The sequence below is a fragment of the Schistocerca cancellata genome, chromosome 1 (assembly GCF_023864275.1).
Source record: "Schistocerca cancellata isolate TAMUIC-IGC-003103 chromosome 1, iqSchCanc2.1, whole genome shotgun sequence".
Lineage (NCBI taxonomy): Eukaryota > Metazoa > Arthropoda > Insecta > Orthoptera > Acrididae > Schistocerca > Schistocerca cancellata.
This window is the reverse complement of record NC_064626.1, coordinates 1,197,492,870-1,197,637,048: the sequence shown is the minus strand read 5'-3', so window position 1 is coordinate 1,197,637,048 and position 144,179 is coordinate 1,197,492,870. Positions and strand designations below refer to the sequence as shown.

General features: G+C 43.5%; 1 protein-coding gene and 1 non-coding gene across 2 annotated transcripts; one reads left to right on the top strand and one right to left on the bottom strand.

The window, feature by feature from the left end:
- Positions 1-2,294: 2,294 nt before the first annotated feature.
- Trnas-gga (transfer RNA serine (anticodon GGA)) lies at positions 2,295-2,378 on the bottom strand. The gene is given in 2 exon segments: positions 2,295-2,329; positions 2,339-2,378. It is a non-coding gene; the product is annotated as a tRNA-Ser (tRNA).
- A 48,422-nt stretch (positions 2,379-50,800) lies between these two features.
- Positions 50,801-133,680, top strand: LOC126141875 (uncharacterized). Its single transcript, XM_049915283.1, has 5 exons — positions 50,801-50,854; positions 52,135-52,206; positions 56,079-58,943; positions 59,294-59,388; positions 133,452-133,680. Exons 1-5 carry the CDS (start codon positions 50,801-50,803, stop codon positions 133,678-133,680), a joined length of 3,315 nt encoding a protein of 1,104 aa, XP_049771240.1.
- The last annotated feature ends 10,499 nt before the right edge of the window (positions 133,681-144,179 follow it).

The window sequence follows — 144,179 nt, the reverse complement described above, 5'->3', positions numbered from 1 at the left end:
TGGTGATGCCAGCCAAGTCAGTAGGTTGCACTGTCTTATTCGACCAGGAGCGGCATCTGTGCAATGTCGTCTGTATGTTGCAAGTGTCAGTCGCGAGCAAAACAATGTTCTCTGCAGTTGAGCGCGCATTGTATCGAAGTTAAGTGAACTGGAGCGTGGGAAGGTTTTCAAATTTTTAGTGCACGTACGGTGGGTGCTTCCGTAACCAGCGTAGGTGAAATGATTGATGTCTCAAAAGGCACCGTATAGAAGATTAGACTTATTCCGCATACAGGGAACGAAAGTTTGAGTTGATTGTTTGTGACAGACGGTCACTGAAGAGGATCGTGACGGAAAGTAAGAGGACGACAGCTACAAAAGTCACTGTAGAACAGAATTTCTTAGTCAGGACCGCCCTCAACAACACGAAGTGGAATCCATAACCAGACTCATATAGGGCGAACTAGAATTCCAAAACAATTTATCAGCGAAGCAAATGGCCACAAAATGACGATGTGGGAGAAATTCGTTTGGTCCTACGAATCAGGTTTCACACTATTCCCAACTTGTGGCCGAGTTTAAGTCAGAAGAGGGAAACACAGCGGAGGTTCGGTGATCAAAATGGTTCAAATGGCACTGAGCATATGGGACTTAACATCGGAGGTAATCAGTCACCTAGAACTTAGAGCTACTTAAATCTACCAAACTTAAGGACATTACACTCATCCACGCCAGAGGCAGGATTCCAACCTGCGACCGTACCAGTCGACTGAAGCGCCTAGAACAACTCGGCCAACGCGGCAGGCGTTCGGTGATCATTCAATCAGCCATTTCTTGGCATTCCAAGTGTCCCATGGTTCCTGTGGAGAGGAACTATTTTGGCTGTTCAGATTCATCCAACGGTACACGTTTGCCCCCCCCCCCCCCAATGATATTGCTGTGTTCCTAGATGGCAGGATCCCTCTTCACAAAGATCGCATCGTTTTCTGAACACCAGTGTGAACTGACGCATCTCCCCTGCCCACCATGGAAGACTGGTATAAGAATCCCTAGAAAGCCGTATAGAAACTCTATGTGTCGATATGTTTTATTAATATTGTGTTCTTATTATTGTTATTTTAGACTTGAGAAATCCGCCATTTCTTGGAGTTGTTTCCCAAGCTGTCAATATTTACTATTAAACGCTGGTACAATTCTGTGTTTGATGTTTATATCTTCGAGTCAGGGCAACGTGTAACGTTGAGCTAAGTAAGTCAAGTAATGTTTTATATATTAAGGCATAGCTGATTTGTGCTAATTTTAGTTTTTTTTTTGATTTTTAATACTAATTTCATATAGTCATTGCCTAGTTGTTTAATTTTTTTTATTATCATTGAGATGTTACTGTCGTTTTCGGCAGCTCGTGGTCGTGCGGTAGCGTTCTCGCTTCCCGCGCCCGTGTTCCCGGGTTCGATTCCCGGCAGGGTCAGGGATTTTCTCTGCCTCGTGATGACTGAGTGTTGTGTGATGTCCTTAGGTTAGTTAGGTGTAAGTAGTTCTACGTTCTAGGGGACTGATGACCTCAGCTGTTAAGTCCCATAGTGCTCAGAGTCATTTTGTTACTGTTGTTGCTTTTAGATATCAATAGTTCCCAGGAGTTGTCTCGTAAGCTTTCAATATTTTGTATTAAGTGTTGGTACACTCTTGTATGTGATGTTGCGTTGGTCAAAGCCGACAGGTGGTATCGAACCCTCTCGTTGATCCGAAAAACGATGGCGGAAAGGTGAAGAAGTGGTATTAAAATTATGGAAGAAAGGACGTAAATGATTTGATTCGCAGGCGATACTGTAGTCCCCAGTGAATGTATGAAGCAATTACAGGATCTGTTGAAAGACGAACCGGCTTATGAATTCAGCATGTAATACACTGAGAGTACACCAAACAAAGACGACAGAAATCACGAGGGTCAGAAATGAAATGAGTGACAAACTCACCTTCAAAAGTAGTGATTTGTTACCTTCGAAGCAAAATGACGCATGACGGGAGCAGCAAGGAACACAGAGACCGGACAAAATGCATCTAACTCTCAGATCACTGAAAAGGAAGAAGCTAAGGGATAGAAAACTGCTGAAGTATGTCTGTATGAATGGCTAGTGGTGGAGGTGAGTGGAACATCAGACATGGCGAAACCTGCCAAGCGCAAGCAGCAGCTGAAATACGCTACTAAATGCTTGAAATGGCTCTGAGCACTATGTGACTAAACTTCTGAGGTCATCAGTCCCCTAGAACTTAGAACTACTTAAACCTAACTAACCTAAGTACACCACACACATCCATGCCGGAGGCAGGATTCGAACCTGCGACCGTAGCGGTCGTGCGGTTCCAGACTGTAGCGCCTAGAACCACTCGGCCACCCCGGCCGGCAAATACGCTACTACTTGGACTCTTTACACTAGACAACATTTTCTACTTTAACACAAAATCACAAAATGAGAGTCGACCTCTAATACGAATTAGCATTTACATATATATTTTAAAAACAAAATTTTTCCCCTACATTGTAATTCATCTTCACTTTGTTTCAGGGGAGCTGTTTTATCAGTGAATCTCGTCAGTGATATCTACTCACCCCCAATTTTAATCCAACTCTGGAAATTTTCCTTTATTTTCGTCATTGTGTCTTCGATGTATAGATTGAACAGTACGTGCGAAAAACTACGTCCTTGTCTTACACCCAATTTAATCCTTTCACTTCGTTTTTCGTCTTCAGCTCCCGTGTTTCCCACAGGGTTTTTGTACTTATTATATGTAACCCGTTTTCTATATATTTTACCTCTTTTTCTCCTCAGGATTTCGACCATCTTGCACCATTTGACGCTGTCGATCGCTATTTCTAAATAGACAAATCCTATGAACGTGTCTTGAGTTTTCTTCAGTCTTGCTCACATTTTCAAGCGCAATGTCAAACTGTCTCTCTGGTGGGTTTACCTTTCTTAAGGCCAAAGTGATCGTCCTCTAACACATCCTCAATTTTCTTTTCCATTCATCTGTATATTCGCCTGGTCAGCAACTTGGATCATTGAGCTGTTAAGCCGATTGTGCTTTAATTCTCGCACTTGTCAGCTGTCGCAGTCTTCGGAATAGTGCGGATGTTACTTTTCTACAAGTCAGACGATAAATCGCCAGCCTCATATATTCTAAACTCCAACGTGAATATATCGCCCATGATTTTAGGAATTACGATGGTATATTACTTATTCCTTCTGACTTACGCGATCTTCCAAAGCTCTTGTAAATTCTGGTTCTAAGACTGGAGTCGCTACTTCTTCTACATCGGCTCTTGTTTCTTCATATATCACGTTGTAGAACCACCTTCCTCCCCTCCACCAGGAGAGGCTTTCAATGTATTCCTTCCACCCATCCGCTCTCTCTCTCTCTCTCTCTCTCCTCTGCCTTTTACAGTACCGCCATTGCTTTTAATTTCACCGATGATTGTTTTTTTAACTTTTCTATATGCTGAGTCAGTCCTTCCAACAAGCATTCCTTTTTCAATTTCTTCATATTTCCCATGCAAACATTTATCAGTTAGACTTCCTGCACTTCCTGTTATTTCACTCCTAAATGACCTCTTCTTCTGTATTCCCGAATTTTTCTGGAAATTCTTGTGCTTAATTTTCCATGAGCCAACTGAAACGTTTCTTCAGTTATCCATGGTTTCTTCACAGTTACCTTCTTTGTACCAATGTTTTTCTTCCCAACTTCCGTGATTGGAAATTACGCTTCTGCGGAACTGCCTACTGATGTACACCTTACCACAGTATCTATAGAGTTAAGAGGTCTTCAAGCCTATGTCTTCAGTCCTTAGTACTTCCGTATTCCACTTCTTGGCGCACTGATTCTTCCTGACTAGTTTCTTAAACTTCAGCCAATTCTTCACCACTGCTAAAATATGTTCTGAATCTATATTTGTTCCTGCATACGCTTTACAACACAGTAACTGATTTCGGAATCACTGCCTGACCAGAATATTCGCCACTAGTAGCTGCTGTTTATTGCTGAACTCAGCTGGTCTTTTTCCTCTCATTCCTTCTGCCCTGGACATCTGCCCACACTTATCTCTCTCTTTGAAAAATCCGTTCGCATAACGAGGGTGACTTCTCATCCTGGAAGTCTTACTTCAGCTCCAATAAGCGGTCTTCGTACGCCAACAGTTAGATGTAGTACCCCATTTACATTTTAAATCGACATCTTCGTGGAATAAAACTGTTCCGATCAAATTTTTCTTTGTTAAGGCTCTCGTCTGTATATTAATGCGCATTGCTGCAGGCAAAGGGATTTCCCACTATGGCCATGAGTCCGTGCGTCAAATGCTGAACGCTGAACGCAGAAGAGAATTTGAATATGTCAGATGGAAGGTCTTTCACAATTGACTTTGGTCACGGTTTCCTGTCTGTTTTCTATATACCTGATTTCTCACTCGTGAGTAGAAATTAGGTTTCAAATCCGCATATGACACACATAAATGAATGAAGGGGCCTTATTGGATGCAGAAAGTGCAACTTTATGTCAACGGTATGATGTAGCCACCCCTTTAATTTTTTAAATCACCATCTGTATGCTCAACCGGTTTGCTTGTGAACATGGTAATGATTTTCTGATATTCCCTCATTTGTTTCATTTCCTTATTTATGTACTCTTCTAACTTCTGTCTAGAGACTAACTAGCTCGGTCTGACAGTGTTCTTACTCTTTAAAATGTCTATCTACAATTGATACTCAAATTACTAATTACAGAAAGCGTAAAACACACAGGAGATTGTATATAACGACCCGCCGATATCTAGGTCGTTAGAGACGGAGCGCAAGTTCAGATGGCGTGAGCTTCAGATTTAGTCCGACAAAGCCTTTCTTCGATTCGTTACCTCTGCTAACAGTGTCAAACCAGTAGATATCTTAAGTCTGTTTGCACATACTACGCATAATTTTCGGTATCTGACATTTCTTAAGGTTGTCTAATAATGGTAAACTAGTTGTTGGAAATACTTTATTGTATTATCGTTCATGAACGTCGAAATAAGGTCTTTGATATCGAACACCATTAGGAGAATGATCGCATGCACGATATTCATCTCACTTACCGTAAGTAGATCCAATGCCAGATATAAATTATTAAGGTTGAGGGAAATGTCTTCCTGTTTTATCTACATCCCTACAACTTCCGGCGATGCTTAGTCACAGACGATAATGTGTGGATTAAAAAGTTCATGTCATGCGATGGAGACGTACCGCCTTCATTTTTAACAAGCGAGGAGTGACGCTCTCAACAATAAAGAGTGGTTGCAGGCACTCATAACCATTGTGTAGCAACAGTCTGAGACAGCTCGTGAACGCTTACGGATCGATTGCTGTGCCGAAGTAATTGCTGACGAAGACTATCGCTGTAAGTGTGAATTATGTTTCGTTTCGTATTTCACCTATACTGCCAATCATGTTTTATGTTGGAGTTTACACAGGGGGTGGACAAAAATATAGAAACAGCTCGAGAAGGAAATGCTTGAACATAAATGGTGATGCCAGCCAAGTCAGTAGGTTGCACTGTCTTATTCGACCAGGAGTGGCATCTGTGCAATGTCGTCTGTATGTTGCAAGTGTCAGTCGCGAGCAGAACAATGTTCTCTGCAGTTGAGCGCGCATTGTATAGAAGTTGGGTGAATTGTAGCGTGGGAAGATTTTCAAATTCTTATGCACGTACGGTGGGTGCTTCCGTAACCAACGTAGGCGAAATGATTAATGTCTCAAAAGGCGCTTTATAGAAGATTAGACTTATTCCGCATACAGGGAACGAAAGTTTGAGCTGAGTGTTCGTGACAGACGTTCACTGAAGAGGATCGTGACGAAAAACAAGAGGACGACAGTTACAAAAGTCTCTGTAGAGCAGAATTTCTCAGTAAGGACCCCCCTCAACAACACGAAGGGGAATCCATAACCAAACAGATATAGGGCAAGTTGGAATTCCAAAACCATTCACCAGCGAAGCAAATGGCCACAAAAGGACAACGTGGAAGAAATTCGTTTGGTCCTACGAATCAGGTTTCACACTATTTCCAACTTGTGGCCGAGTTTACATCAGAAGAGCGAAACACGACGGATGAGATGATAATTCAAGAAGCCATGTCGATGTATTCCAAGTGTCCCATGGCTACTATAGTGTGTTACACGTCTGCCAAGGGTTATGGAACTATTTTGGCTGTTCAGATTCATCCAACGGTACACGTTTGTCCCCCAATGCTAATGCTGTGTTCCTAGGTGGCACGATCCCTCTTCACAAAGATCGCATCGTTTTGTGAGCACGAGAGTGAACTGTAGCATCTCCCCTGGCCACGGTGTTCACCAGATCTCAGTGCTGTTGAGATTTTGTGGTCTACTATGGACAGACCGCACTTATCTAAACTTGCCACTATTTTGATGGAAGACTGGTATAGGATTCCCTTGAAAGTCGTACGGAACCTATTTGTGTCCATTCCGAGACGAACAGACGTAGTTTTGTATGCCAACAGGTTTACTACGTTGTATAACATATGACGAAGTGATGTGATATTGGTGTTTCCATAATTCTGTACACCGTCCATATCTCAACTGATGTTGTCGATACCGCCTTTCGTTAGTTCGTCGCGGTTTTTCAACATGTGCATTGATATCGCCTTTTGGCTCTCTCTGTTCGTATACGTTTTTGGCTTTCAGTAAGAATATCGGTCTTTCACGCCAAACTATGCAAGTCAAGTGATGTTTTATATACCAGTTAGAGTTGATTTGGGCTAATTTCGCGGTTATCGATATTTTGAAACTAACGTGATACTGTGTTGCCTGGTTGTTTAGTTTCGTATGTTTTATTATTATTGTTATTGTTGTTGTTATATTAGGCTTGAGAGATCCGCAATTTCTTGGAGTTGTTACCCAAGCTGTCAATACTTACTATTAAACGCTGGTACAATTCTGTGGTTGATATTCATACACCATTGGCCATTAAAATTGCTACACCACGAAGACGACGTTCTACAGAAGCGAAATATAACCGACAGAAAGAAGATGCTGTGATATGCAAATGATTAGTTTTTCACAGCATTCACACAAGGTTGGCACCGGTGGCGACACATACAACGTGCTGGCATGAGGAAAGTTTCCAACCGATTTCTCATACACAAACAGCAGTTGACCGGCTTTGCCCCGTGAAACGTTGTTGTGATGCCTCGTGTAAGGAGAAGAAATGCGTTCCATCACGTTTTCGACTTTGATAAAGGTCGGATTGTAGCCTATCGCAATTGCTGTTTATCGTATCGCGACATTGCTGCTCGCGTTGGTCGAGATCCACAGGTGTTAGCAGAATGTGGAATCAGTGGGTTAAACAGGCTAATACAGAACGCCGTGCTGGATCCCAACGGCCTCGTATCACTAGCAGTCGAGATGACAGGAATCTTATCCGCATGGCTGTAACGGATCGTGCAGCTACGTCTCGATTCTTGAGTCAACAGACGGGGGGGTTTGCAAACAGCCACCATCTGCACGAACAGTTCGACGACGTTTGCAGCAGCATGGACTGTCAGTTCGGAGACCATTGCTGCGGTTACCCTTGACGCTGCATCACAGACAAGAGCGCCTGCAATGGTGTACTCAACGACGAATCTGGGTGCACGAATGGCGAACCGTCATTTTTTCGGATGGATCCAGGTTCTGTTTACCGCATCATGACGGTCGCATCCGTGTTTGGCGACATTGTGGTGAACGCACATTGGAAGCGAGTATTCGTCATCGCCATACTGGAGTATCACCCAACGTGATGGTATGGGGTGCCATTGGTTACACGTGTCGGTCACCTCTTGTTCGCATTGACGGCACTTTGAACATTTCAGATGTGTTACACGCCCTGGCTCTACCCTTCATTCGATCCCTGCGAAACCCTACATTTCAGCAGAATAAAAAGTTCGGCCGCATGTTGCAGGTTCTGTACGGGCCTTTCTGGACACAGAGGAGGAGGAGGAGATTAGTGTTTAACGTCCCGTCGACAACTAGGTCATTAGAGACGGAGCGGAAGCTCGGGTGAGGGAAGGATGGGGAAGGAAATCGGCCGTGCCCTTTCAAAGGAACCATCCCGGCATTTGCCTGAAGCGATTTAGGGAAATCACGGAAAACCTAAATCAGGATGGCCGGAGACGGGATTGAACCGTCGTCCTCCCGAATGCGAGTCCAGTGTGCTAACCACTGCGCCACCTCGCTCGGTCTGGACACAGAAAATGTTCAACTGCTGCCCTGGCAAGCACATTCTCCAGATCTTTCAGCAATTGAAAACGTCTAGTCAATGGTGGCCGTGCAACTGGCGCGTCACAATACGCCAGTCACTACTTTTGATGAACTGTGGTATCGTGTTGAAGCTGCATGGGCAGCTCTACATGTATACGCCATCCACGTTCTGTTGGACTCAATGCCCAAGCGTATCAAGACCGTTATTACGGCCAGAGGTGGTTGTCCTGTGTACTGATTTCTCACGTTCTGTGCACCCAAAATGCGTGAAAATTTAATCACATGTTAGTTCTAGTATAATATATTTGTCCAACGAATACCCGTTTATCATCTGCATTTCTTCTTGTATAGCAATTTTTAAGGCAAGTAGTGTATCATCGCGCCATGGCAACGTGTATCGTTGATCTATGTACGTCAAGTAATGTTTTATGTACAAGGCATAGCAGATTTTTGCTAATTCCAGGTTTTTTGTATTTTTAAGACTAACGTAATACCGTCATTCACCAGTTGTTTAGTATTTTTATTATCATTGAAATGTTACTGTCGTTGCCTTAGATTTTAGAGATCAATGGCTCCTAGGAGTTGTCTCGTAAGCTTTCAATATTTTTTTTTTCGGAATTCGTACACTCTTGTATGTGATGTTTTTATGTTTGCGTCATGGCAATGTGTAGCATCTGTTTCTCTGCCTCGTGATGTCTGGGTGTTATGTGATGTCCTTAGGTTAGTTAGGTTTAAGTAGTTCTAAGTTCTAAGGGACTTACGACCATAGAGTGTAAGTCCCATAGTGCTCAGAGCCATTTGAACGACTGTTTGTAGCATGTCACGGATTAATAAGATTTCGTTGGTCGAAGCCGACAGGTGGAATCGAACGCCCTCGTTGATCCGCAGAACGATGGCGGAGAGGTGAAGAAGTGGTATTAAAATTATGGTAGAAAGGATGTCAAGGATTAGATTCGCAGGCGATACTGTCGTCCCCAGTGAACGTGTGAAGCAATTACAGGATCTGTTGAAAAGACGAACCGACTAATGAATTCAACATGTAATACACTGAGACTACACCAAACAAAGACGACAGAAATGACGAAGTTCAGAAATGAAATTACCTTGGAAGCAAAATGACGCATGACGGAATCAGCAAGGAACACAGAGACCGGGCAAAATGAATCTAACTTTAAGATCATATTTCACTGAAAAGGAAGAAGCTAAGGGACAGAAAACTGCTGAACTATGTCAGTATGAATGGCTAGTGTTACTGTTTGGTCGATGAAGAAGAATAGCGCAACTGTGCCGTGTTCCTTCAGCGAACCTCACTCATTCACATTTTCACTATCTCCCACTTTTTCCCGAAAATCCCAAGCGCAAATGTGGCGCCTATTCACTTTCAGAAATGTGTGGAATGTTGCTGCGTAATAGGAAACGACGTTTCTCTGGTACTTGGGATTTCGCTCGATTCGGTCCAACACCCCAATAGCAACTTTGTGGCGTAACTGCAAGTCATTTCACTGCATTGCTTCCACAACTTGAATCTTGTAAGCGTGCAAGGGAAACAGATTATGCAGCACATTGTCAAATGTTGAGCGTGGGTTGTTTAGTTCTCGAGATACTCGACAACTGACTTACATGGGCTTGTTTGTGAGTGTCTCTAATCTCCTCAACCACACCAACAAATGTGCGTTTTCTGCCAGAACCAGACTATCTGTTTATGCCCTTACTCAGAATGAAGTTACCATAGAATACCTTAGCTGTGTTAACCTCTGGTGGAGCTCTTAGAAATTCACGTTGTAACATATTTTGGGCGCAATGAGCAATGGGTCATTTTGTTTCCGCATACAACACCATATACTGAGAACTCTCTTGATGTGCACTCATATCTCGAAACCATGTAGCTCGTGAGTCAAAGGAAAGTGTATCGCTTAGAAAAAATTTACGCAAAACTTTTTGGGTTGCTTCAAATGATGCTGAAAATCAAAAGTGGTTTTTCCTTTTTTTTTATTTTCGACATGCTTTTCCATGCCTGTGAGATACGTCTGTTTAAATTTCAACTGTGAGCTGATTATTTTCAGTACAGACGACATTTCTGCAGGACTTTGTGGTCAACCGTGGTTGGTTTCGTTAGTTGATACTAAGTAGAACGCTGATGGGTAATCAGCAGCAGGTATAGCACCACCAAACAACGATTTTTGAAAATCATCTTGTCTCTTCTCAGACGATGGGGGTACATCATGAGATGTTGCCAGCACCCTATTCAGCCCAACCTTTCTTTTTTCTATTTATTTATTTATTTTGTTTCATCAGTCATGTAACTGGTTTGATGCAGCGCCCCACGGATTCCTTTCATGTGACCGCATTTTCATCTCAAAGTAGTACTTGCAACCCACACCCTCGGTTATTTGCTGGATGTACCCCAGTCTCTTCCTCTACAGTATTTGCTCTCTGTAGCTCCCACTAGTACCACGGAAATTATTCCCTGATATCTTACCAGACGTTCTACGATCCTGTCCCGTCTTCTTTTCACTATTTTACATATATTTCCTTCCTCGCCGATCCTCCGGAGAACCTCCCCATTCCTTACCTTATCAATTCATTTAATTTTCAACATTCTTCTGTACTACCACATGTAAAATGTTTTTTGATTTCCTTCTTTTCCGGTTTTGTCTGGAATGCCCTTTGTGTCATCGATAGTCTTCTTCTAATGTCCTTCTTGCTCCTTAAATCGTGGGTTACTTTCTTGCCTTGGCTGCAGAATTCCGGAACTTCGTCTACATCGTGGTCACCAGTTCTGATTTCAAGTTTCTCTTAATTCTCGTTACCTTCGTCTTTTTTCGATTTACTCCAGTCCATATACTGTACTACAAAACTGGTCATTCCATTCGACAGAACCTGCAATTCCTCTTCACTTTCATTCAAGGTAGCAATTTCATCAGCGAATCTCATCGCTGATATCTACTCACCCTCAATTTTAATCCAACTTTGGAAACTTTCCTTCATTTTCGTCATTGTATCTTCGATGTATAGATCGAACTGCAGGTGCGAAAAACTACGTCCTTGTCTTACACCTATTTCAATCCTTGCACTTCGTTCTTCGTCTTCAACTCCCATTTTTCTCTCAGGGTTTTTGTACATATTATATCTTACCCGTTTTCCCTATAGGTTATCTCTTTTTTTCCTCAGGATTCCTAACATCTTGCACCATTTGATGCTGTCGATCGCTTTTTATAAATCGACAAATCCTATGAACGTGCCTTGATTTTTCTTTAGTCTTGCTCAAATTATCAAACGCAATGTCAAACTGCCTCTCTGGTGGGTTTACCTTTCTTAAAGCCAAACTGATTGTCGTCTAACACATCCTCAATTTTCTTTACCATTCATATGCATATTAGTCTTGTCAGCAACTTGGGTCTCTGAGCTGTTAAGCCGATTGTGCGATAATTGTCGCACTTGTCAGCTCTCGCAGTCTTCGGAATTGTGTGGATGTTATTTTTCTCCAAGTCAGATGGTAAATCGCCAGCCTCATATATGCTAAACTCCAACGTGAATATTTCGCCCATGATTTTAGGAATTCCGATGGTATATAACTTATCCCTTCTGCCTTACGCGATCTTCCACAGCTCTTTTAAATTCTGGTTCTAAGACTGGAGCCGCTACTTCTACATCGGCTCTTGTTTCATCTTATATCACGTCACAAGGCGAGCCCCCCACCCCCTCCCCCAGAAGTGGCTTTTCAATGAATTCATTCCACCCATCGCTCTCCTCTATCTCCTCTGCCTTTTACAGTACCGCCGTTGATTTTAATTTCACCGAAGATTGTTTTGACTTTTCTATATACTGAGTCAGTCCTTCGAACATTCATTCCTTTTTCAATTTCTTTATATTTTCCACGCAAACATTTATCATTTAGATTTCCTGCACTTCCTATCATTTCACTCCTAAGTGTCCTGTGCTTCTGTATTCCCGAATTTTTCTGAAAATGTTCTGCTTCTTCTTCCATCAACCAACTGAAGTGTTTCTTCAGTTATCCATGGTTTCTTAGCAGTTACCGGCTTTGTACCAATGTTTTTCTTCCCAACCTCCGTGGTTGACCTTTCAAGACATCTCCGTTACTCTTCTGCCGAACTACCTACTGAGCTTACCGCAGTAACTATAGACTCAGAGGACTTCAAGCCTATGTCTTCAGCCCTTAGCACTTCCGTATCCCACTTCTTGACCCACTGATTCTTCCTGACTAGTTTCTTAAACTTCAGCCAATTCTTCACCACTGATAAATTATGATCTGAATCTACATTTGTACCTGGATAGGCCTTACAACCCAGTATCTGATTTCGTAATGTCTGTCTGACCAGAATATTTGCTATCACTAGCTGATATTTATTGCTGAACTCAGCTGGTCTTTTTCGTCTCTCATTCCTATTGCCCTGGACATCTGCCCGCCCTTCTCTCTCTTTGAAAAGTCCGTTGGCATAACGAGGGTGACTCCTCATCCTGGAAGTCTTGGTTGCTTCCTTAAGCTTCACTAAGCGGTCATCGTACGCCAACAGTTACATGTAGTACCCCATTTACTTTTTAAATCACCATCTTCGTGGAATAAACCTGCTCCAATCAAAATATTCTTTGTTAAGGCTCTCGTCTGTATATGAATGTGCATTGCTGCAGGCAAAGAGATTGCCCACTATGGCGATCAGTCCGTGCGTCAAATGCTGAACGCTAAACGCGGAAGAGAATTTGAATATGTCAGATGGAAGGTCTTCCACAATTGACTTTGGTCACGGCTTCCTGTCCGCTTTATATGTATCTGATTTCTCACTGATAAGTAGAAATTACGTCTCAAAGTCACGCATCTAGGTCGTTAGAGACGGAGCACAAGCTCGGATTGTGTCAAGGATGGGGCAAGGAAATCGGCCGTGGCCTTTCACAGGAACCATCCTTGCACTTGCAGGAACGATTTAGGGAAATCACGGAAAACCTAAATCTGCTATGCCGGACTCGGGTTTGAACTTTCGTCCTCCAGAATGTGAGTCATGTGCAAAGGAAGGGATTGTGTGTGTGTGTGTGTGTGTGTGTGTGTGTGTGTGTGTGTGTGTGTGTGTGTGAGTGTGTGTGTGTATGTGTGTGTGTGTGTGTGTGTGTGTGTATGTGTCAGCGCGCGGGGGGAGGGGTTGGGGGGGGGGGTGGCCGTGAGCTTCAGATGAAGTCTGACGAAGCCTTTCTTCGATTCATTACCTCTGCTAACAGTGTCAAACACGTAGCTATCTTTAGTCTGTTTCCACATACTACGCATAATTTTCAGTATCTCGAAAGATAGTGCTCTCAACTCTAACACCATTAGTAGTATGATCGCATACATGATATTCATCTTACTTACCGTAAGTAGATCCAATGCCAGATTTCAAATATAAAGGTTGAGGGAAATGCTTTATATGTCTTCCTGTTTTACCTACATCACAACCACTTCCGGCGATGCGTAGACACAGACGATAATGTCTGGATTAAAAAGTTCTGTATTTGGGAGATATTGTGGGTGCAATACTAGAGTCAGAGTCCCAAGAGCTTTATAAGAAGGAAAAGAAGAATAGACGACCGAGGGAGAAGTGATCTGATGAAAAACGGTGTTGGACGTGGATTCAGTCTTTCTCTCATAGCGTTAGAGCTGTATATTGAATTAGCAGGCCAACCATAAGGTTCTCTTCGGCCCAGTGGGTTCAGCAGTGAAATGATATGTGATGTCGTTGGTTCCAAAGCGTTCACAGGCTACACTTATCTTTGATTTTCCTTGTAATGGTCGGACACACTTTCCGCGAATGTCGATATACACTCCTGGAAATGGAAAAAAGAACACATTGACACCGATGTGTCAGACCCACCATACTTGCTCCGGACACTGCGAGAGGGCTGTACAAGCAATGATCACACGCACGGCACAGCGGACACACCAGGAACCGCGGTGTTGGCCGTCGAATGGCGCTAGCTGCGCAGCATTTGTGCACCGCCGTCGTCGGTGTCAGCCAGTTTGCCGTGGCATACGGAGCTCCATCGCAGTCTTTAACACTGGTAGCATGCCGCGACAGCGTGGACGTGAACCGTATGTGCAGTTGACGGACTTTGAGCGAGGGCGTATAGTGGGCATGCGGGAGGCCGGGTGGACGTACCGCCGAATTGCTCAACACGTGGGGCGTGAGGTCTCCACAGTACGTCGATGTTGTCGCCAGTGGTCGGCGGAAGGTGCACGTGCCCGTCGACCTGGGACCGGACTGCAGCGACGCACGGATGCACGCCAAGACCGTAGGATCCTACGCAGTGCCGTAGGGGACCGCACCGCCACTTCCCAGCAAATTAGGGACACTGTTGCTCCTGGGGTATCGGCGAGGACCATTCGCAACCGTCTCCATGAAGCTGGGCTACGGTCCCGCACACCGTTAGGCCATCTTCCGCTCACGCCCCAACATCGTGCAGCCCGCCTCCAGTGGTGTCGCGACAGGCGTGAATGGAGGGACGAATGGAGACGTGTCGTCTTCAGCGATGAGAGTCGCTTCTGCCTTGGTGCCAATGATGGTCGTTTGCGTGTTTGGCGCCGTGCAGGTGAGCGCCACAATCAGGACTGCATACGACCGAGGCACACAGGGCCAACACCCGGCATCATGGTGTGGGGAGCGATCTCCTACACTGGCCGTACACCACTGGTGATCGTCGAGGGGACACTGAATAGTGCACGGTACATCCAAACCGTCATCGAACCCATCGTTCTACCATTCCTAGACCGGCAAGGGAACTTGCTGTTCCAACAGGACAATGCACGTCCGCATGTATCCCGTGCCACCCAACGTGCTTTAGAAGGTGTAAGTCAACTACCCTGGCCAGCAAGATCTCCGGATCTGTCCCCCATTGAGCATGTTTGGGACTGGATGAAGCGTCGTCTCATGCGGTCTGCACGTCCAGCACGAACGGTGGTCCAACTGAGGCGCCAGGTGGAAATGGCATGGCAAGCCGTTCCACAGGACTACATCCAGCATCTCTACGATCGTCTCCATGGGAGAATAGCAGCCTGCATTGCTGCGAAAGGTGGATATACACTGTACTAGTGCCGACATTGTGCATGCTCTGTTGCCTGTGTCAATGTGCCTGTGGTTCTGTCAGTGTGATCACGTGATGTATCTGACCCCAGGAATGTGTCAATAAAGTTTTCCCTTCCTGGGACAATGAATTCACGGTGTTCTTATTTCAATTTCCAGGAGTGTATATAACAAAATCAGTTAGCACATAGGGGTAAAATTTTGTTTTCGAATATATATATAAAAAATTCGTATTAGAGATCGACTCTCATTTTGTGATTTTGTGTTAAAGCGAAAAAGAAGTTGACTAGTGTAATGAGTCCAAGTAGTATCGTATTTCAGCTGCTGCTTGTGCTTGGTACGTTTCGACGTGTCTGGTGTTGCACTCACCTTTATACTATTTTTGTTTGTGTACGTTCGTCTTTACGAACTGTTGTGGTAGTCGAGCTGCTCTGTCCCACCACCGTGAACGAACCCTTCCAGCTTCTGTACTTCGATACTACGCAGGGTGATGGTGAAATATGAAATCACGGCGACTACTTTGAGCAACGAAATAAACTTCGGACTCAAAAGTTTCACATCTCAACATTTTAAATTATTTCTCTCTTATAAAGACAGACCTCCTTAATGTCAACTCGCAATAGACTGAAACATCAACAATACATCACACGTGTGATCCTCAGGTGTATGTCAAAGTTCCATCTTTTTACATCAGAAAAAGATTCATTTGCTTCCTTTCCCCGTGACATTATCGGTGGTCCTCTTATTCCAAGGCTTTCGTAACACTGTGAACTCGGAGTATCGAAGCATATCCACGTGCAGCGAATGACTGACACTCATCCCTTGACACTCTCCGCTGCTCTCACTGTTACTGATCACGTACCGTCTGTACAAACACTGACCGGGGCGCAAGGCATCTGCTCCTTTTTTTCGACACTGCTTTTCATATATCAACTACCACGATCATCTTTAGCTGGAACTAATATTGATAGCGGAAAAGCGTATTTTATAAAACGCCCTGTCACACTACCTATATCCGCACTCAGAATAAAGAAGTCGTGCCAATTTAACTATTGTATCCACGGAAGGGGATCAGCAGGTATGCAATGATGCGATTTAAAGTTCTGAGTGACAACTGAGGGTGCTAAAAAGGTCTTTCCGAGCTATTTAAAAATTTACTACACTCCTGGAAATGGAAAAAAGAACACATTGACACCGGTGTGTCAGACCCACCATACTTGCTCCAGACACTGCGAGAGGGCTGTACAAGCAATGATCACACGCACGGCACAGCGGACACACCAGGAACCGCGGTGTTGGCCGTCGAATGGCGCTAGCTGCGCAGCATTTGTGCACCGCCGCCGTCAGTGTCAGCCAGTTTGCCGTGGCATACGCGGCTCCATCGCAGTCTTTAACACTGGTAGCATGCCGCGACAGCGTGGACGTGAACCGTATGTGCAGTTGACGGACTTTGAGCGAGGGCGTATAGTGGGCATGCGGGAGGCCGGGTGGACGTACCGCCGAATTGCTCAACACGTGGGGCGTGAGGTCTCCACAGTACATCGATGTTGTCGCCAGTGGTCGGCGGAAGGTGCAAGTGCCCGTCGACCTGGGACCGGACCGCAGCGACGCACTGATGCACGCCAAGACCGTAGGATCCTACGCAGTGCCGTAGGGGACCGCACCGCCACTTCCCAGCAAATTAGGGACACTGTTGCTCCTGGGGTATCGGCGAGGACCATTCGCAACCGTCTCCATGAAGCTGGGCTACGGTCCCGCACACCGTTAGGCCGTCTTCCGCTCACGCCCCAACATCGTGCAGCCCGCCTCCAGTGGTGTCGCGACAGGCGTGAATGGAGGGACGAATGGAGACGTGTCGTCTTCAGCGATGAGAGTCGCTTCTGCCTTGGTGCCAATGATGGTCGTATGCGTGTTTGGCGCCGTGCAGGTGAGCGCCACAATCAGGACTGCATACGACCGAGGCACACAGGGCCAACACCCGGCATCATGGTGTGGGGAGCGATCTCCTACACTGGCCGTACACCACTGGTGATCGTCGAGGGGACACTGAATAGTGCACGGTACATCCAAACCGTCATCGAACCCATCGTTCTACCATTCCTAGACCGGCAAGGGAACTTGCTGTTCCAACAGGACAATGCACGTCCGCATGTATCCCGTGCCACACAACGTGCTCTAGAAGGTGTAAGTCAACTACCCTGGCCAGCAAGATCTCCGGATCTGTCCCCCATTGAGCATGTTTGGGACTGGATGAAGCGTCGTCTCACGCGGTCTGCACGTCCAGCACGAACGCTGGTCCACCTGAGGCGCCAGGTGGAAATGGCATGGCAAGCCGTTCCACAGGACTACATCCAGCATCTCTACGATCGTCTCCATGGGAGAATAGCAGCCTGCATTGCTGCGAAAGGTGGATATACACTGTACTAGTGCCGACATTGTGCATGCTCTGTTGCCTGTGTCTATGTGCCTGTGGTTCTGTCAGTGTGATCATGTGATGTATCTGACCCCAGGAATGTGTCAATAAAGTTTCCCCTTCCTGGGACAATGAATTCACGGTGTTCTTATTTCAATTTCCAGGAGTGTATTTTGTTTGCTCAACATGTGTTTTATTTTTTTGAGTCTCACTATTGACTTACTTTATCGCATAATAAACTTTACCCAAAAAAAATTCGAAAGAAACATACATTCTTCATTATAAGTATCACACGTCATATATGAGTCTTACACCATGTCATGATCAGTTTTTCTTGTACACTGAGTATAAAAGTTGCTTAACTTCTTTCACTAATTGGGTTCAATTTGTTCTAGTAACACTTTATCGATTTGCTTTAACTTTAGTGACTCTTACTTTGTATATACTCTTATACATTCTTTCATTACAATTTACTGTTTCAGAGAAGTCATAGATTGACTGGACCTCCTTTGTTCCCAGTACACATTAAAAATTTCAAATATTTCTGCGTTAATATGCGTGGAGGTGTAGATGGTTTCCATACACTGTATCTTAACTGGCTAGAAAACCTCTTCTTTGGCATCATCAGTTATCATTGCAAGTCATTTCATCGCGTAACTGCTGATCGCTTTCCGTAGGTGGATAATGTACAACCTTACTATTAATCATAAGAAAGTGTCTCATACAAAATCCCTACCAATCTATGGTACAGACCATTTTTACCCAAACTTACCTGATGAACGGCGAAGTTTTTTTTTCCCATGATCTGTCTATCCGACCTTTTATTTGTAGTTTGTACTATCGCGAGTGCACTTCCCATTTTATTTTAAACCAGTTGCATAACGCCTCCACAGTTTTTTCATATTTGTCCAATGTTAACTTATACTGTTCCTCATTAAATACCTTACACTTCCTTATGCTCTATGTAACTCATTTGGTTTAGAACAAATCCACATACTTACAATATTTTATACAACAGTTCAACGTCCTACCTATTTCATTATCAGTAGAAGCCTTAAACCTACCTTCGTATTACCTACCATGGCTCACATCTTTCATTTTTTATCTTCATTAACGAAATCATTCTTTTCTACATGTCAGACAAGGTTAGTTTGTTTTCGCAACTAATGTATGTTCTTGGGTCCGCGCATCTGCTATTCAAAGAACGCTTCAGTCACCATGTGCTTAGCGCGTCATCTTCATTGCATATTCTGCTTTGCACCTGCCTACTCCTCCGAAAATTTTTGAAGCGCCTAAACCTCTTGGCACTTAAATTAGTTGTCGTAGCTGTCAACTTCTAATGTCACACGCGAGCTGAGTAATCACACGAATCCTTTGAAAACAGGTTGAAGTGTTCCACAATGGTATTGCTTATAAAACGAGGAAAGTAAAGTGGACCTTCTAAGGAAGAAGAAAGGAAAACAAAGTGTGAATTTGTTGAAATATAAAAAGAACAGAAGACAGACTCCAAAGACACATTCCTATTCCACCCCTCACTTCAAAGAAGGACTCCGCCTAGAGTGCTAGCATTCCTTATAGAAAGGCTTGTTTCGGTTTCACCACACAGGCTCCGAAAAACTGACTTCGATAAATGCCTTTTTTTATACCATAAAAGGATGATACAACACAACGTATTAAAAGACAAACCAAAAACGCTTCCGAAACCGTAATTCTCAACTTCCAGTCTCAAGTCTCGTCTACCATCCTTTATCTTCGACCATATGCGTACATTCTCTTCCAAAATAACCTCCGTCTCGTAATTCGTCTGCAATGAATTTGATGTAGTTGATGCCTGTAGTAAATATTATTTATTAATATGGAAGCTAATCGTTAGATTAAACTTACCTCTATGATTTGTTAAAGCTGACGTAGCTCAACGTCAGCGACAATATACTTGACGTGGATTTAACATCTAATGAGCAGCAATTGATAGTGTTTTATGGTCTGTTTATTATATTGCATAATAGAAATAACTTAGGATTGTGTTTTCTTTATTGTCTCCACTTTAAAAATGCAGTAGTTTATAAATATTTTGCGTATCTACGTTGTATATCCCTTTTGGCTTCCACCAAGGAAACATCTTTTGGATGTGGTACTCTTAGTATTTTGTTTGGTCCACTGTAATGAGGAAAGACTTTAAGTTAGAACTGCCGTGTATATCTATGACTAATACTAAGTCACCGTTATGAAATGTCGGTGTCCTTGAATTCTCATTATATTTGTTAAACCGTCCTTCAACTGTTTGCTGTAAATGATTCCGTACTACGTCGTTTAAATTTTCGCCCACCATCTTACTGTTGTTTGGCCATTTAAATAATTGAAGTGAGGTTTCACCACTAAATTAACGCGTCATTACTTCTCCTGGGGATAAACCTGTAGACACATATGGCAAATCATTCAATATTACCTTACATTCCCGTATGATTTGTGTCCAAGTGATATGTTTGGTTCTAGGCGCTACAGTCTGGAACCGCGCGACCGCTGCGGTCGCAGGTTCGAATCCTGCCTCGGGCATGGATGTGTGTGATGTCCTTCGGTTAGTTAGGTTTAAGTAGTTCTAAGTTCTAGGGGACTAATGACCTCAGAAGTTAAGTCCCATAGTGCTCAGAGCCATTTGAACTATTTGATATGTTTGCCGAGCAGTACCTTCTACACGATCTTCCAATTATCTTGATAACACGTTCACACAGGTTCTATTTCGAGCTATACTTCGATATAGATATTTGACGTAAGCCTTACAAAGTTAGCAAGTTCTTAAAATTATGACTTGTAAAACGTGATCGTCATCAGTTAAGAGTCCTTCGTCTGCGAAGCAACGGCGCATACAATTAACCACTGCATCCGTGTTTGCATGCTTAATGGGGTACAGTGTGACGTATTTTGACAACGTTCTAAAAGTACCTAAATAGATGTTACGTCTCCCCTACCCATTGGTAAACGGCTGTGAAACTCCGATGCGGTTAAGTCATGTAAACCCTTAGACAAAATACTATGCATTTCATAATTAATACCACTGTTGCCCTCCTAAGTTCCTTGACAAATTTGGTATATTACCGTAAAACTCCATAAAACAGTAAAACTTATTCATACATTTTATACACTTACGAGTACGAAGGTGACCATAGCTTTTATGTATGGATCATTTTCACTCGGTCTCCACACAATGAAAAATACGTAGCTTCCAATATCATGTGTGTACATTTTCTCTCCAAAACAACATTTTATCCACAAGTGTTATAGACATTGTTCTAATGATGGGAACAATTCACGTTTAAAATAGGCATCATCTTTTCATCCTTATCTTAACTGTCCCTTAAACTTTCTTGCTTCATTATTTGTACAATAAAACTTAAGAAATTAATTGAGAAACTTACTGCAGACCCTTTGTTTCTTTTCATATCATTCATACCATTATACACCTATGATATAATCCTGAAAGTGCCAAGAATGAACGTAACTGTTTCACATTATGTGGTTCTGGACAATCCTTAATAGCTTTTCTTCGTTCTGTGCCCGGATTTATACCATTTACTCCGACTAGGTGTCATGGAAACCTTAATTCTTCTCGACCAAAATGTGACTTTGCCTGTGTAACAGTCATTCCTGTCTCATGGAGTTTTTGTAAAGCCTTAAGTAATAAAGCAAAACGTTCGTCCAAAGTGTAGGATACTCATAAAATATCGTCTACATAAATTAAAAGTTCTTGTAAGAGTTCTCTTTCCAGAGCTTGATCAAGCGCTCTAATAAATAACGGAAATATCTAATCCACAAGTAACACTTTAAATTGATAAAATTTTCCATCGTATAAAAATGCTAAATACAGCTTAGAATCTTAATTTAATCTTACCTACCACCGAACAGCCTTCAAATCCATCGAAATGAAGTATTTTCCTTTTGCGAACTTTGCCAGAATCTTATCGATACTTATAGGTCTATCACGTTGTGTTTCTGTGTGTGTTAAATTTCGTGTGTCCAACATGAGTAGATCTTCGCCTTTAGCTTTCTTAACCACTAGTAATTGCTTATTACAAACACTTAAACTAAGTTGTATTTCTTATTTATCTAGCATTTTGTTGATTTATTCTTATATCTCTGCTTACAAACATATTGGTACTAGTAAGATTTACAAAAGAATGGTTCTTTACTTTTGATATTAAATATACATATGCAGTCACCTACAACGCCTGGTTTGTTCGAAATAACTGCTTCATAATTATATAGAATTCCCTGTAAATATTTCTATTGTATATCTGTCAACAGATCAGATTCATATGCTTTTTTGGTGTTTATTAGCACGAGACAGCTAACGTAAAGCTTTTATACTATCTTCGTGTAATGTTTCGCCGCTAACCACTAAACATACCTCAATTAATAATTGGTCGTCACTTTTTTCTGTTTTATGTCTTTCCTTAGTTGCTATAGTTCGTGTAGGTGTTTTCCGTCTATGCAACTAATTGAAGGCAGTTTGTTTATTGGTAATAAATGGTTTTCGTTGCTTACTGGCAGACTAGTTTTAAAGGTACTGCATTACTATAATTGTATAAACTACACTTCATGGATGTTGTGCCGATGTTGTACAAAATCCCTAAATCACTTTTTGCTTAATTAACCAGGTTATACCTAAGCATATTTGCATATTTATATTAGCCAATACGCTAAACGCCTCTAAAGAAGAGAATGTTCCTACTTTTATAGGTCTTCTGTTTTTATGTTTAATTTACCTCTAGTACCAGTAATTCCTTCTATACATACACCTGTGGTAAACGAGAACCAATTCCATCTTTTTACAAGCAGTCACTAATTCTTCGGAGTTCAGGGCAATGTCGCTAGCTGAGTCGATATAAATTTCTACTTTTCTCTGTCTTATTTCCCCATTCACTATAGTCTTTAATGTAATTTCCTGTATTTCCTTATCTTCTTCTCGCAACAACTCTCTCGTTCAGAAAATTTTGCACACTATAAATGAAACTCTCACAAGATGTGTAATATTCTACAATATTGTAGAATATTACACCGGCGTTGTGTCTCTTTCATTCATAACTCTCTCGTTGGTGTTGTGTGATTAGAAGCAACAAATGTACTTGTGTATGGACCGAGTACTGATTAGTTACATCCAAGATATTGGCTCGTGATCTACAACGACTCCGTTTTCCGTGATTACAATTGGATAATTATTCTTAACTGTACACTTACTACTATTAGTTAAGTCTCCTTTCTTAAAATTAGTTTTTGTGTTGGATGTATTATGAGGCACAAAAACTTGTGAATGAACATGGTTTTCGTCAAGGCTTCTTACGTTATTTCTATTGTTACGTATTCTCCACTAATTAGCTCCTCCTTTCTCTGCAAATGGGATCAGAAAGATCTATTATTTTTATTCTTGCTCCCTTGGTCACTGTCACGAAAACTTTCATTTCTTTTTGTGTTTAACGTACGTAATCTTTCTATGAAGACGAGTAAATCATTAACATTAGTCCTTCTTCTATACCATATCTCTTTTCGTAGATAATGTGGTAGCCGTCGTATTAACACCTTTAGCAGATGTCCTTCGTCTGATGGATCATTAAATATTTAGCCTTTGTGGGATGCCACTCAATGTAGTTCTTGTACGTACATCAAGAACTACTGCAATGTTTTGGGTCTAATAGTACAAGTGTTAAGTTTTCTTGTGTGCTTGAAGAAAAGTCTCTACCCTTAACACTGCCTTGGAAACCATGCCAGGCTTTGAAATGACCTGAGTGGACATTACCTCATGCAGCTGCATCTCGGTTGAATAACCTAATCCGAAATCGATTTTCTTGTGCTCATTCCACCTGCTCGGTGACAATCATGGAACTTCTCTTAAAAAGTATATGGGATGAACCTCCCCGCACCTCACATCTGGGAAACCGTTTTGTCAAATTTAAACCACTTCCAATTAGCAACTCTTCTATAATATCTTTCGAGATTCCTATGCTACTAATTACTTGTTTACTACATTATGCCTTCTGAATCTCTACTTACATGTCCCATATAGTTTGAAATTTCTGTTGATAATAAACAACATCATCGACAGAAGTTGCTTTACAACTACTTGATTCAGTTTTATCCAGTAAATTTTGTTCAATAGGTGCCTGAAATTTTAATGCAGAGTAGTTAAGGTAGATTCCGGGTTTAACACTATATCTTGTCCCGATGACTCCACTCTTTCCTTCGTGTTTGAAATTTCGTTATGTACTGACTTAAAGTCTGATTGATAACTTTAAAATATTCTTTGAAATCATGAGAAACTACTGAATGTCCTTCATATGAAAGAACTTTCGTTAATACATTAACTTTGCGTTCTAATTCTGTTAATTTAGTTTCTTCTAGTTTGGACCTTACATGTATTCATTTCTAACTCTTTCCTCCAGCACTGTATTATTCTCGCCTAACGTCATATTAATCTTGTTATTAATATCTTCATGTAGTATATTATAACCTTCTATAATCATTATTATTATTATTTCTTTCCTTTCTCAGACGTTATATCTGGTTAAAAATGGAAAGTGACGCGGACCATGATCAAGCATGGCTTCCTTTTAACTGTACGGTATATGTTACATTGCATTTAGGAACTTTTGGGTAATTGAACATGTATCAATAATTGCAGATTTCTGTAGTTGTATATATACGTTTGGATGTAGCTCTATTGCGTTGATGTACTGGTGGATATTGTGTGGTATGTCTCCTGTAGTTGACAGTACAATTGGTATAATGTCAACTTTATCCTGATGCCACATGTCCTTGACTTCCTCAGCCAGTTGGATGTATGTTTCAATTTTTTCTCCTGTTTGTTTTATTAGTTTATGTTGTATGGCAAGTTGTTGATGTATTATTTTTGCTACAGTGTCATGTCTCCTGGTGTATTCTATATTTGCTAGAATTATACATCCACTTGTGATGTGATCTACTGTTTCTGTTTGTTGTTTACAAACTCTGCATTTATCTGTTGTGGTATTGGGATCTTTAATAATATGCTTGCTGTAATGTCTGGTGTTTATTGTTTGATCCTGTATTGCAATTATGAATCCTTCCGTCTCACTGTATATATTGCCTTTTCTTAGCCATGTGTTAGATGCATCTTGATCGACGTATGGCTGTGTTAGATGATACGGGTGCTTGCCATGTAGTGTTTTCTTTTTGCAGTTTACTTTCTTCGTATCTGTTGATGTTATGTGATCTAAAGGATTATAGAGGTGGTTATGAAATTGCAATAGTGTAGCCGATGTATTTATATGAGCGATTACTTTGTGTATTTTGCTAGTTTCTGCTCGTTCTAGAAAGAATTTTCTTAAATTGTCTACCTGTCCATAATGTTTAGTGTGTTTTCCCTTGACTATGCTATTTTTCTTAGATTTGACTGTTCCAAAAGCCATATTTATATCATTGTTGAATACTTCTGTTATCTTTAGTATCAGTAGTTTTAGATCATTCATGTATAGCAAATGCGTGATTTTGTGTTGGTATGTTCCAGTAATATTGTATCCATAATTTGTATTATTTAGCATGTTGGATAGTGGGTTCAGAGCAAGGCAGAAAGAGAAAGGACGTAATGAGTCCCCTTGCTATATTCCATGCTTAATCTGTATTGGCTGTGATGTGATATTATTTGAATTTGTTTGGATATTAAGTTTGGTTTTCCAATTTTTCATTGCTATGTTTAGGAACAGTATCAATTTAGGATCTACATTGTATATTTCCAATATTTGTAGTAACCATGAGTGGGATACACTATCAAAAGCTTTTTGGTAATCAATGTATGCGTAGTGTAGCGACCTTTGTTTAGTTTTAGCTTGATATGTCACCTCTGCATCTATTATCAGTTGCTCTTTACATCCTCGTGCTCCTTTGCAACAGCTTTTTTGTTCTTCATTTATAATTTTGTTTTGCGTTGCATGTGTCATTAATTTCTGTGTAATGACTGAAGTTAATATTTTGTATATTGTTGGTAGGCATGTTATGGGGCGATATTTTGCTGGGTTTGCTGTGTCTGCTTGATCTTTACGTTTCAGATAAGTTATTCCATGTGTAAGTGTATCAGGGAATGTGTATGGGTCCGCAATGTAACGGTTAAATAATTTAGTTAGATGTGAATGTGTTGAGGTGAACTTCTTTAGCCAGAAATTTGCTATTTTATCTTTTGCAGGGGCTTTCCAATTGCGAGTACAATTAATCGCTCAGGTGACTTCATGTTGTAAAATTATCACTTCAGGCATTTGTGGTATCATCTTGTATGTGTCTGTTTCTGCTTGTATCCACTGTGCATGCCTGTTATGTTGTACTGGGTTTGACCATATGTTGCTCCAGAAGTATTCCATGTCTGTTATGTTTGATGGAGTGTGTATTTTAATGTGTGTGTTATCCAATGTCTGGTAAAATTCCTTATGGTTTGTGTTGAATGTTTGGCTTTGTTTCCTTCTATTTGCACTTTATTATTATTATTATTATTACCCTCCCAAGGCTCTTATTCTTGTCCATTAATTTTCTCTCATTATCCTCTAAATCTTTCTCATTTTCTTCTACAGATTTAGCAGTTAGTCTTGTTATATCTACTATTTCCGACATGGCTTTAATTTTTCATGTAAAATCAGACAAAAACTTACATCTCTATACAACACTTGAATAGCTGATATGTAACAATATACCTAATGGCCAATATACTGCTACTATGTACATTCAGTTACATAAATCATTTATTTTACGGAACACTAACAACACTGTACTCTTCTGACTGGGCCAGCTGGAGTGGCCATGCGGTTCTAGGCGCTAAAGTCTGGAACCGAGCGACCAATAAGGTTGCAGGTTCGAATCCTGCCTCGGGCATGGTTGTGTGTGATGTCCTTAGGTTAGTTAGGTTTAATTATTTCTAAGTTCTAGGCAACTGATGACCTCAGAAGTTAAGTTGCGTATTGCTCTGAGCCATTTTTTTCTTCTGACCGGTTTCTGCTATTGTTGTTGTTGTGGTCTTCAGTCCTGAGACTGATTTGATGCAGCTCTCCATGCTACTCTATCCTGTGCAAGCTGCTTCATCTCCCAGTACCTACTGCAACCTACATCCTTCTGAATCTATTTAATATATTCATCTCTTGGTCTCCCTCTATGATTTTTACCCTCCACGCTGCCCTCCAATACTAAATTGGTGATCCCTTGATGCCTCAGAACATGTCATACCAACCGATCCCTTCTTCTAGTCAAGTTGTGCCACAAACTTCTCTTCTCCCCAATCCTATTCAATACTTCCTCATTAGTTATGTGATCTACCCATCTAATCTTCAGCATTCTTCTATAGCACCACATTTCTAAAGCATCTATTCTCTTCTTGTCCAAACTATTTATCGTCCATGTTTCACTTCCATACATGGCTACACTCCATACAAATACTTTCAGAAACGACTTCCTGACACTTAAATCTATGCTCGATGCTAACAAATTTCTCTTCTTGAGAAACGCTTTCCTTGCCATTGCCAGTCTACATTTTATATCCTCTCTACTTCGACCATCATCAGTTATTTTGCTCCCCAAATAGCGAAACTCTTTTACTACTTTAAGTTTTTCGTTTTTCTAATCTAATTCCCTCAGCATCACCCGAATTAATTCGACTACATTCCCTTATCCTCGTTTTGCTTTTGTTGATGTTCATCTTATACCCTCCTTTCGAGACACTGTCCATTCCATTCACCTGCTCTTCCAAGTCCTTTGCTGTCTCTGACAGAATTACAATGTCATCGGCGAACCTCAAAGTTTTTATTTCTTCTCCATGGATTGTAATACCTACTCCAAACTTTTCTTTTGTTTCATTTACAGCTTGCTCAATATACACATTGAATAACTTCGGGGAGAGGCTACAACCCTGTCTCACTCCCTTCCTAACCACTGCTTCCCTTTCATGTCCCTCGACTCTTATAACTGCCATCTGGTTTCTGTACAAATTGTAAATAGCCTTTTTCTCCCTGTACTTTACCCCTGCCACCTTCAGAATTTGAAAGAGAGTATTCCAGTCAACATTGTCAAAAGTTTTCTCTAAATCTACAAATGCTAGAAACGTAGGTTTGCCTTTCCTTAATCTTTCTTCTAAGGTAAGTCGTAAGGTCAGTATTACCTCACGTGTTCCAGTATTTCTACGGAATCCAAACTGATCTTCCCCGAGGTCGGCTTCTACTAGTTTTTCTATTCGTCTGTAAAGAATTCGCGTTAGTATTTTGCATCTGTGGCTTCTTAAACTGATTGTTCGGTAATTTTCACATCTGTCAACACCTGCTTTCTTTGGGATGAGAATTATTATATTCTTCTTGAAGTCTGAGGGTATTTCGCCTGTTTCATACGTCTTGCTCACCAGATGGTAGAGTTTAGTCAGGACTGGCTCTCCCAAGGCCGTCAGTAGTTCCAATGGAATGTTGTCTACTCCGGGGGCCTTGTTTCGACTCAGGTATACTCCTTCCACCTTTCTGCTTTCCCTTCTTTGCTTAGAACTGGGTTTCCATCTGAGCTCTTGATGTTCATACAAGTGGTTCTCTTATCACCAAATGCCTCTTTAACTTTCCTGTAGGCAGTATCTATCTTACCCCTAGTGAGATAAGCCTCTACATCCTTACATTTGTGCTCTAGCCATCCCTGCTTAGCCATTTTGCACTTCCTTTCGATCTCATCTTTGAGACGTTTGTATTCCTCTTTGCCTGCTTCATTTACTGTATTTTTATATTTTCTCCATTCATCAATTAAATTCAATATTTCTTCTGTTACCCAAGGATTTCTACTAGCCCTCGTCTTTTTACCTACTTGATCCTCTGCTGCCTTCACTACTTCATCCCTCAAAGCTACCCATTCTTCTTCTACTGTATTTCTTTCTCCCATTCCTTGTCAACTGTTCCCTTATGCTCTCCCTGAAACTCTGTACAACCTCTGGTTCTTTCAGTTTATCCAGGACCCATCTCCTTAAATTCCCACCTTTTTGCAGTTTCTTCAGTCTTAATCTACAGTTCGTCACCAATAGATTGTGGTCAGAGTCCACATCTGCCCCTGGAAATGTCTTACAATTTAAAACCTGGTTCCTAAATCTCTGTCTTACCATTATATAATCTAACTGATACCTTTTAGTATCTCCAGGGTTGTTCCATGTATACAACCTTCTTTCATGGTTCTTAAACCAAGTGTTAGCTATTTCTGCTATATCGAAGGTAAATTGAAGTTGGTGTGAATTGCCACTGCATTGCCGGAGCGATGTCTTAGTCTCGCAGTCGATGACGGCGTGACTTTCACCGATGCGTTGTCCGCTGACTGCAATAACGTTCGGTATCTTCTTCGTGAACTCTCTTGTAATGTTGTATTTGTGGCAAATCATTGAGAGTTATCTCGTACTTACAATTTAAGAACGCCGTCGTGATTTGTTGCCGGGTACTTCACATACCTACAATAGATTACTTTGTATTGTCTCGTATTTACAATGCTAGTAGCAAATCGTAATTTATTGCTGAGTGTTTTGTATACGGCAACAGATTATACCTTTTTACGTGGGAAATGATTTTCATACAGCAAAAAAAGTCTTTCGACTCAAACTCGTCAATAATAAAGCTGAAAACGCGAGGCGGTTTGTTCACTCAGTTCTCGGATGTGTGTCGATGATGTACAGCAGCCAAGGGCAAATAATACAGTCCTCTTGTTATTATGTCGAAATCGTTGAAGGTTATCTAAGAAATTGCGATGTTCTCAGAATCACTGCTACGATCCACTGATTATTCGCCACATACGGAGAAATTAAAATGTTGGTTATTAGTATAATGTTATAAGCCCAAAAATTGGCGTACTTCAGCTGCTGCTTGCGCTTGGAAAGTTTCACCGTGTAAAATCTGACACTCACCACTAAATTATTTTTGATTATGAACGACTGCGTTTACGAATTGATCTGGTGGTCCAGCTACTCCGTCCCACCACCGTGAACGAACTTTTCCTTCTTTAGAACTCCTTCCTTCGCATGTGATGGTGAAACATAAGATCACGACGACTACTTTGAGCTACTTAAGTTTCACTTGTCTATATTTTAAATTCTGTCTCTCTCACACACAACGACAGAGATCCTTAATTACAACTCGAAATATTCTAAACCTTCATCACAATATTGTTCGTATGTGTGATTAATTTCTGTGTAATGACTGAAGTTAATATTTTGTATATCCTCAGGGCGTACGATGAAGTTCTGTCTTCATACATAAAAAAAAATGATTCATTTGTTTCGGGTCCCCGTTGACACTGTCGGTGTCCCTCTTACTTCAAGCCGTCTGCTACTCCGCCAACTCGGACTGTCAAAGCACATCCGTATCCTCGTGTAGCAAGAGAGTGCCGCTCATCCCCTGGCGAATCGCCGCTGCTCTCGTTGTTACCGCTTGAACGCCCTCTGCACAAAGACAGACCGGGGCGCACAGTACCTGCTCATTTATTTCTACACTACATAACCTGTATCAGCTGCCACGATTTCCTTAAGCTGGCACGAATATTATTGGCGGAGCAGGGCATATGAAGGAAAAAAAAAAAGCAACGCACTGTTAGACTACATATCCCCGCACCCAAGCTAAAGGTATGTCCTGATTACCTACTTATCTATTTTGTTTACTCAGCATGCATTTTATTTATTCATCTGACTAGCTGGAGTGCCCGGCTCCGCTCATAGTGCTAATATGAGATTGTGTGGTAGTCGGAATAATAGGATAAACTTTGAAGTATAAGAGGTAAAAAATTATTGAAAACATATTCTAAATATTATTTTTCATTTTGTTATCCGGAGCACATCAGTAAAAATTTTTCGAATTTCCTACTCGAGGGCAAGATATGTAAAGTTGACCGTGAGAGAAGCAGGAGTGTTTGAGGCTGATGCCGCATTATTTTAAAGTTTGTCTATTCCCTTTGATAACTGCAAATCGGTAGGCTAGTTTGATTGGAAATTGCGTAGAGATCAGTGGTATTCTGGGGATAAATAGTGTGTGTCCTTTGTACGTTCCAGTCGTAAGTTCAGTTTGTATGATGTTGTTCGATAGCTGTTTGACGATCATCCTCGTTCCATTAACACAGTTTTGGCGATTTGAGATTTCTGAGTAGTATGATCGGAGATCCAGTTTTAAGCCGAAGACAGTGTAATGGGATTCCACGTACTTGCAAAAAGTTTGGAAATCCTGTAGGGAAGTTCACACTTCTTCAACGATTATCATCCTGTGGATCCATTTGTGTATTCTCCGTTTACCTGAAATTTTCATATGAATATTAAAGTTGATATAGTCCGTAACATTATTTTCAGTTGCCAAAATTGCCCTTTCAGATTCGAATAAATTTCGTCGATGAGTCCTTCTTGAGCAGTGGCTATGTAGCAGAATGAGGCCATTCGTCTGGTCAGTAGGATACGTGCCTTTGCCTGTTTATAAAATTTGAGAAAAATCTGTTGTTTCGTCTTTCGATAGTTCAGCTCTCATATTTTTCGTTAGTATCAGTGTTTTTATGTGTCTCTTGAGATGTGTTTCAATTTAAGCATGCAGTGATCTCGTCTGTTGCTGCTGGCATGGTGATAACTGGAAGTATTTGCCGAAAATCTCCTGAAAATATGAATTAAGCTCCTCCCGTCACTTCAGAGTTTTCTCGCGAGTCTTTTAATGTTCTGTCCATGGCTTGGAATGATTTCCTATTTGCCATTGTACATTCGTCACAGAGGATAGTTTTAGCTCGCTTCACTCCGTCCAGAGGCTCTTGAGATTTTGCATGCTGGGAATCGTGTTTTTTTTTTTATGCGACTTAACTTCTAAAGTCATCAGTCGCCTAGAACTTAGAACTAATTAAACCTAACTAACCTAAGGACATCACACACATCCATGCCCGAGGCAGGATTCGAACCTGCGACCGTAGCGGTAGCTCGGCTCCAGACTGTAGCACCTAGAACCGCACGGCCACTCCGGCCGGCTGGGAATTGTTCTTCGGCTGTATTCAGCGGTACTTGTTTGGCGGAAAGGGAAGTTCTTCCTCCTTCCATAAGTGTGGATGCATACACACTAGGAAGGAGTTACATACACTTATGACAGAAGTTACATACCTGTTTTGGATTCGATTGATTAAATGTTAGAATTATGGCGAATAAGTCTCTCATTTGTTCAGCTGAGGCATCTTGTAGGGCTGATTCCAAGTGGTTATCGTTTTCCAGTAGTCCTACGAATTGGCATACTTCTCTGTACGTCTGGGATAGGAAAACGTGAACAGTCTTGTGGTGTGTGAAACTAGTTCATGTAGCAATATGAGGAGATGGAAACATTCGATTTTGTTCGGGTGTACGATTTGTACTCGGCATAGTGCGCAAGTTTTAATGATTCCTGGATGATCTACTGGCATTCCTAGATTTCGTCGTTAACATATATTTCTTGTTTAGTTGAATGTATAATAGATAGGGACGTCGATATATAGTAATGTTTCCGCGAATGGATCCGTTTAGCACAGTTGGTAAAAATTGCTGTTAATGTTGTCTTATGAAGTGGTTCGCTTGCAGTTTTTCTGGTGGTGTCTTTTGCTAATTAAACTCTCTGTCCAGCCTCCGCAAATACTACTACATGTTGCCCAGTTGGTTCGCTTCGTGTGCCGGAAAACCAAAAAACGACCACCCTGCTTCGTTATTGTTGATGTACCTTCCAATTTGGTACAGAGGATCTCTACGTTTCTGTTTTGTTGTTCGCTGTCTTTAGCTATTCGAAATACTGCCATGTCAATGCGTTTGTTCACATAGAGACATATTTGATACAATTCATGAATTGCAGAATTCTATGTTAATGCGTGCTTGCAACATTTTGGAAAGTAGTATGTTATATGGTACTACCCATTGATTATACACTCTTAACTGGTCACTGCCTCGTATTCATATTTTTTTGTGATTGTCTTGTGTATTTGGGATAGCCATCAACTTCTGTTTGTGCGTCTTCCTAGTATGGTTTTGGGTATTTCTTTGTACAGCCCGGGCTGCTATGTCGTGTCGATGCATGGGAGCTTGTCCGTATATTGTATTGTACTGTATAATATGGAACTGGCGACCTAGAAACGACGTAGAGGCTTCGTCCCCGCCGTAGCCCACAGTGGTACACAACCCCACAACAGGCTACAGCAGTCCACTCATCCTACCGCCACCCCACACCATTTTAAACGTAGTCACTGCCCCGCTGTCAAACAGAAATTATGCGAAATGAAAGCAGCCGTCAGAAGGACAATGAGAGACTCTTTTAACGAATTTGAAAGCAATATTTTATCTGCAGATTCTAAAAATAACCCCAAAAAATTTTGGTCTTACGCAAAATCTATGAACGCTACAAATTATTCAATACGTTCTCTTGCCGACAGTACGCGTAATGTAAGTGATGATGATAAACAGAAGGCCGAAATTCTAAACCTAGCTTTCAAAAACTCGTTTACGATAGAGGACTGCAGCACTATTCCCCCTTTAAATTATCGAACAAACGAAAGGATGGCTGACATAATGTTTAGTGTATCTGAGACTGTAAAACAGTTAAGATCCTTAGACGCCAGAAAGGCATCTGGCCCAGACGGTATCCCCATAAGACTGTATATTGATTGTGCTACAAATATAGCTCCATTCTTATCCGTCATCTATCAGAGATCATTGGAACGACGGAAAGTTCCAAGCGACTAGAAGAAGGCCCAGGTCATAGCAATCTATAAAAATGGTAGAAAATCGGATGCACGTAATTACCGGCCAATTTCACTGACATCGATTTGTTTTAGAATCATGGAACATATTTTGTTTTCATACATAATGACCTTTCTAGACTCTGAGAAGCTCATCTGCAGAAACCAGCACGGTTTTAGGAAACAGCGGTCATGCGAGACACAGCTGGCCCTCTTTGTGCATGATATACAACAGGTTCTAAATACCGGCTCCCAGGTTGATGCCATATTTGTCGACTTTCGAAAGGCGTCCGACTCAGTTCCACACTGTCGTTTGTTACAAAAAGTGCGCACTTACGGTCTATCCGATGACATTTGTGGTTGGATAGCAAGTTTTTTAAAAGACAGGGAGCAGTGTGTTGTCCTGAACGGGGTGACTTCAACAGAAACAAACGTAACTTCAGGTGTGCCCCAGGGTAGCATAATAGATCCTCTGCTTTTTACGATTTACATAAACGATCTGGTTGACGTTATTGACAGCGGCCTTAGACTGTTTGTCGATGATGCTATAGTATATAAGAAACTAGTATCACACTTGCAGTTAGACGACGCGCTAAACAGAAGGGGCTGCTCACTAAATTCCGAAATCCAATCTTCACCGAGGATGTAGAGCATATATTACTACCACCAACTTTCATATCCCGTAATGAACATCATTCAAAGATAAGGGAAATAAGAGCTCGTACTGAGCCGTTCAGACAGTCGTTTCTCCATCCCGCGATCCGCGAGTGGAACAGAGGGGGGGAATTATGACTCCGCCACGCACCGCTTGGTGGCTAGCGGAGTATATACTGTATGTAGATGTAGATGTAGATGTAGTGCCCAGTGTTACTGTGCGGTTCGGTCCCCAATGGAACACCCGTATCCCCCCCTCCCCGCCCCCATACAGAAAAGTCTCACGGCAGAAGAGTGTAACCCCAATGTTTGCGTGGTAGAGTAATTATGGTGTACGTGTACGCGGAGAAGGTGTTGGTGAAGCAATCGCCGACATAGTGTAACTGAGGCAGAATAAGGGGAACCAGCTCGCATTCGCCGAGGCAGGTGGAAAACCGCCATAAAAACCATCCACAGTCTGGCCGGCACACCGGACCTCGACAAAAATCTACCGGGCGGATTCGTGCCAGGGATCGGCACGCCTTCCTGCCCGGAAAGCAGCGAATTAGACTGCATGGCTAACCGGGCTGGCATGTCTGTATATTAGTTTTCTTTGATCTCTGGCCACGGCGAGTTGCAAGTGAATGTTTTGAAGAGGTCAGGCCGTCCATATTTTCTTATGTAGGTCATGGAATCTTGCACATATTCGTGCGTGTGTCTCGCACTCCCTATCAATGATGAGGGTAAGATTACCATTCCTGCAATGCCGTCAATGTTTCCGTCATATATGGTTGCGCCGCAAAGGTGGGTATATTCTTCCGAGCATAGTTTCTTTTGGTTCAGCCTTACGTAAAGTATCATTTTCGCTTCTATTTTTGGCCGGCCACTGTGGCCGAGCGGTTCTAGGCGCTTCAGTCCGGAACCGCGCTGTTGCTACGGTCGCAGGTTCGAATCCTGCCTTGGGCATGGATGTGTGTGATGTCCTTATGTTAGTCAGGTTTAAGTAGGTCTAAGTTCTAGGGGACTGATGACCTCAGAAGTTAAGTCCCATAGTGCTTAGAGCCATTTGAACCATTTGAAGCTTCAATTGTTCATACATTTCCACCAGGAATTGTTGGAATAAACGACGAGTGTTGAGAATGTTATTGTATGTTTCATTGTCGCAAGTCATTAAGCGGTAAGCATAGAACTTCTAGGAAGTGATTTTTTTGTTTGTTCCTACAACTGTTTCAGGTTGGATTTGTTTCACATTAGAATGATATCTGTGCTCCCCGAGCAGAAACATTATTGGATGTTGGAGGGCATTGTGTGAACGGTGTGTCTCTTTCCTCTCCTCGTTCTTTAGTTATGTCGCGACTTGTGTTTTCATTGTCCTATATTGCGATGGTGACTTCGTCTACTTGAGATGCATTAAAACGACCATAGTGTTCTCCATGTGGTATTTTGTCTGCTCGAATTGTAACTTTATAGTCATCAGAAATCATTCGGTCTAGTGCTGTTTTCAGTATGTGAATAAGTTGATTGTATTCGGATAAGATCCTCTGTACATCTCGGACTGCTTCTCAGTTCAGTCAACTGATATTTGTGCATCATTGGTAAATTTCTGTTTCTTCATTCCCTATGAAATATACTTACAGAAATTTATGGTCTTCGTTGCTTAGTGGTATTATTGATCCCAAGTTGTGATAGATTTGGCCTTGTATGGAAAAAACGAAGTCGATTTCAGCTCGGTTAATGCTGATGGAAGTGACACCGAAAGAATAGGCAGTCACTGCGCTCTGATATTTTGAAGAAAGTGTTTTGATCCTTGAGTTTCACCGGTCATCTAATTTAACAATTCCTGCGGAAGTGCTTCTTGTGGTGGTAATGGAATTTTTCCGTTCATGCGACAGGATTCTGGTGTTCCTCTGCTGAATTTTTTCCCGTTCCAAAATTGGAAGATGTTATCCATTTTCCGATGACGACCTGTTTGTGTTTGTTACATTATTTCGTCGGGTCGCACCGGAATGTTTTTTTTTTTAAGTTGTACTGTTTACTTGTCCTCGTCCGCCCCTTGGGTGATATTTTAGTGGCTGGCCTGAATTCGCAGTCTTTTATTACAAAATTGTGTCACAATTCTTGATCCTTCAGTTCGTCCAATTCATTACTGTTCTGTTTCTCTGCTTCTCACGGTTGTCTTTCTCGTACGCTGGGAACTTAAACGTGCTTCGCGCTGTTTAAAAATGGTTCAAATGGCTCTGAGCACTTTGGGACTTAACTTCTGAGGTCATCAGTCCCCTAGAACTTAGAACTACGTAAACCTAACTAACCTAAGGACATCACACACATCCATGCCCGAGGCAGGATTCGAGCCTGCGACCGTAGCGGTCGCGCGGTTCCAGACTGTAGCGCCTAGAACCGCTCGGCCACCCCGGCCGGCTTCGCGCTGTTCGTCTGCTTCGTTTTTTCGCTGTTCTTTTTTAATTCGCTGATTTACTTCAGAGCTGGCAAGATCTCCTCTTTTTACGTTTGGACGTTGTGTAAAATATAAATAAAATCAGATTTTTATCAACAAATTCACCAAGTACACTTTCCACACTTTATTTTCGATTTATATTCAGTTACTGTAATACTTTGACTACCCACACTCCACTGTTTGTTTTTATTTACTCACTACACTGCTTTTTTAGTTCCTCCCTTCGTCACTGGTAAGAAATTTACGTTTGAACCCACGAAGGATCCTGCTTTATATACCTCTACCAATTGGTAGCCCCATCAGTGGTGAATTCCGGAGCATACCAAAACGGCTTCGGATGGTTCACAATGATCCAGAACATTCCAAAACATTCGAGCGTGTACTGTAATATTCCACATTGATCTGGGATGTTCCGTGATGTGCCCAAACATTGTGGAATTTTCCAGAATAGTTCAAATTATTCCTGAACATTCCGGTTCGTTCTGGAACATACCGAAACAGTCGAGAATGTTGTGGAATGCTCTCGAATACTCTCCAATATTATGGAATGTTCTAGAAATTTCTAGAGGGCGAAACTTCGCAGCCATTATATGATCATAAGGATTCCCTTCGGGTAAAAACGGAAACATTCTTCATGTGTGGGGAATACAGGGCTACCACACCATATAACTCCCTTGATTGTACCAGGACCGGTTTATGAATTTTAGCGTCGCGCACACTGTACACTTACTTCTATAATATATATTGCTTATAGACTCTTACTGCATTTCTTATCAAACATATCTAAAAAAATATTCGAAGAAAAACGTACATTGTCCCTTACAAGTATCACATGTCATATTCAAGCTTTACGCTATGCCATGACGTTTTTCTTTGTACAATGTGTGTACACTCGTTCTTTGAAACTGCTTATCTTCTCTCGGTAGGTATGTATAGCATGTTCCCTAAGTTCGTACCTCATTCAAGAGATCGATTTGATTTAACTTAAGTGATTCTTCCGTTATATATTCTCTTATACATACTTTCATTACAATTTCCTGTTTCAGGGGAATCACAGATTGACTGTGCCTCCTTTGTTCCGAGCACAAATTGCAGTTTCTGCGTTAATATGCATGGAGATGTTAAAGGTCCCCATACACTGTAATTGGGAAACTTACCTATGTTAACTAGCTACTAAACGTCTTCTTTGGCATCAACGATGGTCACTCCAAAACTTTAAATCGTTTCATTACATAACTTCTCATCCCCGTTTGTGGGTGGATGTTGTACGACCTTATTCTTAATCATATGAAAGTGCCTCATACAAATTCCCTACGAACATGTGGTATAGACCATTTCTTTCCTGAATGAATCTCACCTCGGGCATAGCTCAATCTCCTTCATGGATCTGTCTATACACAATTTTATTTGTACCTTGTACTTACGCGAGTACACTTCCCTTTTTATTTTAAATGAATTGCACAGCTTCTCTCCAATTATTTCCCTTACATCGGTGCGAAGATGTACATTCACTCGACTGCACCCAGATGTCACCCTACACTCTTCCTCATTTCACAACTTAAACTTCCTTATACTCTGAGTACACATACAGTGGCTCATACTTTTCGTTATTTAACTTTCATAAGGACATAATTCGTTACTATATGTGACACAATGTTAAATTGTAATCGTAACTAGTGTAGGTTGTTGGGTCCGCGCGTCTGCTATTCAAACGCTTCACTTACCAAGTGTATAGCGCGTCACCTTCTATGCGCATTCCGCCTCGCGCCTTCCTATTCCGTTGAAAATTTTTGAAGCGCCTTGATCTATTTGCACTTCAATCACTTTGTCATAGTTGTCAACGTCTTACGTCACACGGGAGTAGAGCAGACTCGGCAATCGTGTGAAAACGTTTTGAAGGTGAATGGAAGTGAGAAGACGTCCACAACAACAACAACAACAACATTGGTACCAGAATTTTCACTAGAGCTGTATAGGTTAAGTGAAATTTTTGATACCGCGTTTCGGTAGCCACACCGATTTATGGTTTTACGTATTCATATAGCCTTTTGGGTTTCTGTGATGATATCGGAATACTGAAACGAGCTATATAGCTAACTCCTGTTTTCGATACCACCTCTCGGCAGTTTTCTTGATTTTTCCCTTTGTATATTTGTATCGACTTTTGGTTTTATGTACCTGTATCCGTTTATGGCTTCTTGTACTAAGATCTATCTTTTAAGTTGAGATATATAGGTCAAGTGATGTATTTGGCACCAGTTATAATGGGGATTTGCTAATGCCGTGTCTTTTGCGTTTGTGAAACTAGTGTTGCAGCGACTTTATTTCGTTCTTATGTTTTGCATATTTTCCTATTAATGTGATTTTGCTATTGTTATCTTCGTTTTCGCACCCATAACTCCAAATATTTACAAAACTGCCGTAAAACTGGTCCTTGTTAATGAACGCGAGAATTGCACATCGCACATAATACTGGAAACTGTTATATCGGTGCGCTAATTGGTTACTGTTGCTTGCCTGCGCATACGCATCTCCTGCATTCTGTGTCCCGAGTACTGACTGTGTCACTCCGTTTGAGTGAGTGAGGGGAGCAGATGCTTTTAGTGACCAGCTGAAGGCAACCCTTTTAAAAACTGTGCTCCAGTGTCATATGTTATGTGTAGCACATTTCGTGGTAAAGTGTGCAGAACTGTTTGTTCAAGAGATTGAGAATGCAGATATTTTGGCGAAACCTCCAGTGAAGTCTGCAGTTCGAAACATAGTGGCAAAATGACGCGAAACGGAGACTCTAGCTAATAAAACACGTAACATTCCAAAGAGGATTCGAAGACCAAAAAAGAAACTGCCCGCGTGAAGGTAAGCCTGGAGCAAAGTTAGACTAAATCTCAGTGTCGTTCATTTGTCCAAATGGGAATTAAGATATCGTCATGTTAGAACATTATCAAAAGGCGCCTGCGTCTACATCCGTACAGATTTACTGCTGTGCATGAGTTAAAGCGTGCAGACCAACATTTGCGTGTGAGTTTTTCCGGTGATTTCTGAGTGAAATGGAACGAGAAATTTAGTATCATCAGTTTTTCGTTTCTTCAGATGAAGCCTGATTCAACTTGTAAGGTTGTGCGAGCTCACAGAACATGTGCCACTATGCATCTGAAAATTCGCATCAGTACTCCGAAGAGTCGTTGCATAATTTCGAGTTTAGTGCTCGGTGCTGAGTGTGTGGTGTCCACATCGTTACACGATCCTTCCGCCAAATTGTGGATGCAAGCTGGTATGTCCAGAAACTGTATAATCCGTATGTGGATCAACTCACAGCAATATGGAGCAACACCCGACACCACGTTGACATCCCTGCCACAAGTGCATCAGGCTTTCGGTAAAGACAGACCAGCGCAGTATTCTGGCCACCTCGAGGCTGGCTGACTGGCGTGGAAGATCCGTCGAGGCGACTGCTGAGTTGAGCACCGAGGCTTAAGGAATACAACCACGGCCGCCTGTATTAGAGGCCGGAGTCGTCAAGCTGACAACGTCGTAACCTGTGACGTCAGTAGGCCGGCTAGCGTGACCAGCTAGGCCGAGACTGAAGTTTAGATTTCATCGAATGCAGACGACGTTTCAGATATAAATACACAATCACTTTCTTTTTTGTGGATTTGGTCCCTATAAATAACACAGTAACCTAGAAAAGCTAATTTCTCGCAGTATTACGCCGACTTTATGTCGGAATTACGCATTTTATTCTCGTTTCCTTGCAACGATGAACTTTTCAATAACTCACATGTGCTTCATAGCAGTATATTATGACGTTTCTTACCCGAGTTTTGGAGATACAAGTTCAGCAAACAATTTTGTGAGGTGCCGACTAACATTATTTGCAGACTTGCAATTATTTAAGTCTGTTATTTGAAATGTATTATCATGTTCCTTCCTATATAAATGACAAACCAATATAAAAGTTTCTGACGAAAGCTGCAACATATCTTTCACACCTTTATATATGAGGGTGGCATAATAATAATTTTTAACGAACGTTTTTTGTGTATTGTTCATTAGTATGTTAGATTTTTTTTTTAAATCACAGGTCATACACAATCTATTTAAATACTTTCACACATCTTTCTGAGTCAGAATGAACTGGGGACCTTGCTGTAGGATTTGCATAAGAAGCATATCTGAAATTTATCAGTGCATTAAAGTTTATTTCATAGTGGCCACCTCCTCCTTGCCAGTACTAATCAGAGCATTTAAGGACTGAGGTTATGGGTAAGAAAGAAGTTTCATAGTTTTGTGTCAAAAGTTATGTAATTTTTTTAATTTTCTATTAACTCCCTTCTTCTTGGAACACATTAAATGATCATTTTCGAGGTTGGTATAATTGTTTAACAATATGTTACACATAATGGAAACCAGCTTTTTGTAGATATCAGTAAGTGGCCTTCCACAGAGACATGAATCTGTTACAAATATTTGCAGAGAAACACGTGATTCATCTCCTTGGCCAACCAGATTGTGTAGTAACTGCTTTTGATTTTGACAAGTGAGGAATTTTGTTACATACTCTCCAGATATTAAAAGCTGCATAACTGTATATACAAAAGTGACAAGTTCCACAACAATATCTGATGGCACAGTCAATCCACTTCGGACAAGGTTATCAAAATATTTATCTGTGGTGTGTGTGCCTAAAACAAAATCAGTGCATGTTGTACAACTGAGAAATTGTGTTGTTTTGTGTGCTGCATAACCACAAACATACAGAAGCACAGATTGGTGTACATCAACATGTTGTTCAAAACACTTCCAAACAGATTCACGCCAACATCCATAGACATTACATCTGAGATGCTTACGTCATTCATTATTTCTGGAGAAAATTTTACTGGGCCATATTTTGCAGACTTTATTCCCAAAACACTCATTGTACGCAACTTCTTTTCATATTCAAAGTTCGTAAACAACTGCCTCCGCTCGCTACCTTATAGCCACAGCCATGCGGTAAGCCTTAACGTAACGTTGCCACATTTCAGTCTTCCGGCCTCTAATACAGGCGGCCGTGGTACAACGCCACAGTGGTACACAGCAGAGGACTCAGACACAAGGACGCTAACTGTGTTTCAAGTAATCATTTGTATGAGCACATGAGAGTGGACGAAATATCAGACATCGTTGAACAGAGGGAAGATCCAGCACTGACGAAAACCACAGCTTTGGAGAGGAACTAATCAAAGGAGAATTCCAGTTAGTGTACTGACTACGGTATTACACTCAGGTAAGAAGAATCGTAGGACAGCGATATGCACATATATAGAAATGGAGGTGGTATAGCATACACGAGGTATACAAGGCGGCGCATTGGCAGAGCTGTTACTTGTACTCAGGTCAGTGACGTGAAAAGGGTTGTAACACTTATATCGATTAGAAGCAGGTTTATACACGGTGGTCCATTCATCGCGACCGGGGGAAATATCTCACGAAATAAGCGTCAAACGAAAAAAACTACAAAGAATGAAACTTGTCTAACTTGAAGGGGCAAACCAGATGGCGCTATGGTTGGCCCGCTAGATGGAGCTGCCATAGGTCAAATGGATATCAACAGCGATTGTTTTTTTTTAAATAGGAACCCCATTTTTATTACATATTCGTGCAGTACGTAAAGAAATATGAATGTTTTAGTTGGACCATCTTTTTTCGGTTCCATTAAGTTTCGGGTGTGCAGCCGCAAGAAATCTCCTTCTTCTTCTTGCGGCTGCACACCCGAAACATAATGGAACAGTCTTTGCACCGCCAAAACCTGAAGATGCACACCTTATTTCGCTTTGTGATAGAGGCGCTGTAATAGTCACAAACATATGGCTCTCAATTTTAGACGAACAGTAGGCAACAGGTAGGATTTTTTAAATTAAAATACAGAACGTAGGTACGTTTGAAAATTTTATTTCGGTTGTTCCAATGTGATAGATGTACCTCTGTGAACTTATCATTTCTGAGAACGCATGCTGTTGCAGCGTGATTACCTGTAACTACCACATTAATGCAATAAATGCTCAAAATGATGTTCGTCAACCTCAATGCATTTGGCAATACGTGTAACGCAATTGCTCTCAACAGCGAGTAGTTCGCATTCCGTTATATTCGCACATGCATTGACAATGTGCTGACGCATGTTGTCAGGCGTTGTCGGTGGATCACGACAGCAAATATCCTTCAAGTTTCCCCACAGAAAGAAATCCGAGGAGGTCAGATCCTCGTGAACGTGTCGGCCATGGTATGGTGCTTCGACCGCCAATCCACCTGTCATGAATGGTGCTATTCAATACCGCTTCAACCGCACGCGAACTATGTACCGGAAATCCATCACCTCATGCAGTGAAACATCTTATAGTAAGATCGGTAGGACATTACGTAGGAAATCAGCATACATTGCACCATTTAGATTGCCATCGATAAAATGGGGGCCAATTACCCTTCCTTCCATAATGCCGCACCATACATTAACCCACCAAGGTCGCTGATGTTCCACTTGTCGCAGCCATCGTGGATTTACCGTTGCCCAATAGTGCATATGACGCCGGTTTACGTTACCGCTGTTGGTGAATGGCGCTTCGTTGCTAAATAGAACGTGTGCAAAAAATCTGTCATCGTCCCGTAGTTTCTCTTGTGCCCAATGGCAGAACTGTACACGACGCTCAAAGTCGTCGTCATGCAATTCCTGGTGCATAGAAATATGGTACGGGAGCAATCGATGTAGCATTCTCAACACTGACGTTTTTGAGATTCCTGATTCTCGCGCAATTTGTCTGCTACTGATGTGCGGATTAGCCTCGACAGCAGCTAAAACACCTACTTAAGCATCATAATTTGTTGCAGGTCGTGGCTGACGTTTCACACTTGGCTGAACGCTTCCTGTTTCCTTAAATAACGTAACTATCCAGCGAACGGTCCGGACACTTGGATGATGTCGTCCAGGATACATAGCACACGCCCGTTGGGCATTTTGATCACAATAGCCATACATTAACACGATATCGACCTATTCCGCAATTGGTAAACGGTCCATTTTAACACGGGTAATGTATACCGTCCGCACTGGCGGAATGTTACGTGATACCACGTACTTATACGTTTGTGACTATTACAGCGCCATCTATCAGAAAGCGAAAAAAGTGGTCCAACTAAAATATTCCTATTTCTTTACGTACTACACGAATGTGTAATAAAAATGGCGGTTTCTATTAAAAAAAAACGCAGTTGACATCCGTTTGACCTATGGCAGCGCCATCTAGCGGGCCTACCATAGCGCCATCTGGTTTCCCCCTTCGAGCTAGACGAGTTTCGTTCTTTGTAGTTTTTCGTTTGATGCTTATTTCGCGAGAAATTTGGCCCGGTCACTATCAATGGAGCACCCTGTATACTGATGGAAAAAAAATCACAATACTATGAAGGTGTTGTCCGACATGAACGGAAGTTGGCAGGCGTGTTGCTACATCTGAAAGAAGATGTCTGTTCATATTCCGCACCAGTCGCATAAGATTGGCGCTGGTAGTGCCACTATGAAGATGCAATTGAGGCCTTCCTCTGTATTCACACTGTAACGGGAGTGAGTGTTAGTTAACCTCTGAGAAAGGACATGGTGAGCTGTTGTTAGTCAAGAATGCGTTGAAGGTGACAATGATGCCATTATCGACAACTCATTGTCGCGCATTTATACACTGTCGACTCACTCTGTCGGCCTACTGTGTCTCCACTTGGGTACACGTGCTGAGGTGTCGCAGCTAGGGCGCGATCGCCAATTTGTCTATTAAAGCTTTCTTTTATGAATGTATGTGGGCTCCAGTGTAAGCAGTCAGAATCTTATACGATCTGCAACGTGCGAGATATGTCCTGCAGAGGTGCTTCATGACCGTAAGGCGTGACTGCAGTGTGTGAAAGTAGCGGAGAGGCGCTTACAGAGTAGTTACATTCTCTGGAATTATAAAAATTAATAACTGATCTAGATGTAGCCCGAGGAACACTCTGTCAAAATCTGAAGTCAATAACTGTCATAATCTGGAAGTTACAAAAAAAAGTCAGTAAAAAACGTAACTATCCGACACTTAAAAAACTAAATTGTAAGTAGGCTGTTTAGGTTTTTATGTTGGTAACGCCACGTAGCGCCCTGTATAAAAATCACTAACTGTGCTCTGTGCAGTCTGTGGCTGGTTTGCATTGTTGAAATATTCGCTATTGTAGTGTTGGGCAGTTGGATGTGAACAGCGCGTAGCGTTGCGCATTCGGAGGTGAGCCGCCAGCAGTGGTGGATGTGGGGAGAGAGATGGCAGAATTTTGAGTGGACGATCTGGACGTATTTCCACCAGAAAGACTAAATTTGTAATACTGTATATCATATATGATGAATTTGAATATTATTAAGGTAAATACATTGTTTTTCTCTATCAAAATCTTTCATTTGCTGACTATGCCTATCAGTAGTTAGTGCCTTCAGTAGTTAGAATCTTTTATTTAGCTGGCAGTATTGGCGCTCGCTGTATTGCAGTAGTTCGATTAACGAAGATTTTTGTGAGGTAAGTGATTCGTGAAAGGTATAGGTTGATGTTAGTCAGGGCCACTCTTTTGTAGGGATTATTGAAAGTCAGATTGCGCTGCGCTAAAAATATTGTGTATCAAATAACGTAAGAGGTTTATCAGCACAGTAATTCACTAATATATCTAAGGGGATGTTTCAAAATCAATAATGTTAATAGTTCACCAACTGTGGCTATTTGAAAAGATATGATAACACCTTCAGTGTTTAGATTCAAATTTGGAAAGTTCTCATTTTAGAATGCCTTTCGTAATTTTGCTGTAGTAATAGCTTTAAGAATTTCAAGTAGATACTTATCTTTTGTGTTAGGGTGAGTGTGAAAGAGAGTACTTGTGTGAGTGTATGTGCGACATTTTCCAGAATTAAATTTTCAGTTTGTAATTCTCTATAGGAACTTGCAAGTGTTCCAGCTTTGTATCGTGGTAACGAATCCACCAGTGGTTCCCTACTAGTGGATGACGGATGTCCAAGCATGTTTGACTTTGTAAGAGACAGCCAGAACGTTCGCGATTATATACACTCCTGGAAATGGAAAAAAGAACACATTGACACCGGTGTGTCAGACCCACCATACTTGCTCCGGACACTGCGAGAGGGCTGTACAAGCAATGATCACACGCACGGCACAGCGGACACACCAGGAACCGCGGTGTTGGCCGTCGAATGGCGCTAGCTGCGCAGCATTTGTGCACCGCCGCCGTCAGTGTCAGCCAGTTTGCCGTGGCATACGGAGCTCCATCGCAGTCTTTAACACTGGTAGCATGCCGCGACAGCGTGGACGTGAACCGTAGGTGCAGTTGACGGACTTTGAGCGAGGGCGTATAGTGGGCATGCGGGAGGCCGGGTGGACGTACCGCCGAATTGCTCAACACGTGGGGCGTGAGGTCTCCACAGTACATCGATGTTGTCGCCAGTGGTCGGCGGAAGGTGCACGTGCCCGTCGACCTGGGACCGGACCGCAGCGACGCACGGATGCACGCCAAGACCGTAGGATCCTACGCAGTGCCGTAGGGGACCGCACCGCCACTTCCCAGCAAATAAGGGACACTGTTGCTCCTGGGGTATCGGCGAGGACCATTCGCAACCGTCTCCATGAAGCTGGGCTACGGTCCTGCACACCGTTAGGCCGTCTTCCGCTCACGCCCCAACATCGTGCAGCCCGCCTCCAGTGGTGTCGCGACAGGCGTGAATGGAGGGACGAATGGAGACGTGTCGTCTTCAGCGATGAGAGTCGCTTCTGCCTCGGTGCCAATGACGGTCGTATGCGTGTTTGGCGCCGTGCAGGTGAGCGCCACAATCAGGACTGCATACGACCGAGGCACACAGGGCCAACACCCGGCATCATGGTGTGGGGAGCGATCTCCTACACTGGCCGTACACCACTGGTGATCGTCGAGGGGACACTGAATAGTGCACGGTACATCCAAACCGTCATCGAACCCATCGTTCTTCCATTCCTAGACCGGCAAGGGAACTTGCTGTTCCAACAGGACAATGCACGTCCGCATGTATCCCGTGCCACCCAACGTCCTCTAGAAGGTGTAAGTCAACTACCCTGGCCAGCAAGATCTCCGGATCTGTCCCCCATTGAGCATGTTTGGGACTGGATGAAGCGTCATCTCACGCGGTCTGCACGTCCAGCACGAACCTGGTCCAACTGAGGCGCCAGGTGGAAATGGCATGGCAAGCCGTTCCACAGGACTACATCCAGTATCTCTACGATCGTCTCCATGGGAGAATAGCAGCCTGCATTGCTGCGAAAGGTGGATATACACTGTACTAGTGCCGACATTGTGCATGCTCTGTTGCCTGTGTCTATGTGCCTGTGGTTCTGTCAGTGTGATCATGTGATGTATCTGACCCCAGGAATGTGTCAATAAAGTTTCCCCTTCCTGGGACAATGAATTCACGGTTTTCTTATTTCAATTTCCAGGAGTGTAGTTAAATTCCAGACGTTAAGTACAGCTTAAAGTTTATGAAAGTCAGTCCTGATTGGCCGTAATTCTGTACAGCCAATAAGAAGTGAGACGGTTTGCCACCTAACGCAAAAGATAGAGGGGCTTGTAGAGGCAGAGAGAAGAAGGGAGTGGTGGACTAATTTTCGAAGGAGCTGGTCATGCTGAAAGTGTCTGAACGCACTATGTTTAAAATGAAGTGATATTGTGACTTCCGCGTTTCGGTACAGTGATAAAGGTAGCTGGTGTTTACCATTAACTATTTGTGAAATTTTAAGAGTCGAGAGATAATTTGTTCTGGAGAAAAACGCGTGTGTAAACTTTGAACTAAAAGCGTGGCGGTACTAAGTAATTTTTTTTTTACTGAGTATTTATGGCGAGCAAAAACTTTATTTAAATACAACCACTGAATGCCGAAAGCAAAAGTAAATAGCAGTTTATTGACTGTGTTACTCTCGTAAATGATTTCGGAATTGGATAGGAAATGTTCTGGCTGTTTGAGTGTAACAAGGACAGTGAACAGGAACTTAAATGATTAGAAGACATGTGGGCTGATGATCTTGCTTAATGGCAATAAAAAAATCTTAATGTAAGTTTAAAAGGACCTTTGAACTTAGAAATTTGAACAGCAACCCATTTCCGATTTATTCTTTAGAGTTCACAAGTCTATCTCCAGCTTTTTGTACTTATAGCGGCCTTCGACGTACAGTTATGAAATCTCAGTTTCTTCAACACTGCTTTTCTGAGATCTCTTAAGGGGGGTAGGACGTCAGACGGGCCAACTTGGAGCAGGAGAAGCAGGACATTTTAATTTCCACTGTCTATACTTTTACAAATATATTCATAAAACTTTGTCAGCATGACCAGGAAGGATTCAAAATTCACACTCACAGCAGTGGAAGTTCGAAAACATAACAAAATAATTTTTTTACATGTAAAATTTCATCTTCTTTTTTCACTTACTAATGGCAGCATTTGTTGCTATAAGTACACTTTTCTTCATAAGTAAGAGAGATTCTTCGATGAATTTTGCACAGAATGCAAACCATACTCAAAGGTGTACGAAACTCTACTATTTTACAAATCTATTAAAAACTGTTTTCATAAATTAAATACATTCTAGAGTTTCATACATCTGTAAGTATGGTTTGTATGCTGTGCAAAATTAATCGAAGAATCTCTCTAACTTAGGAAGAAAAGTGTACCTATAGCAACAAATGCAGCCATTAGTAAGTGAAAGAATGATGAAATTTCACACGTAAAAAAAAATTATTTTGCTGTGTTTTCGATCTTTCACTGCAACGAGTGTGAATCTCGAATCCTTCCTGGTGATGTTGACAAAGTTTTATGAATTTGTTTGTAAAAGTATAGACAATAGAAATTAAAATGTCCTGTGATGCCTCTCCCGCTCGAAGTCGGCCCGTTTGACGTCCTACCCCCCTTAAGTAGCTCCAGTCAGGATTTACGTGTGCAGACCTGCAGCAGTTTCGAGGTAGGTGGACAATTTATGTTGCAGACCGCCTTCGATGTGCGAAAGAGCGCGTTACGTCGCAATGGGACGTCATCTGTAACCAGCATTAACTGTCCCTGTTCTGTCCGAACAAGTGCAATAGGCACTGAATTCTGTCAAACAAACAGCCATCCGGCACCTGTGGAGCACAACGCACGCACCTTTGCATCCTTGCATTCAACACTCTGACGGTTACACCGATTATTAATGTATCAGAATTTCACATTTGCGATGGCCACCTTGCACTTAAATATACCCTGAGATCTTGCAATACTGAGTACTTAAATATGTTACCTAGGTAAATGTATTCCCTAAATTTCAATATTCTAAGTTAATTATTTTTTGGAGTCGCAATTTTTCTCCGTCGGTGTCGATATCTGCAATCTTCGTCCAGGAAGACAGTTCTGTTCTGGCTGCGAGCTGGTTTCAGTAATTAACGTGCTTTCAGGTCTAAATATAGTACTTCATTGACCAACCTAACTTCAGAACTTGACTGTGGTTTCTACGTGACAATACCAGAGCCGTATAAAAACTGCTAAAACTATTTCTCTATTTGAAAACTTTCCCTTCTCTTGCAACTACTCGATATTGCCACAAATTGTTTTTTTGCGGTGATGAACTCGCCATCTACACTCCTGGAAATGGAAAAAAGAACACATTGACACCGGTGTGTCAGACCCACCATACTTGCTCCGGACACTGCGAGAGGGCTGTACAAGCAATGATCACACGCACGGCACAGCGGACACACCAGGAACCGCGGTGTTGGCCGTCGAATGGCGCTAGCTGCGCAGCATTTGTGCACCGCCGCCGTCAGTGTCAGCCAGTTTGCCGTGGCATACGGAGCTCCATCGCAGTCTTTAACACTGGTAGCATGCCGCGACAGCGTGGACGTGAACCGTATGTGCAGTTGACGGACTTCTAGCGAGGGCGTATAGTGGGCATGCGGGAGGCCGGGTGGACGTACCGCCGAATTGCTCAACACGTGGGGCGTGAGGTCTCCACAGTACATCGATGTTGTCACCAGTGGTCGGCGGAAGGTGCACGTGCCCGTCGACCTGGGACCGGACCGCAGCGACACACGGATGCACGCCAAGACCGTAGGATCCGACGCAGTGCCGTAGGGGACCGCACCGCCACTTCCCAGCAAATTAGGGACACTGTTGCTCCTGGGGTATCGGCGGGGACCATTCGCAATCGTCTCCATGAAGCTGGGCTACGGTCCCGCACACCGTTAGACCGTCTTCCGCTCACGCGCCAACATCGTGCAGCCCGCCTCCAGTGGCGTCGCGACAGGCGTGAATGGAGGGACGAATGGAGACGTGTCGTCTTCAGCGATGAGAGTCGCTGCTGCCTTGGTGCCAGTGATGGTCGTATGCGTGTTTGGCGCCGTGCAGGTGAGCGCCACAATCAGGACTGCATACGACCGAGGCACACAGGGCCAACACCCGGCATCATGGTGTGGGGAGCGATCTCCTACACTGGCCGTACACCACTGGTGATCGTCGAGGGGACACTGAATAGTGCACGGTACATCCAAACCGTCATCGAACCCATCGTTCTACCATTCCTAGACCGGCAAGGGAACTTGCTGTTCCAACAGGACAATGCACGTCCGCATGTATCCCGTGCCACCCAACGTGCTCTAGAAGGTGTAAGTCAACTACCCTGGCCAGCAAGATCTCCGGATCTGTCCCCCATTGAGCATGTTTGGGACTGGATGAAGCGTCGTCTCACGCGGTCTGCACGTCCAGCACGAACGCTGGTCCAACTGAGGCGCCAGGTGGAAATGGCATGGCAAGCCGTTCCACAGGACTACATCCAGCATCTCTACGATCGTCTCCATGGGAGAATAGCAGCCTGCATTGCTACGAAAGGTGGATATACACTGTACTAGTGCCGACATTGTGCATGCTCTGTTGCCTGTGTCTAAGTGCCTGTGGTTCTGTCAGTTTGATCATGTGATGTATCTGACCCCAGGAATGTGTCAATAAAGTTTCCCCTTCCTGGGACAATGAATTCACGGTGTTCTTATTTCAATTTCCAGGAGTGTATTTCACAGTGTGGTGACAACAGGAGAGATCCTACTGTGCAACACAATGCAGCAATTACTATACCGTAAACCATTCGGCAGCTTGTGGAACAGGCTCTTCTCTGCTGCAGATGGGTTGGAGGAGATACTGGACGGCGTGCTGTCCTTGTTTCGGCCGAAGGAAGACGATGCAGGGGCATCGACGGCTGGTCGAGTTGGAACAGGTCACCAAATCTCCGAAGGTGAGCACCACTTCGTTTCCTGACGACGTATACCACACCAGTACCACACACATACACACACACACCATGAGCTCACTAACGGACGTCACTCACTTCCGAAAATTTAGATGAACATCAACAAAAGCAAAACGACGATAATTGAATGTAGTCGAATTATGTCGGGTGATGCTGAGGGAATTAGATTAGGAAATGAGACACTTAAAGTAGTAAAGGAGTTTTGCTATTTGGGGAGCAAAATAACTTGTGATGGTCGAAGTAGAGAGGATATAAAATGTAGACTGGCAATGGCAAGAGAAATTTGTTAACATCGAGTATTGATTTAAGTGTCAGGAAGTCGTTTCTGAAAGTATTTGTATGGAGTGTAGCCATGTATGGAAGTGAAACATGGACGGTAAATAGTTTGGACAAGAAGAGAATAGAAGCTTTCGAAATGTGATGCTACAGAAGAAAGCTGAAGATTAGATGGGTAGATCACATAACTAATGAGGAGGTACTGAATAGAATTGGGTTGAAGAGGAGTCTGTGGTACAACTTGACTAGAAGATGGGATCGGTTGGTAGGACATGTTCTGAGGCATCAAGCGATCACCAATTTAGTACTGGAGGGCAGCGTGCAGGGTAAAAATCGTAGACGGAGACCAAGAGATGAATACACTAAGCAGATTCAGAAGGATGTAGGCTGCAGTAGGTACTGGGAGATGAAGAAGCTTGCACAGGATAGAGTAGCATGGAGAGCTGCATCAAACCAGTCTCAGGACTGAAGACCACAACAACATATTTACCTATAAGGCTGTCCATCCTTCGTTCTGAATGTGGTAATTTCCAAGCGTCGCTTTTCCTGTTTTCTTCGATATTGATCTTGTCTACTTTTTCATTGCTATGTGGGAGATTGCGACACTGTACCCACTAACACCAAGATACTTGCATCGACTGAGTTTTGGATTATTGCTGATGGCCGCTTTCTTTAACTATTCACAACTCTCTATTTAACTGTGTGATATGACCGGTGAATTACCTTCATGTCGAGTATTTATTCCTACATCTGTATTTACTAGCCTTGAAGTACTAATACTCAATAAGATGTGTCCACTGGAAAAGTCAGTCATCACACTAGGGTCCTCCTCACTTCTAATTTAATTGGTTCGACAACAGGATCGATTCTGTAGCACTTTCCAGTCTACTTTATGTTGCTGTTAAATGTGTTTCAGCTATCGATCTAGTCTGTAGTGTTCCTGTGGGTACATACGTTAACTACAAGATTTTTTTTTCCTGTTTGTACAGATGCAGCGGGTCGAACATCTGCATTCCCAGGCGGCAGCTGGAGAGTGCACTGGGCTCTTACGTGATGATCTGGTGAGTGGCATACAGTACATATATCTTAAACTGACTCTCGGAAATGTCTAATACTCTGCATCCCGAAGCAATAATGAAACATGGGCTATGTTTTGTCAGCTCATTTTTTACCTGCCTTACACAACTGGATAGATTCGATAATTGCTGAGGAGGTACTGAAACGAATTGGACAGAAAAGAGATTTATGGCAAAACTTACTACAAGAGGTATCTTTTAACGGGACACTTCCTGAGGTATCAAGCAATCGTCACTTTGATTCCAAAGCGTCACGACGGTGAGGTGGCTCAAATGGCTCTGAGCACTATGGGACTCAACTGCTGAGGTCATTAGTCCCCTAGAACTTACACCTAGTTAAACCTAACTAACCTAAGGACATCACAAACATCCATGCCCGAGGCAGGATTCGAACCTGCGACCGTAGCGGTCTTGCGGTTCCAGACTGCAGCGCCTTTAACCGCACGGCCACTTCGGCCGGCCGAGGTGGCTCAAATAGGTGTAGCTTGCAGTGATTGTACACAAATGAAGAAGCTAGCTGTTGAGTATTGACAACTGTGACCAGATGCATCAAAACGGTCTTCTGGCTGAAAAGACTAAATGAAAATCGTTCACTGGACCACATAAAAACATCACGTTCACTGCTAAACGTGCTGCAGGCGAAAACATCACCTGTGTGATCCTTGAATACGCAGTACTGTTCAAAAACCCACCTCCCACAATAACAGGATCACAAATTGCTCTGATCTGACAATCACTGATCAATTATATCACCCACTGCAGCGAAAAATACTTTCTTCATTAACACACCCATAACATGTCCATGGAAACTTCTCACAAAATGAAGTAAATAGAAGTAACAAAAAACAAGAAACAAAAAACAAGAAACAAAAATATGGGCAGGCTGTGTGACTAGATTCTAAACAATGTTAAGAAATTTAGGTAGTTTTTCAAATAGCTCTACCACTGAGCTCATCAAAAGAAGAAATTAAGCATACCGCCATACTATATTCAGGAACCGTCTCTCGTAAAATTGCTACTTTGGGCAACACTGTTTCTGATTCAATATAACAGCCTAATGTAACGTTGTGCATATGATCATTACATTTCCCTTCACTTTTACTGAGGACAGCAGTGCCACCACTGAATCTTATCACTGATATCCTTCCATCCTGAATTTAAACCCACACCTGATCCTTTCATTTACTTTCGTCGTCATTTCGCTGATGGGCAGACTGAATAGTATGGGCGAAAGACTAGGTACACCCCTGAATTTTCCTGAGAAACTGAAACATATTCCACTATTTTACATCGTGGAACCCTTTTTGCAGTCTTGCTTCTACAATAATGAGCGACGTCAGAGGTGCCTCTCTAGTGCCTTTACCTACATCTACATCTACATCTACATCCATACTCTGCAAGTCACCTGAGGGTGTGTGGCGGAGCGTACCCTGAGTACCTCTATCGGTTCTCCCTTCTATTCCAGTCTCGTATTGTTCGTGGAAAGAAGGATTGTCGGTATGCCTCTGTGTGGGCTCTAATCTCTCTGATTTTATCCTCATGGTCTCTTCGCGAGATATATGTAGGAGGGAGCAATATACTGCTTGACTCCTCGGTGAAGGTATGTTCTCGAAACTTCAACAAAAGCCCGTACCAAGCTACTGAGCGTCTCTCCTGCAGCATCTTCCACCGGTGTTTATCTATCATCTCCGTAACGGTTTCGCGATTACTAAATGATCCTGTCACGAAGCGCGCTGCTCTCCGTTGGATCTTCTCTATCTCTTCCATCAACCCTATCTGGCACGGATCCCACACTGCTGAGCAGAATTCAAGCAGTGGGCGAACAAGCGTACTGTAACCTACTTCCTTTGATTTCGGATTGCATTTCCATAGGATTCTTCCAATGAATCTCAGTCTAGCATCTGCTTTACCGACGATCAACTTTATATGATCATTCCATTTTAAATCACTCCTAATGCGTACTCCCAGATAATTTATGGAATTATCTGCTTCCAGTTGCTGACCTGCTATATTGTAGCTAAATGATATGGGATCTTTCTTTCTATGTATTTGAAGCACCTTTCCTCGAACAAAGCTTTCTTTTCCATTCTTCGGTGTGTTATACTTGTCAGTCGATTTTTCGGTAGTTCTCGCTCTTATAAGCCCTTGGAATTTTGTGTAGTTTGAAGACTAAAAAATCCTGCAATCGAACTTGAAAAGTCGTTTGGTTTTCACTTTCACTCATGACTTTAGAAAGGTAGATATGCTGTCGATGTCTGTAGATTTATTTGATCGTAAGTGCCATTACTGGATCCTTACGTCTGTCATCTAGGCTTCCATTTCTACCCCTCGTAGAGGCCTTCAATGAACTCTTTCCACCCATTCGCTCACTCTGCCCAGCGTTTAATAGTGGAATTCCTGTTGCACACTTAGTTGCTTATATAGCTGTTTTGCTCTGTTTCGGGGTAATGATTTAATCCTTGCTTAGGTAAAGATGTAGTAATTTGAGGTTTCCATGTTTCGGGTTTCTCCTGCACAAATAATACGCAGTTAAATTTTAAGAGAACTAGTTAAGGAAGAGGGAGAGTAGTTTTAGATTATCGGTTAGAGTTTATTGTCTTTGCCTGATGAACTGTTAGTGACTGATATAACAGCATAATAATAATACCCTTACATTGTAAAAGGCTGCCGCAGCAAGTCATTATTATCTTTACAGTCCTCTCTAAAAGTCCTATGTTTGTTACTCACAGCTGGTGGTGGAAGTAGTATGAAGAAGACCAAGGCTTATTACTAATAGTTGGTGGTGGAAGTCTTTTCAGCGGATGGTTACACTGCTTCCAGTAGAAACAATTTCCCTCTTCCGAGAACTTTTAACTTAATGCGGCGCTAACCAGTATGTCTTTTTTCAGGGAGTTACAAATAGCACTTTACGTGCAATTTTTCTCTGTCATTTCTGTGTTCTATTTACTTCCGTGTATATCCGTTTACAAGTGAGAAACGCCCTTTGAGTTTGCCTTTTCCGGTATCCTGTCAATGCACATTGGGTTCACGCTGTCTATCGAATATGTTTGGGTCCACTAAACAATTCGGCGGTCTCGTCACAAACCACTGTAGCTTCTTCTTTGTAATAGTTGGTCTTCATTGGAATAGCGTACACTACTTTCAGAGGGCAAGTGCCTCCCAAGTTACTTCAGATGCTTCACGAGAACAACCACAATCGATACAAACAACGTTACCGCTGGTAGAATGGCTCCCAAGTATGGTGTCAGATGGTATTTGTAAAGTCACAGTATTACCAAGTAGCCACTGAAGATTTAAGTGGTGTCCCAGAAGACGACGAGCGTTTCCCTCGTAAAAATGCCGAGCTGGTTACACCACAAAATCAGATGCAACGCCGGTGAACCATTCAAGCAGGTATCGCCCCATAACAAGTGCGATCTGTGAGGGTCAATAGATTTAATATACTGAACCTGCCTACATAACCGTAACTTGTACGTATACATGACCATTACATAAAAAGTGGACACATCTTTAACTGCTGGCATAAACGGTATTGAATATACACGTAATTCGGAACTATTTTTTGCATCGTGTTTGCCGTAATCTCCATTCTTACCTGAACACACACGCAACTGAAACATTCGTACTGAAACATTAAACTCAAGTAATTACACACATAAAGGTCCCGCATATTACGGCGGCACCAAACGAACATTAATAATCAGACATCAGTTATTTTTAAAATTGTTCTCCTTCTACCTTACAGTTAAAGGCAACAAAGTGATAGTTACAGAATTATTCTTGTGATATACATTGAATTCACATATATGATTTTGTGTTCCATGTCTCTTAACGAGCTTTCTGTATTCTGCCAACAGGAGTGGACTCGCCAACACCATCCCGCTGACAGAAGAAGACTAGATGAGAAAACAAATCAGCTCGAGACAATTGCCGTGCCTCCAGCATCAGAAACCGCGACTATTGAAGAATCATTATCTCAGCCCTCTGATATGCTGTTAGAGATAGATGCTAGACCACCAGCAGCCTCAGTGGTATCTCTCGCAGAATGGCCTGAGGAGGCCTCTAATGAGAAGTTGGATAGAGATGATGAGCCACCAGCAGACTCAGTAGAAACTATGGCAGAATGGCCTGAGGAGCCCTCCAATGAGAAGTTGGATAGAGATGATGAGCCACCAGCAGACTCAGTAGAAACTATGGCAGAATGGCCTGAGGAGGCCTCCAATGAGAAGTTGGATAGAGATGATGAGCCACCAGCAGACTCAGTAGAAACTATGGCAGAATGGCCTGAGGAGGCCTCTAATGAGAAGTTGGATAGAGATGATGAGCCACCAGCAGACTCAGTAGAAACTATGGCAGAATGGCCTGAGGAGGCCTCTAATGAGAAGTTGGATAGAGATGATGAGCCACCAGCAGAGTCAGTAGAAACTATGGCAGAATGGCCTGAGGAGGCCACTAATGAGAAGTTGGATAGAGATGATGAGCCACCAGCAGACTCAGTAGAAACTATGGCAGAATGGCCTGAGGAGGCCTCTAATGAGAAGTTGGATAGAGATGATGAGCCACCAGCAGACTCAGTAGAAACTATGGCAGAATGGCCTGAGGAGGCCTCCAATGAGAAGTTGGATAGAGATGATGAGCCACCAGCAGACTCAGTAGAAACTATGGCAGAATGGCCTGAGGAGGCCTCTAATGAGAAGTTGGATAGAGATGATGAGCCACCAGCAGACTCAGTAGAAACTATGGCAGAATGGCCTGAGGAGGCCTCTAATGAGAAGTTGGATAGAGATGATGAGCCACCAGCAGAGTCAGTAGAAACTATGGCAGAATGGCCTGAGGAGGCCACTAATGAGAAGTTGGATAGAGATGATGAGCCACCAGCAGACTCAGTAGAAACTATGGCAGAATGGCCTGAGGAGGCCTCTAATGAAAAGTTGGATAGAGATGATGAGCCACCAGCAGACTCAGTAGAAACTATGGCAGAATGGCCTGAGGAGGCCTCTAATGAGAAGTTGGATAGAGATGATGAGCCACCAGCAGACTCAGTAGAAACTATGGCAGAATGGCCTGAGGAGGCCACTAATGAGAAGTTGGATAGAGATGATGAGCCACCAGCAGACTCAGTAGAAACTATGGCAGAATGGCCTGAGGAGGCCTCTAATGAGAAGTTGGATAGAGATGATGAGCCACCAGCAGACTCAGTAGAAACTATGGCAGAATGGCCTGAGGAGGCCTCTAATGAGAAGTTGGATAGAGATGATGAGCCACCAGCAGAGTCAGTAGAAACTATGGCAGAATGGCCTGAGGAGGCCACTAATGAGAAGTTGGATAGAGATGATGAGCCACCAGCAGACTCAGTAGAAACTATGGCAGAATGGCCTGAGGAGGCCTCTAATGAAAAGTTGGATAGAGATGATGAGCCACCAGCAGACTCAGTAGAAACTATGGCAGAATGGCCTGAGGAGGCCTCTAATGAGAAGTTTGATAGAGATGATGAGCCACCAGCAGACTCAGTAGAAACTATGGCAGAATGGCCTGAGGAGGCCACTAATGAGAAGTTGGATAGAGATGATGAGCCACCAGCAGACTCAGTAGAAACTATGGCAGAATGGCCTGAGGAGGCCTCTAATGAGAAGTTGGATAGAGATGATGAGCCACCAGCAGACTCAGTAGAAACTATGGCAGAATGGCCTGAGGAGGCCTCCAATGAGAAGTTGGATAGAGATGATGAGCCACCAGCAGACTCAGTAGAAACTATGGCAGAATGGCCTGAGGAGGCCTCCAATGAGAAGTTGGATAGAGATGATGAGCCACCAGCAGACTCAGTAGAAACTATGGCAGAATGGCCTGAGGAGGCCTCTAATGAGAAGTTGGATAGAGATGATGAGCCACCAGCAGACTCAGTAGAAACTATGGCAGAATGGCCTGAGGAGGCCTCCAATGAGAAGTTGGATAGAGATGATGAGCCACCAGCAGACTCAGTAGAAACTATGGCAGAATGGCCTGAGGAGGCCTCTAATGAGAGGTTGGATAGAGATGATGAGCCACCAGAAGACTCAGTAGAAACTATGGCAGAATGGCCTGAGGAGGCCTCTAATGAGAAGTTGGATAGAGATGATGAGCCACCAGCAGACTCAGTAGAAACTATGGCAGAATGGCCTGAGGAGGCCTCTAATGAGAAGTTGGATAGAGATGATGAGCCACCAGCAGACTCAGTAGAAACTATGGTAGAATGGCCTGAGGAGGCCTCCAATGAGAAGTTGGATAGAGATGATGAGCCACCAGCAGACTCAGTAGAAACTATGGCAGAATGGCCTGAGGAGGCCACTAATGAGAAGTTGGATAGAGATGATGAGCCACCAGCAAACTCAGTAGAAACTATGGTAGAATGGCCTGAGGAGCCCTCTAATGAGAAGTTGAATAGAGATGATGAGCCACCAGCAGACTCAGTAGAAACTATAGTAGAATGGCCTGAGGAGCCCTCTAATGAGAAATGTTTGGAAGCCACCTCTACCTTTGCAGCATATTGTCGTTTTAGAGATTCTCTTAGTTGTGGCCTTATGAAACTAACGCCCTTAAAAACAGGACCATTTCCGATCAAAACAGCCTTTATCGTTACAGGCCCACCGAAGAAGAGGGCCTTTACTCAACGGAAGGTGTGTCCTATTAAGGCGGCCTTCATAGTCACAGGCCCTCCACAGATAAGGGCATTTACTCCAAAGAAGGTCTGTCCCATTAAAACGTCCTTTTCTTGTTAGTGAAGTACCCTTCAAAATTGGGTCAGTCTTGATTGTAGCCTTGTCATCAAGAAAATTTTAATGTACGCTTTTCAGAAGTTGATTGAAATGATTTGCAAATGTTTTGAATAAATCAAAATTTAATGTGAACCTTCGTTTGCTTTTTTCTTATTTACTCAGTTGTTGTAGAAATACAGCGAGGAAGATAATTTTTTTTACTTGTATTTGTTTGGATGACTGTTTTTGTGATGGTACTGGCTTGTATAGTGTGCTAAACTGCTATTTCGTCAGCACCCACACTTAACAAAAGGAAGACAACTGTGGTTATTAATTGTTAGGAGCAACCAACAAAACGTAAATTAAAAAATGGAATCTACAACCATCTTGGGGTTGTCTTCCTCACATTTTTTCACAAGCGGCAAAAGAGGGACAGGTCAGTCTACCGTACCTTCATTCGCCGTCGGCGTTGTCGTTGTTACCCTGAGACACCGTTATACCAAGAGGAAAGGCGCGTCGATCTTAGAGCATGAGATATGATGACCTTAAGCCATTGACAACACACAACGGTCACGGCAGCACCTGATTCCAGAATAGCTGCAGTAGCTAAGATCTACGAACTATCCCCTGTTGACCAGGTCCCCAAAACTTAATTCGTAACGAGATCCCTTCAAAGCAAATTGTCGTAACGATCGTCTATAAAGGCTTCACACAACGAGAAGAAATGTTACGGTTGATGGAATAACTACAGATACGACCAAACTGTCTTGTCTCTTCTGCTTTATTTAACATAACTTCGTTCACAGTTTCATTTCGCATTCACCACTCATTCACCGAAACCGTTTGATGAACAGTTTTGGTTGCTTAACACCAACAGTCAATGATAATGATACAGCTTTTCTCCTTTTTATAAATTGAAGCCCGCTCTCCGTGATATAATAAAAAAAACCGGTCTCAATACCGCGTCCCTCGTGAGATGCGAATAGACTTATCCCGGAATTGACCGCCCTGTAGGTGTACTCAATTTAATGACCACACTTCGCTCTCCGCTATTTCGCGTAACTGAATGTCCATTTGTTAGTCTGATTATACACTGTAGCTATTTAAAATTCGCCCCTATATTTTTCACAACGCACAATTAGCACTTCATTACTCGTTTGTTTTTTTTTCTAAGAGTAAACGGAAAAAAGACGCCGTATCATGGGCTTAGTCGACATAAAGCAAAACACCTTAATATGCCCAATTTCACCTCTTCTTATAGGATCGGCTACCTTACTCATTAATTTACTACATATTGTTTCCAATAACACTAAACAGGTATCGCCGTTATATTTTAATTGTATTCGAAAGCATGTTACTACTATTATGACCAAACAAATCGTCACAAATCGCGCGGCGTGCGTTTTTAATGATAACTTTACGCTATTCAATTAAATCGCGCGGCGTGCGTTTTTAATGATAACTTTCCGCTATTCAATTTCCGTTACAGCTATCTTGACTCGTAATGTTACATCAGGACAGTGTGTGAGTAAAATGCATTGACTGTAAAGACACAACCTCAAAATAGTGGAACATGAAAGTGTGTCTTCACGGGCAACAGGAAATGAAACGATGTAGCAACCATCTCACAAACAAAGAAAATTCTTCTACCTGAGCCACTATCGACGAGACCAGTCATCAAATAGAATCTTAACACACGAACCACATTCAATTCATCATCTAAAACAAAGGTCAACTGGTAAGTGGGTTGCTTGGTATAAACCGCATTTAGTTAAGTTTGGCGTACGAAAAGGTTTGCACTACAAGAACTGTACACAAGTGGGTCTTCCTGCCTAAGGAGGAACCCATGCGTCAAAGGACAGTTTCCTATCCGGAGATGCGTTAAAAGTACTTGCTGCCGTCGCTGTCACCGTAAGGAGATGCGCTACGGTCGTGTCGTCGGTTTCACGGGCCTCAGCTTGTTCTCCAACGGTAACCACTCCTCCCACAGACGCACGAAGTTGTCTCTCAATGGCGAGGGAGCTGCATGGACAGTGAGAGGACATTCAGAAATTGTAATCTCCAGACAGGCATCATAGCCGCTGCATCTGCTGCTACGTTGCGTTTGCCTAACTGAAAAGTAATTGTTTTTTCTGTTTTTGAAGTATTGAATTTATCGAGGATTTCAAAGAGTATCTCTGGAAGTTTTGAAGGGTGCTGCCCTGGCCGGACCTACAATAAAAATTAAAGTAAATTTAACGTGAGAGCTTCTAATGAATTCTCTTACTACTTTGGTTTTGATGAAAGTCTAGGTGTGTGTGCGCTAATGCAGCTAGCCGCTAACTTGGTGTAATGTTTTGTCTGTACAGAAGTGTATCTGTCGCCTTAATCGCTCGCTCTCCCTCACACACAATTCTGTACAATAAAGTCAAGGGCTTAGGTTTTCTTATCAGGCTTATCCGTGCAAAGACAGACAAAAAAATTATACTAATGGGAGGATTCTGAGTAACTCCTAGATTTCCATTCGCTCTCTCTGTCCTTTATCTGTGTACAGTTCAAATATAAGTTACATGAAATCAGCCTAGTAGAATCTCTGGTGGAGCCCTTCCTCTTAATATTCAACGGCTGGCTTGCTAGAAAAGATCTTTACATACGTTATTATTATTAAGCGCTGCATTCAGTTGGGAAAATCGATCTTTTGAACACTTCGTTCAGTTTACGACAGATCTAAAATTTCAGATGTGGACGAAGCCTTTTTGGACGATTTCAATAAAACTCAGAGATTGCAGGCTCTCTTCGTCACAGCTGAAACTTCCCAATTAATTACAGGGCCCAGACAATCATCAATGATTCAGACAGAGAACGCATTCGTCATTCACTCTAGAATAAAATGGTCACAAACCTTATTTCTGAGGAAAATTGTATATTGAATCCATTTCCGTACATGTTCCGTTTCCGTGGATTTTAAGTCTCATGCAATTTACTTTTAAAAGTCCTTCTTTCTCTTTATCTACCACGCTAGCGGCACAAACTTTCCTGTCTCGCTTTAGCGCGAAGAAAAGTAAATAAAATCTCCTTTAGCAATCCGAAAATCTTCCAACCGATACTTTCCGAAGCTGTTCCTTTCTCTCTCTCCCTATAATAACCATGGAGCATACCTCTCTGTACCTCTGTTGTTCCAAAGAATAAACGTACTAGAAAAATACCTTGGCGTCGACGAGCTGTCGGCGCATATATTACTAGAAAATCTGCTCAGATACTTTTCAAACGTAAATAAATGTGGATGATTTGATTGACCATTATTAATTATTGCGTGGTAGAGGGTAATTTTCCGTGGGGCGATTACAAGCTAATCACTACGAAGTTTGCTGCTGGATGTACGTCAGCGTGGAATACGTAAACGACTGCAGCTACTTGCTGCTAAGCTGAAGCCTAAACCTTGAATTGGAGTTCACTGCTGCAACGGCTCAGAACAGCGAGGACGAATGTGCAGCTGCAGTAGTTTTCAATGCGTCCATTGGTCCGAGAGATTACATGACGATGACTGCATGACAATAAACGTAGGTTGAAGCTATACTGAAGAAAGACGAATGCTTATCAAGCTCCTTAGCTTATTTACTTCATTTCGTATCCTTTCACGTATTATTCATATTCTCGCGTCTCACTGCTAGCGATCGCTGAGGAGGAACAATTTGTTTTGCCGGCCGTGGTGGTCTAGCGGTTCTAGGCGCTGCAGTCCGGGACCGCAGGACTGCTACGGTCGCAGGTTCGAATCCTGCCTCGGGCATGGATGTGTGTGATGTCCTTAGGTTAGTTAGGTTTAAGTAGTTCTAAGTTCTAGGGGACTGATGACCTAAGATGTTAAGTCCCATAGTGCTCAGAGCCATTTGAACCATTTGAACAATTTGTTTCGACTGTCAGAGAAAGCAAATAGCGGTATTAAGAGTCTTTATACAATGATCAGCCAGAATATTATGTGCATCAACCAACTATCGATATAAACCCGTCCAGGCGATAGCAGCGTCACCTAGCGAGGATGATTGCCAGTCAGACACAAACATGGTGCATGTATTACATGTACATGTATGCTGTCTGTGTGTAGAATGGGGAAGGCGTGCGATCTACCTGAGTCTGACCGAGGGCACATTTTGAAAACCTCTAATGCTCGGTACGAGCATTCTGGAAACTGCGCGACTTGTTGGGTGTTCGAGGGGTGCTGTGTTGAATGTTTTCAACACGTGTCGAAACCAATATTAAACCACGTCCGCACGTCGTGGGGTTGGGCGTCCACCCCTCATTGCAGATGTCGGACGTCGCAGGCTGGGCAGACGAATAAAACAGAACAGCAAGCGAACTGTGGCGGAACTGCCACTGGACTTTAATGCTAGACAGAGTACAAGTACACTCCAGGAAATGGAAAAAAGAACACATTGACACCGGTGTGTCAGACCCACCATACTTGCTCCGGACACTGCGAGAGGGCTGTACAAGCAATGATCACACGCACGGCACAGCGGACACACCAGGAACCGCGGTGTTGGCCGTCGAATGGCGCTAGCTGCGCAGCATTTGTGCACCGCCGCCGTCAGTGTCAGCCAGTTTGCCTTGGCATACGGAGCTCCATCGCAGTCTTTAACACTGGTAGCATGCCGCGACAGCGTGGACGTGAACCGTATGTGCAGTTGACGGACTTTGAGCGAGGGCGTACAGTGGGCATGCGGGAGGCCGGGTGGACGTACCGCCGAATTGCTCAACACGTGGGGCGTGAGGTCTCCACAGTACATCGATGTTGTCGCCAGTGGTCGGCGGAAGGTGCACGTGCCCGTCGACCTGGGACCGGACCGCAGCGACGCACGGATGCACGCCAAGACCGTAGGATCCTACGCAGTGCCGTAGGGGACCGCACCGCCACTTGCCAGCAAATTAGGGACACTGTTGCTCCTGGGGTATCGGCGAGGACCATTCGCAACCGTCTCCATGAAGCTGGGCTACGGTCCCGCACACCGTTAGGCCGTCTTCCGCTCACGCCCCAACATCGTGCATCCCGCCTCCAGTGGTGTCGCGACAGGCGTGAATGGAGGGACGAATGGAGACGTGTCGTCTTCAGCGATGAGAGTCGCTTCTGCCTTGGTGCCAATGATGGTCGTATGCGTGGTTGGCGCCGTGCAGGTGAGCGCCACAATCAGGACTGCATACGACCGAGGCACACAGGGCCAACACCCGGCATCATGGTGTGGGGAGCGATCTCCTACACTGGCCGTACACCACTGGTGATCGTCGAGGGGACACTGAATAGTGCACGGTACATCCAAACCGTCATCGAACCCATCGTTCTACCATTCCTAGACCGGCAAGGGAACTTGCTGTTCCAACAGGACAATGCACGTCCGCATGTATCCCGTGCCACCCAACGTGCTCTAGAAGGTGTAAGTCAACTACCCCGCCCAGCAAGATCTCCGGATCTGTCCCCCATTGAGCATGTTTGGGACTGGATGAAGCGTCGTCTCACGCGGTCTGCACGTCCAGCACGAACGCTGGTTCAACTGAGGCGCCAGGTGGAAATGGCATGGCAAGCCGTTCCACAGGACTACATCCAGCATCTCTACGATCGTCTCCATGGGAGAATAGCAGCCTGCATTGCTGCGAAAGGTGGATATACACTGTACTAGTGCCGACATTGTGCATGCTCTGTTGCCTGTGTCTTTGTGCCTGTGGTTCTGTCAGTGTGATCATGTGATGTATCTGACCCCAGGAATGCGTCAATAAAGTTTCCCCTTCCTGGGACAATGAATTCACGGTGTTCTTATTTCAATTTCCAGGAGTGTATGTCTGAACACAGGGCGCACCGAATATTCCTAACGATGGAGCCTCCGCAGCCGACAACCCATGCATGTGTCAATGTTAACACCGTGACATCGACAATTACTACTGAAATGGACACATATCCATCGATACTTGGCGTTGCCACAGTGGCAGAACGTTTCACGGTTTGATAAATCCCGAAACAGCGTATCCAGACACTCTGGGATGATGATGGCATTGAAACAGAGGATGACACGCGTAAAACTGAAATACTAAACACCTCTTTCCAAAGCTGTTTCACAGAGGAAGACCGCACTGCAGTTCCTTCTCTAAATCCTCGCACGAACTAAAAAATGGCTGACATAGAAATAAGTGCCCAAGGAATAGAAATGCAACTGAAATCACTCAACAGAGGAAAGTCCACTGGACCTGACGGGATACCAATACGATTCTACACATAGTACGCGAAAGAACTTGCCCCCATTCTAACAGCCGTGTACCGCAAGTCTCTACGGGAACGGAAGGTTCCAAATGATTGGAAAAGAGCACAGGTAGTCCCAGTCTTCAAGAAGGGTCGTCAAGCAGATGCGCAAAACTATAGGCCTATATCTCTGACATCGATCTGTTGTAGAATTTTAGAACATGTTCTTTGCTCGCGTATCACGTCATTTCTGGAAACCCAGAATCTACTCTGTAGGAATCAACATGGATTCCAGAAACAGCGATCGTGTGAGACCCAACTCGCTGTATTTGTTCATGAGACCCAGAAAATATTAGATATATGCTCGCAGGTAGATACCATTTTCCTTTACTTCCGGAAGACGTTCGATACAGTTCAGCACTGTAGCCTGATAAACAATGTAAGGGGCTACGGAATATCAGAGCAGCTGCGTGGCTGGAATGGAGTGTTTTTAGCAAACAGAACACAGCATGTTGTTCTCAATGGAGAGACGTCCACATACGTTAAAGTAACCTCTGGCGTGCCACAGGGGAGTGTTATGGGACCATTGCTTTTCACAATATATATATAAATGACCTAGTAGATAGTGTCGGAAGTTCCATGCGGCTGGGTTGACAGAGGAGATAGAGAAGATCCAAAGACGAACGGCGCGTTTCGTCACAGGGTTATTTGGTAAGCCTGATAGCGTTACAGAGATGTTTAGCAAACTCAAGTGGCAGACTCTTCAAGAGAGGCGCTCTGCATCGCGGTGTAGCTTGCTGTCCAGGTTTCGAGAGGGTGCGTTTCTGGATGAGGTATCGAATATATTGCTTCCCCCTACTTATACCTCCCGAGGAGATCACGAATGTAAAATTAGAGATTCGAGCGCGCACGGAGGGTTTCCGGCGGTCGATCTTCCCGCGAACCATACACGAGTGGAACAGGAAAGGGAGGTAATGACAATGGCACGTAAAGTGCCCTCCACCACACACCGTTGGGTGCCTTGCCGAGTATAAATGTAGATGTAGATGTACCTTCTTCATGAAGCCGGTGGGAGGGCGCGAATCCGTCCTCTGCCAGGGGAAGAGCTTCTGGGCACCTGAACTGCGTGACGGAAACAAAATGGCGGTGGCTCCTTTATGTCCTGGAGAACATTCACGTGGGCATTCATGAGTCCAGTGTGTAACCTCCCCCTCACTTATCGACCTTAATGACAGTGAAAAATTAAACCGCGTGTACCTAATGGAAATTTGGGAAAAGCAATCGTCACCGAGGTTAATTTGTCGGTAAAGAGGGAGGAAAGGGTTACATCTAAATGAAAGGAAAAATGCTAATGAAAGTGGTGGAAATTAGTTTTGAAAAAGGGGTAAAGTTAGTAAAGAAAGTAAATGTGCGGCCGTTGCGTTAACAATCAACTAGCGGTAATTAGATATTTGAGATTTGGGGGAAATTACGGTCGCCAGTCCTAAGGACAATTACTATAGTAACTGAAAAAGAAAGGTTCTTACACATATAATTAGCACTAGAAGCGTGGCAACTGAAGGTTGACACGTGTGGTGTGAAAACTGAAAGTTTGTCAGAAGTAATAAATTTCGCTACACTCTGACTTAATTTAGCAAAAGAATTAAGAAAACCGAAAAATCGAAAGTTAATTTAGTGACTCAAGTTAATAGTGAGCTTTCTTTCTGAAGCACATCGAAATTCAGTAAAATACGGTTAGTCTTGGACTACCTCAACAATCATTTCAAAAGGTACTTGAATCTACGCAATTTAGAAATAAGAGATTTAACTTTGAACTTGAATTAATGATTCTGAACAATTAACAATAGTAAAATTTAGTACGTACCAAGCTGAGCTGCAGTCACAGGTAAGCTAAAATACGGTAACAAAACTCGCACTCTTAATTTGTGCTTGTGTAATCTAAATATTGTAGCCAGCTATGAATACTTTAACTGAACTTTGAAATTAAAGCAGTGAAATGCTATAACATTACTTTAATGCTGGCGTTTGAATTTCAACGACACTCGGGTTCATTCCGGAAAAGGAAGAGACCTTGCTTGGTAATGCAATTGGGACAATGAGCAACAAAGGTTCATGCTAAGTAGCTGTAATTTTGTGATGCAACAATTTTAAAGTTTGAAAAGCTGAGGTCTGCCATACACTTTACGTGCTTCCAGTCTTCCTTGTTGGTTGATTGAAGGTTTGAAGCCGTCGATCGAGGAGGTGGCGACAGTCACTCATTGTCGGCCGTCGCTGTTGCAGAAGCTGGATGTTGGCGCGCCTTCTTCTCGACACGGTCACCAGGCGAAACGGGCTCTTGATGTGCGCCAGCTAATGCTTCCCGTCCGCGACACCATGTCAGAAACTATCATCGTAAGTCGAGCGCAATTGCATGCTGCCAAACCCCGAAAGCGCGGCAACTCGCGGGAGCTTCACACAACACACCTGCTCCACTTGCTACTGCAGCCAGACTCCCTCTCTCTCTGCCCGCGCTCCACGCGACAGAGTTAACACTACCAAAGATCCTAAACACTCTGGTTCTCCACACGATCGTACGTATTCGTTCGATAACATAGTTTTCCCTAGGCAAGACCCAGCGTAAAAATACAAATAATATTTACAAAACAAACCAATAATACATCGACATAAATGCATATATATATATATATATATATATATATATATATACAAATAGTAAAACAATTACAATGTACGAAGACACAGAAATGTTATATATTCAGGTAACAAAAATAAGGAAAACAAATTTATAGTACAATAGATGGAAATAGGAGGATATGCATTTCCGGCGTTACAAGTGGAGATCGTGCAATGCACCACAACGACCAAGGAGTATCGAACACTGGTTGCAGACCACGTGCTCCCTTTCACGACGATAATGTTTCCCGATGGCAGTGGCATTTTTCAGTAAGATAAGGGGCACTGTCAGAAGGCCAGTAGTGCGATGGATTAGTCCGAGAAAGACAGTTGCGAGGTCCACAATTGATTTGGTGGCCCCCAACTCGCCAGATCTGAAACCAATGGAACACATCTGGGATGTGACAGAACGCGGCGTCAGAGTTCATCGCTCTCTCCCCGGAATTTACGCGGATTAGGTGACTTGTGTGCAGATGTGGTGCCAACTGCTTCCAGCAACCTACCAAGGCCTAATCGCTTCCAGGCCACGAAGCATCGCCGCTGTTATCCGTGCCAGACTTGGAAACACCGCCTACTAGAGAGGTGGTCGCAATGATCTGGGCAATCAGTGTGAAACCGCCGGTCGTTCTTCTAGCGGCCAGCTGGTGTTCCAGCGCTCTGCTGTTGTCTCTGGGCTGACGGATGATCTATGGCGCCATCTCCCGAACAAAGCTGTACAAGGTATTCTACTACTACTCAAATGCGCAGCATACATTACACATAAAAAGTTACAAAATTTTACATGTCCCTTTACCAATTGTTTATTTGTCTCTTGCTGTTTCAGTAGAGTGAAGAGAAACCTAAGAAAATTACATCGCAATAACATGCGAAATCATTCTGTCCCAGCACAAATTATGCAGATGAATTGAATCGCTGTATCGCTGTTGACAGGCTCTCATAGAACTCTCAAATTTAGGGAGTGCTGACTGCAACGCTTTACTCCGTTTCCACAATGTTTCTATGAGATAAAGATTGTGCGATTAAAATGTGCTGTCGAGGTGTGGTATAGTACTTTAGCTTCTCGCCCCCCCCCCCCTCCCCCGAAACTGAAGTTAAAATTAATGTGACTGAATAATGTCTAGTTATTTGAATGGGAACTTTGGGCGAGAGAAGTCGCTTCCCCACTAGTTTTAAACAATCCCACACAGGTAGAAATTTGGTTACTGCTTTGAATTCCGAAGTGCATAAAACAAAATGATTACAAGTTACAGCTCATAATCATACTTTGTCTGATTGTCGTTGTCGAAGTTAGCACCTGGAATAAAATCTCTGTGGCTCTATGGAATTGCGCCGATCTTAAAATAATCAGACGCACATCGTACGCCGTGGGGAAATACGTATTGGGTGCTATGACGTTCTCACTGTGCAGCTTGGGAATCACTGTCCAAGTCGTGTGTCAATTTTGATAACGTCCAGAATTTAACCTCTTAAAATAGAGCATAAACGACCGTAGTGCAGGCTCCACTGATTTCCCAGGATTCAAATTTCCCTACGAGTTAACGACACAGCAAATATTATTCCGAGCCGCAGACAAGGGAGAAGTTAAAATAGCCAAAGAACTGAAATACTTCTTCCATTTACGAAATTATATTTTTCCATAAGTGATCGTCCTAGCTACATTTCAGTATACATCATCCTCTTGTATGAGATGAAATGTTGTCATAATTCATTAAAAACTACGTTCGATATTCAAAAAGTCAGTTTTCAACAATGCGGCTAATCACAGTTACGCTGAGATCCTACTCTGCGCAATTCTAAATCAGAAGTAATCAGTCCATTGTACACGTAATGTTGCACATTGTATAAACATTCCTTGTAAATTGCTGTTGGAACAACTGGAGGAAAATGAATGGAGTGTTGTATGACAAGAAGGTGAGCATTGGGTTGAAAGGGAAAGTGTACAAGTCGGTGGTAAGGCCTGCTATGATAAATGCGGCAGAGACATGGCCAATCACAGTAGCCCAGGAAAGAAAGATGGAAGTGGCGGAAATGAGGATGCTGAGGTGGATGTGTGGGGTAACAAGGGAGGACAGAATTAGAAATGAATTTGTTAGAGGAGCTCTGAAAGTGGGACCCATGGGGAAAAAGATACAAGAGACCAGACTAAGGTGGTACGGACACATACAGAGAAAAGGGGAAGAGTATATCGGAAACAGAGTTGAAGATATAAAGATTGAAGGAGCGAGAAGGAGAGGAAGACCGAAGATGAGGTGGAAGGATAAGATATCCGGGGACCTAAGGGAGAAAGGATGGAAGAAGGAAGAGGCAATGGATAGAGTACTATGGAGGAGAAGGATCCAGAAGAGCAACGCCGACCGTACGTGACGTGGGACAAGGCGACGATAAAGAAGAAAGAAGAAGAAGAAGTCCTTGGATCACGAGTCAGAGGTAATCCGTGTCTCGCAGTCATAATGAGTCTTTGAGCCAGATATGCCGGCCGCGGAGGGGCGCGACTGCTACGGTCGTAGGTTCGAATCCTGCCTCGGGCATGGATGTGTGCGATGTTCTTAGGCTAGTTAGGCGGATGTGTGCGATGTTCTTAGGCTAGTTAGGCTTAAGTAGTTCTAAGTTCCAGGGGACTGATGATCACAGATGCTAAGTCCCATAGTGCTCAGAGCCATTTTTCTTTGACTCAGATAAATTTCTTGTGCGCTTACTCACAAACATGTACTCCATTTGTTAAATACAACGGCAGAATGTTGATACTACAGCAACTAATTTTCGGTTGAAACTGGACGTGTTGCAGTAGAGTGGCTCATGACATGACGATATAGAGTTATTACAGTGGTCCATGACATGACGATGTAGAGTTATGGCCACAACCGGATACCAGTAATGGTGGAATAATCATACTGTAATTAAATCACGGTAACGTAAACTGGTGATTTTACGAAACACATAATGGATCCACCTATGGTCCGAATTACATCGGCCACACATTACAGGTTGAAAGCCTTTGCTGGCCGACGAAGTCCACGGCGCCAGGCATCGTAGGATCACACTACATCCCTCCAAACATCTTCCGCCAAATTTTCGTCTTGTTCAGCCCGGCGAAGACGTGCATATTTACACTGACGAGCCAAAAGACTGTCCACGGCGAGACTGAATGCCTCATAGTGGTGTTCGGGCACGTGGCGCAACAAGGAAATAATGTAAGCGCAAGAGAGACGAATGGTCAGTCATTACAGCGAAGATACGGGCCACAAATGCGGAAATTGGATAAATTCTAGTTTCAGATTCCTCTCATCGGCTTTGAGCATTGAGTCATACCTGAGGCAAAGACGCTACGTATAGGCAGCGGATTATATTGGTAAACAAATGATTGTAGCATGCGATAAAATTACAATCACATTTCATGCACTTTTTAATTATTCATGAAACTACCGAAACGAATTGGAGATAACGAAACTAAATAACAAGAGTTAAAAACCTATTTTCATGCCTTACTCTCGTCATTTATGCGAGTAGAAAGACACAGAAAACCTTTAAAGTGCATTACAGTAAAGCGCATGGTGAAATCATACTATTACAAAATAGCATTAATTTTACTATTAATTATTAAGTCACGCGTGACAAGCGCAGACAAGCAGGACGGGGAGATTCGGAAATGTAGCAGAAAAGCGAGCCAATGAAATGAATGACAATAAATACGAAACACTAGAATTAAATGTGGAGAAACCGACACACTGAATTCTAAAAGAAAAATCAGTACACAACTAAAGGAATGTAACATTATGTGATTGTCTTATCATTTTAAATCATTCACTAATCGAGCAGTCGCTCGGCAACAGCTACAGTTAGCAAGTAATGTTGCGAGAATGTAAAAGGTGAACGACCTGTGACGTAACTTGTTTATTGTCGAAGTGCCGTCAGAGATGCAGTGAGTTATTGACTTTGAAAACCGCGGCGCGAAAAACGGACAGAAGAAGAACACTTTTACACATTTTTTTTTTGGAGGTACGAGATACTCTCGATGAACACTTACTCATTCTTCTCTTGTCTCTTGTGTCGGACGCGCATGTCTTGCCGCCGTATTATTATCGTTAAAAATAATATTGTTTTTGTGAAAAGTGAATGTGTAATACTAAAAGTGCCTAGCAGTAGATTTATTGTGCGACGTGTATGTGAAAACGTCGAAGGAATTGTTTTCATTAAGAGAAGTGCCAGTCAAAACGGCATCCATGTTAAATCCTTCATTGCAGTGTAAGTTCGTCTATTAATTGCCATAAATTCCGACATAAATGGAACTGGTGTATGGACTATTTATTTAATATAGAATCTATGTCTCACTCCTTCATGAAGTTATTTAATTTTCTTTATGTTTCTGCCAAATAGAGAGTTCACAGTCACGAATTCTTTCGTCGAGTTCGGACGGAAGTTGCATGCGGCGAAATACTTTCTCCGCGCCATATTCTACTGGTAAATGCATGATAAACTACGGTCCCTTAGGAAATTCATGTTGAGCTATCCAAAATAATTATATTTTGAATAGGCATTTACTCTCCTATGCAATGCAACTTCCGACTGATCAGACGACGAACGGGGACATTTATAACTGTATGTTTATGTATACACATTATGTAAACATATCGTTATAAATTCCACATACACTGTGTAACCGCTCAATGTCATTCAATACGATCACGACGACACCCCTCGATCGACGTTAACACTCGTGGTGTCACTCGCCTTCATACATGGCAGTGGATGTTTGAAAATTCGTGACGCTAGCTCAATGGTCGTCATTTGATTTAAATGTATTTCCCGGCTGACTCTTAATTCAATTGCTGTCACGGGGGTGAGGAGAAAGAACACATCCTGGTGGTACCAGCATTATGCGTATTTAGATGTTCGATTAATATGGTTGGTTTTCAATATTCCAGCGAATCTATTCGAACTCTATGCTAATGTACCGACAAGGACCATTTTCGCAGATAAACATGCAAGTACGTAATGGATGTTCAGTTTCTCAATATAGTTCGTCGCACTCACACATTATACATCCGCTGTAAGAACAATTTCATGCATTTACGTTTTTGGTGTCCCACAATATTGGTTGGCTAAATATTATGACGATACGTTGCGTACAACTTCCACAGATATTGTTTATCATGTAGTCAAGACTACGTAATGAAGCCAAAATCGTGGATAAAATTGAAATGTAGTTTGCTTATTAACACTTCTCTTTTCATTAATTAAATATGAAATATGAATCGGGATTGGAGGTGATGATCCTACCCTTCTTTTTTAGTATTTTAGGTCCCCGTTAATTAATATCTGGTAGTTAATAAACAAACTATTTTTTATGCTGGCGCGTTGTTTGTATCAGTTAACCCCGCAACCGTCCAAGAATAAGATGCTATTTATGTACCGCGCACACACGTTTCACCATTTTATAAAATGCAGAATTACGTAAACTATAGCTTTCCGTTGCGCACAACTTTCGTGGGTTCCACAACCATAATAGTTTCCCAAGAGTATTTTTCCCAGCTAACACAAAGTTCGAATTATGTTGTCGGATTCATTTCCACTCCACCCGACAATAAACGGTTCTGATCACTACGTCACACGTAATGTATTTTAAACGTGCTTGAAGAGTCTTTAAATAATCTCCGTAACGAATTTCGCAGTCGCGTACCACTTTTTCATCGACTAGCCCGATCGCGATAACTGAAGGTAGAGAGCTCAATAATGTGTTACATGTTCTTTTATATGTATTAGAAAACAAACGCGCACCTATATCCTTCTGTCCCGCTTGATCTTTGCTACTTTGCTTTTTATTTCTTTTCATTATATTGCTTCTTAGTAATACTGTACAGTTATTAAAGTTTCGTATTACTTTCCAAAATAAAGTCTATTTATCCCCCATTTTAATTAATATGATGCTAATTGACACGCCCGCCCGCAAAGTACCGTTATAACTGGAATCGATATCTAGAATTTGATTTGTCTGTTGTGATAGAAGAAAAAACAGGGGTCGATTTAGAACAGATTGGGGATCCAGTATTAGAATTAGATTTTAAGAGAGCTTTGGTGTACTTAAAATCAAATAAGGCAGCAGAGATCCATTACAATTCATCAGAAATTCTGAAGTCATCGCTTTCACATACCTCGACGAGGTGTAGAATAATGGCTGCGCATAGGAAAAGGACGTTACACGTGAAGTGCCAGTGGGCAGCAACAGGAGGCGCCATATTTCCCTAATGGACCCGTAACAAAAAGCAAACGTAACCATCACAGATATAATTTATGTTTTATTTGATATAGTGGTAAACATTTATGGCCACACTGTATTTCTAGATTCGTAACATAAATCTTGCTCTTAGAAACTGATTAAGTAGACATTAATGGATTCTTTTGCACCTGTCTTCAAGCATTTGTCATTTAGTTTATAAATAACCTCGCAGCTGGTCTTCATCTCTGAGAAGTCTGCGGGTAGGCGACTCGTTGATAATTCTTCTTATGTCTGTAGAAGATCTTAACTTCCACCCCACAAGGCGTCATTAACTCTGATCTATAGGAAGGCTTTGATGATGATGATGATGATGATGATGATGAAGTCCCATACTCCGAGGAGCGTAGGGGACTATGCGGGAGGCCCGCATCACTGTACTAGGCAAGGCGCTAGTGGAGTTGGTTTGCCATTGCCTTCCTCCGACCGAAATGGGGATGAATGATGATGATGAAGACGACACAACAACACCCAGTCATCTCGAGGCAGGAAAAAATCCAAAAATCCCTGACCCCAGCGGGGATCGAACACGTGACCCCGTGGGTGGGAAGCGAGAACGCTACCGCAAGGCCACGAACTTCTGACAGAAACGCCTTCTTGTGATCAGAGGTTAATCATCTCGTTACAACTCATTTGAACAAACACCAAAAGTTTAAAAAAAAAGTATTTAGATGCATCAGAATGTACATTACCGTTATAATCGCCTCGTTGTTGCTCTTCCTTGACCCCACGATTTACGCAGAAGACTGTCGCCTTCTGTTAGTTTGTAAGTCGGCAAGTATAACTTCAACGCTCTTGGAACGGCACGGAGCCCATAAAGAATACCTCAGACATATAACAGAACGTACAAAAAAACGCTTGCTCCTTAACGAAGCGTCTTACATAATAATTTAACTTTTTAGCTCTGGACGATTTTCTGGACAACGAACAGTTCTTCTCCTAATAAAGCTCGTTCACTTATATTTAAAATTAGTACGAGATTTCACCCTCAATCAACAAAATGATTAACCTCCAGAAAACGTCGTCTACCGAACATTTGGAAAACGCCGTAACCGCCCACCCCCCTACAAATGAACAAGCGTTTGATTGCTAAACGATTTCCAACTATGATAATCCAACGTGAAAATAACTTTAATTAATTTAAATTGCACTCCGGCCTATGACACTTCCTTTTCATTTTCCAGATTAATCAAATGTCTGTATGCACAATACACAATATCATGTATAACCGTAAGTGGTTTTATTATTGTCTAGCATCACAAATACTATTCCCATCTCTCAAAAGAGAAGTCAGGTCAGCCAGTGTTATACGAATAAGTACCAGGTACTACAACTTAAAATTACCTCACTGTAGAAAAGATACAAACCCTTCTCCTGCATTCGAGAAAGAGTAAAAGAACCCCCTATAAATTAACAAAATTTTACGAAGTTAAACGTTAACGATAATTTATCTTTCTGATGACCCATTAGTATGGCTAGCTTAATATTCCAGGTTATCTGGCCATTTCGGGCAACACCTCCATAGATAAGAGACCATGGAAAGGTTAATGTTGCATCTGTTTTCATTGCTCACGGTTCTTACGTCTGCTCTCGTACTCCTTGTTACCACGATTGTCACTATCTACGAGGGTTGTTTTTTAAGTAAGGGCCGTTCGCGCGTATAGTCCCGTAGTTCGCACGGACGCCGCAACAAGCCACCGCGCCACTTGTCGGCATCCTTCCCGTTCACACTGATGCAAGTTGCAGCTCTGTAGCTGACGTGTACGCATCGCTGTGCTACTTTATAATGTTTACGATTATTGAATCGCCCGCCGCGTGTGAGATTCGGTCAGTGATACGTTTTTTGACCACGAGAAGCCTATCAGCTGCAGAAATTCATAGTCAGTTAACAGAAGTTTATGGCTTGAATGCACTGAGTGAAGGTAAAGTGCGTCAATGGGTTAGAAAGTTTAAAAATGGCCGTCAAAACGTCCATGACGAAGAACGCTCAGGCCGGCCCTCTGTGATCACTGATGATTTGGTGGCTGCAGTCGAAACAAGGATTCGTGAGGACAGAAGATTCACAATTTCCACTCTTTCTTTGGAATTTTCACAAGTTTCAAGATCGGTTTTTTACAAAATTGTGTCTGAAAACCTAATCTTTACGAAACTGTGTTCTCGGTGGGTACCCAGACTCCTCACAGAGGACCACAAAGGGAAGAGATTTGCCACTTCATTGGACTTTTTGATTCGTTACGAGGAAGAAGGGGATGACATGTTGAGTCAAATTGTCACTGGAGATGAAGCATGGGTATCACTCCCGAAAGCAAGCGAAAATCGATGGAATGGCGACACACAACCTCACCCGTGAAGGTCAAAGCCGAACTGGCGCTGTCAAAGCGCAAGATTATGGCAACTGTGTTCTGGGACCGGCGCGGTGTTTTGCTAGTGGACTTTATGCCACGAGGAACGACAATCAACTCAGATGCCTACTGTGCAACTCTAAAGAAGCTCTGCAGAGCAATTTAAAACAAAAGGCGCGGCATGCTGACAAAAGGAGTTTTGCTCCTGCACGATAACGCTAGGCCTGACACCTCTCAAAAGACTCGGGATTTGATTGATTCTTTTGGCTGGGAAGTTTTGGACCATGCACCATACAGCCCCGACCCTGCTCCTAGCGATTTTCACCTTTTCCGGTACCTGAAACACCATCTTGGCGGGCAGCGCTTCAATGACGACGATGAAGTGAAAGCGGCCGTGAACTCTTGGCTGTCGGAGCAGGCGGCCGGATTCTTTGAGGAGGGAATTAAAAACTTAGTTGTACGGTATGACAAGTGCTTAAATAAACAAGGGAACTATGTAGAAAAATAGGTAAAAGTGTGTAGAATCAGAAAATAAATGTTTTTTTACAAAAGCATTTGTATCTTTTTTTAAAAATAAAAAAGGCCCTTACTTAAGAAACAACCCTCGTACATCTACACCCCACACCACTATCCACACCTTTAGTATTCTTCAGGCAAGAATGACAGGTTCAAACATTTTCAACACCACGGACAGGCTCTCTCACAAGTACTGCAGTCACCACGTACGTTTCGGCTTATTTTCAGTCATTGCGTTTCCGTTACACCAACCCTCTAAAGTGAACTTCAAAGTAAGTACGATTACGTCAGTCCCAACACAGCATAGAATAAAGTTGTCTACGAACACCGACATTGTTATCTTTAATACTGTAAGCATACAGCACACCACAAGCCGCCCCTGTCCTAGGGCAGCCTTCAGAAAACCTACTCCTCCTTCATAGCCCTACAACAGTTACGGCCTTACAGAATGTTTCTTCCCTGCGGCTATCTTTCCACTTATACTTCTGAGCTGTCCAACATGAGAATATTTACGAACTTGCATTTTGACTCGGCTGAATTCTTCCATAATTAACAAATTTCTGGTGTTTTGCAACATATTTATTATACTAGACTATTTTGAAACTGACAAACCGCCTATTGGCTTCTGTCTCGGGTTCTTCGGCCGACGTTCATCTAATGATTTTTCTGACGTTTCGCCAGCACGAGTGGCTGGCATTGTCAAAGCTTCACCCTCCATTGCCGGTGGTGAACTGGAGGCGAGCTCGCGGCCGCAGACTATATGTACCTGGCGCGCCAACGTCCGAGGGCTTCTCCACGGTCATTTCCGGTGCGGTTCTCCTCTTGCTACCTGCGACGGTCGTTCGCTGCAGTACGGGAAGCCAGGATCCGTTTACCTTAAGGCTTTCCTCCTTCTTGTTGAAACTGTTCGCGTGTTTTTCGATTTCTACAGCTTCTCTGAACAAGCGCGTGTGATAGTGCTTCTCTACAGCCAGAACTTCCGTGTCGGCGAATTTTATTACGTGGTCGGTCTCATTCAGTGCGTGCTCTGCCACGGCCGATTTCTCTACCTGCCCCAACCTGCAATGTCGCTTATGCTCTTTGATCCTGGTGTTAATGGATCGTCCAGTCATTCCGACATAAACTTTTCCGCATGTGCAAGGTATACGGTATATTCCCGACATTGCAAGTGGGTCTCTTTTCTCCTTCGCCGAGCTAAGACACTCTTTGATCTTCCTTGTCGGTTTGAAAATCGTCTTTACGCCGTGTTTGCGCAATATACGGCCGATTCTGTCCGTCACTCTGGGAATGTATGGCAGAAAGGCCGTACCCGGCATTTCTTTTTCTGGTTCCTTACTTCGCCGAGTGTTTGGCTCTGTTACACTTCTAATGTAATTTGTGGAGTACCCATTGCTCCTCAGAACAGTTACCAGGTGTTGCATTTCTCGTTTGAGGTGTTGAGGCTCACATATTCGTCCTGCTCTCTTTACGAGCGTACTAATCATGCCTCTTTTCTGGCTCGGGTGGTGGTTTGACAGTTTGTGCAGGTATCGGTCCGTGTGTGTCGGTTTTCGATACACGCTGTGTCTCTGGTTTTCGCCGTCCCTTGTGACCAGCACATCTAGAAATGGCAGTTTCTTATCATTTTCTACTTCCATGGTAAATGTTATGTTGGCATGGAGGCTGTTCAAGCGTCTCAGGAATTCACCGAGCTGTTCTTCACCATGGCTCCACACCACGAAAGTATCATCGACGTACCTGTACCACACCTTAGGTTTGCAAGTCTCCGAGTCCAGTGCCTGTGCTTCGAATCGTTCCATGAAGAAGTTGGCCACCACTGGACTGAGAGGACTACCCATGGCGACGCCTTCCAGCTGTTCGTAGAAATCGCCATTCCACGTGAAATAGCTCGTGGTGAGACATGCATGGAAGAGCTTTTTGATGTCTTGCGGGAACATGGAACCGATGTGCTCCAGAGCGTCGCTGAGTGGCACTTTCGTAAATAACGAAACAACATCAAAACTGACCAGGATCTCGTTTGGCGCAAGTTTCAGTTTCTTCAGCTTCTCAATGAAGTGTCCTGAGTCCTTAATGTATGTGTCGGTCTTTCCCACGTTTGGCTGGAGCAGAGAGGCCAAGTGTTTCGCCAGTTTATACGTTGGTGAGCCAGGAGCGCTGGAGGAAAGCCTTAAGGTAAACGGATCCTGGCTTCCCGTACTGCAGCGAACGACCGTCGCAGGTAGCAAGAGGAGAACCGCACCGGAAATGACCGTGGAGAAGCCCTCGGTCGTTGGCGCGCCAGGTACATATAGTCTGCGGCCGCGAGCTCGCCTCCAGTTCACCACCGGCAATGGAGGGTGATGCTTTGACAATGCCAGCCACTCGTGCTGGCGAAACGTCAGAAAAATCATTAGATGAACGTCGGCCGAAGAACCCGAGACAGAAGCCAATAGGTAGTTTGTCAACAAGTGGCCACGAAAGCCTCAACAATTTTGTATTTTGAAACTATTTGGATTATTATTATACGTTATTATTCCATAATGAATGGTCTTTAGTCTAGCAAACTGAACGTACGTTTGTAATGACCCGGTCGCTATGCGTCAGGATGGAGCAGAGAAACAGTGTGGGAGTGGTTAGTTTCACGCTGTAGCGTGCGGTGAAATTGTGGTAGCACTGACACCTGTTACTTCAAGAAGCCTTACACAGTACTCCGGCCCGTCTTGGAGCCGCAGTGTGTGCCTGCAAACGCAGCCGATTGCTGAATGCGCTGAAGTCTCGATCACCCACATATTCGCTGTCGCGATCGTGGACTTGCAAGCATTCGCCGATACTAGATGTGCAGATGGCGATCCAGAATGCCCCGGTCATCCCCCAGGAGTCTGCCGAGCGAGGTGGCGCAGTGGTTAGACACTGGACTCGCATTCGGGAGGACGACGGTTCAATACCGCGTCCGGCCATCCTGATTTAGGTTTTCCGTGATTTCCCTAAATCGCTCCAGGCAAATGCCGGGATGGTTCCTTTCAAAGGGCACGGCCGACTTCCTTCCCCGTCCTTCCCTAATTCGATGAGACCGATGACCTCGCTGTCTGGTCTCCTTCCCCAAAACAACCAACCAACCCCCAGGAGTCTAAAATTGATAAAACACGTATTGACGATCTACTTCACACACGTAATCAACACAAACACACTGCCCCTGATGTGCTGTCAAATCACAAAGAGGAGGTAAGTACGTCTAGAGGTCCCTTTCTCATACCTCGCTCTCGAGAACGGACGTTAAGCCGTCCGCAGACGGACCGTACTGTCGAACGTTAAATTTGAGCGTGCCATGTTCAACGTGCTGCCGAACGCTCAGGAACGATGCGACTTGTGCATACGGTACGTGGGACCCAACGTGGTATACGCGATCGCAACGCACTCCAGCGGCAGTTGAGGGATGCTTCTAGTTCATAAATCACACTGTTTACTCAACGGGCGCTCGTAAAATTACCACGTTAGCTCTATTAAAACGTACATTTCCTCCATCGTCCACGAAAAGTAAAGTGCCATGTCCATTACAAACAGTGCGGAACAAATTTGTAATACCTCTCCACATAAGATAAACATTATTTCACCATTCCCACATTTTAGTAAAACCCCAAGGTCAGTCTAACTTGGTCACTGTTCGTACCCAGTAGCATAATCATTGCAACATGTGAATTACGAAGCGTAAAAGAGAAAGGAGCAGAGTATCTTTATACAAGTATCGCAAGCTGTCCTGTAGATTAAGCCAATCGAACAAAGACACCCCTCAAAAAAGGTTAACTTATATTTCCATAACATCAAATATTATAGTATATACTTATATTAAACTAATAATAAAGTATCAGGACCCAATAAAAAAGCGAATAATACGAAAAAAATTTGAAAGTGTCAAGACGCGAACCATCGCCACAACGTACAACTCAATACATGACACTGACGCCACTTTTTTTTGCATTTTTGTCTGTTGGGTTTGGTCGTTGCGGACGTCACATGACATTCGTTAACGTTCGTTTATTGATTCTTCCACTATGTTTTTTTTTTTATTACAAAGGCCAATTACCTCCCTGACCGAACACGCTGAGGTACCGTGCAGGCTACTCATTACGCTAAACCAAGAAAACAACTCTTGCAACTATTCATATTGTGTTACCCCTTGCTCAAAACCTCAATCGTAAATATGTTACTAGTTGAAATTTAATTATAAGAAATGTACCAAATGTGGTGTCACCGCCAGACACCACACTTGCTAGGTGGTAGCTTTTAAATCGGCCGCGATCCGCTAGTATACGACTGACCCGCGTGTCGCCACTGTCAGTAATTGCAGACCGAGCGCCACCACACGGCAGGTCTAGAGAGACGTACTAGCACTCGCCCCAGTTGTACAGCCGACGTTGCTAGCCATGATTCACTGAGAATTACGCTCTCATTTTGTAAGTAGGCTGTTTATGTTTTCTTATTGGCAACGTTACATAGCGCTCTCTTCGTGAGTGTACAAGTGGTGGTTTATGGACTTGCTATCTTCTCTGCAAGACTTCTAAGGACACTTCCAAAAACTTTGTGCGTGCACAAGTGGTGGTTTATGGACTTGCTATCTTCTCTGCAAGACTCTTCGATGGTGATTGTGCACCTGCACAGTCGCAGCAGATGGCTGCTGGCCATCTCTACAAGGACTACAGTGGGTCTACACCTTTGCTGACTCACCAGTACCATTATTTCTACAAGAACTGCAGTGGGTCTGCACCTCTGGTGGCACACCAATACCATATTCTCTACCAGGACTACAGTGGGTCTGCTCTGTGATGACCTACCTACCAATCTTCTTCAAAACGTCGAATGACTCTGCTGTTGGTTTGCTCTGTTGTGGCCCATTACCTGTCAGCATGTCAAGAACCAGCACTGTCTTTCAGTTGGAAGGACAACACTACTTCTTCAAGACTGCATGGAAATCCACTACTTCCGTGTGCATTGTCTTTTACTGCTCATACTTTGAAAAAAAAAACACACTGAAATTTTGCTCTGATGAACAATCTGGACTGTCTTTATGGACTGTGAGAAAATTTTAGCTTTTGACCAACATTGTATAAATAAGTGTGTGCATTTGATATCTTTGTTATTGTAACTATGATAAATTTTATCAAATCATTATTGGCCACTGCCCAAAACAATTTGTAAAATTTTTTGTGGGGAGCATGGGGGCTATGTAAGTAGGCTGTTTATGTTTTCGTATTGGCAACGTTACGTAGCGCTCTCTGTATGAAAATCACTGGCTGTGCTGTGTGCAGTCTGTAGCTAGTTTGCATTGTTGTCTGCCATTGTAGTGTTGGGCAGCGGCAGCTGGATGTAAACAGCGCGTAGCGTTGCGCAGTTGGAGGTGAGCCGCCAGCAGTGGTGGATGTGGGAAATGAGATGGCGGATTTTTGAGTACAGAATGGATATTATGAACTGCTATGTATATTATGCTTTTTCAACACTATTAAGGTAAATACATTGTTTGTTCTCTATTAAAATCTTTCATTTGCTAACTATGCCTATCAGTAGTTAGTGCCTTCCGTAGTTTGAATCTTTTATTTAGCTGGCAGTAGTGGCGCTCGCTGTATTGCAGTAGTTCGAGTAACGAATATTTTTGTGAGGTAAGTGATTTGTGAAAGGTACAGGTTAATGTTAGTCAGGGCCATTCTTTTGTAGGGATTTCTGAAAGTCAGATTGCGTTGCGCTAAAAATATTGTATGTCACTTTAAGCACAGTCTTGTATAATTGTTCAAAGGGGACGTTTCAATTTGCCGAGACGATAGTTAGCATAGCCTTCAGCTACAATTGCTACGACCTAGCAAGGCGCCGTATTCCATTTATATTGCTAGTCTATTATTGTATCATCAAGAGAGATGTTCTACAAATGTGGATTACAGTTAAGTATTCCAGAAGCTACGTACTTTTCTTTATAGCATTCATTACGTATCCTGTTTCAGACCTCACGCCAGACTGCTTGAGCTTATAGCGTGCATTTCGGTCTCCTCAACAAAACAGTGTTGGCACTTCTGCCGACACATCACCAAGAACAATGCGTTTTGGGTGGATCCTCAGAGTGTCACTGCTTTCAAATACCCTACTCTCATAATACGCAGGTTACAATAATTCTTTTGCCACGAATATGATGTTTCTCATTATTTTATAGGAACGAATCACACAGTTAACAACGGGTTTTCCAGTGATTCTCAATTTGCTGGCGCTCATAAACGGCATATATACATATAGGCTAGAAATGAATGCCAATATGGCGCCTCACAACTCTGTACTGAAGGGAGAGGGTGTGCGTGTGACGTAGGTGGCGTTGTGCCATCTCATTGGTCAACGCTCAGACGCACGCTCAGAATATCTAACATGTACAGGGCTATTACAAATGACTGAAGCGATTTCATAAATTCACTGTAGCTCCATTCATTGACATATGGTCACGACACACTACAGATACGTAGAAAAACTCATAAAGTTTTGTTCGGCTGAAGCCGCACTTCAGGTTTCTGCTGTCAGAGCGCTCGAGAGCGCAGTGAGACTAAATGGCGACAGCAGCCGAGAAAGCGTTATCGTGATTGAAATGCACTCACATCAGTCAGTCATAACAGTGCAACGACACTTCAGGACGAAGTTCAACAAAGATCCACCAACTGCTAACTCCATTCGCCGATGGTATGCGCAGTTTAAAGCTTCTGGATGCCTCTCTAAGGGGAAATCAACGGGTCGGCCTGCAGTGAGCGAAGAAACGGTTGAACGCGTGCGGGCAAGTTTCACGCGTAGCCCGCGTAAAATTGGCTCATGCCAGAACTGGAGACCGACAGCGCCGACTTCATCTTTCAACAGGATGGTGCTCCACCGCACTTCCATCATGATGTTCGGCATTTCTTAAACAGGAGATTGGAAAACCGATGGATCGGTCGTGGTGGAGATCATGATCAGCAATTCATGTCATGGCCTCCACGCTCTCCCGACTTAACCCCATGCGATTTCTTTCTGTGGGGTTATGTGAAAGATTCAGTGTTTAAACCTCCTCTACCAAGAAACGTGCCAGAACTGCGAGCTCGCATCAACGATGCTTTCGAACTCATTGATGGGGACATGCTGCGCCGAGTGTGGGAGGAACTTGATTATCGGCTTGATGTCTGCCGACTCACTAGAGGGGCACATATCGAACATTTGTGAATGCCTAAAAAAACTATTTGAGTTTTTGTATGTGTGTGCAAAGCATTGTGAAAATATCTCAAATAATAAAGTTATTGTAGAGCTGTGAAATCGCTTCAATCATTTGTAATAACCCTGTAGATATTGCTCTCCACAATTGAAAAGACTCCCGCACGTGCTATTCCACGCTATGACGTCAAAAACTCGGCATGCTCAACGTTCAACGTTTGGATGCACGGTCCGTGTGCCGACGCCTTACACCTCGACACGGACACAGGTCTGACTAGGGCGAACAGACACGTCAGTAACGGGCGGACAATTCACAACCTTGTAGAGGAAAAAAATTGGAGCACTAGCGAGATTTGAACACGGGTCCAACTCTTTGCAGTCCAATGGCAGACGGCAGACTTGTGAAATAGAGTTCTAAGGAAAATTGTTAGATTTTTTTGTTTATTGTTATGCAAAAGTTATGAAAAATGTGTAACTAGAAAAAACCTGGAGCCTGAAAGAGGTCTGCTCGCAAATGATGTAAAACAGGTTTTATGTTCCCTGCATCTCACCCGCAGAGGGCTCTGAAGACTGCAGCGACTGAATCAATAGACTAGTAAAAGTGCACTACTGGCCATTAAAACTGGTACACCACGAAGATGACGTGCTACAGACGCGAAATTTAACCGACAGGAAGAAGATGCTGCGATATGCAAATGATTAGCTTTTCACAGCATTCACACAAGGTTGGAACCGGTGGCGACACCTACAAAGTGCCGATATGAGGAAAGTTTCCAACCCATTTCTCATACACAAACAGCAGTTGACCGGCGTTGCCTCGTGAAACGTTGCTGTGATGCCTCGTGTAAGGAGGAGAAATGCGTACCATCACGTTTCCGACTTTGATAAAGGTCGGATTGTACGGTTTATCGTATCGCGACATTGCTGCTCGCGTTGGTCGAGATCCAATGACTGTTAGCAGAATGTGGAATCGGTGGATTCAGGAGGGTAATACGGAACGCCGTGCTGGATCCCAAAGGCCTCGTATCACTAGCAGTCGAGATGACAGGAGTCTTATCTGCATTGCTGTAACGGATCGTGCACCCATGTCTCGATCCCTGAGTCAACAGATGGGGACGTTTGAAAGACAACTGCCATCTGCACGAACAGTTCGACGACGTTTGCAGCAGCATGGACTATAAACTCGGAGATCATGGCTGCGATTACCCTTGACGCTGCGTCACAGACAGGAGCGCCTGCAATGGTGTACTCAACAACGAACCTGGGTGCACGAATGGCAAAACGTCATTTTTTTCGGATGAATCCAGGTTCTGTTACAGCATCATGACGGTCTCATCCGTGTTTGGCGACATAGCGGTGAACGCACATTAAAAGCGTGTATTCGTCATCGCCATACTGGCGTATCACCCGGCGTGATGGTATGGGGTGCCATTGGTTACACGTCTCGGTCACCTCCTGTTCGCATTGACGGCACTTTGAACAGTGGACGTTACATTTCACATGTGTTGCGACCCGTGGCTCTACCCTTCATTCGATCCCTGCGAAACCCTACATTTCAGTAGCATAATGCACGGCCGCATGTTGCAGGTCCTGTACGGGCCTTTCTGGATGCAGAAAATGTTCGACTGCTGCCCTGGCCAGCACATTCTCCAGATCTCTCACCAATTGAAAACGTCTGGTCAATGGTGGCCGAGCAACTGGCTCGTCACAATACACCAGTCACTGCTCTTGATGAACTGTGGCATCGTGTTGAAGCTGCATGGGGAGATGTTTGACTGAATGCCCAGGCGTATCAAGGCCGTTATCACGGCCAGAGGTGGTTGTTCTGGGTACTGATTTCTCAGGATTTATGCCCCCAAACTTGCGTGAAAATGTAATCACATGTCAGTTCTAGTATAATATATTTGTCCAATGAATAACCATTTATTATCTGCGTTTCTTCTTGGTGTAGAAATTTTAATGACCAGTAGTGTAGTTCAGAGCGGGAACAGCTGGGTGTTAAACGGACGCCTCTCAGGGGAGGGATAAACTGTCACCTAGGTTACAAGAGATTTGTTGCAGTACATCATAACAGCAGATATGGCTCAGAGAAGCTGGCTGCAGCCAGTTTCTGTGGTATGTCATCAGCTCCGGCTCTTCCATTCGTGAGCTGTAACCACAGTATCCCAGAACGACTGATGCTCTATTCCGTTGGGACTGCAGAACATGCTCTTAGTCCATTCGACCAACTGTGAGTGTGACGGAAAGTGATAGTAGTTTGGTGAGGAAAGGAGGGAGGGTGAAAAGGGGAGGCGAGTTTTAAATCCGTTGCAGTTGACTCGACAACTACATAAACAAGTCTATCGTGACACAGAGAAATCCGTTTAGGACGAAACCTAGGAGCTCAAAAAAATCTCCAAGAAAACTTAAAAGTTCAGTACATATATGTGTTGTGGTGTAAATTTTTTCTTTACGTGAATGGTCACTCGTGGACAAACAATTCTTGCCAAATGTAGATTACAAGCATATGCAATTACGTTTCACATTCATTCAATTATTTTAAAAATCTGTCATGAAAATATCGCTTTTTAAATAAATTTCTTACATGTGGTTTGATTTACCAAGGAGAACACCATCCCCGACCGATAAGTGGGCTAATTTTTGTAAGAGAATTTCTTGTACGGAGATAGTCTTGAATGGAAAAAGAAGATAGAATCCTGTATATATGTTTTGGCCTGGATCTATTTTTGTGTGTATATTCAGTACATATGTGTTTCATTATTTTATATCGATTTGTAGGTATGAAGGTATTCTGTTTCTCACAAGGACAGCTGTCCATCCATTCAGAACCTTTGGAGTTTGTGGGGCGGCGGGTGGAATTAATTGTTTATTATATAATGTGTAGTTTGTAATGTAGTAAAGAATGCATTTCCCGGCCGATGCACCAATTGTGGGGTGGCGGGTGGTATTTATTGTAGTTATATAAAATGTTCCTATTATTTATGTAGTCTTTTGCCGTTCTCAACACTGGCTCTCTAACTACAATATTGGCAACCAGAAAGTGATTAGCAAAACGTGAAGCCCGTAATTAGAATTCCTAGTGCCCACTTCATCTGAGAAATACACTTATAGCTACAGCTTATAGCTCTGAAGAATTAGGAAATTGTCTGGGATTCATAATCAAAAACGATCGTGTAAAAACGTTCGCTATATTCTGAAAGTCACAGATGAAAAAAAAAAAGAAACCACACAACCTGACTAACAGAGCAGTTCAGAGTCTAATGCGCTGATGCAACTATAACTGCTCAAATTAAAGGTTTAAGTGAATTCTCGCCATAATTTGATGATAATGTTCATCAAACGCCACGCTAAATAATGGTAGAATGTTTGTCCCGCGACGGCACGTGAAAATACGACATACACAAACTGAAGATAGATCATTACAGTCATCCCAGAAGTAACACTTCACTCGAAAATGATTTCATGGTTACGTGTATCCCGAGTAACTTAATATGGCATCCGAGGCTGTTTATAGCAATGATACGACGCGACACGACTCCCGACACAGATGGTGTGCTATTCAGCTTCTGGAGAGAACTGGGGCCTTCCTTCCTCGCGCAGCGTTCTTACAGGGTGTTTCAAAAATGACCGGTATATTTGAAACGGTAATAAAAACTAAACGAGCAGCGGTAGAAATACACCATTTGTTGCAATATGCTTGGGACAACAGTACATTTTCAGGCAGACAAACTTTCGAAATTACAGTAGTTACAATTTTCAACAACAGATGGCGCTGCGGTCTGGGAAACTCTATAGTACGATATTTTCCACATATCCACCATGCGTAGCAATAATATGGCGTAGTCTCTGAATGAAATTACCCGAAACCTTTGACAACGTGTCTGGCGGAATGGCTTTACATGCAGATGATATGTACTGCTTCAGCTGTTCAATTGTTTCTGGATTCTGGCGGTACACCTGGTCTTTCAAATGTCCCCACAGAAAGAAGTCACAGGGGTTCATGTCTGGCGAATAGGGAGGCCAATCCACGCCGCCTCCTGTATGTTTCGGATAGCCCAAAGCAATCACATGATCATCGAAATATTCATTCAGGAAATTAAAGACGTCAGCCGTGCGATGTGGTCGGGCACCATCTTGCATAAACCACGAGGTGTTCGCAGTGTCGTCTAAGGCAGTTTGTACCGCCACAAATTCACGAATGATGTCCAGATAGGGTGACGCAGTAATCGTTTCGGATCTGAAAAATGGGCCAATGATTCCTTTGGAAGAAATGGCGGCCCAGACCAGTACTTTTTTAGGTTGCAGGGACGATGGGACTGCAACATGGGACTGCAACATGGGGCTTTTCGGTTCCCCATATGCGCCAGTTCTGTTTATTGACGAAGCCGTCCAGGTAAAAATAAGCTTCGTCAGTAAACCAAATGCTGCCCACATGCATATCACCGTCATCAATCCTGTGCACTATATTGTTAGCGAATGTCTCTCGTGCAGCAATGGTAGCGGCGCTGAGGGGTTGCTGCATTTGAATTTTGTACGGATAGAGGTGTAAACTCTGGCGCATAAGACGATACGTGGACGTTGGCGTCATTTGAACCGCAGCTGCAACACGGCGAATGGAAACCCGAGGCCGCTGTCGGATCACCTGCTGCACTAGCTGCGCGTTGCCCTCTGTGGTTGCCGTACGCGGTCGCCCTACCTTTCCGGCACGTTCATCCGTCACGTTCCCAGTCCGTTGAAATTTTTCAAACAGATCCTTTATTGTATCGCTTTTCGGTCCTTTGGTTACATTAAACCTCCGTTGAAACCTTCGTCTTGTTGCAACAACACTGTGTTCTAGGCGGTGGAATTCCAACACCAGAAAAATCCTCTGTTCTAAGGAATAAACCATGTTGTCTACAGCACACTTGCACATTGTGAACAGCACACGCTTACAGCAGAAAGACGCCGTACAGAATGGCGCACCCACAGACTGCGTTGTCTTCTATGTCTTTCACATCGCTTGCAGCGCCATCTGTTGTTGAAAATTGTAACTACTGTAATTTCGAAAGTTTGTCCGCTTGAAAATGTACTGTTGTCGCAAGCATATTGCAACAAACGGTGTATTTCTATCGCTGCTCGTTTAGATTTTATTGCCGTTTCAAATATAACAGTCATTTTTGAAACACCCTGTATATATAAAGCCGCGGTGCGGACGGCTAAGGGAACGCCTGATCAAATCGGCTCTCCCAACTAGCCGCTGGGCTAGTAATGCACCACTTTAAGTTATTGAATAAATCATCGCTTCCTTTGCTTATGGCCGATGAAGCTCTCAATTTAAATGTGCATTCAGCACACAGGTAAGTAATCATAATAAATGTCTGACGTGGCTAAGTCAATTATTTTGGGCGAGAGAATTAATTCAATTACACTACACGCAATAGACGAGCTCTGAACTTGCCCTTTGGAGATACGCTATCGCTATAGTTATATAGTTATTCAATTGAAACTTCTCACATCTTTATGATTATAGCGGATCTCCCTTCTACTTAAATATAAACATCCTAGCCTTATTTATTAGCCTACTTAATCTATCTTGCTTCCTTAATTTTTAAGACAAAAACCAGAAAAAATTGAATTTCAACTAAAATCTTAATTTGTGAGATCCAGAAGACTGTTTCCACTAAATTATTATCAAAAAGGAATCTAAATATAAATTTTTAAGTCTCTAGTTCTTTTCTGTTGCGCCAATGACTTTTACAGAAAAACGTCCAAATTTTGAAAATGGTTAAAATTATTGAACTGACATTTAACACATATTGATTTAGTATTACTCCTGACATGCTAGAACCGTTTCAGGTTATTTACTTGATTTTTAAACTATTGCGCAACATTTATGACGTCAGAGCTAGTTGCAGCAGACTAGGCTGGCACACAATGGAAAGACTGATGTGAATTTTATAGGGCGTGAGTAGGCTGCTTCCCTACAAGTTGGCAGTTGTAACCAGGAGACTTATCTGAGACGTGTAAAGCACTCAGCAGACGCGTAAAGCACTCAGCAGCTCTCCAATACAGTCTTCTCACTGTGTAAGAGACTTCCTTTAAATGAAAATCACATTCGTATAGCTTAGGTGCACATAAGTTCAATACGAGAAGTTGTTGATGTTGTTGTTGTGGTCTTCAGACCTGAGACTGGTTTGATGCAGCTCTCCATGCTACTCTATCCTGTGCAAGATTCTTCATCTCCCACTACCTACTGCTGCCTACATCCTTCTGAATTTGCTTAGTGTATTCATCTCTTGGTCTCCCTCTACGATTTTTACCCTCCACGCTGCCCTCCAGTACCAAATTGGTGATCCCTTGATGCCTCACAACATGTCCAACCAACCGATCCCTTCTTCTAGTCAAGTTGTGCCATAAACTTCTCTTCTCCCCAATTCTATTCAATACCTCCTCATTAGTTATGTGATCTACCCATCTAATCTTCAGCATTCTTCTGTAGCACCACATTTCGAAAGCTTCTATTCTCTTCTTGTCTAAACTATTTATCGTCCATGTTTCACTTCCATACTTGGCTACACTCCATACAAATACTTTCAGAAACGACTTCCTGACACTTAAATCAATACTCGATGTTAACAAATTTCTCATCTTCAGAAACGCTTTCCTTGCCATTGCCAGTCTACATTTTATATCCTCTCTACTTCGACCATCATCAGTTATTTTGCTCCCCAAATAGCGAAACTCCTTTACTACTTTAAGTGTCTCATTTCCTAATCTAATTCCCTCAGCATCACTCGATTTAATTCCACTACATTCCATTATCCTAGTTTTGCTTTTGTTGATGTTCATCTTATATTCTCCTTTCAAGACACTGACCATGACGTTCAACTTTTCTTCCAAGTCCTTTGCTGTCTCTGACAGAATTACAATGTCATCGGCTAACTTCAATGTTTTTATTTCATCTCCATGGATTTTAATACCTACTCCGAACTTTTGTTTTGTTTCCTTTACTTCTTGCTCAATATACAGATTGAATAGCATCGGGGAGAGGCTACAACCCTGTCTCACTCCTTTCCCAACCACTGCTTCCCTTTCATGTCCCTCGACTCTTATAACTGCCATCTGGTTTCTGTACAAATTGGAAATAGCCTTTCGCTCCCTGTATTTTACCCCTGCCACCTTCAGAATTTCAAAGAGAGTATTCCAGTCAACATTTTCAAAAGCTTTCGCTAAGTCTACAAATGCTAGAAACGTAGGTTTGTCATTCCTTAATCTTTCTTCTAAGATAAGTCGTAAAGTCAGTATTGCCTCACGTGTTCCAGTATTTCTACGGAATCGAAACTGATCTTCCCCGAGGTCGGCTTCTACCAGTTTTTCCATTCGTCTGTAAAGAATTCGCGTTAGTATTTTGCAGCGGTGACTTATTAAACTGATAGTTCGGTAATTTTCATATCTGTCAACGCCTGCTTTCTTTGGGTTTGGAATTATTATATTCTTCTTGAAGTCTGAGGGTATTTTCCCTGTCTCATACATCTTGCTCACCAGATAGTAGAGTTTTGCTACGCCTGGCTCTCCTAAGGCTGTCAGTAGTTCTAATGGAATGTTGTCTACTCCGGGGGCCTTGTTGCGACTCAGGTCTTTCAGTGCTCTGTCAAACTCTTCACGCAGTATCATATCACCCATTTCATCTTCATCTACATCTTCTTCCATTTCCATAATATTGTCCTCAAGAACATCTTTCCTGAATAGATTCTCTACATACTCCTTCCACCTTTCTGCTTTTCCTTCTTTGCTTAGAACTGGGTTTCCCGTTCTTGATATTCATACAAGTGGTTCTCTTTTTTCCCAAATGTCTCTTTAATTTTCCTGTGGGCAGTATCTATCTTACCCCTAGTGAGATAAGCCTCTACATCCTTGTCCTCTAGTGATCCCTGATGAGACAATTTGCACTTTCTGTCGATCTCATTTTTGAGATTTTTGTATACCGTTTTGCCTACTTCATTTACTGCATTTTTGTATTTTCTTCTTTCATCAATTAAATTCAATATTTCTTCTGTTACCCAACGATTTCTACTGGCCCTCGTCTTTTTACCTACTTCATCCTCTGCTGCCTTCACTACTTCATCCTTCAAAGCTACCCATTCTTCTCACACTGTATTTCTTTCCCCCATTCCTGTCAATTGTTCCCTTATGCTCTCCCTGAAACTATGTGTAACCTCTGGTTTAGTCAGTTTATCCAGGTCCCATCTCCTTAAATTCCCACCTTTTCGCAGTTTCTTCAGTTTTAATCTACAGTTCATGACCAAGAGATTGTGGTCAGAGTCCACATCTGCCCCTGGAAAAGTCTTACAATTTAAAATCTGGTTCCTAAATCTCTGTCTTACCATTATATAATCTATCTGATACCTTTTAGTATTTCCAGGGTTCTTCCATGTATACAACCATCTTTCATGATTCTTGAACCAAGTGTTATCTAAGATTAAGTTATGCTCTGTGCAAAATTCCACCTGGTGGCCTCCTCTTTCATTTCTTAGCCCCAATCCATATTCACCTACTACGTTTCCTACTCTTCCCTTTCCTACTGTCGAATTCCAGTCACCCATGACTATTAAATTTTCGTCTCCGTTCACTACCTGAATAATTTCTTTTATCTCATCATACATTTCATCAATTTCTTCATCATCTGCAGAGCTAGTTGGCATATAAACTTGTACTACTGTAGTAGGCGTGGGATTCGTGTCTATCTTGGCCACAATAGTGCATTCACTATGCTGTTTGTAGTAGCTCACACGCACTCCTATTTCTTTTTATTCATTAATAAATCTACTCCTGCATTACCCCTATTTGATTTTGTATTTATAACCCTGTATACACCTGACCAAAAGTCTTGTTCCTTCTGCCACCGAACTTCACTAATTCCCACTATATCTAACTTTAACCTATCCATTTCCCTTTTTAAATTTTCTAACCTACCTGCCCGGTTAAGGGATCTGACATTCCACGCTCCGATCCGTAGAAAGCCAGTTTCCTTTCTCCTGATAACAATGTCCTCTTGAGTAGTCCCCGACCGGAGATCCGAATGGGGGACTATTTTACCTCCGGAATATTTTACCCAAGAGGACGCCATCATCATTTAACCATACAGTAAAGCTGCATGCCCTCGGGAAAAATTACGCCTGTAGTTTCCCCTTCCTTTCAGCCGTTCTAAGTACCACAACAGCAAGGCCATTTTGGTTAGTGTTACAGGGCCAGATCAGTCAATCATCCAGACTGTTGCCGCTGCAACTACTGAAAAGGCTGCTGCCCCTCTTCAGGAACCACACGTTTGTCTGGCCTCTCAACAGATACCCCTCCGTTGTGGTTGCACCTACGGTACGGCTATTTGTATCGTTGAGGCACGCAAGCCTCCCCTCCAACGGCAAGGTCCATGGTTCATGGGGGGACCAGTAGTTACGGGTCTACAAACTAGTTAGTTAAAAAATCGATGAAATTAATCAGTCAATTTATGCATCAAAATCAGTTTTTATTGCCCACTGAAACCATACGATGGCTCAGCTACGTAGAGGACCATCAGACGATGGAGGCAGAGCAATTTCATGTTAATTTATCAAGATGAATTAACAAAAGATGACGAAAATATATAGAAATTCAGGGCTCCTTAATTTCAAATTCAAACTGCAGCGACACCGACGAATAACAAGACTAGTCCTACCTGAATTAGGACAACTGGCGCCTCCAGAGGTTTACCAACCTGAGCGTTAGGTAGCCGAGCTGCCCCTACGGTCGAAAGCAGCGGGAGTCATTTGCACCGCCACCCTCACTCAAGTTGGCGGTAGGAACATTCTTATTATTAGTGGAAGTTTGGGAACTGCCACCATTTTACTGTAAGCGTGTTGACTTGCATCAGTTTGGAATCAACCATGTGTAGATTCAAGCGCCTTAGTCAATATGACAGTAAATTTGGCCGTAGTTAAGATGCAAATACGGTATTTGCCCCGCGTACTATTGCTGGCACTGCGGGTCCATTGATGCTAAGCTGCTAAACACTGTCGCATTGCTTCTGTCTATGCGTTGATGTTACGTGATTCCTCATGATTAACTACGTCCTTTCATGATACCCATTTCCCAGAAGTCATCTTGTAAGTAGGCTGTTGAGGTTTTTATGTTGGTAACGCCACGTAGCGCTCTGTGTGAAAATCACTGACTGTGCTATGAGCAGTCTGTGGCTGGTCTGCATTGTTGCAATTTGCTATTGTAATGTTGGGCAGTTGGCTGTTAACAGCGCGTAGCGTTGCGCAGTTGGAGGTGAGCCGCCAGCAGTGGTGGATGTGGGGAGTGAGATGGCGGAGTTTTGAGAGCGGATGATCTGGACGTGTGTCCATCAGAGAGAGTAAATTTGTAAGACTGGATGTCATGAACTGATATATATATATATATATATATATATATATATATATATATATATATATATATTATGACTTTTGAACACTATTAAGGTAAATACATTGTTTGTTCTCTATCAAAATCTTTCATTTGCTAACTATGCCTATCAGTAGTTCGTGCCTTCAGTAGTTAGAATCTTTTATTTAGCTGGCAGTATTGGCGATCGCTGTATTGCAGTAGTTCGACTAACGAAGATTTTTGTGAGGTAAGTGATTCGTGAAAGGTATAAGTTATTGTTAGTCAGTGCCATCCTTTTGTAGGGATTGTTGAAAGTCAGATTGCGTTGTGCTAAAAATATTGCGTGTCAGTTTAGTGTTGATCAGAATAAGTAAAGAGAGAAATGTTTGAGTACGTTCAGTTCTGCTCAACTGTTTGAAAATCAAATAATGTAAGAGCTTTATCAGCACAGTCATTCATTAATTTTTCTAAGGGGACGTTTCAGTCTCAGTTTTTCCTTTAATCGCTCTCTCTAGGACATGGACGAATTATTGGTGACTGTCGATTGATTCTCATCGTTTTTCTCGTGTATTTTTCTTGTCCTACAGCACGCCGCTGTCCCTTCTTGTAGAGGAGAATCGTGGGTTGGCTAAATTCCATTCTTTATGAGAAGACTAACTCGCGTTTACGTGTTTTTATCGGGACTGTATTTGAGTATAGCGAACCTGGTAACACATCACAGTTGCTAAATATCTGTGGGAATTCGAAATACATTCTGAATTCCACCGCGCTTTTTTCTGCTCATCTCCTTCTCCCTCAGCCCTCTCGCTGCCTCTTACCCCTCTCTCTTTTTTTTTGTTTTTTTGTTTTTTTTTCTTTATTGTGATTTTAAAACCTGTAGAACAGGCAGGCTGGCAGCAGCACAATACGCTGCTCTTCAGCCAAAGATAGTACAATGATATAAACAGAGAAGATACATGACTTGGAACAAAACGGCGGGAAAAAACAGTAGACACATGAACAGAAAAAAAAACATGAAGCCGTTCACACTCGATGACAATCCACACTACAAACTGTTGACACGAAGCACAAACACTGAAGATGACGATGGCACTGGTGAATGATGGAGTGTGACGGTGAACACTGAACACTAAACACGACGGCACACACGAGACACTGATGGCGATGATCTCCGGCGCGCGAATGTCCACTTAGCGTGTGCGAGTCCAGGGACCTGCCAAGAGGGGAATAAGGGTGAGGTGGGGGAGAGGGGAGAACAAGGATTCCAATGGCTGAGGAGATAGGGGGAGGAGGAGAGGGACAGGGGAGGGGAAGCCTGGGGGAGGAGTGGGGAGAAATGGAGGAAGAAGGGAAGAGGGAGAGAAGGGAGGGAGGGTGCCCAGACGAGCGAACAGAGGAGGAGGGTGGGAGGATAAAAGTTGGTAGGAGGGGTAGATGGAGGGGAGGAGGGCATCATCAGGGAGAGGGAGCTGGCAGAAGCCACCTTGGGAGAGGGTAAGGAGGGTGGAGAGATGGAGACCGGGTGGGACGTGGGAATAGAGGCGCGGCAGCGGGCGGGGGTGGGAGAGAATCGGGGAGACTAGCGGGTGAGGAGGATCGAGTTTGCGGGAGGTGTACAGGATCCATATCCTTTCAAGGAAAAGGAGGAGGTGGGGGAAGGGGATGAGATCGTACAGGATCCGCGTGGGGGAGGGGAGACGGATGCGATAGGCGAGGCGGAGAGCATGGCGTTCAAGGATTTGGAGGGATTTATAAAAGGTAGAGGGGGGGCGGAGATCCAAGCTGGATGGGCGTAACAAAGGATAGGGCGGATGAAGGATTGATAGGTGTGGAGGATGGTGGAGGGGTCCAGATCCCACGTACGGCCGGAGAGGAGCTTGAGGAGACTGAGTCGGGAGCGTGCCTTGGCTTGGATTGTCCGGAGATGGGGAGTCCAGGAGAGGCGACGGTCGAGGGTGACGCCAAGGTACTTAAGGGTGGGAGTGAGGGCGATAGGACGGCCATAGATGGTGAGATAGAAATCAAGGAGCCCTCTCTCTGAACTTGACCCCTTTTTATGGTTATTAGGAACAAATCTTCGACTGGGGACAGAAGTCACTTACAATGAATGTGTAAATCGGTTGGGATCTCAGGTATATGACGTATGAGAGAGGTCTGAAGCAGCTGTATCCATGTCAGTAGGTTCAATGACAGTGTTTCGCATAGTTTAGTCTTCGAACAGGTGGGTTTACAAAGTTTTGAACGAATTAGATTCCATAATAGCATTTTATACAGAAGCCGATAAGCCATAAATACAGCTTCCCTGTTTTCTGTAAAAGTGACGGCCAGGAAGAAAAAGAATTAGCACATTGTTGTATACAGGGTGGTCCATTGATGGTGATCGGGCCAAATATCTCACGAAATAAGCGTCAAACGAAAAAACTACAAGGAACGAAACTTGTCTAGCCTGAAGGGGAAAACGAGATGGCGCTACGGTTGGCCCGCTAGATGGCGCTGCCACAGGTCAAAGGGATATCAATTGCGTTTCTATAAATAAGAACCCCTATTTTTATTACATATTCGTGTAGTACGTAAAACAATATGAATGTTTTAGTTGGACCACTTTTTTCGCTTTGTGCTAGATGGCACTGTAATAGTCACAAATATATGGCTTTCAATTGTAGACGAACGGTTGGTAATCGGTAGGTTTTTTAAATTAAAATACAAAACATAGGTACGTTTGAACATTTTATTTCGGTTGTTCCAATGTGATACATGTACCTTTGTGAACTTATCATTTCTGAGAACACATGCTGTTACACAGCGTGATTACCTGTAAATACCACATTAATGCAATAAATGCTCAAAATGATGTCCGCGAACCTCAATGAATTTAACAAGACGTGTAACGACATTACTCTCAACAGCGAGTAGTTCGCCTTCCGTAATGTTCGCACACGCATTGACAATGCGCTGACGCATGTTGTCAGGCGTGTCGGTGGATCACGATAGCAAATATCCTTTCAGCACAGAAATAACTCTGGGTACGTCAAATCCGGTGAACGTACGGGCCATGGTATGGTGCTTCGACGACCAATCCACCTGTCATGAAATATGCTATTCAATACCGCTTCAACCGCACGCGACCTATGTGCCGGACATCCATCGTGTAGGAAATCATGTACCTCAGTTTGCGCGTGTTGTGGAGCGCAGCCCTAAATGGAGGTCTGTGAGTGCTTTGACAGCTGATGGCTGCGTCGACTGTAGGTGCGATCGCGTCATCATTGGTGTCTAGTGGATAGGAATTTCTCAGGTGTTACATATCAATGGGGTGCCGCCGCCTCATGCTTGTGGAAGCCGAGCAGGGACTGTGCTTGGTTTGACATCTGAGTGATGCGTCACTGATCGCTACCTCCTTGTAACCTCCCCCTCACTCATCGACCTTAATGACAGTGAAAAATTAAACCGCGTGTACCTAATGGAAATTTGTGAAAAGCAATCGTTACCGAAGTTAATTTGTCGGTAAAGAGGGAGGAAAGGGTTACATCTAAATGAAAGGAAAAATGCTTATGAAACTGGTGGAAATTAATTTTGAAATAGGGGTAAAGTTAATAAAGAAAGTAAATGTGCGGCCGTTGCGTTAACAATCAACTAGCGGTAATAAGATACTTGAGATTTGGGGGAAATTACGGTCGCCAGTCCTAAGGACAATTACTATAGTAACTGAAAAAGAAAGGTTATTACACATATAATTAGCACTAGAAGCGTGGCAACTGAAGGTTGACACGTGCAGTGTGAAAACTGAAAGTTTGTCAGAAGTAATAAATTTCGCTACACTCTGACTTAATTTAGCAAAAGAATTAATAAAACAGGAAAATCGAAAGTTAATTTAGTGACTGAAGTTAATAGTGAGCTTTCTTTCTGAAGCACATCGAAATTAAGTAAAATACAGTTAGTCTTGGACTACCTTAACAATCATTTCAAAAGCTACTTGAATCTACGCAATTTAAAAATAAGAGATTTAACTTTGAACTTGAATTAAGTGATTCTGAACAATTAACAATAGTAAAATTTAGTACGTACCAAGCTGAGCTGCAGTCACAGGTAAGCTAAAATACGGTAACAAAACTCGCACTCTTAATTTGTGCTTGTGTAATCTGAATATTTAGCCAGCTATGAATACTTTAACTGAACTTTGAAATTAAAGTAGTGAAGTGGAATGATGCTGGCGTTTGAATTTCAACGACACTCGGATTCATTCCGGAAAAGGAAGGGACCCTGCTTGGTAATGCAATTGGGACAATGAGCAACAAACGTTCATGCTAAGTTGCTGTAATTTTGTGATGCAACAATTTTAAAAGTTTGAAAAGCTGAGGTCTGCCATACAGTTCTAAAACTTTACGTGCTTCCTGTCTTCCTTGTTGGTTGATTGAAGGTTTGAAGCCGTCGATCGAGGAGGTGGCGACAGTCACTCATTGACGGCCGTCGCTCATTGACGGCCGTCGCTGTTGCAGAAGCTGGATGTTGACGCGCCTTCTTCTCGACACGGTCACCATACGAAACGGGCTCTTCATGTGCGCCAGCTAATGCTTCCCGTCCGCGACACCATGTCAGAAACTATCATCGCAAGTCGAGCGCAATTACATGCTGCCAAACCCCGAAAGCGCGGCAACTCGCGGGAGCTTCCCACAACACACCGGCTCCACTCGCTACTCCAGCCAGACTCTCTCTCCCCGCGCTCCACGCGACCGAGTTAACACTACCAACAATCCTAAACACTTTGGTTCTCCACACGACCTATCGATGTATTCGTTCGATAGCATAGTTTTTCCTAGGCAAGACCCAGCGTAAAAATACAAATAATATTTACGAAACAAACCAATTATACATCGACATAAATGCATAAATATATATATATATACTAATAGTAAATCAATTACAATATGTAAAGACACAGAAATGTCATATATTCAGGTAACAAAAATAAGGAAAACAAATTTATAGTACAATAGATGGAAATAGGTGGATATGCATTTCCGGCGTTACATCCTGTGTACTCTACTGGACACGGGTGCTGGACTGTGCTTGCACACGGTACCTGCTTTATTTTTCGAGTGGCTCTGTAGACCCAGCTATGCGGTATTTGGGCAGTTTACGAGTACTGAGTGTGTCTATACATCTGTGTGAAGAATTATTTAGGAGCAGTTTGCTATTGTGTACTGAAATTACGAGTTGGTTGCGTGTCTGTGGGCTGTACAACATGGCCCCAAGCACATCTGGGTGAATCTTTTGTATCAGTGTGATAGATATACTCCATCATTAAATAAGTTGTTGAAAATAAAAAAGTGCATTCCAACCCTACTCTCCCCAGCCGCCCAGAGGAGGCTGAGTCGTTTTCCCACCATCTTGGTTTATGTCACGAAACGCGTGAGAGCATCCTCTGCTGGTGGTACTTAGTGTTAGACCTCGTAGAGAACACACCATTTGCCGCCATCGTGGATAACTGTACTTGTGGCATCAGCTGGTGTCACGGAGGTGTCCTCTGGCGGCGACGAAATGTACTAAGACAATTGGGGTCTGGAGCTAGGTGGCGCCAGCCGGCCGCGGTGGTCTAGCGGTTCTGGCGCTGCAGTCCGGAACCGCGGGACTGCTACGGTCGCAGGTTCGAATCCTGCCTCGGGCATGGGTGTGTGTGATGTCCTTAGGTTAGTTAGGTTTAAGTAGTTCTACGTTCTATGGGACTTATGACCTAAGATGTTGAGTCCCATAGTGCTCAGAGCCATTTTGCTAGGTGGCGCCATCTTAGATTACGGTACTTGCGTCATCACCTGACGTCACTACAGCGTGTTCTTGTGGCATGGATATGAACTAAGTCAGTTGGGCTATGGACTCGTGCGAATACACTCGGTGGTGGCGCTGCCTTTAATTGTTAAAATAAAGACTGGTGTATGATTTCGACAATTGACGATTGGCAAGCAGAGTCTTTTAGGTGGATTATTATTTTGACAATTTACGAGCTGTTTGGCTATCTAGACGAAAATGCTTTGCATTATTTAAGAGTGGTTCGCATCTCTGCAGGTTGTGCTATGTGTTATTTTTGACGGTTTACAATTAGCAAGCGTGTGTGTATAGCGTTATAGATGAGTTATGTAAGAGTAGTTTGCAGGTGTGTGTGATGTTCGGGATGTCAGAGCGTGGGTTATGTCATACATATACTCGATCCCTAAATAAATTGTTCCCAAATAAATAAAGGACATTCCTTCCTCTCTCCATCAGCCTAGTGCAGACTGAGTCCTTTTACCAGCAACCCCAACAAGGAGGCAGCGCTCTGGAGGCTTGGGTTAGTGGTGGTGAGCTACGATTGAAACAATTTTCTTAGGTTGGTGGTGAAAGGGCAAGTGAGCTTTCTTTACTGCCAGAATACAAACTTGGCGCCGGTTCCTACGAAGAGTTGGCGGCCTGGACCTTGAAAAGTAGTTGAAACTAGATACTGAAAGTATAGTGAACACCTTTTGATACCTATATGAAGTGTAATGACGTGGCCAATAGGTGTGCAGCGTTATAGGGAGGAGGGGCTGGGGTTCTAGGACATGAATGAACACCGCGCTGATACTGGGAAAATGCGGAACTTCTCATTTGATCATCGAATATTGATATTGTAAGTTGTATTCTAAGTTGTATTGTAAGTTGCAAGTTACCGAACAATCAGTTTAATAAGCCACAGCTGCAAAATACTAACACGAATTCTTTAGAGACGAATGGAAAAACTGGTAGAAGCCGACCTCGGGGAAGATCAGTTTCGATTCCGTAGAAATACTGGAACACGTGAGGCAATACTGACCTTACGACTTATCTTAGAAGAAAGATTAAGGAAAGGCAAACCTATGTTTCTAGCATTTGTAGACTTAGAGAAAGCTTTTGACAATGTTGACTGGAATACTCTCTTTCAAATTCTAAAGGTGGCAGGGGTCAAATACAGGGAGCGAAAGGCTATTTACAATTTGTACAGAACCCAGATGGCAGTTATAAGAGTCGAGGGACATGAAAGGGAAGCAGTGGTTAAGAAGGGAGTAAGACAGGGTTGTAGCCTCTCCCCGGTGTTATTCAATCTGTATATTGAGCAAGCAGTAAAGGAAACAAAAGAAAAATTCGGAGTAGGTATTAAAATCCATGGAGAAGAAATAAAAACGTTGAGGTTTGCCGATGACATTGTAATTCTGTAAGAGACAGCAAAGGACTTGGAAGAGCAGTTGAACGGAATGGATGGTGTCTTGAAGGGAGGATATAAGATGAACATCAACAAAAGCAAAACGAGGATAAGGGAATGTAGTCGAATTAAGTCGGGTGATGTTGAGGGTATTAGATTAGGAAATGAGACACTTAAAGTAGTAAAGGAGTTTTGCTATTTGGGGAGCAAAATAACTGATGATGGTCGAAGTAGAGAGGATATAAAATGTAGACTGGCAATGGCAAGGAAAGCGTTTTTGAAGAAGAGAAATTTGTTAACATCGAGTATTGATTTAAGTGTCAGGAAGTCATTTCTGAAAGTATTTGTATGGAGTGTAGCCATGTATGGAAGTGAAACATGGACTGTAAATAGTTTGGACAAGAAGAGAACAGAAGCTTTCGAAATGTGGTGCTACAGAAGAATGCTGAAGATTAGATGGGTAGATCACATAACTAATGAGGAAGTATTGAATAGGATTGGGGAGAAGAGAAGTTTGTGGCACAACTTGACCAGAAGAAGGGATCGGTTGGTAGGACATGTTTTGAGGCATCAAGGGATCACCAATTTAGTATTGGAGGGCAGCGTGGAGGGTAAAAATCGTAGGGGGAGACCAAGAGATGAGTACACTAAGCAGATTCAGAAGGATGTAGGTTGCAGTAGGTACTGGGAGATGAAGAAGCTTGCACAGGATAGAGTAGCATGGAGAGCTGCATCACACCAGTCTCAGGACTGAAGACCATAACAACAACAACAAGTTGAATTATTGAATATGATTAAAATTGAAATGGAATTAAGTACTTATGTAATTAATAGGTTAGATGCACGATGTGGGTGTTAGGATATTTACAGAAGACTATGTCCAGCCCGTGTATGGAGGAGGCGGCCGAGGGTGTGTGACATAGGCGGTCTGACGCCTGTGGGCTGGTTGCATGGCTCGGGTCCGGTTATAACGCCCATGCAAGAGAGAGCAGTTGATCTTGCATCATCACCCGTCGCCGTGGTTGTGTCCTCTGGTGTTGACGATATGAACTAAACCACTTGAGCTCTGGAGCCTATGGTGGATACCTCAGTACTTGCATAATGATCTGACGTCAGGAGAATGCTTTCTGGTGGCACCAATATGAGCTACGCCAGTTGGAGTCCAGACCCAGAGGCGAACACATGTGCTTGAAATTGGTTTTAAATTTCCCTAGGTGTGACGCATTATCATGTTGGAACTTGAACTTCCCGCCGTTTCCATGTGGGAGGGGGTTAGGTTAACGGAGGTAGCCCAGTTGACCTTCTTCCCGCCATAATTCACACTTCACGCCAAAATCCGCCATCTTGTATGACGTCTCGGTGGCGCTCTCTGGTGGTGACGATCTGAACAAAGTCAGTTGGAGTCCAGACCCGGTGGCGATCAGGCATGCTAGAAACTGGTTAAATAATAAAGACAAGTCCATGTTTCACGCCATTTTCCTAGGTGTGACCCATTATCATGTTGGAATTTGAACTTCATGCCATATCTCTGGGCGATGGGGGCGTGGCACTTTCGCAGCAAAATTCAAACTTCTCGCCAAAATTCGCCATCTTAATCGACGTCATCGCCACCATCTTGGATGACGCCATCAGAGACATCTTGGGTAATGGTACTTTGTTCCCGTATCCCCCTTGTCCCAATACTTACGGCTACGGAGACACCTCATTAATCCATGCACCCTGCATGTCAGCAGGGGTCTGTTCAAGCTTGAGGAGGCTCTCTTATGCAGTGGGGCATGTGTAGTCGGAGTGATATGGGAATCTTGACACGTCTAGATTCGACTGTGACAGGTGACGCGTACGTAAGCATCCTGTCTGATCATCTGCATCCATTTATGTCCATTGTGTATTCCGACGGACTTGGGCAAGTCCAGCAGGACAATGCGATACCCCACACGTCCAGAAGGAGCTCCAGGAACACTCTTCTGAGTTTATACATTTCTGGTAGCCACCAAACTACCCAGACATGAACATTATTGAGCATATGTGGGATGCCTTGCAACATGCTGTTGGGAAGAGATGTCCACCCCATCGTACTCTTACTGATTTATGGTCAGCCCAGGAGGATTCATGGTGTCAATTCCTTCCAGCACTACTTCACTCATTAGTCGAGTCCATGCCACGTCTCGTTGTGGCACTTCTGAGTCCTCGCTGTGGCCCCACACGATATTAGGCTGGTGTACCAGTTTCTTTAGCTCTTCAGTGTTAAATGAAAGCAACCGGCATGCCGGTTGTTCAGTGTTTCTTGAACGACTACACAACCGTCTAATGTGGTGTTTTCGCTGTTACCCCATGTTCGTAACAGGCAGTTCAGAAGGCAGAGTGGTACGTGTGCAGTCAGACGAACGTAACGATAGTCACAATGCAGATCAAGAAAAAACAAAAATATGTTCAATAATAGAAGCGTGGCAGGGGTACAATGGTTAACGTATTATTCACCATCGCGTACTTAGAAAACTGACTGAACTATAATCCCAAACTTTCTCTGATACGTTTGATGATAAGCAACATAGTATGTCAAAAGATTGGTAGTAAAGTAAGCAACAATTATCGACCAACTTTTGATACCGGCTCTGCGACAATATGAGAGGATTTTAAACAAAATGGGGTGAAAGGGTGTAACGGGGAGAGCGCATTATCTGCGAAATTAAACCCTCTTCTGACGCTCTCGTTGCCGCCGGTAATTAATTTCAACAGTCCTTAACATAAGCGTTTTTATTCACGATTTGAACAGCTCGAAATAGGAGTTGCTTTTTTCCGTAAAGATACAGCGTTTCAGAACAACTATACTTCACATTATATAGCTCCATTTTTTAAAAATGTGCGACGACATCACTAAGAATTTCATTAATCGAGGAAAACGTTACAGATCAAAAAGAAAGAACTTCGTAGATAAGCTGTTTTTAAATCTACAAGTGTTTGACGGTTCAGAAATTTATTTTGATTCTAAAAGGATGTGGCAGGTACACTACTGGCCATTAAAACTGCTATACCAAGAAGAAATGCAGATGATAAACCTGTATTAATTGGACAAATATATTTGATTACGTTTTCACGCAATTTGAGTGCATAGATCCTGAGAAATGAGTACCCAGAACAACCACCTCTGGCCGTAATAACAGCCTTGATACGCCAGGGCATTGAGTCAAACTTACCTTGGATGGCGTGTACGGGTATAGTTGCCCATGCAGCTTCAACACGATACCACAGTTCATCAAGAGAAGTCACTGGCGTATTGTGACGAAACAGTTCTCGGCCACCATTGACCAGACGTTTTCAATTGGTGAGATATCTGGAGAATGTGCTGGCCAGGGCAGCAGTCGAACATTTTCTTTATTCAGAAAGGCCCGTTCAGAACCTGCAACATGGGGTCGTGCATTATCCTGCTGAAATGTAGGGTTTCACAGGGACCGAATGAAGGGTAGAGCCACGGGTCGTTACACAGCTGAATTGTAACGTCCACTGTTCAAAGTACCGTCAATGCGAACAAGAGGTGACCGAGACGTGTAACCAATGGCACCCCATACCATCACGCTAGGTGATACACCAGTATGGCAATGACGAATACACGCTTCCAATGTGCGTTCACCGCGATGTCGCCAAACACGGATGCGACCATCATGATGTTGTAAACAGAACCTGGATTCATCCGAGAAGATGACGTTTTGCCATTCGTGCACCCAGGTTCGTCTTTGAGTACACCACCGCAGGCGCTCCTGTCTGTGATGCAGCGTCAAGGGTAACCGCAGCCACGGTCTCCGAGCTGATAGTCCACGCTGCTGCAAACGTCGTCGAACTGTTCGTGCACATGCTTGTTGTCTTGCAAAGGCCCCATCTGTTGACTCAGGGATCGAGACGTGGCTGCACGATCCGTTACAGCCATGCGGATAAGATGCCTGTCATCTCGAATGCTAGTGATACGAGGCCGTTGGGATCCAGCACGGCGTTCCGTATTACCCTCCTGAACCCACCGATTCCATTCATTGGATCTCGACTAACGCGAGCAGCAATGTCGCGATACGATAAACAGCAATCGCGATAGGCTACAATCCGACCTTTATCAAAGTCGGAAACGTGATGGTGCGCATTTCTCCTTCTTACACGAGGCACCACAACGTTTCACCAGGCAACGCCGGTCAGCTGCTGTTTGTGTATGAGAAATCTGTTGGAAACTTTCCTCATATCAGCACGTTGTAGGTGTCGCCACCGGCGCCAACCTTGTGTGAATGCTGTGAAACGCTAATCATTTGCATATCACAGTATCTTCTTCCTGTCGGTTAAATTTCGCGTCTGTATCACGTTATCTTCGTGGTGTAGCAATTGTATTGGCCAGTAGTGTAGATATGCAGTATCTGATACAAAGTATCCGAACACCGCTATATAAAGCAGAATTGACCACTACATGTCACCAGTGGCTGACCTGTCAGTGTAAAAGCAGGCTTGGAGTGCTGGGGTGTATCGGTAGAAGCGGTCGGTCAGGAGAGCTATGCCACCTCGAATGTGGAGTAGCCACTGGATGCCAGCTGAATAACAAATCCATCACAGACATTTCTACGATTCTAAAGCTGCTGGTGATATGAATGCGAACTAGAAACGCGAAGGAACAACCACAGCTAAAAAAAGAACAGTTACACCTCTAAACTTGTGTGTTATATGTACCAACTTCCATGTATTAAGTTTATTACGTATCTACTACTCGTAAGCAATTTTTGCCACCATATCTGCTCCCAGTGATCGACTTTCGTATATCCACTCCTACGTCTGCTGCATCAGTTTCTCTGCCTAAAATTTTTGAGGTGAGTGGCGCCTCGACCGACGAGAAGTGATGCACTGAGACATTCCACATGGATTGTGAATGTTGAAAGGGAACAAAGCGTTCTTCTTCAGTTCTCTTCCGTTAGAGGTTGTTCTTGAGCGGAGGTTTGCTTTTGCCTGTGAGCGATACTGTGTGTTGACGAACGTGTTTGCATTGGATTATCTTCGGAAGGAGATACAGCTACGTATTAAAGCAGTAGTGGGTTTTCATTGATGAAGCTATATCAGATCAAAATTATATACAGCTCTTTCCATGTGCCTACTCTGGAACCCAGATTGACATTTTCTACTACTATATGCTTGACGAACCATGTTGGAACACTGAGATTTCTTAGGCAGAAACATGGTTCAAATGGCTCTGAGCACTATGCGACTTAACTTCTAAGGTCATCAGTCGCCTAGAACATAGAACTAACTAAACCTAACTAACCTAAGGACATCACACACATCCATGCCCGAGGCAGGATTCGGCCCTGCGACCGTAGCGGTCGCTCTACTCCAGACTGTAGCGCCTAGAACCGCACGACCACTCCGGTCGGCTTTCTTAGGCACTAAGGTGGAATCAAAACCGGAGTGATGTTTGCGGCTATGACTAGGCGCCGGCCGCGGTGGTCTAGCGGTTCTAGGCGCGCAGTCCGGAACCGCGCGACTGCTACGGTCGCAGGTTCGAATCCTGCCTCGGGCATGGATGTGTGTGATGTCCTTAGGTTAGTTAGGTTTAAGTAGTTCTACGTTCTAGCGGACTGATGACCTCAGATGTTAAGTCCCATAGTGCTCAGAGCCATTTGAACCATTTTTGAACAAACATGGGGCAGATTCCGTTCTGTTTACGTACTTCATTGGGTTTACGGTCAGGTTTAGCAATCCGATATTTCATTCACCAAAAGTTTATGTATTTTATATGTTTTTAAAATCTGCGTTACGTAGCGTTTTTTTGTATGAACGTACCAAGGGCTGATCAGTGACGCTTTTGCTAATTGGAAGTAGAAGAGAACCTTTACCACACAGAAACAAGAAAGGTCTATAAAGTACATTTGCTACAGGGTGATGTGGTAAAGGTCATTAACAGAATAAATTAGAAAAAGAATTAGAATAATTAGCTTCTCCGCACACTATTGGAGAAGAATGTACAAATATTGAAAAAGCCATAAAACAGCTGCAAATGGGACATTAGGAAAGAAGAAAAAAATCTCCAAATGTGTGTGTTAAAAATTTGGTCAACAGGAATTAAGGAAGCAATACAAGTAAAACAAACAGCATACAAAAATATGTTTGAAAGGCTGACCTACAAAATAAATCTATGACCAGAAAAGGCTTTGCACAAAACAGGATAGTGAAAAGAGCGCACCAGTTAGCCTGAGACAGATACATTAGTAGGATGGAGCACGATATTCATGGCCATCACCAGACAGAGGGGAAAACTTCGAAAACGTGAAATAAAACAGAAAAGAATACAATTCGCTTGAATAATATTACTGACACAGAGTACATTAAATATTATAAAACCCATGGCATGACACTAACATGGAACAGAAGAAAGAAACAGGGCTAGGAATAGAAGAAAAAAGTCTTAGATGAAATAACAGTAAAAGAATTCGCAGCAGTTTTGAAAACCACAAAAAATCAAAAGGAACAGAAGAAAGAAAAAGGTCTAGGAATAGAAGAAAAAAGTCTTAGATGAAATAACAGTAAAAGAATTCGCAGCAGCTTTGAAAACAACAAAAAATCAAAAGGAACAGGTTAAGATGTAATTAACGGTTAGTTAATAATGGAATGTTATCACTATACCTTAAATTTCTACTCTTGTTTCTAACATACGCTGCAAGCAAAAAGATGTACCAGGACGTTGGAATAAACTCAGAGGCAATATCAATAAATAAGAACTGAAAAAACAAAAACAAAGAAAGTGAATACTACAGGGGAACCAGCTTACTTGACACAGTGAGAAACTTCATGGAAGAATTTTGAACGCAAAACTAAAAAGAATAGCAGAATATTTACTTGTGGAGGAAGAAGTCGGATTTAGAAAGGAGTGATCAACGAGTGATGGAGTTTCTGTTTTACAACAGCTCATTGAAACGCTGAGGGAGTTTAACAGAGAGACAAACTGATTTTACAGACCTTAAGAAAGCTTTTTAAAAATGTGGTCAGAGTAAAGTTATAGAGAATGGTAGAGTATTAGGGGCTACCCTTAAAATCTGATATCAGACATCAAAAGTTCACAATAAAAAACATCAGTAATTTACCCCAAAAGCTGTTTTAATAATTACACTGACGATGTAATTCACAGATGGAATTTAAAGATAAACACTGGGGTAACAATGTGGTAAACCTAAAATCACTCTTATACGCACTGAGCTTACGATAATTTTTTTCGAGAGAAGTCGATATACAAAAAGGAATTTATAAACTAAATAAAATATGTAAAGAACATAACATGGAAATATCTTCGAGCAAATCTAAAGTATTTAGGAGTACCTATGGAACAATTTACAGAACTCTAAAGCATAACACAAGGAATGACTGAGATTTTATAAAATATTGTATAGCCAAACCTATTAAATGGAAGTGAATCGTGAGCGTTGAGTAAAAGACGGAAAAACAGATACAAGGAGTAGAAATGAGACTTCTTAGAGCAGTGGAGGAATGTAAAAGAACAGATAAAGTTCGAAAATAAGATATTATAAGAAGTCGAAGATTTGGACAGTGGAAGGAAAACTGAAAGAAAACAAAAAGAAATGGAATGAACATCTTCAACAAATGGGTCCAGGGAGGCTACCACATCGGATAAAGAATTTTTAATCAAAAGGGAAAAAGAGATCCTGGCAGACCGAGGAAAAGATGGCAACCGTAACAGGCCACAACTAACACGGAAAGTGCAGAAGAAGAGGAAGCGTACGTAATAATTAGTTGTAGTCAGTGTACTGTCTTCCCGATGACTTACGCTTGGGCTACGAATTTGACGATAAAAGTAGACGTTCGTTTCTGTACTTAATTACTATTGAAAGTATGATGCTCATAGCCGTCTCCGTCTGTATTCTGTGCAACTGAAACTAACATTTGATCAGCAATGAAGGAGAGGCTACGCCCCGTGACTCACCCATTACTACGAGCTTCGGTATACTAGCCTGGGACGATGCGAAAATAGCTCCTGTAAAGAGGGTGAGGTCAAAGATCGTGACGTAGGATACATTTCGAGCCAGCTTTAATCGTTAGAATCGTAAGAAATTTGGATATTTTGTTTTTGTGTTTCGCAAATTAAGGAATCGTAAAAAATAGGGAAATTTTATTTTTGTGTTACATAAGTGAAGGAGCAAAGGACTTAGAGCTGTGACTGATGTAAGCGAGTAGTGGCTGCTAATGAGGGCTGTAGCTCGCGCCTACATTCACTTTAGAGCCAACATTTCGTATGCGTGAGTTCTAGTGGCACGTTTCCAAACAGCGTTCACTTTTGGTAACGGAATAAAAGTTGTCCTGAATTTTATATACTGTTATTTTAAATAAATTTACTCTATTGAGAAGAAAGAGAAAAAGTAATCACCATTACTTGTTTTCGATTTTTAACAACATCCTCTCTCTTTTCTTGAGAAAAAACACTGCCAAGACTGTCAGGGATCTGAAGAGTAAACAGGTGAAGGAACAGGAAGGTAAAATAGAAGAGGATTTCCGACAGAACAATACGCGAGACTTTACAGAACATTCAAGATTGCCTTAACTAGATATTATACTCCAGACCTCAAATGTAAGAACAAAGGAGGGGAGGTAGCAAACGGTGACATGAAAAACAGTCCGATCTTGGCCAAATACTTTCGAGAGCTCCAAAAGTGTGAAGTGCCACCAGACATTTTCAGCTACGGCCAGAAAGAACCATATTCCGAATCAGACCCAACAGCTGTAGAAGAAGTTAATAGCATCATAAATAGCATGAAGGATCATAAAACTCCTGGGGAAAAATTCTTGAATTATGGTAACGAGGATACCTTCAGCGAACTTACACAGACAGTAAGTAAAATTTGGGAAGGAGGGCTGTTTCCAGAAGGGTGATCGTCGGCACTGATGGATACTAATACAATAAATGAGGAAGTGACTCTATCCCTTACGTTTTACCGACTAACCCACTTTACAGAAATTCGAAATTTGTGGCAAGTTCCTATGGGACCAAACTACTGAGGTCATAGGTCCCTAGGCTTACACACTACTTAATCTAACTTAAACTAACTTACGCTAAGGACAACACACACACCCATGGCCGAGGGAGGACTGGAACCTCCGACGGTGGGAGCGGCACAAACCGTGGCAAGGCGTCTGAGACTGCGCGAGTTCCCCGCGTGGCCACTGAACAGAGTTTGATGAATGCAGAATGAAATTTTCACTCTATTTCGGAGTGTCCACTAATATGAATTTTCCGGGCAGTTTGAAACTGTGTGCCGAACCGAGACACGAACTCGCCCGCGAAAGGCAAAGGTCCAGAGTTCGAGTCTCGGTTCTATACACAGTTTCAATTTGCCCGGAAGATTGACGATAGCGGACACTCCGAAATAGAGAGAAAATTTCATTCTAGAAACATTCCCCAGTCTCTGGCTAACCCATGTCTCCGCAATATCCATTCTTCTAGGAGTGCAAGTTCTGCAAGTTTCGCAGGAGAGCTTCTGTGAAATTTGCAAGGCAGGAGACGAAAGACTGGCTGAAGTAACCTGTGAGGACGAGTCGTGAATAGTGCTTGGGTAGCTCAGTCGCTACTGTCGATTTCGGTGAAATTTTATATGCAAACAGCTTGAACTGTGAGGGGGAGCATATGCGTACTTTAGAAAATGTGTAGTAGAAGATACTTTCCGATTTGAAGAATGTTATGGGCATTGAGGAAAAATAATTATTCTTTGAAAAAGGTATTTATTCTTTGACTTTTGGTCTCATTCATATCTGTGAAAATTTTTTCATTGGTTGCTGTGTGCTACGTAGATTACATTACTTACTCTTGGCTCATGAGTCCTTTGGTTCCCTGTTAAATTGTGGTGTCCGCTAAAATATGGAATTTACCATTTTGAAATGAGTACTCCTTTTTTTAATAGGGCTTGCAATCAATGTTTAAATGAAGTTACTGGCGCAATAGTAAACCATTCATTAAAGAAGTACACAAGTTCAAATGTCAGATTCTGATACTGTGTTCATTCGCCTTGTAAATGTGGAGAATACACTATCTCAACAAACATTTTCATAATGAAATATCTATAAGGACGTCGTAAATCAATAAACAAAGTAGATACAGATACATAAATTTCTTGGATGATAGCTGCAGTACAATGCAGTCGTTTGTTGAAATCGCATGAAGCGAATTCAGAGAATCATTGTGAAAATGTTTATTCGCTGTGAGGTATTAACTTCTGAAGTTTTAAGATATTGAGATACTGTTGTCACTGGATGCGTCTCCCTTTCTGAGATCGCAGATGTATTCAGATTTGCATCAGTATTTGATGTTAGTTATTGTCGAAGCTTAAAGAGCTGTAACTTGGCCATCATTAAGAGTGTCTGACACTCCACTATTCCATGGAACTTATTCTGCACAAAGGCAATACGAGAACCAGCCTTCCAGATTCCCAGCTCTCGGATTTACCCATTTCCGGCGTCGCGCTCATTGTCTCTGCGCCTGTATGACCGGAAACAGCCAACTAGCCGGGCTGGCCATGGCTCGTCCTTTGCCCTGGGCCCGCTCGTGTCCAGCTGTGTGTAAATTCTCCTTACCTCGTAGAAATTATAGGCGGCCGTTTAACTCTACACACTCTTAACGATACACCGAAAAATTAGCGCCAGAGCAGCAGGATGGGAAGTAAGGAAGGCTACAGTGCCGCTTAATTCAGCTGCACGCCACGGAGGTGATCAGGGAGTGTTGACTAGAAATAGGAGTGGTTGGAATACGACCATGGTGAAAGACAAAAAGAAGATGAGTAGGTTGTCTGCCATTCATACACGATACTGTGATGTTGTAGGTAGCATCAGAATAGATGGTTAACCAAACCAATCAACTATAGAGACAAGCTGGCCAACAGATCTCTATCGAGAAGGAACAGTATATGACAGACGCCAACGTAGCACCTAGATGTGTGACATCAGAAGGATGAGAAATTCAGAAGGTGGAGAAATTTAATTGCTAGGAAAATGGTCTGAACGAAACTGAGGGAATGGGAGCAGTAATAGACAAAATGAATTTTGTATGCTATGAAGATCTACAATAAGACCAACGCAAAATTGAGACATTACCGGACAGCGGTCTGGCTTGAAACATTGTAAACAGCAGTGAGTCAGGACTTAGAAAGAACTGGAGTACATGTTTTTGTTGTTGTGGTCTTCACTCCTGAGACAGTTCTCCATGCTACTCTATCCTGTGCAAGCTTCTTCATCTCCCAGTCTTACTGCAACCTACATCCTTCTGAATCTGTTTAGTGTATTCATCTCTTGGTCTCCCTCTACGATTTTTACCCTCCACGCTGCCCTCCATTACTAAACTGGTGATCGCTTGATGCCTCAGAATATGTCCTACCAACCGATCCCTTCTTCTAGTCAAGTTGTGCCACAAATTTCTCTTCTCCCCAATTCCATTCAATACCTCCTCATTAGTTATGTGATCTACCCATCTAATCTTCAGCAATCTTCTGTAGCACTGTATTTCGAAAGCTTCTATTCTCTTCTTGTCTAAACTATTTATCGTCCACGTTTCACTTCCATGCAGGGCTACATTCCATACAAATACTTTCAGAAATGACTTCCTGACATTTAAATCTATACTCGATGTTAACAAATTTCTCTTCCTCAGAAACGCTTTCCTTGCAATTGCCAGTCTACATTTTATTTCCTCTCTACTTCGACCATCATCACTTATTTTTCTCCCCAAATAGCAAAACTCATTTACTACTTTAAGCGTCTCATTTCCTAATCTAATTCCCTCAGCATCATCCGATTGAATTCGACTACATTCCATTACCCTCGTTTTTGTTTTGTTGACGTTCATCTTATATCCTCCTTTCAAGACACTGTCCATTCCGTTCAGCTGTTCTTCCTGGTCCTTTGCTGTCTTTGACAGAATTACAGTGTCATCGGCAAACCTAAAAGTTTTTATTTCTTCTCTATGGATTTTAATTCCTACTCCAAATTTAGATCTACAATACGGCGAGTATACTCAATATACTAGGTCTACAATAAGGCCAGTATATTGACCAACGCAAAATTGAGACATTACCGGGCAGCGGTCTGACCTGAAACATTGTACATAGCAGTGAGTCAGGACTTGGTAAGAACTGGAGGACATAAGGGATTATAATTAGTGGAACAAAGGACTGTCAAGATGATATTCTAGAAGAACAGGAGGTGGCCACTATAAACTGATGGAAAAAGTTGCAACACCAAAAAATATTTAATGTAGAGTGATAAAACGTCGGGGAATATGTTTGTCTAGGTAACATATTTAAGTAATTAACATCGCAAGATCTCAAGTTAACGTAAGCGCGAGATAAGTCATTCCAAAAGTGAGATGCTTGTACATTAATAACCGGCGTAACGTCCAGATTATTGAACGCAAGCATACAGACGTGAGTGCACTGTGTTGTGCAGGTGGCTGATATCAGTTTGTGGAATGAAGTTCCATGTCTGTTGCACTTGGTCGGTCACTACATGGATGGTTTAATGCCGAAGTTGTCGTCCAGTAATGTCCCATAATTGCTGGGTTGGAGACAGGTCTGGTTATCGAGCAGCACAAGGCAACATGTCGACAATTTGCACAGCATGTTGGCTTAAATTGGCGATCTGTGGACGAGCGGTATTCTGTTGGAAATCTCCCCCCCCCCCCCCCCCCGGAATGTTATTCATGAATGACGGCACACAGAATTTTGCAGTCAGGGTGCGTGGGATAACCACGACACTGCTTCTCCTGTCATACGCAGTCGCACCCCAGACTATAACTCGAGCTGTTGGTCCATAGTGGCTAGTAAGTAGACAGGTTGGTTGCAGACCCTCAACTGGCTTTCTTCGAACCAACACACGGCCATCACTGTCACCCAGGCAGAACCAGCTTTCAACAAAAAACACAACACATCTCCATCCTGCCCTCCAATAAACTCTAGGTTGACACCACAAGAGCCGCAAACGACGGTCCGGGGTAAGTGGAATGCACGCTGCATGGCGTCTGGCTTGGTGCTGTCGTTGAAGTAACCGATTTATAAGAGTTGGTTGTGTCACTGTGGTGCCAACTGCTAGCCGTTGTGTCACTGTGGCGAGAACTGCTACTCAAATTTCTGTTGCAGATGCAGTACGATGTGCCAGAGCCATACGACGAACACGATGGTCTCCCCTCTCGGTCGTCCGGTGCCCGGTCTTCTTGCGACCGTACATTCTCGCGACAACCCCTGGCAGCAGTCATGCACAATGGCTACATTACTGCCAAGTCTATCTGCAAGGTACATCCAGCTCTTCGTGACACTATCTCGCTCAAACTCAGTGAGGTGCTGATAATGGCGTCTTTGTAGCCCTAAAGCCATTCTTCATCTACATCTACATCTACATGGATACTCTGCAAAGCACATTTAAGTGCCTGGCAGAGGGTTCATCGAATCACTTTAAAACATTCTCTATTTTTCCAATCCCGTATAGCGCGCGGAAAGAATGAAACCTGTATCTTTCCGTACGAGCTCTGATTTCCCTTGTGGTGATGGTTCTGCCCTACGTAGGTCGGTGTCAACAAAATATTTTCATATTCGGAGGAGAAAGTTGGTGATTGGAATTTCGTGAGAAGATTCCGTCGCAACGAAATACGCCTTTCTTTTAATGACGTCCATCCCAAATCCTGTATCATTTCTGTGACACTCTCCCTATATTTCGCGATAATACAAAACGTGCTGCCCATCTTTGAACTTTTACGATGTACTCCGTCAGTGCTACCTGGTAAGGATCCCATACCGCGCAGCAGTATTCTAAAAGATGACGGACAAGCGTAGTGTAGGCAGTTTCGTTAGTAGGTTTGTTACATTTTCCAAGTGTCCTGTCAATAAAACGCAGCCTTTGGTTAGCCTTCCCCACAACATTTTCTATGTGTTCTTTCCAATTTAAGTTGTTCGTAATTGTAATACCTAGGTACTTATTTGAATTTACGGCTTTTAGATTAGACTGATTTATCGTGTAACCGAAGTTTAACGGGTTTCTTTTCGCACTCATGTGGACGATCTCACACTTTTCTTTATTTAGGGTCAACTGACGCCTTTCGCACCATTCAGATATTTTTTCTAAATAATTTTGCAGTTTTTTTAATCTTCTGATGACTTTATTAGTCGGTAAACGACAGCGTCAACTGCAAACAACCGAAGACGGTTGCTCAGATTGTCTCCCAAATCGTTTATATAGATATGGAACAGCAAAGGGCCTGTAACACTACCTTGGGAAACGCCTGAAATCACTTCTGTTTTACTCGATGACCTTCCGCCAGTTACTACGAACTGTGACCTCTCTGACAGGAAATCGCAAATCCAGTCACATAACTGAGACGATATTCCATAAGCACGCAATTTTACTACGAGCCGCTTGTGTGGTACAGTGTCAAAAGCCTTCCGGAAATCCAGGAATACGGAGTCGATCTGAAATCCCTTGTCAATAGCACTCAGCACTTCATGTGAATAAAGACCTAGTTGTGTTTCACAGGAACGATGTTTTATGAACCCATGTTGACTGTGTGTCAATAGACCGTTTTCTTCGAGGTAATTCATAATGCTCGAACACAGTATATGTTCTAAAATCCTGGTGCATATCGACGTTAACGATATGGGCCTGTAATTTAGCGGATTACTCCTATTACCTTTCTTGAAAATTGGTGCGACCTGTGCAGCTTTCCAGTCTTTGGGTACGGATCTTTCGTCGAGCGAACGGTTGTATATGATTGTTAAGTATGGAGATAAAGCATCAGCATACTCAGAAAGGAACCTAATTGGTATACAGTCTGGACTAGAAGACTTGCTTTTATTAAGTGATTTGAGTTGCTTCACTACTCCGAAGATATTTACTTCTACGTTAGTCATGTTGGCAGCTGTTCTCGATTCGAATTCTGGAATATTTACTTCGTCTTCTTTTGTGAAGGCATTTCGGAAGGCTGTGTTTAGTAAATCTGCTTTGGCAGCACTGTCTTCGATAGTATCTCCATTGTTATCGCACAGAGAAGGCATTGACTGTTTCTTGCCGCTAACATACTTCACATACGACCAGAATCTCTTTGGATTTTGTGCCAGGTTTCGAGACAAAGTTTCGTTGTGGAAACTGTTATAGGCGTCTCGCATTCAACTCCGCGCTAAATTTCGAGCTTCTGTAAAGGATCACCAATCTTGGGGATTTTGCGTCTGCTTAAATTTGGCATGTTTGTTTCGTCGTTTCTGGAACAGTGTTCTATCCCTTTTTGTGTACCAAGGAATTTTCTTGATTGACATCAACTCACCGCATCCAGTCCAAACGGTATCTTACGCTCACGACTGTTACAGCGTGTATTTAAAGCGAATCTGATTTGCAGCCTCATAATGGCAATACTAGCGCCACTCTTATTCGACAGGCGCAAAATTTGAACAAAAATAATCCTTCAAATGTAGAAACATGCCTACGAAATTTCGTTTACGACGTAAATTCCTTCTTGGTGTTGTGATTTTTCTTCCATCAGTGTATTTTTGTCATACACTCCTGGAAATTGAAATAAGAACACCGTGAATTCATTGTCCCAGGAAGGGGAAACTTTATTGACACATTCCTGGGGTCAGATACATCACATGATCACACTGACAGAACCACAGGCACATAGACACAGGCAACAGAGCATGCACAATGTCGGCACTAGTACAGTGTATATCCACCTTTCGCAGCAATGCAGGCTGCTATTCTCCCATGGAGACGATCGTAGAGATGCTGGATGTAGTCCTGTGGAACGGCTTGCCATGCCATTTCCACCTGGCGCCTCAGTTGGACCAGCGTTCGTGCTGGACGTGCAGACCGCGTGAGACGACGCTTCATCCAGTCCCAAACATGCTCAATGGGGGACAGATCCGGAGATCTTGCTGGCCAGGGTAGTTGATTTACACCTTCTAGAGCACGTTGGGTGGCACGGGATACATGCGGACGTGCATTGTCCTGTTGGAACAGCAAGTTCCCTTGCCGGTCTAGGAATGGTAGAACGATGGGTTCGATGACGGTTTGGATGTACCGTGCACTATTCAGTGTCCCCTCGACGATCACCAGTGGTGTACGGCCAGTGTAGGAGATCGCTCCCCACACCATGATGCCGGGTGTTGGCCCTGTGTGCCTCGGTCGTATGCAGTCCTGATTGTGGCGCTCACCTGCACGGCGCCAAACACGCATACGACCATCATTGGCACCAAGGCAGAAGCGACTCTCATCGCTGAAGACGACACGTCTCCATTCGTCCCTCCATTCACGCCTGTCGCGACACCACTGGAGGCGGGCTGCACGATGTTGGGGCGTGAGCGGAAGACGGCCTAACGGTGTGCGGGACCGTAGCCCAGCTTCATGGAGACGGTTGCGAATGGTCCTCGCCGATACCCCAGGAGCAACAGTGTCCCTAATTAGCTGGGAAGTGGCGGTGCGGTCCCCTACGGCACTGCGTAGGATCCTACGGTCTTGGCGTGCATCCGTGCGTCGCTGCGGTCCGGTCCCAGGTCGACGGGCACGTGCACCTTCCGCCGACCACTGGCGACAACATCGATGTACTGTGGAGACCTCACGCCCCACGTGTTGAGCAATTCGACGGTACGTCCACCCGACCTCCCGCATGCCCACTATACGCCCTCGCTCAAAGTCCGTCAACTGCACATACGGTTCACGTCCACGCTGTCGCGACATGCTACCAGTGTTAAAGACTGCGATGGAGCTCCGTATGCCACGGCAAACTGGCTGACACTGACGGCGGCGGTGCACAAATGCTGCGCAGCTAGCGCCATTCGGCGGCCAACACCGCGGTTCCTGGTGTGTCCGCTGTGCCGTGCGTGTGATCATTGCTTGTACAGCACTCTCGCAGTGTCCGGAGCAAGTATGGTGGGTCTGACACACCGGTGTCAATGTGTTCTTTTTTCCATTTCCAGGAGTGTATTATGGTATACCACCACAGTGTATCGAATAGTATTATACAAGGAGAGAAAGCAGAGAATTTCTCCACTACAAACTTACTCGTTGATAGACGTTCCCTCCACAACATATTTCCGGCACAGTTCTAGAGTGAAAGCAAACTTGATATACTTTTACAAAGACATGTCTGTTAGCGGTTGATTTTGATGTGTATCGCATACCGCAAAAAGTTGCGATTCACAGCTGATTACTTACAAGTTCATGGCTATTTATGTAAAAAAACTACTGTAATAAGGATATATTGAATCCATTTTGGGGGGAAAAGACAGTTAATGCACAACTTGCTTTAAAGCAGGGATCAGTTGTCAGGGCACATCCACAGGCGTCAACGAATCGTCAATTAATCAAGTACTGGGGTAAAAGTTTTAGAGGAAGAACAAAGGATGAGTACAGTAAGGAGGTTCAAACAGATATGTGTTCCAGCAGTTAACTGGACATGAAAACGCTTGGAGAGCTGCATAAAAACCAGTCTGTGGATTAAGTGCGGAACAACAACAATAACCACATAGTGAAATATATGTAAGACAACGAGGCGCTGTGACATCATTATTGACAGGACGATACCTCAACTGTTATTCTTCATACAGCCTTTTCATGTAAAGAAGTGAGAGTTAAGTAATGAGAAATTTAGGTTTTGAAGACAAAAGTTTACTTATAATGATTTAAAATGAAAAATCGTAGTTAATGTTTACAATCTAGGGCAGCTTAGAATTTCAACTTTCAATTCAGTTGTTTTGACTCATTCCTTGCAGAGGTGGGATATTACCAACAAGTCAGATGAACATTTAGGCTCCCCTTTACGTAGTTTTAGATTGTAAAAATACGTCTCCCAAGGGTTTTCCTGTTCCGGCCACTTTATCCAAGCTGAATGATAAGTGCAGAATTCAATTCCGTTCATAACATAAGCGGTTAGGATAAATACTGTATGTGTTACAATTAGACAGTCTTAAGGAATCGTTCCAGCCTGGCAGTGATACACGGGATATTTCATCAGGAAGAGCAGCTACACATTTCAGGAGGCAATGCAAACGCTGTTTGAATAACTCATTAGTTACTCGGTCTCGCCGACCTATCTTCAGCATTCTGTAGCACCACATCTCAAAAGTATCTATTCTCTTCTTGTCTGAAATGCTAATAGTACTCGCTTCACTCCAGTACTGAGGTACATTTCAGACAAATACCTCCGAAAAAGACTTCCTGATATTTAAATTTGTATTCTGTGTTAATAAAGTCCTCTTTTACACGAATACTTTCCATGCTACAACCGGCCTGCATTTTACATCCTCTCTATTTCGGCCATCATCAGTATATTCATATCCGAAACAGCAAAACAGACATACTTTTTATGTCACAATTCCTAATCTAACTCCCTCAGCATCACCTGATTTCAACTACATTTAATAATCTCTATTATTATTATTATTATTACATGATCTTTTTTTAATTTTACAAACTTACAGCATGCTGGAGTAGCTTGGGTCAGCAACTTTTGTTAATCAGTAGAACGAAAAATCAGTCAAGTTGCAAATTTTTTCCTTTAATTCATTCGATGACTAGCTTCGGGCCGAGACCAATTTTTCAGATCATCGTAACATAGCCGAAAATGTCATTCCCGAAGTTGTCAAAAATATGCAATGAACATTTACAGTACATACAGTTTTGTTGATGTTCATCTTGCAACCTCTCATTCCGAGAATCTGTCCAATCCGTTCAACTGCTCTTCCAAATCCTTTGCTGCCCTGACAGAAATACAGTGTCATCGGCATCTCAGTATGTTCTCCATATATTTTAATTCCCTCTACAAATTTCTCCTTGGTTTCCTTTTCTGCCTGCTCAGTGTACAGACTGAATTACATCGAAGATAGATTACAAACCTGTTTCACTCCTATCTCAACCACTGGTTCCCTTTCGTCTCTCCCACTTTTATAATTGCAGTCTATTTTCTGTACATGTTGCAAATAACCTTTCGCTCTCTCTGTTTTATCCCTGCTACATTCACAATTTCAAAAAGTGGAAAACTCTCTCTCTGAATCTGCAAATTCTCTAAGCATAGGTTTGTTCTTCTGTAACTTATCTTCTAAGGTAAACGGAAATTTCAGTACTACCTCGCGCGTTCATTTCTGAATCGAAACTTGTCTTCTTCGAAGTCGACTTCTACACTACTGGCCATTAAAATTGCTACACCACGAAGATGACGTGCTACAGATGCGAAATTTAACCGACAGGAAGAAGATGCTGTGATATGCAAGAGATTAGCTTTTCAGAGCATTCACACAAGGTTGGCGCCGGTGACGACACCTACAATATGCTGACATGACGAAAGTTTCCAACCGATTTCTCATACACAAACAGCAGTTGAACAGCGTTGCCTGATCAAACGTTGTTGTGATGCCTCGTGTAAGGAGGAGAAATGAGTACCATCACGTTTCCAACTTTGATAAAGGTCGCGATCGCGGTTTATCGTATCGCGACATTGCTGTTCGCGTTGCTCGAGATCCAATGACTGTTAGCAGAATATGGAATCGGTGGGTTCAGGAGGGTAATACGGAACGCCGTGCTGGATCCAACGGCGTCGTATCACTAACAGTCGAGATGACAGGCATCTTATCCGCATGGCTGTAACGGGTCGTGCAGCCACGTCTCGATCCTTGAATCAACAGATGGGGACGTTTGCAAGACAACAACCATCTGCACGAACAGTTCGACGACGTTTGCAGCAGCATGGACTATCAGCTCGGAGACCCTGGCTAGTTACCCTTGACGCTGCATCACGGACAGGAGCGCCTGCGATGGTGTATTCAACGACGAACCTGGGTGCACGAATGGCAAAAAGTCATTTTTTTCGGGTGAATCCAGGTCCTGTTTACAGCATCATGATGGTCGCATCTGTGTTTGGCGACATCGTGGTGAACGCACATTGGAAGCGTGTATTCGTCATCGCCATACTGGCGTATCACCCGGCCCGATGGTATGGGGTGCCATTGGTTACACGTCTTGGTCACCTCTTGTTCGCACTGACGTCACATTGAACAGTGGGCGTTACATTTCAGATGTGTTACGACCCATGGCTCTACCCTCCCTTCGATCCCTGCGAAACCCTACATTTCAGCAGGATAATGCACGACCGCATGTTGCAAGTCCTGTACGGGCCTTTCTGGATATAGAAAATGTTAGACTGCTGCCCTGGACAGCACATTCTCCAGATCTCTGACCAACTGAAAACGTCTGGTCAATGGTGCGCGAGCAACTGGCTCGTCACAATACGCCAGTCACTACTCTTGATGAACTGTGGTATCGTATTGAAGCTGCATGGGCAGCTGTACCTGTACACGCCATCCAAGCTCTGTTTGACTGAATGCCCAGGCGTATGAAGCCCGTTATTACGGCCAGAGGTGGTTGTTCTGGGTATTGATTTCTCAGGTTCTATGCACCCAAACTGCGTGTAAATGTAATCACATGTCTGTTCTAGTATAATATATTTGTCCAATGAGTACCCTTTTATCATCTGCATTTCTTCTTGGTGTAGCAATTTTAATGGCCAGTAGTGTATTTATGAAACTGGGCGATGTTCACAGCTGTCAGCATCTGTCTCTTCGAAATTGAATTATTACCTTACTAAAGTCTGGGCGTATTTCGCCTGTCTCGTATATCTTGCACAGCAATTGGAATAATTCTGTCTTGACTAACGCTCCCAGAGGCTCAGTAATTCTAAGGGAATATCATCGACTCCAGGGACCTTACACAGATATTGATACAATGGACTTGCCTGCGGAATGAACAAGGTTCAATACCCCGTCCGGCTATTCAGATTTACGTTTTTCGTGATTTCCCTAAATCACTCCCTCCAAATTCCGGGATGGTTTCCTTGAAACGGGCACAGCCTATTTCCTTCCCATCCCCTCGCAACCCGAGCTTGTGCTCCGTCTCTAATAGCTCGCTGTCGACTGGACTTTCAGCTCTAATCTTCCGCTTTCGTAGACGTTGATCTATCAGCGCTATGTCAAATTCTTCTCGCTCAATGGTATCTCCCGTTTCATCTCTTCACATTCTATAATACACTCCTGGAAATGGAAAAAAGAACACATTGACACCGGTGTGTCAGACCCACCATACTTGCTCCGGACACTGCGAGAGGGCTGTACAAGCAATGATCACACGCACGGCACAGCGGACACACCAGGAACGGCGGTGTTGGCCGTCGAATGGCGCTAGCTGCGCAGCATTTGTGCACCGCCGCCGTCATTGTCAGCCAGTTTGCCGTGGCATACGGAGCTCCATCGCAGTCTTTAACACTGGTAGCATGCCGCGACAGCGTGGACGTGAACCGTATGTGCAGTTGACGGACTTTGAGCGAGGGCGTATAGTGGGCATGCGGGAGGCCGGGTGGACGTACCGCCGAATTGCTCAACACGTGGGGCGTGAGGTCTCCACAGTACATCGATGTTGCCGCCAGTGGTCGGCGGAAGGTGCACGTGCCCGTCGACCTGGGACCGGACCGCAGCGACGCACGGATGCACGCCAAGACCGTAGGATCCTACGCAGTGCCGTAGGGGACCGCACCGCCACTTCCCAGCAAATTAGGGACACTGTAGCTCCTGGGGTATCGGCGAGGACGATTCGCAACCGTCTCCATGAAGCTGGGCTACGGTCCCGCACACCGTTAGGCCGTCTTCCACTCACGCCCCAACATCGTGCAGCCCGCCTCCAGTGGTGTCGCGACAGGCGTGAATGGAGGGACGAATGGAGACGTGTCGTCTTCAGCGATGAGAGTCGCTTCTGCCTTGGTGCCAATGATGGTCGTATGCGTGTTTGGCGCCGTGCAGGTGAGCGCCACAATCAGGACTGCATACGACCGAGGCACACAGGGCCAACACCCGGCATCATGGTGTGGGGAGCGATCTCCTACACTGGCTGTACACCACTGGTGATCGTCGAGGGGACACTGAATAGTGCACGGTACATCCAAACCGTCATCGAACCCATCGTTCTACCATTCCTAGACCGGCAAGGGAACTTGCTGTTCCAACAGGACAATGCACGTCCGCATGTATCCCGTGCCACCCAACGTGTTCTAGAAGGTGTAAGTCAACTACCCTGGCCAGCAAGATCTCCGGATCTGTCCCCCATTGAGCATGTTTGGGACTGGATGAAGCGTCGTCTCACGCGGTCTGCACGTCCAGCACGAACGCTGGTCCAACTGAGGCGCCAGGTGGAAATGGTATGGCAAGCCGTTCCACAGGACTACATCCAGCATCTCTACGATCGTCTCCATGGGAGAATAGCAGCCTGCATTGCTGCGAAAGGTGGATATACACTGTACTAGTGCCGACATTGTGCATGCTCTGTTGCCTGTGTCTATGTGCCTGTGGTTCTGTCAGTGTGATCATGTGATGTATCTGACCCCAGGAATGTGTCAATAAAGTTTCCCCTTCCTGGGACAATGAATTCACGGTGTTCTTATTTCAATTTCCAGGAGTGTATTACCTTCAAGTCCATTTACCTTGTACAGCTTTTCTAGATAGGGGATTCCGTGATGCTGTTACAAACTTTCAGTAATGATGGATAAGGATAAATGTATCAATTTAAAGCAAGGTCCGGAAGTAACCAAGAAGGAACTTGTAAGCGAAAGTCGTTCTGATTCTGCTCGAGGTGGAATACATGTACCGGTACTGTTGTTGCTAAGGTTTCAGGGTAGGAAACTTTCAGTGGCCGTACTACGGACCTTTTTTCTATAGGTGGGAGCCCGTCTACGCTCGCACAAGCATGGCGACCAACTCAAAGGTTTACTGTCACCTCTGCATTGTTAGTATTTAGAATCGAGGAGATCGCAGGAGCGAGAAACTGCGATGTTTTCCTTACGTCTGGGTAAGATTTCCCATTAATACGGGCGCATCTGCTTGACAGAGGTGCTCGAAAAATCTTGACAGAATCATGCTTGAAAGAAGGGGGGTTTGAGGTCAGAGGGAAAAAAGTGCCAAGGGAAAAAAAACCTCTGCGACTGTGTCAGGTTGGGTAGTAAGGGCAGTAGCGGTTTCTTGCTATCTGCGACAGATTGTGCAAGGTAAGGTTATGTTAGTGGTTGGGCATCATGCTTCAGTACCAAAGAAGCAATGCCAGATTGTCATGGAATGATTAGTCCTGTCGAGGAGGTGAGCGCTGCTGCTGCTGGGCCGGCGATGTCTCCTGGGCCAGTTGCTGCTGCTGCTGCTGCTGCTCCTGTAACATAGCCATGTCGTTGTAGGCTTGTCAGTTCGATGGTCCTCAAAAGAACTGGCAGTGTGATATGCGTTGGGAGTTTGTTTGTGAGTCATGTTTGGCTTCCCTGCTATTGCCAGTTCTCAAGGCAGAGGCTCAGCTAGCAAGCTCGTCAGTGGCTGATGTGCAGGGGCTCGCCTCATTGTGTCGTTTGCGTAGTTACGAAGTTACCATAGATGGTCAGTCCCTAATGAATGTCTTTGGGAGCTTATGTTTCCGTCTATGGTTGTGGTCGTAGTTGCCCAGGTGTAGGATGTGAGGATTATTCGAGTGACTTGATTTCTTGTGCAGTCGTGTGGCAAGTTTTTTGAATACCTCCTGGAGAGTCTCCAGTCGGTAATCTCGGTGAAGGTCCACTGTCCGCGCTTATCGGGGAACATTGTTTATTCTACGTAATATCTTGTCCTGTATTTTCTGGAGGCGGTCCGGGTGTGTGGACGCTGCGTATTCACAGACAGGAGCTGCGTATCTCATCAGCGGTCTAATCAGTGTAATGTCCTAGACACCCCCCTATTGAATGTACTATTCCTGTTGAGCATAGGATAGAGTTGTTTGAGCCTCGCGTTTGCCCTGTTGGTCATGTGTTGTATGTGGCTCCCCCCCCCCCCCCCCAATGTAAGCTTCCGGTCTAGCCAGACACCGAGGTATGTGACTTTCGCAGTGAAGCGTATTAAGCTAACGTGGTCTACAATTTTGGTGTTTGCACAGTAATTTCGGCCTGCGAGTAAACAGAACTGCCTCGCACTGGTCGACGTTTACTTTAATACGCCACTTCTCCAACCAAGGCTCGACAGTTCTGAGTGTTGTCTGTAGTCTGGTATTAATGTTTGACGTTTTCCAGTCTTGCGCAAGGATGCCTGTGTCATCCACGTTGTATCGTTGGAATATCATTAATGTAGAGATTAAACAAGAGGGGTCCTAGGATGCTACCTTGGGGTACACCTGATTGGACAATATATTGTGTCGATTGTTTACCCTGAATGTCAGTGTTGAAACATTTGTTGGTGAGGTATGAGTGTGCGAGACATACGAGTCCGTCGTGGAATCACCATTTCAACGACCTTACTGAGCGCTTTCAGCAGGCTACCTGGTATAAATGGGCTGTAAAACGCATACCTTAAAAACTAAGACAGCTTGTTCCATATTGTGAACCACAGCTTTTTTACTTCGAGCTATTGGGGGAGTTAATATGTATCTAAAAAATAAAAGGTCCGTTAAATATGAGCTCTAAAATGCAAATCTTAAGAGCTACGAGCACTTGTTCATCATGTGGAGCATGTATTGAAAGTCTACATGTGAACCGTTCCACTGGACCTGCAAAGCAAACTTCGGTTTTACACCACCTTTTCCCACCTCCGATGTTCGGTGCGTCTGGCTTGAAACTGGAGAAAAAGTTGAACGGAGAGTACGTGACTTAATTCCCTCAAAGGGATTACAACACTCGAGAGAGTGAGTTCTCAATTTACAGTTTGTGTTTCATGTGCTGTATGTGTCCACATTACCTGTTTATCGTGTATTCCTGCCATATCTTTCCTGTTCCAGCATTCGTCTGCTACAGTGAAAGTGTGAGTTGTCTGTGTGTGGTACATCATAATTCTATGACCGGAAGAAGGTGTCTTTGGACGCTACGAGCACTTTAGCCAACCTTTGTGTAATATTTGAATGCTACGTTGGGTCCAAGAGACATAGCGGCCACTGATCAACAGCTGCTGTAGGGTTGGCACAGGTAGCGAACGCATAGGCTGTCGGCTACTAAAAGGACCACGGCTACGCTAGCGTGTAAGCTTTACTCTTCCTTGGGTCGCCGGTGAGTAAGGATGGTCTGACTGGTCATCTCTAGCAGCGTAGCCGGCCGGCCGAGCAGTTCTAGGCGCTACAGTCTGGAACCGCGCGACCGCTACGGTCGCAGGTTCGAATCCTGCCTCGGGCATGGATATGTGTGCTGTCCTTAGGTTAGTTAGGTTTAAGTAGTTCTAAGTTCTAGGGGACTGATGACCTCAGATGTTAAGTCCCATAGTGGTCAGAGCCATTTGAACCATTTTTTTTTCTAGCAGCGTAAGTTAGTTTTGTATGAGTTCCTAGTAGTCCTGCTTCAGTCTAGGCATCGGTAATGATGTTGTATAAACCATTTCATTTAGGAAGCGCTGTTACTCTTATTAACATTCAGTTTACTAAATGTGATCCTTTGTTCAACAGCAACTTGGCGATGGCGAAAGGTGATTCCGAGTGTGATTTTCTGTGTGCTTGCGCTAAAGTTTACTTGATTAACCATCCGATTCGTATTTTATTTTCATGGGTTTCATAACTCGTATTGTTTTGAATCACGAGCGTTCCTTTGTACGTTATGAGGTTCTGATAAGACGAAATCACCTCCCTTTTTTATCATTGTACCGTGAAATTAGCCAATTTTTACTGAATTCCTGGAAAGCACCTTTGTCCTCAGAAGCTGAGCTGCAAAACTAGTTACTCCCCAGTGTACATAAACGTACAACATGGAAGCACTCTTCTACACTCTATCCATTTTGCTGCATAAATGGTCTGTGTGAATGATCCTATGTGTGCATCAAGTAAATTAAATTCTACCCGTTATTTAGCAGATTTGGTTCCATGTACAGAGACTGTGTTCTTACGATATACAGGGTGAGTCACCTAACGTTACAGCTGGATATATTTCGTAAATCACATCAAATACTGACGAACCGATTCCACAGATCGAACGTGAGGAGAGGGGCTAGTGTAATTGATTAATACAGCCCATAAAAAAATGGACAGAAGTATGTTTTTTAACACAAACCTATGTTTTTTTAAATGGAACCCCGTTAGTTTTGTTAGCAGATCTGAACATATAAACAAATACGTAATCAGTGCCGTTTGTTGCATTGTAAAATGTTAATTACATCCGGAGATATTGTAACCTAAAGTTGACGCTTGAGTACCACTCCTCCGCTGTTCGATCGTGTGTATCGGAGAGCACCGAATTACGTAGGGATCCAAAGGGAACGGTGATGGACCTTAGGTACAGAAGAGACTGGAACAGCGCATTACGTCCACATGCTAACACCTTTTTACTGGTCTTTTTCACTGACGCACATGTACATTACCATGAGAGGTGAGGTACACGTACACACCTGGTTTCTGTTTTCAAAGTACAGAGTGGAATAGAGTGTGTCCCGACATGTCAGGCCAATAGATATTCAATGTCGTGGCCATCATTTGCTGCACACAATTGCAATCTCTGGCGTAATGAATGTCGTACACGCCGCAGTACATCTGGTGTAATGTCGCCGCAGGCTGCCACAATACGTTGTTTCATATCCTCTGGGGTTGTAGGCACATCACGGTACACATTCTCCTTTAACGTATCCCACAGTCAGAAGTCCAGAGGTGTAAGATCAGGAGAACGGGCTGGCCAATTTATGCGTCCTCCATGTCCTATGAAACGCCTGTCGAACATCCTGTCAAGGGTCAGCCTAGTGTTAATTGCGGAATGTGCAGGTGCACCATCATGCTGATACCACATACGTCGACGCGTTTCCAGTGGGACATTTTCGAGCAACGTTAGCAGATAATTCTGTAGAAACGCGGTGTATGTTGCAGTGCTCTCCGATACACACGATCGAACAGCGGAGGAGTGGTACTCAAGCGTTAACTTTAGGTTACAATATCTCCGGATGTAATTAACATTTTACAATGCAACAAACGGCACTGATTACGTATGTGTTTATATGTTCAGATGTGCTAACAAAACTAACGTGGTTCCATTTACAAAAAACGTAGGTTTGTGTTAAAAAACATACTTCCGTGCATTTTTGTATGGTTTGTATTAAACAATTACACTAGCCTCTCTCCTCACGTTCGGTCTGTAGAATCGGTTCGTCAGTATTTGATGTGGTTTACGAAATATATCCAGCGGTAACGTTAGGTGACTCACCCTGTATAGGGTACCAGCATTCCAAGCAACTGTGTTTTATTTAATATCCTTGCGTGTTTTGATTCAGAAATAATGTTCAGTGATTTCTTAACTTGCATCTGTGACGAGGCCTATTCTGAAAGTAAGGACCGATCATTCGCAAAATGGAAACCACTGTGAAAATCATAAATGTTTTATTTGCAAGAGTTAGCTACATCTTCCAGCTACTTCTCTACATAGTCGCGGCTGGTCCTGGCGGAGGTTCGAGTCCTCCGTCGGGCATGAGTGTGTGTGTTTGCCCTTAGGATAATTTAGGTTAAGTATTGTGTAAGCTTAGGGACTGATGACCTTAGCAGTTAAGTCCCATAAGATTTCAAACACATTTGAACATTTTCTACATAGTCATCGCTTCGATTTAGACATTTGTCGTAGCTTTGTACCAACTTTGCAATACCCGCATCATAGAAGGCAGCCACCTGGGCTACCTGCCAATTCTCCACGTTGGTCTGCAGCTCGTTCACTGTGCCCGAATATTGTCTTCATAGATAACGGCTCATGTGAGCAGAGATGAAACTCAGGGAGAGTCGGTTGCGGGTTCTATTGTGGGTGATCAGACACTTCCCATCGAAAACGCTGCAGGAGCATCTTCATTTCCCTGTAGAGTGAGGCCAAGAATTGTCATGAAGAAGGGGGGAGGGTTGTTTGGGGGTGGAGACCAGACAGAGAGGTCATCGGTCTTATCGGATTAGGGAAGAAGGATGGGGAAGGAAGTCGGCCGTGCCCTTTCAAAGGAACCATCCCGGCATTTGCCTGGAGTGATTTAGGGAAATCACAGAAAACCTAAATCAGAATGGCTGGGCGCAGGATTGAACCGTCGTCCTCCCGAACACAAGTCCAGTGTGCTAGCCACTGAGCCACCTCGCTCGGCCATGAAGGAACATACGCATGTCAGCTATGTTATGTGGGCTGCATGACACCAGGTGAAATCTCATATGAGGCCCTCCTACTTGGCTGGGAGACACTACTGTCGTAAGCATCTTTAGTGTTCACTGGGTGCTCAGAACTGAAAAGAGCGACGTGGCGCAATCGACACGCGCACTAGAGGCGCTGCCCAACGCATCTGTGCTAAGGTTAATCAGAGTTTCAATGTGGTTTCCGTTTCGCATCCCATCGGACCTTACTTTCCGAATAGCCCTCGTATATCTCACAGCGCAGCCCTACTTTCTGGTCAGGGTCCTTAAGATCATTCAGTTTTCATCATCCATTAATAGCGAACGACCAGAAAAATTTAGTTATGTTGTCTTGTGTATCTAGTACGAGGATATTTCTTTCGGTCATATAACGATCTCAGTAGTGATGTTTCTTTTCGGCAGTCTATTTAACCAGTATTGAAAGTAATTTGAACCACCAATCTAAATGTCTGTGTCTGGTACTTGCTGAAAGCAAACGAAAGTAAGCTCTTTTTCTGCATGGTGGTTGTCGAAATTCAGTCAAGTACAGGTTTCGTTCAGAATACCGACTTTCCCCATAAATCTGAGATTTGAGAAGAAAGGTATCATTCAGTATCTTGTACTGAATGAATGCTAATAGCTCTTAAGGTATGCATTTTAGAGCCCCTGTTACTGGACTTTTTTTTCTCGTTTCGGTCCATTTGGAAACCAAAGGGCTTACAGTAGATGTGTTTCACTGTATCGAAGATGAACAAGTGTTCGTAGAACTTACGGTATGCATTTCAGAACCCTTGTTTGCCAGACTTGTTTTCTTGTTTTTGTCTGGAAGTTGTCTACCCTGGAGTCTTAGCAACAACTGGACCGGTAAATGCATTCCACAACCAGAGATGCCAGAACAATTTTCGCTTGTAACTTTGTTTTCCAGACTACGGTCCCTTACTTCAAATTGATACATTTACGCTTCTCCATCATCCCTGAAAGTTTGTAACATGGTGATGGGATCACCCTCTCTATTCCTTCCACCTTTCTTCTTTGCTTAGTACCGTCTTGCAGTCTGAGCCCTTGATGTTGAACCAGCTACTTCTGTAGGCGGTATCTGTCTTTCCACTAGTTATATATACTTCTACAGCTCTACATTTGTCCTGTAGCCATTCCTGCACAGCTATTTTGACATTTCCGTCAATCTCTTTATCGACATCGGTGTAGCTGCATTTTTCTATGTTTTCCTTTTGCCAGTTACATTCAGTATTTCACTAATTATTAAATATTTCCACTGAGATCTTTCCTTTCACCTATCTTATACTCTGCTGAGTTCATTATTTCACCCAATGAAGAAATAAATTGCTCCCTGGCGCAACGGAAATTCATGAGTCCAGTTTCGACATAAAACAACGAATGACTCAATTAAAATATAATATATAATGTTAACTGTCTCTCTCTCTGTCTCTACCGAGCGAGGTGGCGCCGTGGTTAACACACTGGGCTCGCTTTCAGAAGGACGACCCTTCAAACCCGCGTCCGGCCGACCTGATTTACGTTTTCCGTGATTTCTCTAAATCGCTTCAGGCAAATTCCAGGATGGGTCCTCCTAATACGACAGGGCCGATGATCACGCTGTTTGGTCCCCTTCTCCAAACCAAACAACCAACTATCTCTATCTCTCTCTCTCTCTCTCTCTCTCTCTCTCTCTATATATATATATATATATATATATATATATATATATATATATATATAATATTAAGTTGACAAACCAGAATAACTCGAAAAAGCTTCATTCACACGAAAAAATGTGTAGAATCCAAACTTGATTATTTTCGAGGGGGTCATCTGCTGGTGCTAAAATTAGCCCCCCACCCCAGCCCCTTGGAGGTGGGGTGGGAGGCAAGTTCAAAAATTTCAACTGGGAACCCCCATTTTTTATTGCAGAATCAGATTCTACATAAAAAACTACGTAAATTTCTTTTGATTCTTGGAAGTTGGCGCTGTAATTCAAGAAAATGCACGTTCTCATCTTTGTGTGGAAAATGGTTACGGATAAATAAGAAATACTTATATAGTTCGTAAATTTTGATTCGCTGGAACTGAAACTTTCCCTCTCTCCCCATAGGGTGAGGTTTGAGAGAGGAATGTGAGTTTTACAAAAGCGGACCCAAATATTTGGGTTAACATTTGTAAAACTCTAATTCCATTCTCTCAAACCTTTGGGTCAACATTTGTAAAACTAATTCCTCTATCTCAAACCCCATCCTATGGGTAGAGAGGGAGAGCTTTAGTTTTAGCGAATCAAAATTTACGAACTAAATAAGCACTTTTTGTTTATCCGTAACCTTTTTCCACGCAAAAATGAGAATATGGATTTTCTTGAATTACAGCGCCAACTACCGAGAATCAAAACAAACGTGTAAGACAAAATGTACGTAGTTTTACGTAGAATCTGATTCTCCAATAAAAAATGGGGGTTTCCAGTTGAAATTTTAAAGTTTACTCCCGACCCACCCCCTTTTCTGGTTTGTCAACTTAAAATTTACACCCTGTATATAGATATATCAGTGTAATTGAAATATTTCATGTTTCTGGCTTCCAAAGATCCTCTGGCCATCAGCCAGCATCTTATACCGGGAAAATGAACCTGATGGTAACGCAACGGAGGCCGCGAAGAACGAAACAATCTTCGCGGACAGCAGAGTTTTTTATATTGCGATATAGAAACCTCTGACGGCTGTCGCGATTGCGTCATTCTTCGCGGCTCTGTTGCAACCACTTCAAGTTCACTTCCCCATTATAAGTTGCTGGCTGATCAACAGAGCTTCTTTGGAAGCTAGGAACATGTAACATTTCAGCAAAACTGATTCTATCTATCGCCTGCGCCTTGTCCCGCGGTTACGCATGGTCGGCCATGGTTAAACGGATTTGGCATGTTAATGGTAAGGGGTGGCCAGATGCCCCACCTGCCGCCACCCTGTACCCCCCAGGACGGAATTAGTGTACCCCAACGGTCTGTGTGAATAGCTCAAATGGCTCTGAGCACTATGGGACTTAACATCTATGGTCATCAGTCCCCTAGAACTTAGAACTACTTAAACCTAACTAACCTAAGGACAGCACACAACACCCAGCCATCACGAGGAAGAGAAAATCCCTGACCCCGCCGGGAATCGAACCCGGGAACCCGGGCGTGGGAAGCAAGAACGCTACCGCACGACCACGAGATGAGGGCAACGGTCTGTGTCTAGTGTAAATCGTGAAATAGAGCAAACGTGTTTTCAAATGTCAGCGACGCGTGTAACTGAGGCGAATTGTGGAGACCAGCCCAGTATTCACCTAGAGAGATGTGGAAAACCGCCTAAAAACCACATCTAGGCTGGCCAACACACCGCCCCTCGTCATTAATCCGCCAGGTGCATTCGATCTGGGGGCGGTGCGCCAACCCGAGTCCAGAAAGCAGCGCGTTAGCGCGCTCGGCTACCCTGGCAGGTTTCAGCAACATTGATTCAGAGAAGAAAATTTCCTGCTTGTTCCCCTTTATCTATCGCCCGACAACTTTTCATTTTGCGTAGACCCGTTTTCATTTCTGTAATACCTGATATAGAAGCCTGCGTAACTGGACTGTTGCAGGATGAAGCTCCTTGCTGTCGGTGGCGCCCGCGACGCCCGACAGTGGAATGCGAGCCGGCGAGCGGCAGCAGCAGCACCTGGCAGCCGACGGCGGCCTGCGCATGCGCACCGGCCGCTGCGGCCCAGCCCGCCTGCGTCACTGCCAGCGTGACGGCCGTAATTACGGCACGTGCGAAGCGCCGTCCCGCCTCTGCGGCCCGTGTCCTCCGCCTCTGCCCTGGACACAGTGCTACTAGCTAGCTGTCTGCGCTAACGACGATCCTAAGCGACATACTCCCCTCCCCGGCGGCACCTTACCGGGTTACCCTTCAATTTCGCGACTGGATTTAAGATTTCTTCGTATGTCCACCTTTCTGACTGGAGGTTTGAGGGACTTGGGCCGTTCACCCATGTAATAAAGTGGAACACCTACCGTCGTCCTTACAATGTTATTTATTAAGGTGCTACCAGTTTCGGTGCTTCAGTGCACCATCTACATCTACATCTACATCTACATCCATACTCCGCAAGCCACCTGACGGTGTGTGGCGGAGGGTACCTTCAGTACCTTTATCGGTTCTCCCTTCTATTCCAGTCTCGTATTGTTCGTGGAAAGAAGGATTGTCGGTATGCCTCTGTGTGGGCTCTAATCTCTCTGATTTTATCCTCATGGTCTCTTCGCGAGATATACGTAGGAGGGAGCAATATACTGCTTGACTCTTCGGTGAAGGTATGTTCTCGAAACTTTGTCAAAAGCCCGTACCGAGCTACTGAGCGTCTCTCCTGCAGAGTCTTCCACTGGAGTTTATCTATCATCTCCGTAAAGCTTTCGCGATTACTAAATGATCCTGTAACGAAGCGCGCTGCTCTCCGTTGGATCTTCTCTATGTCTTGTATCAACCCTATCTGGTACGGATCCCACACTGCTGAGCAGTATTCAAGCAGTGGGCGAACAAGCGTACTGTAACCTACTTCCTTTGTTTTCGGATTGCATTTCCTTAGGATTCTTCCAATGAATCTCAGTCTGGCATCTGCTTTACCGACAATCAACATTATATGATCATTCCATTTTAAATCACTCCTAATGCGTACTCCCAGATAATGTATGGTATTAACTGCTTCCAGTTGCTGACGTGCTATTTTGTAGCTAAATGATAAAGGATCTATCTTTCTGTGTATTCGCAGCACATTACACTTGTCTACATTGAGATTCAGTTGCCATTCCCTGCACCATGCGTCAATTCGCTGCAGATCCTCCTGCATTTCAGTACAATTTTCCATTGTTACAACCTCTCGATACACCACAGCATCATCTGCAAAAAGCCTCAGTGAACTTCCGATGTCATCCACCAGGTCATTTATGTATATTGTGAATAGCAACGGTCCTATGACACTCCCCTGCGGCACACCTGAAATTACTCTTACTTCGGAAGACTTCTCCATTGAGAATAACATGCTGCGTCCTGTTATCTAGGAACTCCTCAATCCAATCACACAATTGGTCTGATAGTCCATATGCTCTTACTTTGTTCAATAAACGACTGTGGGGAACTGTATCGAACGCCTTGCGGAAGTCGAGAAACACGGCATCTACCTGTGAACCCGTGTCTATGGCCCTCTGAGTCTCGTGGACGAATAGCGCGAGCTGGGTTTCACATGACCGTCTTTTTCGAAACCCATGCTGATTCCTACAGAGTAGATTTCTAGTCTCCAGAAAAGTCATTATACTCGAACACAATACGTGTTCCAAAATTCTACAACTGATCGACGTTAGAGATATAGGTCTATAGTTCTGCACATCTGTTCGACGTCCCTTCTTGAAAACGGGGATGACCTGTGCCCTTTTCTAATCCTTTGGAACGCTACGCTCTTCTAGAGACCTACGGTACACCGCTGCAAGAAGGGGAGCAAGTTCCTTCGCGTACTCTGTGTAAAATTGAACTGGTATCCCATCAGGTCCAGAGGCCTTTCCTCTTTTGAGCGATTTTAATTGTTTCTCTATCCCACTGTCGTCTATTTCGATATCTACCATTTTGTCATCTGTGCGACAATCTAGAGAAGGAACTACAGTGCAATCTTCCACTGTGAAACAACTTTGGAAAAAGACATTTAGTATTTCGGCCTTTAGTCTGTCATCCTCTGTTTCCGTACCATTTTGGTCACAGAGTGTCTGGACATTTTGTTTTGATCCACCTACCGCTTTGACATAAGACCAAAATTTCTTAGGATTTTCTGCCAAGTCAGTACATAGAACTTTACTTTCTTCACGTCTTAACTGACGCTGAGGGACTTGACTCCGATCGTATACCCGACTCATTAGCGGCAAACGCCTATGAATTGGTTTTCCCAGATTACCTGCAACAACGATGTTGTGTGATGAAACTTCCTGGAAGGTTAAAACTGTGTGCCGGACCGAGATTCGAGCTCGGGACCTTTGCCTTTGGCGGGCAAGTGCTCTACCATCTGAGCTACCCAAGCGCGACTCACGCCCAGTCCTCACAGCTTTACTTCCGCCAGTACCTCGTCTCCTACTTTCCAAACTTCACAGACGCTCTCCTGCGAAGTTCTCCGGAGCACTTGCCCGCGAAAGGCAAAGGTCCCGAGTTCGAGTGTCGGTCCGCCACACAGTTTTAATCTGCCAGGAAGTTTCATATCAGCGCACACTCAGCTGCAGGGTGAAAATCTCATTCTGGATGCTGTGTGATGATTGGAGAAACTGGTAGCCATACAACAGGCAACTTCGTAAGGACTGCTGCAGGATTTAAGACTTGTCGATCGGTACTTTGTAGGAGCTTTACGGTCATCAACTCAGGGTCCGATGTACCCATGCGTGGGGGCGGTGGTAGGGGGTGGAAGGAAGGGGAGGGTCCGCAGAGGCCTCATGATGATAGTATCCACTCTCCATCAAAGGATATTTCACTGCCAGTATTTATATTTTCGTTAACTTGTAGCATAAATGTGGCAAATTTTCTGATGCATGCATGTCATTGTTAACATTTACAGCTGACAAATTACATCACCTTTCTTAAAAATGCAAATTTGTACTTTTTTCTGTAGCATTAGAGATAGAGAGATTTCGAAAGGAACGACAACGATACAGTATGTTATTTTATGTTACCTCAGTCTTGCAATATTTTAGACTGTTTTCAATGTATTGTATAGAAAACTGACAACAGCCGGGAAAACGGTGGGCTGACCATATGCCCCTCCATGTCTGCGTCAAGTTCAAAAAAACCTTCGAATGTGTGTGAAATCTTATGGGACTTAACTGCTAAGGTCATCAGTCCGTAAGCTTACACACTAATTAACTTAAATTATCCCCAGGGCAAACACACACACCCATGCCCGAGGGAGGAGTTGAACCTCCGCCAGGACAACTGCGTCAAGTGATGCCTCACGACTGAGGTTGACACGGCGGTCGGTCGATACCGCTGGGCAATCCTAGGCTAGGCGGATGGAGTTTAATGTATTGATTGCATCACCATAGCGATTTCTACAAATTAACTAATTCTGAAGTCACATATGTAACAACGTAAATTGCTTAAGGACTGCTTCAACTTTAAGAATTCATACTATCCTCTAAAATATTTCTACATTGAATTTTTTTAATGTAGTTTTTGCTATCTCACTATGTACCGTGCAAATGTTTGGTCTTTCCTTCTGAGTGAACACTGCCCTCGTGTGAAAATCTTTACAAATTCCTTGTGCATAGGAAGAGAGGAGTCTTCATCATATACACAAAAGAACTTAGCGCTTCGCGAAAGTGAGATCATTAAAACTGGTTTAGTCATCATCATCCTTAGTTAGTTAGTTCTTTAACATGTTCCATACGTCTTATGAACGATTCTTTTGTCTATATGGTGTTGAAAGAGTCAGTTCACATGATGTACATACATCATTAGTGTTAACATTAATTAATACACTACTGGAAATGGAAAAAGAACACATTGACACCGGTGTGTCAGACCCACCATACTTGCTCCGGACACTGCGAGAGGGCTGTACAAGCCGTCGAATGGCGTTAGCTGCGCAGCATTTGTGCACCGCCGCCGTCAGTGTCAGCCAGTTTGCCGTGGCATACGGAGCTCCATCGCAGTCTTTAACACTGGTAGCATGCCGCGACAGCGTGGACGTGAACCGTATGTGCAGTTGACGGACTTTGAGCGAGGGTGTGTAGTGGGCATCGATGTTGTCGCCAGTGGTCGGCGGAAGGTGCACGTGCCCGTCGACCTGGGACCGGACCGCAGCGACGCACGGATGCACGCCAAGACCGTAGGATCCTACGCAGTGCCGTAGGGGACCGCACCGCCACTTCCCAGCAAATTAGGGACACTGTTGCTCCTGGGGTATCGGCGAGGACCATTCGCAACCGTCTCCATGAAGCTGGGCTACGGTCCCGCACACCGTTAGGCCGTCTTCCGCTCACGCCCCAACGTCGTGCAGCCCGCCTCCAGTGGTGTCGCGACAGGCGTGAATGGAGGGACGAATGGAGACGTGTCGTCTTCAGCGATGAGAGTCGCTTCTGCCTTGGTGCCAATGATGGTCGTATGCGTGTTTGGCGCCGTGCAGGTGAGCGCCACAATCAGGACTGCATACGACCGAGGCACACAGGGCCAACACCCGGCATCATGGTGTGGGGAGCGATCTCCTACACTGGCCGTACACCACTGGTGATCGTTGAGGGGACACTGAATAGTGCACGGTACATCCAAACCGTCATCGAACCCATCGTTCTACCATTCCTAGACCGGCAAGGGAACTTGCTGTTCCAACAGGACAATGCACGTCCGCATGTATCCCGTGCCACCCAACGTGCTCTAGAAGTTGTAAGTCAACTACCCTGGCCAGCAAGATCTCCGGATCTGTCCCCCATTGAGCATGTTTGGGACTGGATGAAGCGTCGTCTCACGCGGTCTGCACGTCCAGCACGAACGCTGGTCCAACTGAGGCGCCAGGTGGAAATGGCATGGCAAGCCGTTCCACAGGATTACATCCAGCATCTCTACGATCGTCTCCATGGGAGAATAGCAGCCTGCATTGCTGCGAAAGGTGGATATACACTGTACTAGTGCCGACATTGTGCATGCTCTGTTGCCTGTGGCTATGTGCCTGTGGTTCTGTCAGTGTGATCATGTGATGTATCTGACCCCAGGAATGTGTCAATAAAGTTTCCCCTTCCTGGGACAATGAATTCATGGTGTTCTTATTTCAATTTCCAGGAGGGTACATTATTTCTGCTCCTTCTCGTGCAGTTACACTTAAAAATAGTAAACCTTTTCCAGGGTACCAATTTTTTAAATAGAAACCCTTCCATTAAGTAGAGCTATGCCGGAGAACAGTTTTTGGGTTATATTTAAAACTTACTTTGCTACCTGCGAGAGAATTTATGTTTTCCGACAGGCCTCCCTCAACACTCCACTCATTCTTACTAAACTTCTAGCTTTCGCTATGGTAAACTTCTACATGCCCTAGCACAATCGCTAAACTTCAACACACCTAACGTTCGGATGAAAAACTAGTCAATATACAGAAAAATATCTCAAATCTCGTGCTCACACTAAGATTCAATTCCCTGGTAACACACATTCGTAAAGTATACATAACAAATGAAATCGCTTCAAAAAGGTCAGCGTTGATCCTTCACTTGGACGACGATGGACATGTACCATCGTCACGTCACTGCAAGAAATACGCGAGTGGTTACGTGCCAGCAGTTGGGTTGATTTTAATAATTTTTAAGAGAGCAAGCGGAACTCCTTCAAAATTTATAACCGGCGCCTTGAAATCACGAGTCAACGAATCCTGCGAAGGACTCGCCAAAATGCTAGAGGATAGTGTATTTTATCTAACTTTTGAGTTATGTAAATTGTTAGTCTGTCACAAGGAAATCGTACCCCCTTCAAAATTAAGAATAGGGAATTCGTCATTTACGAAATTAAGCAAGAATAATAATTAATTCAGTTTATTTCGTTAAGTGCGCATTAAATCATCTGACACACACATTGAAAACATCGAACTATTACCTTGGAAATTCTGGGGAACGTGTCTGTGATGTAAATCTGATAATCTCGTTACGGTGTAAAAGAATAATATTCGCGAAATAGTACCTTGATTGCTAAAATGTTAGTACTGAAAGGCAGGTACCGCTACTGAAGGGTAAACGTTTGTAGCTGATGATGATGTTTGGTTTGTGGGGCGCTCAACTGCGTGGGTATCAGCGCCCGTACAATTGTCCAACCTTTGCTCAGTCCAATTTCGCCACTTTCCTGGATGATGATGAAATGATGAGGACAACACAAACACCCAGTCATCTCGAGGCAGGTGAAAATCCCTGACCCCGCCGGGAATCGAACCCGGGACCCCGTGCTCGGGAAGCGAGAACGCTACCGTGAGACCACGAGAGGCGGACGCGTTTGTAGCTGTGGTCGGATTTGAAAGTATATTGATCGTAAAAATCTGCAAGCAAATTTTCGGACTGAAGATTTAAAATTACTGAATCTCAGTGGCTACGGTCCGTCTCGCTGGCGCGGCACATTCAACCCCTTTCTGAAGCACTTACAGCTTTAATAATGGGTGTTATTCCCAAATCGTGATTGACTATTTATGATGAATTTGACTGATGAATATACATATTGTGACGGTGCGGTTATCATGCCTAACTCCTTGTGACGACCGTGAATGAGCACGTTACGGTATCCTCAGCGCTCGCTTTTGTGCAATCAGTACTTTCTTTCCACGTGGTGGGTTGCCCCCGAAAGTTATTGCATAACGCATTATTGAGTTGAAATACGCAAAATACGTCAGGAGGTTTAATTGCTTGTTTCCAAGTCTAGTAATTACACGATGAGCAAAAGTAGCTGAACTGAATTGTTTGAGAATTTCAGTTCTATGCTTCTTCCAGTTCAAGTTTTCATCAATATGTAAACCCAAAAATTTGGAGTACTCCACCCTGGGCTACTTCCAGGGTGCTCTCGAGTTGGTAAAAGCTTTCTCAAGGTCGCTTTCGACCTGTCCTGTCACCCCAAGCCATCGCCTATGCCACTGTCGTGTGCCGTCGCTATCTTCAGCATCTTCGCTCTTCAGTTTCGCCACCGACGACGCCTTCCCCTGTGACGTTGTTCAGATGGCCACCCCTGCTAACCCGCCTTCTATATCGTCGCTTTCTGCCACATTACGAGTCATTGTCATCATAATATGTTTTCGTCTTATTGTTAGCTTCATCTTCATCGATGGACAATGCTGCCATCACCACATCAACAACAATCTACTATAATAAGACTAAAAACAGCCGACCAGTTGCAATGGATAAAGAAATCTTTACCTAGGTTTCGGCAGATTTAAATCTGTCTTCTTCAGAAGGCGGCAATTTTACATAAATATGGAATGATGTATCATCGTCGTTTTTACAAAAATCTGCATAGATCCATTAGTCCAAATTAAAATATAGCCCTGAAAATAGGGTTTGTCATGTAAATAAAAATTAGTACATGGATGTAGCAGAGCTCTGCTACAGAGATGTATTGACGAAGAGCGAACTTAACATTTAAGATAATTGTCCGGAAGAACCAATGCGGAAACAAGTGAGATTCTGTTGGACTGAGGAATGATGAGATACTTACGAATACTACAACAGGCAGCTAAGTTGAAGAGGAATGGACACCTATAAAAAGGGTAATCACAGAAACTAGACAGATAAATATAGCTGGAAGAAAGATAACGCAAAGAAGCCACAGGTAACAGAGAAAGACAAAACAAGAAATTAAAAAAGAATTCACGAAAGGAGATGAATGCAGCATATAAGTCACTAAGAGTGAAATAAATAGGAAGTGTGGGGAATTAAAGGGGAAATTGTTGCAGAAAAAATGTGGTTAAATTAATACAGAAATGGTTGTCGTAAAGAGAGAAAATTCTTAGTTAGAAAATTCAGAGCAACTTTTGGTGAAATCAAAAGCAAAGACGTCAGCTTTAAGAAAGTAAGAAGAATTCCATTGCCAAACGCAGATGAAAGAGGGTATAGGTGGAAAGTTTATAGTGAAGATCTTCACATATGGAGAAAACTGTTTGATGATGTGACAGATAAAGAAATAGTGGTCGATTTGAAAGACATATTACAGTCATAGTTGAACAGATCTTTGGAAGAGTTGCTATCAATACAGAGGAATGAATAAATAACGATCCTTCTTAAATAACGGTCCTTCGCACTTTCTGTAAAATCATTGGGCGAAGTGGAAAGCAAATGGCTATTGTAGTTTGTATGCAGAATGTATGAAACTGGAGACATACCATCAGATTTTCGAAAAAATATTGTAACGCAGTACCGAAAGTAGTGAGGCGTGTTCAGTCTGAGAACTATAGGACAGTCTGCTAGTGCAATCAAACTGCTGAAAAGAATAATATACAGTAGAACAGGGAAAAAAATCGAAGCTTTTTAAGATGCTGATCAGCTGTAGGAAAGGGAAAGGGGCCAGAGAGGCAGTTCTGACATCGTATTTCACAATGCAATCAAGATGTATGTGTATAACGGCACATTCATAGCATTTGCCGACCTAGGATAAGCGATCGACCGTGTACAATGGTGCAAGATGTTTGAAATTCTGAGGAATATAGGAGTAAGCGTAAGGGAAATGTGGTGAAAATAAGATATGTGAAGCAATGAGAAGGAAAAATAAAAATATAAAACCTACAACGAAATACTAGGTTCAGAAACGGTATAAGGCAGGCATGTAGAGTTTCACTCCTGCTGTTCAACCTGCATAAAGCCCTTAATGTTCAATCGATACACCAAAGTAGCAGTGACACAAATAGAAGAAAGTTTCAGGAATGGGATTAAAATAGAGGTAAATGAATATCACTGACCAAATTCATTGATGACATTGCTATTGATAGTGAAAGTGAAGAAGAATTACACGTTCTGTTGAATGAAGTGAACAGTCTAATGAGGAAACTAAGGGACCTCACATCACTTCTGGGAATTCTACTACCTGGGAAGAGAAATAGCACATGATGGACGGATATCTCAGACAAAACGCTATTCATGACCAAAAAGTGTGTAGTAGTCTGAAAGTTCGGCCTTAATATGAGAGAGAAATTTCTGGGGATGCAGTTTTGGCCAACGTACGAAAGTAGATTGCGGGCACTACGGAAACACTAAGAGAAGAGACTCGAAAATTTTTGAGATGTAGTCCGAAGGACGTTGAAAATGAGGATTAATGATAACAAATAATGAGATTCTGCGCAGAATCGACAAGGAGAAGAACGCGTTGAAAATATTGACAGGCAGAAGGGAAATGGTGATAGGACACTAGTTAAGAAATCAAGTAATAACATCCATAGTCCTAGAGGGAGATGAAGAGGGCAAAAGCAGTAACGGAAGGCGGAGTTTAGAATACATACGAGGGTGAGTCAAATGAAAACTTGAAATATTTTTTTAAATATTATTTACGATCAATGAAAGTCCTCCAGCGCTGACAAAGTGCATAAATTCCTTTAGAAAAAAATTCATTTGGTAATCCCCGCAACCACTCATACAACGCGTGGCGTACCTCCTCATCAAAACGGAACTTCTTTCCTATCATTGGGTCTTTGAGTGGTCCAAACATATGGAAATCACTTGGGGAAAGGTCTGGTGAGTATGGTGGATGAGGAAGACACTCAAAATGCAGATCTGTGATGGTTGCAACTGTTGTACGGGCAGTGTGGGGCCTTGCATTGTCATGTTGCAAAAGGACACCTGCTGAGAGGAATCCACGTCGCATTGATTTGATTGCAGGCTGCAGATGATGTTTTAGGAGCTCTGTATCTGATGTACTGGTGACAGTGGTCCCTTGGTCCCTCTAGGAATGCAATGCTCCAAAATGACGGCTTTTTCGTCTCAAAAGAGAGTTGTTGATGGTTCTGTTTGAAACTTCTTTGGGTTTGGTGATGAGGAATGGCGCCATTCCTTTCTTGCTCTCTTCGTTTCTGATTCGTGGAAGTGAACCCAGGTTTCGTCCCCAGTAACGATTCTTGCAAAGAAGCCGTCACCTTCTGGTTCTACGCGCCGGAGAAGTTCTTCACAAGCTTCAACACGTCGTTCTCTCATTTCAGGAGTCTGCTGCCGTGGCAACCCATCTTGCAGACACTCTGTGAAACTGGAGCACATCATGCACAATGTGGTGTGCTGACCCATGACTAATCTGTAAACATTTTGCAATGTCATTCAGTGTCACTCGGCGATTTTCCTTCACTACGGCTTCAACTGCTACAATGTTCTGTGGAGTCACAACTGATTGAACCTGACCTGGACGAGGTGCACCTTCCACTGAAGTCACACCATTTGCGAACTTCCTACTCCATTCGTAGACTTGCTGCTGCGACAAACGTGCATCACCGTACTGAACCTTCATTCGTCGACGAATTTAAATAGGTTTCACACCTTCACTACGCAAAAACCGAATAACGGAACGCTGTTCTTCCCTGGTGTAAGTCGCAAGTGGGGCGGCCATCTTTATACTGATACTGCGACGGTATGTGTGCATGTGCACTACGCTGCCACCTACAGACCATTCTGCGCCCTGTTTGTAGCACGCTTACCATCTTACAGGATAACGGCACGAAATTTCGATTTGTTATTACGAAGTTAAGGTTTTCATTTGACTCACCTATCGTACAACAGAAAAGTAACATTTTTGAGTACTAACGCTACTCTGAGATGAAGACGTTGGCACAGTGAAGGAATTCGTGGAAATTAGAGAACTAATGACAAAAGTAAAAAGAG

Excerpts from the sequence above, each read along its gene's own strand:
- LOC126141875 (XM_049915283.1), top strand. The coding sequence starts at position 50,801 with ATGCAGGGGCATCGACGGCTGGTCGAGTTGGAACAGGTCACCAAATCT. Across the intron at positions 50,855-52,134 it reads AGGTCACCAAATCTCCGAAG|ATGCAGCGGGTCGAACATCT; the intron begins GTGAGCACCACT and ends CTGTTTGTACAG. Across the intron at positions 58,944-59,293 it reads GGGCATTTACTCCAAAGAAG|GAGCAACCAACAAAACGTAA; the intron begins GTCTGTCCCATT and ends ATTAATTGTTAG.